Source organism: Rhinoderma darwinii, chromosome 10 (assembly GCF_050947455.1).
Source record: "Rhinoderma darwinii isolate aRhiDar2 chromosome 10, aRhiDar2.hap1, whole genome shotgun sequence".
Classification (NCBI taxonomy): Eukaryota; Metazoa; Chordata; class Amphibia; order Anura; family Rhinodermatidae; genus Rhinoderma; species Rhinoderma darwinii.
Window position 1 is genome coordinate 13,803,292 of NC_134696.1, and position 144,179 is coordinate 13,947,470.

At 41.4% G+C, this 144,179-nt stretch overlaps 6 protein-coding genes across 6 annotated transcripts in view; 3 read left to right on the plus strand and 3 right to left on the minus strand.

Annotated features, from left to right (window-relative positions):
- Nucleotides 1-20,802: 20,802 nt before the first annotated feature.
- Nucleotides 20,803-23,252, minus strand: LOC142662462 (nicotinamide N-methyltransferase-like). Its single transcript, XM_075840666.1, has 3 exons — nt 23,102-23,252; nt 21,539-21,746; nt 20,803-21,223 (listed from the first exon to the last, which is right to left on the minus strand). The coding sequence occupies exons 1-3, from the start codon at nt 23,250-23,252 to the stop codon at nt 20,803-20,805; spliced, it is 780 nt and encodes a 259-aa protein (XP_075696781.1).
- A 12,196-nt stretch (nt 23,253-35,448) lies between these two features.
- LOC142662463 (nicotinamide N-methyltransferase-like) lies at nt 35,449-37,919 on the minus strand. The gene is made up of 3 exons (XM_075840667.1): nt 37,766-37,919; nt 36,188-36,395; nt 35,449-35,872 (listed from the first exon to the last, which is right to left on the minus strand). Exons 1-3 carry the CDS (start codon nt 37,917-37,919, stop codon nt 35,449-35,451), a joined length of 786 nt encoding a protein of 261 aa, XP_075696782.1.
- Nucleotides 37,920-53,660: 15,741 nt separating this feature from the next.
- LOC142662464 (nicotinamide N-methyltransferase-like) lies at nt 53,661-65,983 on the plus strand. The gene is made up of 5 exons (XM_075840669.1): nt 53,661-53,811; nt 55,029-55,221; nt 55,386-55,403; nt 55,553-55,718; nt 65,726-65,983. The coding sequence occupies exons 1-5, from the start codon at nt 53,661-53,663 to the stop codon at nt 65,981-65,983; spliced, it is 786 nt and encodes a 261-aa protein (XP_075696784.1).
- Nucleotides 65,984-84,036: 18,053 nt separating this feature from the next.
- On the minus strand, nt 84,037-91,848 carry LOC142662368 (nicotinamide N-methyltransferase-like). Its single transcript, XM_075840595.1, has 4 exons — nt 91,698-91,848; nt 90,193-90,400; nt 89,474-89,861; nt 84,037-84,072 (listed from the first exon to the last, which is right to left on the minus strand). The coding sequence occupies exons 1-4, from the start codon at nt 91,846-91,848 to the stop codon at nt 84,037-84,039; spliced, it is 783 nt and encodes a 260-aa protein (XP_075696710.1).
- Nucleotides 91,849-103,588: 11,740 nt separating this feature from the next.
- LOC142662465 (nicotinamide N-methyltransferase-like) lies at nt 103,589-108,482 on the plus strand. Its single transcript, XM_075840670.1, has 3 exons — nt 103,589-103,754; nt 107,280-107,487; nt 107,851-108,482. The coding sequence occupies exons 1-3, from the start codon at nt 103,601-103,603 to the stop codon at nt 108,272-108,274; spliced, it is 786 nt and encodes a 261-aa protein (XP_075696785.1). The 5' UTR covers nt 103,589-103,600; the 3' UTR covers nt 108,275-108,482.
- A 28,395-nt stretch (nt 108,483-136,877) lies between these two features.
- LOC142662466 (nicotinamide N-methyltransferase-like) overlaps nt 136,878-144,179 on the plus strand; it is an 8,918-nt gene continuing 1,616 nt past the window's right edge. Inside the window, exons 1-3 of the mRNA XM_075840671.1 lie at nt 136,878-137,028; nt 139,150-139,357; nt 139,688-139,800. Of these exons, the coding sequence (XP_075696786.1) occupies nt 136,878-137,028; nt 139,150-139,357; nt 139,688-139,800 (472 nt within the window). The remainder of the gene's footprint in view (nt 137,029-139,149; nt 139,358-139,687; nt 139,801-144,179) is intronic.

The following is a 144,179-nucleotide window of genomic DNA, read 5'->3' on the forward strand; positions in this document are numbered from 1 at the left end:
AACATTTGTAAAGCAAATTCTCCCGAGTAAAACATTACCCCACATGTGGTCATAAATGGCTGTTTGGACACACAGCAGGGTTTAGAAAGGAAAGAGCGCCATTTGGCTTTTATAACTCAAATTTAGCAGGAATGGTTTGCAGAGGCCATGTCACATTTGCAAAGCCCCTGAGGCACCAAAACTGTGAAAACGCCCAAAAAGTGATGCCATTTAGGAAACTAAAGCCCTTGAGGAATTCATCTAGTGTTGTAGTGATCATTTTGACCCTACAGGTGATTCATAGAATTTATTAGAATTGGGCAGTGAAAATAAAAACAATCCCTTTTCTGCAATAAGACATAGCTTCAGTTTAATATTTTTCATTATGTCAATAAATAAAGGAAAAAAGAACAAATAACAATTGTAAAGCAATTTATTCCCCATATGTGGTCATAAACCGCTGTTAGGGCACACGGCAGGGCTCAGAAGGGAAGGAGCGGCATTTGACTTTTGGAGTGTAGATTTTGCTGGATTGGTTTCTGGGCGCTATGTAGCATTTGCAAAGCCCCTGTGGGAACAAAACAGTGGAAACCCCCAGAAGTGACCCCATTTTGGAAACTACACCCTGAAGGTATTCACCTAGGGGTGCAGTGAGCATGTTAACCCCGCAGATGTTTTGCAGAAATTAGAGTGCACTCGATGTTGCAGAGTGAACATTGTATTTTTTCCATAGAAAAAAGCAGAGGATTGGAGCAGCACTGTGAACAAATGCCTGACTAGCATTCAAAAATAAAGGAGTGACCTCTCCTTATGTGTTAGATATCCAAAAAAGAGAACGTGAAGCAGCACTCAAATAAAGTGAATTTATTCATCCAACATGGAACCACAACGTTTCACCTCCTCTATGAAGGTATTTTTTCCATAGATATGCCAATATGTGGTGCCCAGCTTGTGCCACCATAACCATGCAGCTCGTGTTTCCCGGTTTTAGAATCACCCTACATGTGGCCTTAATCTTTTGCCTGAACATTCGACCAGGCTCAGGAGTAAGAGAGTACCATGTGAAATTGAGACATAATTTGGCAATTTACTAAGTATTGGTTCACAATTGCAGAGGCTCTGATGTGAAATAATTAAAGAAACCCCTGAGAAATGACCCCATTTTGGAAACTACACCCCTCTAGGCATTTATTAAGGGGTGCAGTGAGAATTTTCACACAACAGATTTTTTCCAAAAAAGATTGCGCTGCGGATGATGCAAAGTATTTTTTTTTTTCATTTTCCCCTAGATATGTAATTTCAGTGGCAAATATGTCGTGCCCAGCTTGTGCCACTGGAGACACAATTGTTAAAATGGTTCTCCCGTGTTTGGCGATGCCATATATGTGGAAGTAAACTGCTGTTTGGGCATGCTGTAGGGTTCAGAGGGGAGGGAGCGCCATTTGGCTTTTGGAGCGTGGATTTTGCTTAGTAGTGGTTTTGTTTGGAATATTATTAGTATTTCAATTTATAATGTTGGGCATATGTAAGCTTGGCAAAGTACATCAGGGGCATAGTCAGGTGGTATAATAATGTGGGGGTACATGTAAGCTGGGCAGAGTATATCAGGGGCATAGGCAGGTGGTATAATGATGTGGTAAAAAAAACTATCAAATAATCGATAGATGTGTGTTACTCTGTGAAGCAATCATTTATGCACAGGCCTGTGTCACACTGAAAAATGGTGTCCTTTCTTATCCCCCTTTTGGTCCACACTCCGCACCTTTGCAGTTTGGGGAATTTTCCTGGGAAACTGTTGTCCTGGTATAACACATGCACCCTCGCTTCCAGCAGATATGTTTGGGCCCTACCGTTCCTGGTTCCCTAATTTTAGGGCCTTAATTTTTCGCATCTTGAAAGAGAAGAAATGTTCTCCTCGAGCCTGCACAGTTGCATATTTTTTCTTTCCTGGCTTATTGGAGCCTTAACTAATTTTATTTTTTGATAGATGTAGTGGTATGAAGACTGTTTTTTTGGTGGGACGAGATGTAATTTTTATTCGTACCATTTTGGGGTGCATGGGACTATTGTATAACTTCTTATCCTATTTTTTAGGAGGCAAGGTGATTAAAAAACATAAATTCTGGCATAGTTTTTTTAGGTTTTTTTTAATACAACGGTCACCATGCATTATAAATTACCTAATTTATAGCACTTTTTTATGTTTTACAACTTTTTGCACAATAAAATTACTTTTGTAAAAAGAATGTATTTTTTCTGTCGCCAAGTTGTGAGAACCATAACACTTTAATTTTTTTAATCGACGGAGCTGTATGAGGGCTTGTTTTTTGCGAGATGAGTTATAGTTTTTATAGGTACCATTTTTGGATACATGCAACTTTTTGATCACTATTTATTCCAATATTTGTAGGGCAAAGTGACCAACAGACAGAAATCCTGTTTTTTATGGGGGTTTTTTACGCATTTCACCCTGTGGAATAAATAACATAATATTTTTTTTATAGCTCAGGCTATTACGGTCACATATTTTATATTATTTTGTTACTTGAAACTTTTATTATATGTTTTCAAACTTTTTTTTTTCACTTTTTTTTATACTTTTTTTAAGTCCCACTAGGGGACTTGATTTCCAACGGTCTGATTTTATTTTTCTAATACATTGCACTACTTGTGCAGTGCAATGTATTAGATCTGTCAGTCATTCACTGACAGCAAGCCGATTAGGCTTCACCTCCTGGCGGGACCTAATCGGCTTCCGTAATGGCAGAGCAGGAGGCCATTGTTAGGCCTCCTGTTGCCATAGCAGCAGTCGGCAGCTCTGATTGTATGGCAGGGCTGCCGATCTGCTAGCAACCTCTAAGATGCAGCGATCGCTTTCGATCGCTGCATCTAATTGGTTAATGGCAGGGATTGGAGCTAGCTCCGGTTCCTGCCATTACAGGTGGATGTCAGGCCTCCAGTTGCCATTGCAGCCACCAAAACCCCTGCAATTTAATTTCTGGGTCGCCGATGAGCTGCAAACACCTTAAATGCAGTGATCGCTGTTGACCGCTGCATTTAAGGTATTAATGGCGCGGATCGGAGCTAATTTCGGTCCCCGCTAATACAGCCGGATATCAGCTGTAATACACCGCTGACATCCAGCGAATATGGCACCGACTCATCTTCTGAGCCGGTGCCATGCATTTGTCATATGGATACGGCAAAATGCGGGAAGTACAAGCTTTCCATGACGTATCTATAAGACAAATGTCGTGAAGGGGTTAAAGTCAAAAAAAGGTCTGGTCTGGTCGCTATGGGATTAAAGGCTATCTACACCTTTGCAAGGCAATTTTTTTTAATAAAACGTTTTATGAGTGTGTTTGGTGCAACTTTCCAAAAACTTTTTATTAAAAATAATGTGAACTTTTTTAGATACAGCTGCTCTGTATTCTCTATACACAGCAACTGTATATAGCTATAATCCCTGACTCCATCAGTCCCGCGGACCTAACGCGTTCAGTGACAGCGGGTTCTGCACTGTAAACTATCACATCTAAGTAGCTGCATTAACTATTGACCGAGGCATCTAATTAGTTAAATGGCCGAGGTCTGCAATAACTTCATTTCCCGGTATTGCAGCGGGACGTCGGCTGTACATTACAGCTGGCAAGCGCTGCGGATGGCGCGGGCATGGACAATTTGTGTGATTGGGTTAAAGGAACAATGTGGCAAAATAAAACTAAAAATTCTCTTCTTGTCGGTCTGCAATGACTTCTCAAACAAGAGTGTATTCTCAGCTATTAGGGAATTCGGAGTTAAAGGGGTTATCCCATGATTCCCTTTCATACCAATAGATATTTGCAGTGTTTCTAGCATGTCTTTATCATTTTTTATTTTTTTTGCTTCCCTGTGTCCTCCTGGGTGCTGTTAATTTGTTCTGCTGGGAGAGGGTCTCTATACAGAATAAAATCAAATCTCCTTCCCCCCTTTTAGCTGACTATATAGTTCCTTCTTATGTTTCCTGCAGATAGCATGGTATGCAGAGTAGTGAAGACACAGAACATACCGTGTGATATCCACAGTATGCACTCTCTTAGTAACCAATAAAAATATAATAAAACAAAACAATAAAAACTGAGTGGACATGTGTAGGGTTCATATCCGCTGTCAAGATGCAGAGCTTTACATATCTGACAAGCTAAGAAGTAGTCTTCTTTGCTATACTACCATGATCAATCATTGTATACCACCTAATCAGACAGTCAGTGATGTGTGTATAACCAGCGCTATATACTTATGATCCTCTATGATATCCTGCACCCGCTCTGTGTAGTCTGGTTATGGGAAGTGTGGCTTTGGTACTCCGTGCGGTCTTCTCCTTTTGAGTTCTGTTTCGTGGGACAGTTCTGTAAAATTGGGATGATTGGTAGGTATGCATTATTAACCTTGACCAAATGTAACTATAGATCATAAATAACCATTCTCTGTTTTTGCCCTTCTCAAATATTAACCTCACTACAAAGATTTTCCATCTATCCCAACATTCTTATTTTGGATATCAACCTTTTAGGTGGAACTGAATAAAATGCTTTTGAAAAATCTAGATACACAACATCCAAAGCCTTACCTACAGGGTGGGTATCTCCCTGGTTCTCCCTAACTGGTTGTTAAAGTAACAAAAAGACAAAAACAAAATAAAATAGGAAATTGTCTCTTTGTCCGTCTCCTAACAAGCTGAGAGGATGGGGTCTCCTTATCTATACGGCCATGCTACTACATAGTAGAGCTATACTAACAATTCTCTATGAGTGTAGTCTGGTAATGGGTTATGGGCTGTATGACTGGGTACTCTGTGCAGTCTTATTAGAACCTTGGTGGCTTGGCGCTCCTTGTAGTCTGGGGGCAAATGGTGTGGCTGGGTGGCTTAGCACCTAATACTTACCGCCAGATACCCCAATGGCTATTGTCTTCTTTGGGTGAAATTTGCAGACCTCCTGCTGGATGCTTGAATATGGAGACAATGTGATTTGTGCACAACTCTTAATAAATTTGGTGCATTTTTAAATGTTTTTTTTTTTATTATTTATAACATTTAACAAATAATTAACATAGAACTCTTTGTATTCTTTGAGGTATTTATATAAAATATGCCCCCTGGATACATGATGCACCTATATACTGAAGACTCAGCAATAATAAAAATATGAAAGCAATTAGAAAACAAAAAAATCTATAAAACAATAAAAATTAAATAAAAAATAAATATCAGCGATCATCATATAATATAATATGAATTTAAAAAATATATATATATATATATCAGTGTTGTCCACTATAACAATATAAAAAAAACAGGATGTTCACCCTAAATAGAAAGTTCTCCGGGTTTCCTATCGGACTGCTTCACCAGGTCACCTACTCAGACTTTCCGTCTTTTTAGTGATCGTACCTCTGTGTATTCCACTGTCTCTCTTCTGTTTATGGCTGGTCAACCTTCTCGGGATATTGGTGAACCCCGATTCATAAGTATACAGCAAAGGAACAAATATATAGTGTACTGGACACAAATGAAGCAAATTAATACAGTTCTCTAGAAATTCCCTGGGTGAGAAACATCTGCACATATTGAAATTCTACTCTGTATGTTATCTACAAGATGCCCAGTGGTGGATTAAATAGACAATAGGCCCTGGGCTGTTACCCAAACTTGGGCCAGCTTCTCCACCGCCGCCCTACAGTGACGTAACTGTTGTTAACACTACCTTTTTGTGTAAGCATTAAGGAATGGGTATTACGAATCTCCTTGTCAAAGGGCTGTATCCTACATACCGACAGTCTCCAACCATTGCTGACAGTATCACAGGATGTGTGCAGGAACACATCCTCCTGACTAGGGGAATTGTCTATCAGTCCTGGACTACACAAAGTCTTTTTTTTCGAAAATACAAGGATTTCCTATAGTAAACATATCAGGAGAGGGGACAGATTCTCTATAAATCTAGTGACTTACAGATGACAACGTCTCAGATTCTAGTAGCTTTTCCTCTTATCTTCTCTATCCGGTCTAGAGTTCATGTCGACTTTCCCCGACCATGACCCATTTCTGCAGAATTTGCCACTCAGATGTCTTCGGCTCCTCAATTTTCCAACATTTCCACACTTCTAAACAAAGGTAACATTATCTTGGTGCCACAACAGGTGCCTCTAAATATAATAGCACCATACACTGCGCCCCTGAATAAAATAGTACCAAACACTATGCCCCTGAATATAATAATACTATACACTGTACCCCTGAATATATTTGTGTCAAACACTGTAAAGTAATGCACCACATACACAGTGCCCCTTGTACATAGTGCCACACAGAGCCCCTGTAGATAGCGTCACACACAGCCCCTGTAGATATCACACATCCCCCTATAGCTAGCACCACACACATCCCCCAGTAGAGAACGTCACACAAAGCCCCCTATAGATAGTGCCACACAAGTATGTCATCACGCCGGCCTGCACTGGGAGTCTTCCTAGCACCTTATATGTTGCAGGCCTAACGTGGCCTGCAACCTATAGTATTCATTTGTATCTGAGTCCCGAGAACTCAGATACAAGTGATTGTGGCTGTCGCTAGCATCGGGGCCCCCTCCGGTGCTAGCGAAGTCACCAGGCATGAAGGGACCCGTGCGGATCCGCCCTAATGAGGATCCGCCACTGAAGATGCCATATAAACATACAAAAAAAATACTCCCTAATATTGAACCTTGTAAAACATCAATAACTTTCCTCCACACATTTGAAACACCTTATGCGGGACATTTAAGCTCCAGCCCTGATTTGCCCAGAAATCCGGCAGCGCAGCTCAAGGCCTCAACTTTAGGTCTTTGAAGAGCTGAAAGTTTGAGCTTAGATCTCCCCTCACACATAAATGATGCAAACAGAGAGTTTACTATTCTGAAAATAAACACTTAGGTACAATCACATCCATATGTTACAAAATATACAGCAGTTTGGGTAATATAATCATCTTCAAAAGATTTATCCGTCCCGCCGCAGAAAGAGACAGAAGATTCCATGTCTGGAATTTGTCTCTAAGGTATTGTACTAAAGGTGTGATATTTAAATCATTAGACTGTGTGCTGTCTCTGGCAATAAAAAAATCCCTAGATATTTAAAGTTAGGGGTTAACTAAAATCCGCAAAACTCAGAGTTCCAGCCACAGTTATCATTACACAGTGGCATTAAAAAGGATTTCTGCCAATTAATAATAGACCTGAGTACTTCCAAAATTAATGAATAATTGACATAGCCCTAGAAAGGGTAGCTGTGGGATAAGCCAAAAAAGAGCCATGTCGTCCATATATAAACCTATGCGAACCTCACAAGGACCTATTTAAATGCCTAGTTATGCAGTGTCCTGGCGTATTCGAAGAGCCAATGGTTCTATTGCGATCGCAAAAAGGAGTGGTGAAAGGGGACACCTTTGCTTTGTGCCCCTTTGGAAGCCGAAGAAAGGGCATATTAGCCCATTCACCAACACCTGCGTGCTGGGAGACTGATACTACATTGACACCCATTTAATGAAACAATAACCAAATCCAAATTTGCGAAGAACTGCCAGTAAATAATGCCATTCAACCGAATCGAATGCCTTGGCCACGTCTAATGAGGCCAAGGCCCAATCCTGCTGCTCCCCCCATCCGATCTGCGATACCAACCTGTACCCATCGTATATTCTCAGAGGTGGACGTACCGGGCATAAACCCACATTGGTCTGGGTGTATAATATCATGTATCACTTTGCATAAATGGTTAGCTAACAGCTTGGTCAGTAGTCCACAATTAGGAGCAATATATAGGTCTGTAAGACCCACAATCCTCAAGGTTTTTCCCAGGCATTAACAAAACCATTATTGTCACATCGCACATTGAATCCGGGAGAGTATTTTCCTGAAAAATATATTCAAACAGGGTCAATAGTTGAGGAGCCAATTGCTCTCTATTTTGTATATGAACCTCAAGCGAAATCCCATCAGGTCCAGACGCCTTTCCTTTAGACTTTGATGCCATCCCCTCCAAAATCTTCTCCAGTGTAAAAGGGGCTTCTAACATCTGTACATTCTCTGGTGCAAAATCAGATACTCTATCTAGAAATGACCCCAGTTTATCCAGCCCATAACCAACCTGAGAACTATATAATTGACTATAGAGTGCTGCAAATTGAGCTGATGCTCTGCCTGTTGACTCCAGTACTGCTGCCAACGTCACTGTCTATATATGGACAGTGCCATTGGCAGCAATGTTGGAGTCCCCAAGAAGAGCATCAGCTGATGCTCTGCTCGGGAACTCCAGCTATAGGAAACTCCAGCTATAGGAAACCCCTGAAGTCACTGACCAAATGTCGGCAGCAATGCTAGAGTCCAGAGCAAAGCGCTAGCTGATGCTCTGCTCGGGACAGCAATAGGCAGTGTGACAGCTCCTTGCGGTCATGCCATTAATAACACGCCTAAAAGGCGAAGGAATGAAAAAAGAGAGAGAACGCCTGGCACACATAGTGCATCATCAAAACGTAAAGGCGATAGGGGCTTGGGGGTAAGCATTATGCTTACCAAATGGTGTTGTGCTGGGGGCACAACACCCTCTTGTGCGTGACAGGATAGGAGACTGCAGCTAGGATTCAATTCGTGAGCCACACGGGCACCGTATTATGTTGAGTGTAGAAGGAGGTATAAAAATAGGAATACTTCACCAGCGATGTGTCTTCTATGCAGCGCTGGGGAAGTATTCCTATTTTTCTACCTCCTTTTACACTCATTGATAACAGGCCAACATGTTCAGCACAGAAAGCAAGCCCTCAATCACGTGGGGCCGTGTCGGCACGTCATCAATATTAGGAGAGCTACAGGACTTCCGGGAACAGTTCACTGTGTTTGAACGGAACCATTTAGTGCCAAATTTTTAATTAAAGCATTTTAGTAAGTGACTTCTTTTTACATAAAAATATAAATGCAAAGCAATTTTTGGTAACCGGATAACCCCTTTAATATCTTCTGCAGGTCTCTCAAATCCAGCTGTATCTCACGTGCTTTTGAGTATTTACCAACTCTTTCCAAAACTGAGATCTATGGGAGGATTGAATTAAGCTCTTTCTCTCTTGTTTTTTTACAATAGGCACCAAGTGCAATAAGTTCACCTCTAAAAAAGGCTTTGTGTGTTTCCCACATTATTGGTGTTGAGACATCAGGAGTTTCGCTCTTCCGGAAGAATTCAGCTAGGTGGGCGGACAAGAATTTTACATTGCGTGGATCATTTAGTAGGGTCTGTTTCAGAGACCAAGTCCATGCCTTGGGAGGCAAGTTCTCCATGTTCATGTTGAATTATATTGGGGCATAGTCAGATAGGGTTATCAAACCTATTCAAGGAATAGTAGTGATGGTTAGGTGTCTATTGGTAATGAAAAGATGGTCTATCCTATGGTGGGTCCCAAGGGCATGTGAATAAAAAGTGAAATCTTTGGTCGTGGGGAAATGGAGCCTCCATACATCTACTAGGTTCAGTTGTTTGAGGCAGCTCTTATTTCTCTTGAGGGAGGAGTGTGCAATAGTTAAATTAGTAAAGAAGGTATCAAGTAAGGGGTCTAGTGAAACATTAAAATCTCCACCTACCACCATGATTCCTTCTGCAAAGACTTTAAATAATTCTAAGGTTTTAATTAACCATTGGGGTTGTTCCTGATTCGGAGCATATAGGCTGGCAAATGAAATATGCCTGCCAGCAAGAGTTACCTTGATAAAAAGAACTGCCGTCTGGGTCAGATTGGGATGTTAAGTGGGGGTAGAGTATGTTTTTCTTGAAGGCGATACTAACCCCTCTGGAGGATGAGGAAGGGTGGGTGGTATGAAACAATGTAATGAAAAAGTAATGCGTGAGTGACTGTTGCGATATAGAATAGCGGCTGGCCGCATTGAAAGTGCAACCTGTTCGCATTCCTGGTTGGGTGAACTGGAGCCGTTAGCTGCTGTGACGCTATGGATGACCAAAATGTCGCACTTTCTTACTTACTGACTAAATAAAAAACAAAGAAATTATTTCACTCCAATCGGTGTGCCAAGTACTTTGTCCTCTATATTATTGGTTTGGGCCCGTACTTGTGCACCCTACTATTCCTGGTGCTGACCGAACCTCAATGAAATATATGTACTGGGCTTGGTTCTTGTGTTTTATATGTGTACTGAGCTTGATTCTAGTCCTGTATATATGTACTGAGCTTGGTTCTAGTCCTGTATATATATATACTTAGCTTGGTTCTAGTCCTGTATATATGTACTGAGCTTGGTTCTAGTCCTGTATATATGTACTGAATTTGGTTCTAGAGCAGCAGTTTCCCATTGCAACATTTAGATTTCACCTATCACTGCCCTGGAAAAGTACTGCTGTGATCTGATTGGTTGCTATAGGCAACTGCTTAATGTTTTCTCTGCACTAGATTTTGTAAAGCGGGTACAATACACATTTATAGTACTTAATGGGTGAGGAAAGCCTAGTAAAGACGGCGTGACCTGTATAAAATAGGCACGAATTATGTCAAATAGGTTTTCCCTATACCTCCTCACAACCTACATATTCCATCACATGAAAGAGAGGTACAGTAGAGGCCCCATGCACCTCCATATAAGGTCTATTACAGCTCAGTACAAAACAGAGTTATAATATGCCCTTATGCATGAGCCTTAAGGCTGGCCATACACATTAGATGTACGTCGACAGAACACTCTGTTTTCGGTAGGATCGGTTGACCACCTAATGTGTATGGTTAGACGAGAAGTCTCACATGACATATACGTATCAAGGTGGGAGACAAATCTCAACCACCCATACAAATAATTAGAGATAAAGACTCTAACAATAGATAATATAAACTAGAGAAAAAAGAGTCCATACATATCAAAGTATGAAAAAATTGAACATCTTTATTAATAACATTAAATACAAAAAATAACAAAAAGAGAAAATCTGAAATAAATCCTTGTCTGGATCACCAATATATACATTGATTACAGTATATAAATACTTTACACTTGTAATATGTAAGATTAATATAGCTCAATGTAACTCCAACACGGGGTGCATCTATATTAGTAGTTTAAAGTACAAGTGGTACAGAAAACAGAGTATACAAAACTCAAGAGTCAAAACCTGTAATTAATTAAAGTGACTAGTACCTTAGAAAAACAGCATAAAGCCAAAATAGGTCTAACAGATGCACTTACCCATGTATGGGAGATTTAATGTGACCCAAGATGTAGAAGAGCGCCCTAATGTGTATGGTGATGTCTCGACACTCCCCCATTGCAGATGTCGGCTGAGAGAAGTGTTGGGCATGATGAATTTCAACATTTCTGTGTAAAGGATTTGCCTGACACAGCTTCTGTGTCGACGCCCGTGGTTAATCAGCCTGTATCTGTTCCTAGGTCTGCTAGAGTGACTCGATCTGCTACCACTGAGGCTGGTAGGCTGAGGAGTGGGAGAACCTATCACAGCCTGGCCAGACGGTTCTAGCTCCGGCCCTTGGTCTACTTATACATTCATTTGCTGCGTGTCCTTTGCCTGTGATTCTCTCTTGTTTCCTGGCTCTGCTGTTCCTGCTATTACCATTTACCTCTGCTTCATATTGACCCTGGTTTGACTCGGCTCATCCACTACTCTGTTGCTCACGGTGTTGAGGAGGTGGGCAACTGCCCCACTTCTCTTGCTTCTGTGTACCCTTGTCTTGTTTTGTCTGTCGAGCACATATTGAGCGTAGGGACCGTCGCCCAGTTGTACGCCGTCGCCTAGGACGGGCTGTGCAAGTAGGCAGGGACTGAGTGGCGGGTAGATTAGAAATCACCTGTCTGTCTCCCTACCCCGACATTACATGATCACAGGCCCATATACCTTTTCTACCCTGGTCCCTGACACACTATGAAACCCCTTGAGGCCCTGGCACAGAAAATGCAGGGTCTCTCCCTACAGGTGCAAGACCTGGCTCAGAGGTGCAACCAGCGTGATGCGACCCAGGTAGTGCCCTCCACCTCACCTCTTGAACCCCACCTCAAGTTGCCTGACCGGTTCTCAGGGGACCGGAAGACTTTTTTCTCCTTTCGGGATAGTTGTAGGCTCTATTTCCATTTAAGGCCACACTCCTCAGGTTCTGAGAGCCAGCGAGTGGGTAAAATTATGTCCCGGCTCCAGGACGGCCCCCAAGAAATGGGCCTTCTCCTTGGCTCCTGACGCCCCTGAACTTTCTTCTGTTTACCTTTTTTTTCTGCTCTCGGACTCATCTATGACGAGACTGACAAGACTGCCTTTGCCGAGAGTCAGCTGGTGACCTTACGTCAGGGTAAGAGACCCATTGAGGAGTACTGTTCTGACTTTAGGAAGTGGTGTTTAGCTTCTCGGTGGAATGACCCTGCCTTGAGACGCCAGTTTAGATTGGGTCTGTCGAACGCTCTGAAAGACCTGTTAGTTAACTATCCCTCTTCTCACTTTCTTGATCAGGTTATGACTTTAGCGGTACGTCTTGACCGACGTCTCAGGGAACGACGACTTGAACGTTTTTGTGCCTTCTCCTCTGCCTGCCCTACGATGGCTCCCGAGGTTCCGTTGCTTCGTTCTTCCACGGAAAACTCGGATGAACCAATGCAACTCAGGCCTCCGTGTCTCCCCAACAACGTAGAGAGTTCCGCAGGAAGAATGGTCTTCTTCTACTGTGGGGATGACAAGCATCAAGTGAACGACTGTCCTAGGCGTAAGAATAAGCAGCCGGAAAACTTCCGCACCTAAGTGACCATCGGGGAGGTCACTTGGGCGCGCAGGTATTTCCCGTAAATATGAAACCTAATAAGATCTTGCTTCCCTTTCAGGTCTCTTTTGATGGTAGGTCTGCCACCGGCAGTGCCTTTGTGGATTCAGGGTCTTCTGCTAATATTATGTCTGTGGAATTTGCTATGTCTCTAGCTATGCCATTGATTGATTTGCCTAAACCTGTCCAGGTAGTGGGTATCGACTCCACTCCACTTTCTAATGGTTATTTTACGCAGCATACACCTGTTTTTGAACTCATTGTGGGCTCCATTCATTTGGAGCAGTGTTCTGTGTTGGTGATGCAGGGATTATCGTCCGATTTGGTTTTAGGCCTTCCTTGGTTGCAGATGCATAATCCCACGTTTAACTGGAATACTGGGGATCTTACTAAATGGGGTAATGAATGCATGACGTCCTGTTTTTCTATTATTTGGTTTCTCAAGTTGAGGAGGTGAACACTCTACCTGAGTTTATTCAGGACTTCGCTGATGTTTTTTCTAAAAAAAGCTTCCGAAGAGTTACATCCTCATAGAGAGTACGATTGCGCAATCAATTTGGTACCAGGAGCTAAGCTCCCTAAAGGTAGGATATTTGATTTCTCTTGTCTCAAACGTGAAGCCATGAGAGAATATATCCAGGAAAGGCTGGCCAAGGGTTACATTCGCCCCTCTACTTCTCCGGTAGGTGCTGGCTTCTTCTTCGTAGGGAAGAAGGATGGTGGTCTTAGGCCGTGCATCGATTACCGAAACTTGAATAAGGTCACTGTAAGAAACCAATATTCCCTTCCTCTGATTCCTGATCTCTTCGATCAGGTTCAGGGGACCCAATGGTTCTATAAGTTTGATCTTCGGCGGGCTTATAACCTTATCCGTATCAGAGAAGGGGATGAGTGGAAGACTGCGTTTAACATGCCCGAAGGTCATTTCGAATACCTCGTCATGCCCTTTGGGTTGTGTAATGCTCCCGCGGTCTTCCAGAATTTCATAAATTAGATTTTAAGAGACTACCTTGGGGTATTCCTTGTAGTGTACCTTGATGATATACTGGTATTTTCCAAGGACTGGTCCTCCCACATTGAGCATGTCAGGAAGGTGCTCCAGGCCTTTCGGGAAAACAATCTCTTTGCTAAAACCGAAAAATGTGTGTTTAGGGTGCAGGAGATACCATTTTTGGGTCAAATCCTCACTCTTAACGAATTCCGCATGGACCCTGCCAAGGTTCAGGCTGTGGCTGAATGGGTCCAACCTGCCTCCCTGAAGGCTTTACAATGCTTCCTGGGGTTTGCTAATTATTTACAGGAGATTTATTGCTAACTTCTCGGTCATCGCTAAGCTTCTTACGGACCTTACTCGCAAAGGTGCTGATCTCCTCCACTGGCTTCCGGAGGCGGTCCAGGCTTTTGCGATCCTTAAGAGGTGCTTTATCTCTGCCCCAGTGCTGAATCAGCCTAACCAGATGGAGCCATTCATCGTGGAGGTTGATGCCTCCGAGGTGGGAATGGGTGATGTCTTGTCCCAGGGCACTAGGTCTCTCACCCATCTCCGTCCCTGTGCCTACTTTTCCAGGAAGTTCACCCCCACTGAGAGTAACTATGAAGTTGGTAACCGCAAACTCTTAGCCATTAAATGGGCATTTGAAGTGTGGCACCACTTCCTTGAGGGGGCTAGTCACCAGGTAACGGTCCTTACCGACCACAATAATCTGTTTTTCCTAGAATCTGCCCGGAGGCTAAACCCGAGACAAGTTCGATGGGCGTTGTTTTTTAGTAGATTCAACTTTGTGGTCACCTATAGGGCTGGGTCCAAAAATATTAAAGTTGATGCGCTGTCACGTAGCTTCATGGCCAGCCCTCCTCCGGAGGAGGATCCTGCTTGCGTTTTACCCCCAGGTATAATCATATCCTCTATTGATTCTGACTTAGTCTCCGAAATTGCGGCTGATCAAGGTTCAGCTCCCGAGAACCTTCCTGAGAACAAGCTGTTTGTTCCCCTGCAATTCCGGCTAAGGGTACTCAGGGAAAATCATGACTCTGCACTATCTGGCCATCCAGGCATCCTGGGTACCAAGCACCTCACTTCCAGAACCTATTGGTGGCCTGGGTTGCTTAAAGACGTTAAGGCCTACGTCGCCGCTTGTGAAATTTGTGTTAGGTCCAAGACTCCCAGGTCCTGACCAGCGGGCTTAGTATGTTCTTTGCCCATTCCCCAGAGACATTGGACCCATATCTCCATGGATTTTATCACCGATCTGCCTCCATCCCAAGGCAAGTCGGTAGTGTGGGTTGTAGCAGACCGCTCCAGTAAGATGTCCCACTTTGTGCCCCTCAAGAAACTACCAAATGCCAAGACGTTAGCTACCTTGTTTATCAAACACATCCTGCGTCTCCATGGGGTTTCTGTCAATATTGTTTCTGACAAAGGGGTACAATTTGTTTCATTGTTTTGGAGAGCTTTCTGTAAGAAGTTGGAGATTGATCTCTCCTTCTCCTCGGCCTTCCATCCTGAAACTAATGGCCAAACTGAGAGGACTAATCAGTCTCTAAAACAATATTTAAGGTGTTTTATCTCTGACGGCCAAGATGATTGGGTCTCCTTCTTTCCCCTCGCCAAATTTTCCCTTAATAACCGGGTCAGTAACTCGTCAGGGGTCTCCCCCTTTTTCTGTAATTTTGGATTTACAAGGAAGAACCTTGAGGCGTCCCAGAGTATACAAAAGACGTTCTGCTAACCCCTTGTTTGTGGTCGGGGATCTGGTGTGGCTGTCTTCAAAAAATTTGTGCCTTAAAGTTCTGTCCAAAAAATTTGCTCCCCAGTATATAGGGCCGTACAAGGTCATTGAGGTCCTTAACCCTGTCTCCTTCCGGCTGGAGTTGCCCCAGTCTTTTCAAATACACAACATGTTCCATGCCTCCCTCCTGAAACACTGCTCTCCGTCCTTGGCTACCTCGAGGAAACCTCCGGTCCCTGTTCTTACTCCTGAAGGGGTAGAATTCGAGGTGGCCAAGATTGTGGACAGCAGGATGGTCCAAGGCTCCCTCCAGTACCTGGTCCACTAGAGAGTATACGGTCCTGAGGAGAGGACTTGGGTACCCACCAGGGATGTTCACGCCGGGTTATTACTCAGGAAGTTTTATCTTCGGTTCCCCAACAAGGCAGGTCCACCTAGGAAGGGTCCAGTGGCCCCTCATAAAAGGGGGGATACTGTAAAGGATTTGCCTGACACAGCTTCTGTGTCGACGCCCGTGGTTAATCAGCCTGCATCTGTTCCTAGGTCTGCTAGAGTGACTCGATCTGCTACCACTTAGGCTAGTAGGCTAAGGAGTGGGAGAACCTATCACAGCCTGGCCAGACAGTTCTAGCTCCTACCCTTGGTCTACTTATACCTTCATTTGCTGCTTGTCCATTGCCTGTGATTCTCTCTTGTTTCCTGGCTCTGCTGTTCCTGCTATTACCATTTACCTCTGCTTCATATTGACCCTGGCTTGACTGACTATTCTCCTGCTCTGCATTTGCTACCACGTACACTCCTGGTTTGACTCGGCTCGTCCACTACTCTATTGCTCACGTTGTTGCCGTGGGCAACTGCCCCACTTCCCTTGCTTCTGTGTACCCTTGTCTTGTTTTGTCTGTCGTGCACATATTGAGCGTTGTACGCCGTCGCCTAGGACAGGCTGTGCAAGTAGGCAGGGACTGAGTGGCGGGTAGATTAGGGCTCACCTGTCTGTCTCCATACCCCTACATTACATTCTGATTCTTTTGTTTGCAAGTAGATAAGCCGCTTCCTGAGGAGTCTGGCAGCGACTTTCTCACTTATACCTGTTAAAAACACATGCACGTTTATAGGGAATACGGGAGGAACTACTGTTGACCAAACGATTGTCCGGCCGAAAATTATCTTAAGTGTATGGCTAGTAGGATGAGAACATCTCATAGTAAGTTCTGCCAATATTTTTTGTCTATTCATTTTAATTTTCTGTGTCTTAGACTCAAGAGAGAGGTTTATAAATGAAGATTCTTAATACCTATGATAAGGAGCAGACAAGTAACAATGATCTCCTCAAGGAAAACACACAGTTATATGTTATATGTTTATCTTTATCACAATGTTATTATAATGGGAGTAGCCAGAAGCCTCATAATACCCCATGATGTCCCAGATGATCACACTAGTTCCCCCGCACTATTATCAGTACAATAGAAAGATTCCAAAAACAAAGCAGCTATAACAACAAATTATCCAATTGCTTAACAAGAAATTCAGGGTAAAATATTATTTTATTCAAATTCTGGTTATGTGCAAGATGTACATACTAAAGGGGTTCTCTCATTTGGTCAATCCCTACTTGTCAGAAGAGTCCCGTGACAATAAACATAACACAAAGTGTCTATGCTGAGACCCCAGCGATCAGCTGTAATCTATGAGAAACCTGTCAGTAAATGTTTAATTTCCCTGCAGCGCCACCACAGGGAAAATTAAGCATTGCACAGTGTCCATTCATATCACTGTAGTGTCTGTGTAGTGCAGGACAGGACAGGATTCTGAACAGGGGACCTCACTATCTTAACTCAGAATTCCCTAATAAAGTCTGTGGACAACTTCTTAAAGAAGTGTAAGGAGTAGCAAAATATAAAATGGATAATGGAGGAATTTATTAAGACTTGCGTTTTATATGAGAAGCTTAATATGAGGAGCACTGAAATAAAATAAGCTTCATTTAATAAGAGGTGCACACCTTTTAATAAAATATGTGCATTTCTGGCTTTCTCTTTGCCAGAAGGTTAAATCTAGTTCAGGTTTGAGCTGCAGAAGATTTGCTGTAGAATTCCGTCTCTGGCGTAAACTATAGTAAATGTGTAATTTCGCTGATGGCCCCACCTTCTTCCACTAAGCTATCCAACTTTTTTTTTTTTTAAATGGTGGAGGTTGTGTAAAGATGCAAAAGTCACAAATACTTTGCTCAAAACTGAGATTTTGTGCAAATTACAACTTTTTGACAACTAAAAACTGTCGTATTGTGTTTAACCCCTTAATGACCAGCCTATTTTAAACCTTAATGACCAGGCTATTTTTTACGTTTTTCCATCGTCGCATTCCAAGAGCTATAACTTTTTTATTTTTGCGTCGACATAGCTGTATAAGGTCTTGTTTTTTGCGAGACAAGTTGTATTTTTTAATAGCACCATTTTGAGGTACATATTATTTATTGATTAACTTTTATTAACTTTTTTGTGGGGGGGTAGAAAAAAATCTGAAATTTGGCCACTCTTTTTTGCGTCCTAATTCTACGCCATTTACCGTGTGGTATAAACAACACAATAAGTTTAGTCAGCGGGTTGTTACGATTGCAACGATACCAAATTTGTATTGTTTTTGTATGTTTTACTACTTTTACACAGTAAAAACGCTTTTTTTTCCAAATTAATTGTTTTTGTGTCTCCATATTTGAAGAGCCGTAACGTTTTTATTGTTTCGCCGATGCAGTTGTATGAGGGCTTTTATTTTGCGGGTAGACTTGTAGTTTTTATTGGTACCATTTTGGAGTAGATGCAACATTTTGATCACTTCTTAATCACATTTTTTTAAAGTCAGGATTCACAGAAAACAGCAATTTTTCCGTAGTTTTTTATTTAATTTTCTACGGCGTTCACCGTGCGGGTTAAGTAATGTAATAGCTTTATAGTCGGGGCCGTTACGGACGCGGCGATACCAAATATGTGTAACTTTTTAACTTTGTTTTGTTTTTTTAATAGTAAAGCAGTTTGTAAGGGGAAAAAGTGGGTTTTTCTTTTTTTTTTCACATTTTGTTTTTTATTAACTTTATTAAACTTTTTTTTTTACTTTTATACTGGTCCCACTAGGGGACTTCACTATGCGATCCTCATTATAATACACTGCAATACTTCTGTATTGCAGTGTATTACTGCCTGTCCGTTTAAAACGGACAGGCATATGCTAGGTCATACCTTCGGCATGATCTAGCAGGCATTCATTACAGGCAGACCTGGGGGCCTTTATTAGGCCCCCGGCTGCCATGGGAGACACAGACACTCTGCGATCTTATCGCCGGGTGTCGGTGGGATGAGAGGGAGCTCCCTCCCTCTCTCCAAAACCACTCAGATGCGGTGATCGCTATTGAGCACCGCATCTGAGGAGTTAAACGGGTGAGATCGATACTAATACTAATATCGATCTCACCCAGCAGAGCAGGGACGCTCCCAGTCCTCAGCTGCCTCTGGTAGCGGAGAGCAGGGAGATTTGACAGCCTCCTGCTCTGTTTACTTATTCCGATGCCGTGACGTAAAAAGTCTATGGCATCGGAATAAGGCCCGTTAGTGACCGACGTAAGAAGACCATGGGCCGGTCACTAACGGGTTAATAAATTCCCCCATTATCTTTAAAGTAAACGTCCACTTTGTTTTCTTTCATCTAAATTGGTCCAAAGATCTGTGCTAAATAATTTGATATTATATCTTTATAGAATTCGGAGATCCGTTTTCCTTTTTCACAGCTACAAATCTCCTCAAAGTGATTTTCCAGAATCATAAATTATCATCTATTTACAGGATAGGCGAAATTTTACTAAAAAATAATTTTTAGACAATTATATTCTGTGCTATTTATTGATTATAATTAAGCATATTAAGATATTATATCTTTAAAGAATTCGGAGATCCATTTTCCTTTTTCACAGCTACAAATCATAAGTTATTATCTATTTACAGGATCGGTGATCATTTTCAGACAATTATTTTTGTGCCCTAGAGTCTAATAAAGCAAATTAACAGGATTCTTTAAAATTATCTAAGTAATTGAGATCATAGAGCAAAATCCTTGTGGATTATTATATTGTTTTGTCTTAAAGCTTGTAAATTTCTTCTCATAAATCAAGGTTTGTAAAATCTATGGAGCTGGAAATCCCCCCACCCCCAAGTCAAGGACACAAACAGTTAAATGCTTTATGCTTCACTTTATTACACTATTTATATAAAGCAGATACGAGACAGAACAACAATGAGAGAGCAACTGACCCCAAGATTTCAGACTCCCATGATGTCTCATCATGATGATCAGACTCGGTCTCGACAAAATTATCTAGGACCAGTCCAAGGCAAAGTCCCAAATAGGACCAAACAATTATTTTTATACTATTCTATACTGCACTAAGGAAGCTTCTTTTCGATTATTAGATATTTGTTTTAGCTTAAACAGGCTCTGTCACCAGTTTCATACTTCCCTATCTCCTACCTAATCTGATAGGTGCTGTGTTGCAGATAACTACTGTGTTGTTGATTTTTTTTTTTTTTAAAAACCCGTTTATTAGTGACAAAATTTTGATCATTTTGACATTTATGCAAATTATTTGTAAAAGCCCAACTGGGCATTTTTTTTCCTTTAACCAAGTGGGAGTTGTAAATAAAAGTGTATGATGCTGACCAATCAGCGTCATACACTTCTCTTCATTCATGTCCAGCTTTAATCACAGCACAGCGTGATCTTGCGAGGTCACTTGCTCCCGCAGTTTCTTCACCGGAGCGACGAGAGAATAACAAGACATGGCCTACAGCTTCCCCGTGGCTGGAGGCCATGTCTGGTCATTCTCCCAATGCTCTGGTTAAGGAACTACAGTGTGGGAGTAAGTAACCACACAGAGTGATCTCACGACATAACGCTGTGCTGTGACTAAAGCTGGACATGAATGAAGAGAAGTGTACGACGCTGATTGGTCACCGTCATACACTTTTATTTACAATGCCCACTTGGTTAAAGGAAAAAAAACGCCCATTTGGGCTTTTATAAAAAAAATGTTAATATCATTTAGCATGAATGTTAAAATGATCATAACTTTGTCACTAATAAACTTTTTTTTACAGAAAAAACAACACAATAGTTATATACAACACAGCGCCTATTAGATTAGGTAGGAGATAGGGAAGTATGAAACTGGTGACAGAGCCTCTTAAAAATATAAAGTCATGACATGCAGACTTTGTATTTTCAAACCTACTTCTTGTGAGCTGCAATAAATATGATGGACTTATAGTCAGTAAGGTCACTGACAGCCGTTCTCTCCTTGACCTTACAGTAATTAATGATAAAGCCTTCTCCAACTAGAGCTTTCCTGACAAAATCCTCATCATATGTGTAAGCATGGAACTTGTCTTTTCCGACTGTGAAATATGTTGCACCTAAACTTCCAATTATTATGAGGTGTCCTCCAGGTTTCAGCAACTTAGAGAACTTCCTCAGATATCTGATGTAATCATCTTGACCTTTGTTGATAACATCCAGGAGCAAAGCACTGATGACACAATCGGCTGGTGGTAAGACCAGCGGGTCTGTCATATTCTCTTTCTCCAGGTCGTATTTCACAACATGTTGAATGGCTGATCTCAGTTTTTCTTCCTGGTCTTGAAACTGATCACTGGAAAATAAAAACGACAAGAAAAGTGATTGTCCGAGGGTCAACATCAACATGGCGGTTCAGGACTTAACACTGGACTATTGACTTAAATTGAAATAATCCACGACTGTTGTACCAAGTGTCAGGCTTATACTGCGCCTTTCCAGCATTAACTTGTATAAGAATATTGAACTAAGTGGGTAATAAAAATGTTACATTATATTAACAGAGAACACATTTTTTGGGATCTTTGTCCCATCATCCCTTATATTTGATGTATAAGAAGCAACAATCACAATGACAGTGGGTTTCCTTATGTCAGCACATATATGTCACCTGTTTTCTTCTTTCTCTTGAAGAAGTGTTGAAGTGTGGCCCCAATAAAATGCTCCCGTACGTTCGTCCACCCATCTCTTCAGCTCCATGATGCATCTGTTATTGACCTTCAGCACTATGATGTTTTTAAAAAACTCACAGGCTGAATATAAATGATGAACAAAGGAACCAAGACTGATGTCAATCAAGATTTCTCCTTTAATATGACCTGCAGAAAAACATTTTGACTACTTAAACATCTAATATGTTAAATCCTCATAGATTTTGTGGATAAACAAGGAAATATGTCTGTTCACTTCTAGTAAAATATGTAAACATTGGGTTTTCAATACACAAATATCTGAAAAAGACATAAAATAATCCTCAAATGTTCTATAGGTCGATGACACCAATGTTATTTTAGAAGGTGAAGATTGCAATCATCTGACGTCCTGTAGTAAGAGGAAAGAAAAGAAGAAGGGAGGCTCATAGGACCGTCACTAGAACAATCCAAGAGTGCTCACCCGATGGGATGGTATATAGGTCACCCTAAGTGTCCTCTATAACCAGGGTTGTAGCTGTTTATCTGCTGTGGCTGCAATCTATGGATCCGGATGTAAAATGAAATACCAAAAGTGGAAAAAAAACTGCAAACATGGGCGAAAGGTGCTAGACGTATTTGGTTGGATTGCATATTCTAAGGCACCACACTGGACACACAGAAACCATATAAGGTGTTATCGTTTTGAAAACATTTTTGATAAAATGAAATCAACTTTTTAAGGATGAGCTTATTTTTGGTTCCTTCAGTTTTATTGATGATCCACAAATTTACAGCTTTAATTAGGACAAGGTTTCTGATTCCTAGACCCTTTACTGGTTATTCTTTATATAACATATAAGCTAACTTCTGTTAGCTTTTTCCAACATGTTTTTCTTGATCTACCCTATGCTGACTTTTTTTTCCTTTTAGTATTTGAGTTCTAGTGACTCGACCTGACCCTGTGTAGAATCTCCCAGTCAACAAGTCTGCCGAGCTGTCATTCATGTTCAGTCTAATGTGACAAAGAAAGTGATATCTCCATCCTAATATGAGAATTAAAAAAATATTATTTCTGCTATTCGTGGTATGCTGAGCAGAAAATAACTATTGGTGCATTCCTTTTTTAAGCATGGACATCTGTCATTAAACATAGAATTGTAGATTCTAAAGATCAAGTTCTAGTTTAAAAATTAAAATTAAAAATTGTCAGATAACAGCAGATTTAGGGAATTGCACTTAGAATTGGAATTTTTGAGATACCCTTAATCAGGTGGGGTACGATAAGAAAAAAAATTACTCTACTGAACCCTGACACCCTATATTCCTTATTATATACAATGACTAGGTCTTTGCTCTGCTCCCTGTGATTTTCTAGTTGCTAAAACTGGGGCAGTATTTTTGCCTCCTGTTTGATCTCCCACACCCCAAAAAACAAGTTTGTCCAATTTTTATTGAGTTGTTTCCAATTCTTTAAAACCAGTTAAACATAAAATAATATATACGTCAATGTATCTTAGGAGTAATACAATCAGGATACATACCCACTGCGAAAAGTTGTCTAAGATTTTCAATGAGAAAATTCAAGGAGTCTTCTCCAAAGGCCATGTCAGGTTTATCTGAAAAGTAATGCTCCAGACATTGTCTGGAATCAAAGTCATGTACATGATAGAGCTTATGGGTACTGGAATCCATCATCTACTCCTGTATCACAGACGGGGTGACTACCTCTAGACCGGGGCACAAGGTCTTTATATAATTACCAGGATTCAATTTACAAAGTGTGTTACTAAGAATAACTTATCACATGATGACTTATTATATTCATGAGCCGGTCATGGGAACTTGTTTTAAAATAAATTCACATAGAGAAAAAATTACTTTTAAATAAACAAATCTATTTGATTGTTAACCCCTTAAAGTCCAAGCCATTTTTTTTATTTTTTATTTTACACTCCTCGTTTTCTATGAGCCATAACTTTTTAATTTATTTTTATTAAGTCTATTTTATTGTTAACCCCTTCCCTCTTTAGCCACTTTTGACCTTCCTGACCAAACCTCATTTTTCAAATCTGACATGTGTCACTTTATGTGGTAATAACTCCGGAATGCTTTCACCTATCCAAGAGATTCTGAGATTGTTTTCTCATGACACATTGGACTTTAAGTTACTGGCAAAATTTGCTCGATATGTTCAGTATTTAATTATGAAAAACACCAAAATTTAGCGAAAAATTGCAAAAATTAGCATTTTTCTCAATTTAAATGTATCTGCTTGTAAGACAGGCAGTTATAACACACAAAATTGTTGCTAATTAACATCACCCATATGTCTACTTTAGATTGGCATCGTTTTTTGAACATCCTTTTATTTTTCTATGACATCACAAGGCTTAGAACTTTAGCAGCAATTTCTCACATTTTCAAGAAAATTTCAAAAGGCCATTTTTACAGGGGCCAGTTCAGTTGTGAAGTGGCTTTGAGGGCCTTATATATTAGAAACCGCCAAAAAGTCACCCCATTTTAAAAACTTCACCCCTCAAAGTATTCAAAACAGTATTTAGAAAATGTCTTAACCCTTTACACATGTCACAGGAATTAAATCAAAGTAGAGGTGAAATGTACAAATTTCATATTTTTTTGCAGAAATAAATTTTTAGTACAATTTTTTTTATAACACAGAAGGTTTTACCAGAGAAATGCAACTCTATATTTGTTGCCCAATTTCTGCAGTTTTAGGAAATATCCTACATGTGGCCGTAGCGTGCTACTGGACTGAAGCATCGGCCTCAGAAGCAAAGGAACACCTAGTGGATTTTGGGGCCTTATTTTTGTTACAATAAATTTTAGGCACCATGTCAGGTTTGAAGGGCTCTTGCGGTGCCAAAACAGTCAAAATCCCCCAAAAGTGACCCCATCTGGGAAAGTACACACCTCAAGGAAATTATCTAGGGGTACAGTGAGCATAGGTTTTTTACAGAAATTATTGGAAGTAGGACGTGAAAATTAAAATCAACATTTTTTCAAAGAAAATGTAGGTTTAGCGATTTTTTTTCTCATTTCTACAAGGACTAAAGGAGAAAAAGCACCGTAAAATTTGTAAAGCAATTTCTCCCGAGTAAAAAAATACCCCATATGTGGTAATAAACGGTTGTTTGGAGACACGGCAGGGCTGAGAAGGGAAAAAGCGCTATTTGGCTTTTGGAGCTCAAGTTTAGCAGGAATGGTTTGCGGAGGCCATGTCACATTTACAAAGCCCCTGAGGGGACAAAACAGTGGAAACCCCCCACGAGTGACCCCATTTTGGAAACTACACCCATTGAGGAAATTATCTAGGGGTATAGTGAACGTTTTGACCCAACAGGTTTTTTGCATAAATTATTGGAAGTAGGCCCTGAAAATGACAATCTAAATTTTTTCAAAGAAAATGTAGGTTTAGCTAATTTTTTCTCATTTCCACAAGTACTGAAGGAGAAAAAGCACCATAAAATTTGTAAACTAATCTCTCCCGAGTAAAACAATACCCCACATGTGGTAATAAATGGCTGTTTGGACACACGGCAGGGCTTCGAAGGGATGGAGTGCCATTTGGCTTTTGGAGTTCACATTTAGCAGGAATGGTTTGCGGAGGCCATGTCACATTTACGAAGTCCCTGAGGAGACAAAACAGTGGAAACCCCCAACAAGTGACCCCATTTTGGAGACTACACCCAATGAGGAAATTATCTAGGGGTATAGTGAGCGATTTGACCCCACAGTTTTTTTGCAGATATTATTGTAAGTAGGCCCTGAAAATAAAAATCAACATTTTTTCAAAGAAAATGTAGGTTTAGCTTATTTTTACTCATTTCCACAAGGACTGAAGGAGAAAAAGCACCACAAAATTTGTAAAGCAATTTCTCCCGAGTAAAACAATGCCCCACATGTGGTAATAAATGGCTGTTTGGAGACACGGCTTGGCTTAGAAGGGAAAGAGCGCTATTTGGCTTTTGGAGATCACATTGAGCAGGAATGGTTTGCGGCGGCCATGTCACATTTGCAAAGCCCCTGAGGGGAAAAAACAATGAAAACGCCCAAAAAGTGACACCATTTAGGAAACTACACCTCTTGAGGAATTCATCTAGGGGCGTAGTGAGCATTTTGACCCCACAGATGTTTCATAGAATTTATTAGAGTTGGGCATTGAAAATACAAACAATCCTTTTTCTTTAATTAGACGTAGCTTTAGCGCAAATGTTTTCATTTTCGCAACAAATAAAGGAAAAAAAAGAACCCAACATTTGTAAAGCAATTTCTCCCGAGTACGGCAATACCCTATATGTGGTCATAAACTGCTGTTTGGGCACACGGCAGGGCTCAGAAGGGAAGGACCGCCATTTGGAGTGCAGATGTTGCTGGATTGGTTTCTGGGCGCCTGTGGAAACCCCCCAGAAGTGACCCAATTTTGGAAACTACACTCCTCAATGCATTTACCTAGTGGTGTAGTAAGCATTTTAACCCTGCAGGTGTTTTGTAGAAATTAGTGTCAACTCGATGTTGCAGAGTGAAAATTTTATTTTTTCCATAGATATGCCAATATGTGGTGCCCGGCTTGTGCCACCATAACAAGACAGCTCTCTAATTATTATGCTGTGTTTCCTGGTTTTAGAAACACCCTACATGTGGCCCTAATCTCTTGCCTGGACAGTCGACCAGGCTCAGGAGTGAAAGCGTACCATGTGAAATTGAGGCCTAATTTGGCGATTTACAAAGTATTGGTTCACAACTGCAGAGGCTCAGATGTGAAATAATAAAAATAAACCCCTGGGAAGTGACCCGATTGTGGAAACTGCACCCCTCAAGGCATTTGTTAAGGGGTGTAGTGAGCATTTTCACCCTACAGGTCTTTTCCATAAATGAATGCGCTGTGGGTGGTGCAAATTAAACATTTATATTTTTCTCTAGATATGCCATTCAGTGGCAAATATGTCGTGCCCAGCTTATGCCACTGGAGACACACACCCCAAAAATTGCTAAAAGGGTTCTCCCGGGTATGACGGTGCCATATATGTGGAAGGAAACTGCTGTTTGGGGACGCTGTAGGGTTCAGATGGGAGGAAACGCCATTTGGCTTTTGGAACGTGGATTTTGCTTGGTAGTAGTTTTGTTTGGAGTCTTACTGGTGTTTCCGTTTATAATGTAGGGCATATGTAAGCCGGGTGGAGTATATAAGGGGCATAGTCAGGTGGTATAATAATGGGGTAAAAAAAACAATAAAATGATCCATAGATGTGTGTTACGCTGTGAAGCAATCCTTTCTGCACAGGCCGGTGTCGCACTGATATATGGCGTCCTTTATTATCCCCCTTTTGGTCCACCCTCCGCGCCTTTGTAGTTTGGGGAATTTTGCTAGGAAGTGTTGTCCTGGTATAATACGGGCACCGTCGCTTCCAGCGGATATGTTTGGGCCCTCCTTTTCCTGGTTCCCTAATTTTAGGTCCTTGATAAATCGCCTCTTCAAACAGAAGAAATGTTCCCCTCGGGCACAACTGCATATTTTTTTATTTCCTGACTTATTGGAGCCATAACTAATTTTATTTTTCATAGACGTAGCGGTATGAGGGCTGGTTTGTTGCGGGACCAGCTGTAGTTATTATTGGTACCATTTTGGGGTACATGCAACTTTTTGATCACCTTTTATCCTATTTTTTGGGATGCCAGGTAAACAAAAAAACGCAATTCTGGCACAGCTTTTTTCGGTTTTTTTTATACAGCGTTCACCATGCGTTATAAATTACATGTTAACTTTATTCTGTGGGTCAGTACGATTCCGGCGATACCTAATTTATAGGACTTTTTTATGTTTTACAACTTTTTGCACAATAAAATTACTTTTGTAAAAAGAATGTATTTTTTCTGTCGCCAAGTTGTGAGAACCATAACTTTTTAATTTTTTGTCAACGGAGGTGTATGAGGGCTTGTTTTTTGCGTGACAAGCTATAGTTTTTATAGGTACCATTTTTGGATACGTGCGACTTTTTGATCATGTTTTATTCTAACATTTGTAGGGCAAAGTGACTAAAAAACAGAAACTCTGGTAACGTATTTAAAGTTTTTTTTTTACGCTGTTCACCGCGTGCAATAAATAATATAATATTTTGATACCTCAGGTTGTTATGGTCGCGTCGATACCAAATACATATGGTTTATTATTATTTTTCAATAATAAAGGACTTGATAAGTGTAAAAGGTGGATTGTGTTTTATTTGATTACTTGAAACTTTTATTCTTTTCAAACTTTTATTATTTGCACTTTTTTTTACACTTTTTTATATTTTTTTTACATTTGAAAGGTACACTTGAAGGTCCAACGGTCAGATTTTTTTTTTTCTAATACATTGCACTACCTATGTAGTGCAATATATTAGATCTGTCAGTCATTCACTGACAGCAAGCCGGTTAGGCTTCGCCTCCCGGCGGGGCCTAAATCGGCTTCCGTAATGGCAGAGCAGGAGACCATTGTGTCTCCTGTTGCCATAATAGCAGTCGCCAGTCCTGATTGCCTGTCAGGGCTGGCGATCTGCTAGTAACCGCTACGATGAAGCAATTGCTTTCGATTGCTGCATCGAATGGGTTAATGGCAGGGATCGGAGCTAGCTCCGGTTCATGCCGTTACAGGTGGATATCAGCTGTACAGTACAGCTGACTTCCACCGCTGATGATGCCGGATCAGCTCCTGACCCGGCGCCATCTTGCCGGCAGCTACGGAAGCCGATCAGGCTCCGCCGCCTGGCGGATCTTGACCGGCTTCGGTGCTAGGCAGACCGGGAGGCCAGTATTAGGCCTCCGGTTGCCATTGCAGCCACCGGAACCCCGGCAATTTCATTACTGGGGTTCCGATGAGCTGCAAACACCTTAAGTGCAGCGTTCGCGTTTGAGCGCTGCACTTAAGGGGTTAATGGCGGGGATCGAAGCTAATTTCGGTGATACAGCTGAGATCCGGTGATGATGACACCGGCTCAGCTTCTGAGCCGGTCCCAAACATTCAGGAGATAGGGAGATAAAAAATGGAATATCCGAGGGCGCAGCTGTACTGGAAATGGCTTTTATTTGTACAACAACAACAACAATGTGTTTCAAGGCCGTACCGGCCTCTTCGTCAGGTTAGGTACAAGTGTTAGGTCTATTCATGATGACTGTGCATTTATAGCTGGCCTAGGAATCAGTACCGGGTTAGGTTACAGGTCAAAGGTCAAAGGTCAATTGTGTAAGCAAGGTACGGCAGTGAGGTATAAAAATTATTCATTTAAAAACAAAACAGTTTTTCATTCATATTAAAGGTATAGACAAAGATACAAAACAAGGATCGTAGGTTCAAAAATATGAATAAGCATTTTTTACAGAATGATAATAATATAAAAATAATAATAATAAAGATGCTCCATCTCTAATAGGCTTTTGTATATATTTCTACATATATTTCTACATGTTTCTAAATCACTTCTTCCATGATTATATATGAGATGCTTATTCTATCTTTTTGCACAAATTTTGAATATTAATGTAAAACGGTTCTGCTCTCTGATAGGGAACAACTTACACACTTCATTACCGCACTTTGCTAATATGACTCATACCTAGGAGCGTCATATCACCATGACGATGATACACACCACTGACAGTTTGGAATGAATGATGTTTTAAATTGAAAATACAAAACAATAATAAAAAACTTCATACTACAACTAACGAATAAACACACTGCGGAGACATTCCACTTGAAATGCATCTATGATCTTTTTATACATACTTTTATACATATTGTCATTAATGTTTTTTAATCATTGTTTTATTTATTATTATTATTTTTATATTATTATCATTCTGTAAAAAATGCTTATTCATATTTTTGAACCTACGATCCTTGTTTTGTATCTTTGTCTATACCTTTAATATGAATGAAAAACTGTTTTGTTTTTAAATGAATAATTTTTATACCTCACTGCCGTACCTTGCTTACACAATTGACCTTTGACCTTTGACTTGTAACCTAACCCGGTACTGATTCCTAGGCCAGCTATAAATGCACAGTCATCATGAATAGACCTAACACTTGTACCTAACCTGACGAAGAGGCCGGTACGGCCTTGAAACACATTGTTGTTGTTGTTGTACAAATAAAAGCAATTTCCAGTACAGCTGCGCCCTCGGATATTCCATTTTTTTATCTCCCTATCTCCTGGATCTACATAGTGGATTTTTACCAATCTTCAAACCGGAATTTGGGCTGCAACTGCCTCTACCTAAGTCTAACTTGGACACGCACCTTGGGATATTATGCTCCAAGCATAACAACATCAGGTCAGCACAATTGACCACTTTTTTCCTTTTGTTCTCACCTAATACAGGCTCATGCACTATGTGCGCTTTGTTTCCTTTTTCCCTATAGCGTGGTCCCAAACATTCGGCGTATATTTACGGCAAGATGCGGGAAGTCAATGCTTTCCATGACGTACATTTACGGCAAATGTCGGGAAGGGGTTAAAAGAGCAATGAACAAATAAAAACAAAACAGAAAATTGTGTCTTTGTCAGGGTATGTTCACACGAGGGCATTACGTCCGTAGTTGACGGACGTATTTCGGCCGCAAGTCCCGGACCGAACACACTGCAGGGAGCCGGGCTCCTAGCATCATACTTATGTACGATGCTAGGAGTCCCTGCCTCGCTGCAGGACAACTGTCACGTACTGTAATCATGTTTTCAGTACGGGACAGTTGTCCTGCAGCGAGGCAGGGACTCCTAGCATCGTACATAAGTATGATGCTAGGAGCCCGGCTCCCTGCACTGTGTTCGGTCCGGTACTTGCGGCCGAAATACGTCCGTCAATTACGGACGTAATTAGTGTGTGTGCACATACCCTCAGTCTGTCAGCGTGCAGATCTTTACAGTCCTAATAAGCTGAGAGGATGGAGTTTCCTTATCTATACTGCCATGCTACTGCATAGTAGTGCTGTACTCACAATTCTCTATGAGTGCAGTCTGGTAATGGGTTATGGGCAGTATGGCTGGGTACTCTGTGTGGTCTTATTAGAGCCTTGTTGGATTGGCGCTCCTTGTAGTCTGGGTGCAGATGGTGTGACTTGGCGGCTTAGCACCTAAGGCTGACCGCCAGATATCCCAATGGGTATTGTCTTCTATGGGTCAAATCTGCACAGCTCTTAATATATTTGGTGCATTATTACCTGTCTGACAGTCAGAAAATTATAAACAAAATTATATTTCTAACATTTAACAACCAATTAACACAGAGCGCTTTGTATTCCTTGAGTTATTTATATTAGTAAAATTCCCAGATTCAAAACAATGGTCTGGTTCCCGATATTCCTTACAGTTTCTCAAATTGTATTTAGATATGAAAGGAATACTTTTAAAACTTAAAAAAAAACACAGAAAAGGCCATACTTACTGTAACGTCTATGGCCGCGGCCCGTCGGTCTGACTTACCCTCTGACGGCCACGGCCATGGACACGTGAGTTCTCTGCGGCGTCTCCCTCCTGAGAGACGCCGGAACTCACTTCCTGGATCTGAGACTGTCTCCCGCAGGGCGCACGCGCACGCACGTGCATGGCCTTAAAGGGCCAATGCGTGCACAATTGCAAGAAGTCTGCAATCAGTCCAGAATGCTGCTGGACTATAAAAGGACTCCGCCCTCTTGATCATTGCCTGAGCGTTGTTGTATACCTGAAGTTTGTCCTGCAAATGAACTCCTAGTGTTTTCCAGTTCCCAGTGTTACCCGTTCCTGCTACCTTTACTCGGTATCTCGTACTACCGTGCCTCTGTTCCATCCAGAGATGAAGTAGAGTTGTGTCTTCCGCTGCATCTACTGTGTTACACCCCGCCGGGTGTCCGTCTACTGCCGGAGCCTTATCTTCAGCCTGAATCACCGCTATTTCTACTTTGCCTGAGGTACCCTATCTGGACTATAGACTTTGTACTGTACCTGTTTAGCTAGTTGCCTATCCGCTACACGGTACGGCCCAGTGGGTCCACACCCCGCGCCGTGACACTTACTAAATGGGTTGGTAGACACCAGTTCACACCAGGGAAATATCCATGTTGTGTATGTCAGTTTGTGAAAAATCTATGTAAATGTGTGTTAGTTCACATCTTATCAGCTCATTAAAGGCTAAGTTTTAAAATTATTCTTTGGGTTATTTATATTAAACACGCCCCCTGGATAAATGACAAACCTTTAAAATGAAGTCTGAGCAATTATATTTTTATAAACCTCTATAGTGTACAAAATAAAACAAAACTCGGCGCTCAGAACCATGCCAGCAAGAGTTACCTTGATAAAAAGAACTGCCGTCTGGGTCAGATTGGGATGTTAAGTGGGGGTAGAGTATGTTTTTCTTCAAGGCGATACTAACCCCTCTGGAGGATGAGGAAGGATGGGTGGTATGAAACAATGTAGTGAAAAAGTAATGCGTGAGTGACTTTTGCGCTATAGAATAGCGGCTGGCCGCATTGAAAGTGCAATCTGTTCGTATTCCTGGTTCGGTGAACTGGAGCCATTAGCTGCTATGACGCTATGGATGACTAAAATGCTGCACTTACTTACTTACTAACTAAATAAAAAACAAAGAAATTATTTCACTCCAATCGGTGTGCCGAGTACTTTGTCCTCTATATTATTTGTTTGGGCCCGTACTTGTGCACCCTACTATTCCTGGTGCTGACCGAACCTCAACCAAATATATGTACTGGGCTTGGTTCTGGTGTTGTATATATGTACTGAGCTTGATTCTAGTCCTGTATATATGTAGTGAGCTTGGTTCCAGCCCTGTATTTATGTACTTAGCTTTGTTCCTGTCCTGTATATATGTACTGAGCTTGGTTCTAGTCCTGTATATATGTACTGAGCTTGGTTCTAGTCCTGTATATATGTACTAAGTTTGGCTCTAGTGCAGCAGTTGCCCATAGCAACATTTAGATTTCACCTATCACTGCCCTGGAAAAGTGCTGCTGTGATCTGATTCTTTGCTATAGGCAACTGCTTAATGTTTTCTCTGCACTAGATTTTATAAATAAGGGGATACAAGACACATTTATAGTACTTAACGGGTGAGGAAAGCCTAGTAAAGACGGCATGACCTGTATAAAATAGGCGGAAATTATGTCAAATAGTTTTTCCTTATACCTCCGCACACCCTCCATATTCCATCATATGAAACAGAGGTAGAGTAGAGGCCACATCCACCTCTGTATTACAGCTCAGTACAAAACAGAGCCATAATATGCCCTTCTGCATGAGCCCTAAGGCTGGCCATACACATTAGATGTACGTCGACAGAACACTCTGTTTTCGGTAGGACCGGTTGACCACCTAATGTGTATGGTGATGTCCCGACTCTCCCCCATTGCAGATGTCGGCTGAGAGAAGGGTTGGACATGATGAATTTCAACATTTCTGATTCTTTTGTTTACAAGTAGATAAGCCACTTCCAGAGGAGTCTGGCAGCGACTTTCTCATTTATATCTGTTAAAAACACATGGACGTTTATAGGGAATACGGGAGGAACTACTGTTGACCAAACGATTGTCCGGCCGAAAATTATCTTAAGTGTATGGCTAGTAGGATGAGAACATCTCATAGTAAGTTCTGACAATATTTTTTTGTCTATTCATTTTAATTTTCTGTGTCTTAGACTCAAGAGAGAGGTTTATAAATGAAGATTCTTAATACCTATGATAAGGAGCAGACAAGTAACAATGATCTCCTCAAGGAAAACAAACAGTTATATGTTATATGTTTATCTTTATCACAATGTTATTATAATGCAAATATCCAGAAGCCTCATAATACCCCATGATGTCCCAGATGATTACACTAGCTCCCCGCACTATTATCAGTATAAGGAAAGATTCCAAAGCAGCTATAACAACAAATTATCCAATTTCTTAACAAGAAATTCAGGGTAAAATCTTATTAAGAGGTGCACACCTTTTAATAAAATATGTAAATTTCTGGCTTTCTCTTTGCCAGAAGGTTAAATCTATTTCAGCTTTGAGCTGCAGAAGATTTGCTGAAGATTCCGTCTCTGGCGTAAGCTATAGAAATGTGTAAGTTCGCTGATGGCCCCACCTTCTTCCATTAAGCTATCCAACTTTTTTTTTTTTTTTTTAAATGGTGGAGGTTGTGTAAAGATGCAAAAGTCACAAATACTTTGCTCAAAACTGAGATTTTGTGCAAATTACAACTTTTTGACAACAAAAAACTGCCGTATTGTGTTTAATAAATTCCCCCATTATCTTTAAAGTAAACGTCTATTTTGTTTTCTTTCATCTAAATTGTTCTAAAATTCTGTGCTAAATAATTTGATATTATATCTTTATAGAATTCGGAGGTGCGTTTTCCTTTTTCACAGCTACAAATCTCCTGAAAGGGATTTTCCAGAATCATAAATTATCATCTATTTACAGGTTAGATGAAATTTTACTAAAAAAATATTTTTAGACAATTAGATTCTGTGCTAGTTATTGATTCTAATTAAGCATATTAAGATATTATATCTTTAAAGAATCAGAGATCCATTTTCCTGTTTCACAGCTACAAATCATAAGTTATTATCTATTTAAAAGATAGGTGATAATTTTCGGAAAAATTATTTTCAGACAATTATTTTTGTGCCCTAGAGTCTAATAAAGCAAATGAACAGGATTCTCTAAAAATTATCTAAGTAATTGAGATCATAGAGCAAAACCCTTGTGCATTATTATATTGTTTTGTATTAAACCTTGTAAGTTTCTTCTCATAAATCAAGGCCTGTAAAATCTTTAGAGCTGGAAATCCCTCTCCCAAGTCAAGGACACAAACAGTTAAATGCTCTATGCTTCGCTTTATTACACTATTTATATAAAGCAGATACAAAAATGAGAAAACAACCGATCCCAAGATTTCAGACTCCCATGATACACCAGATGATCAGACTCGGTCTCGACAAAATTATCCCAAAAAGTACCAAAGAATTATTTTTATGCTATTCTATACTGCACTAAGGAAGATTCTTTTTGATTGTTAGATATTTTTTTAAGCTTAAACAGGCTCTTTCACCAGTTTCATACTTCCCTATCTCCTACCTAATCTGATAGGCGCTGCGTTGTAGATAACTACTGTGTTGTTGAATTTAAAAAAAAAAAAAAAACGTTTATTAGTGACAAAATTGTGATCATTTTGACATTTATGCAAATTATTTGTAAAAGCCCAACTGGGCGTTTTTTTTCCTTTAACCAATTGGGAGTTGTAAATAAAAGTGTATGACGGTGACCAATCAGCGTCATACACTTCTCTTCATTCATGTCCAGCTTTAGTCACAGCACAGAGTAATCTTGCGAGGTCACTCTGTGCCGTCACTTGATCCCGCAGTTTCTTCACCGGAGCGACGAGAGAATAACAAGACAAGGCCTCCAGCTTCCTCCTGGCTGGAGGTCATGTCTGGTCATTATCCCAATGCTCCGGTGAAGGAACTACAGTGTGGGAGTAAGTGACCACACAGAGTGATCTCACGAGATCACGCATTGCTGTGATTAAAGCTGGACATGAATGAAGAGAAGTGTATGACGCTGATTGGTCACCGTCATACACTTTTATTTACAATGCCCACTTGGTTAAAGGAAAAAAAACGCCCAGTTGGGCTTTTATAAAAAAAAAATAATATCATTTAGCATGAATGTTAAAATGATCATAACTTTGTCACTAATAAACTTTTTAAAAAAAAAAACAACAACACAGTAGTTATATACAACACAGCGCCTATTAGATTAGGTAGGAGATAGGGAAGTATGAAACTGGTGACAGAGCCTCTTAAAAATATAAAGTAATGACATGCAGACTTTGTATTTTCAAACCTACTTCTCCTTGTGAGCTGCAATGAATATGAAGGCCTTATAGTCAATAAGGTCACTGACAGCCGTTCTCTCCTGGACCTTACTGTAATCAATGATAAAACCTTCTTCAACTAGAGCTTTCCTGACAAAATCCTCATCATATGTGAAAGCATTGAACTTGTCTTTACCAACTGTGAAATATGTTGCACCTAAACTCCCAATTAATATGAGGTGTCCAGCAGGTTTCAAATACCTAGAGAACTTCCTCAAATATCTGATGTAATCATCTTGATCTTTGCTGATAGCATCCAGAAGCCAAACACTGATGACACAATCGGCTGGTGGTAAGACCAGCGGGTCTGTAATATTCTCTTTCTCCAGATCGTATTTCACAACATGTTGAATGGCTGATCTCAGTTTTTCTTCCTGGTCCTGACACTGATCACTGGAAAATAAAAACGACAAGGAAAGTGATTGTCCCACAGTCAACATCAACATGGCGGTTCAGGACTTAACACTGGATTATTGACTTAAATAGAAATAATTCAAGACTTTTGTACCAAGTGTCAGGCTTATACTGCGCCTTTCCAGCATTAACTTGTATAAGAATATTGAACTAAGTGGGTAACAAAACTTTTACATCATATTAACAGAGAACACATTTTTTGGGATCTTTGTCCCATCATCCCTTATATTTGATGTATGAGAAGCAACAATCACAATGACAGTGGGTTTCCTTATGTCAGCACATATATGTCACCTGTTTTCTTCTTTCTCTTGTAGAAGTGTTGATGCATGGCCCCAATAAAATGCTCCTGTACGTTCGTCCACCCATCTCTTCAGCTCCATGATGCATCTGTTATTGACCTTCAGGACTATGATGTTTTTAAAAAACTCACAGGCTGAATATAAATGATGAACAAAGGAACTAAGACTGATGTCAATCAAGACTTCTCCTTTAATATGACCTGCAGAAAAAACATTTTGACTACTTAAACATCTAATATGTTAAATCCTCATAGATTTTGTGGATACACAAGGAGATATGTCTGTGTCACTTCTAGTAAACTATGTAAACATTGGGTTTTCAATACCCAAATATCCGAAAAAGACATAAAATAATCCTCAAATGTTCTATAGGTCGATGACACCAATGTTATTTTAGAAGGTGAAGACTGAAATCATCTGAGGTCCTGTAGTAAGAGGAAAGAAAAGAAGAAGGCAGGCTCATAGGACAGTCACTAGAACAATCCAAGAGTGCTCACCCGATGGGATGGTATATAGGTCACCCTAAGTGTCCTCTATAACCAGGGTTGTAGCTGTTTATCTGCTGTGGCTGCAATCTATGGATCCAGATGTAAAATGAAATACCAAAAGTGGAAAAAAAACTGCAAACATGGGCGAAAGGTGCTAGACGTATTTGGCTGGATTGCATATTCTAAGGCACCACACTGGACACACAGAAACCATATAAGGTGTTATCGTTTTGAAAATATTTTTGATAAAATTAAATCAACTTTTTAAGGATGAGCTTATTTTTGGTTCCTTCAGTTTTATTGATGAACCACAAATTTACAGCTTTAATTAGGACAAGGTTTTTTTTTATTTCTAGACCCTTTACTGGTTATTCTTTATATAACATATAAGTTAACTTCTGTTAGCTTTTTCCAACATTTTTTTATTGATCTACCCTATGCAGACTTTTTTTCCCTTATAGTATTTGAGTTCTAGTGACTGGACCTGACCCTGTGTAGAATCTCCCAATCAACAAGTCTGCTGAGCTGTCATTCATGTTCAGTCTAATGTGACAAAGAAAGTGATATCTCCATACTAATATGATTATTAAAGAAAAAATATCTATTTCTGTCATTCGTGGTATGCTGAGCAGAAAATAACTATTGGTGCATTCTTTTTTTTTTAAGCATGGACATCTGTCATTAAACATAGAATTGTAGATTCTAAAGATCAAGTTCTAGTTTAAAAAAATAAATAAAAAAATTGTCAGATAACAGCAGATTTAGGGAATTGCACTTAGAATTGGAATTTTTGAGATGCCCTTAATAAGGTGGGGTACGATAAGAAAAAAAACATGACTCTACTGAACCCTGACCACCTATATTCCTTATTATATACAATGACTAGGTCTTTGCTCTGCTCCCTGTGATTTTCTAGTTGCTAAAAGTGGGGCAGTATGTTTGCCTCCTGTTTGATCTCCCACACCCCAAAAAATAAGTTTGTCCAATTTTTATTCAGTTGTTTCCAATTCTTTAAAACCAGTTAAACATAAAATAATATATACGTCAATGTATCTTAGAAGTAATAAAATCAGGATACATACCCACTGCGAAAACTTGTCTAAGATTTTCAATGAAAGAATTCAAGGAGTCTTCTCCAAAGACCATGTCAGGTTTATCTGAAAAGTATTGCTCCAGATATTGTCTGGAATCAAAGTCATGTTCATGATAGACTTTATGGGGACTGGAATCCATCATCTACTCTTGTATCACAGACGGGGTGACTACCTCTAGACCGGGGCACAAGGTCTTTATATAATAAACAGGATTCAATTTACAAAGTGTGTTACTAAGAATAACTTATCACATGATGACTTATTATATTCATGAGCCGGTCATGGGAACTTGTGTTATAATAAATTCACATAGACAATTAATGATCTTTAAAGAAACAAATCTATTTTTATTGTTAAAAGAGCAATGAACGAAAGAAAAACAAAACAGAAAATTGTCTCTTTGTCAGTCAGTCAGGGTGCAGAGCTTTACAGTCCTAACAAGCTGAGAGGATGGAGTCTCCTTATCTATACTGCCATGCTACTGCATAGTAGTGCTGTACTCACAATTCTCTATGAGTGCAGTCTGGTAATGGGTTATGGGCAGTATGGCCGGGTACTCTGTGCGGTCTTATTAGAGCCTTGGTGGCTTGGCGCTCCTTGTAGTCTGGGTGCAGATGGCGGCTTAGCACCTAAGGCTGACCGCCAGATATCCCAATGGGTATTGTCTTCTATGGATCAAATCTGCACAGCTCTTAATATATTTGGTGCATTTTCACCTGTCTGACAGTCAAAAAATTATAAACAAAATAATATTTCTAACATTTAACAACCAATTCACATTGAGCGGTTTGTTTACCTTGAGTTATTTGTATTAGTAAAATTCCCAGATTCAAAACAATGGTCTGGTTCCCGTTATTCCTTACAGTTTCTCAAATTGTATTTAGATATGAAAGGAGTACTTTTAAAACTTAAAATAAAACACAGAAAAGGCCATACTTACTGTAACGTCTATGGCCGTGGCCCGTCGGTCTGACTTACCCTTCGACGGCCGCGGCCATGGTCACGTGAGATCTCTGCGGCGTCTCCCTCCTGTGAGACGCCGGCACTCGCTTCCTGGATCTGAGACTGTCTCCCGCAGGGCGCACCCGCACGCACGTGCATGGCCTTAAAGGGCCAATGCGCGCACAATTGCAGGAAGTCTGCAATCAGTCCAGAATGTTGCTGGACTATAAAAGGGCTCTGCTCTCTTGCCTGAGCGTTGTTGTGTACCTAAAGTTTGTCCTGTAAATGGACTCCTAGTGTTTTCCAGTTCCCAGTGTTACCCGTTCCTGCTGCCGTGCCTCTGTGCCGTCCTGAGTTGAAGTCGAGTTGTGTCTTCCGCTGCATCTGCTGTGTCACACCCCGCCGGGTGTCCGTCTATTGCCGGAGCCTTATCTTCAACCTGAATCACCGCTTTTGTCTACATTGCCTCAGGTACCCTTTCTGGACTATATACTTTGTACTGTACCTGTTTAGCCAGCTGCCTATCCACTACGCGGTACGGCCCAGTGGGTCCACACCCCGCCCCGTGATACTTTATAAATGGTTTGGTAGACACCAGTTCACACCAGGGAAATATCCATGTTCTGTATGTCAGTTTGTGAAAAATCTATGTAAATGTGTGTTATTCCACATCTTATCAGCTCATTAAAGGCTAAGTTTTAAAATTATTCTATGGGTTATTTATATTAAACACGCCCCCTGGATAAATGACAAACCTTTAAAATAAAGTCTGAGCAACTCTATTTGTATAAACCTCTATAGTGAACAAAATAAAACAAAACTCGGCGCTCAGAACCAAAGAAAAAAATCTGATAGCAATCAATCAAAAAACAAAAATATAAATAAAAAGATAAAAATTAAATGAAAGCTAAATATCAGCCTCTAACCTTTGAAATAACATAAATAAATAAAAAAAACAGTATATATATATATATATATATATATATATATATATATATATATATATATAATCTCAGTAACGCCCACTATAACGATATAAAAAGCACGATGTTCATCCTGAATAGAAAGTTCTCTGGGTTTTCTATCGGACTGCTTCAGCAGCTCTTATTCTCAGACTTCCCGTTTCTTTAGTGATCGCACTCCTGTGTATTCCACCGTCTCTCTCCTGCTTTTGACTGGACAACTGTCTCGAGATATTGGCGCACTCCGGTTCAGAAGTATACTGCTAAGGGACAAATATATAGTGTACTGGACACAAATTAATCAAATTCTCTACAAATTCCCTGTGTGAGTATCATCTGCACATATTGAAATGTTACTCTGTATGTTATCTTCAAGACGGCTTATAAACATTCTAAAATAAATTGTCCCTAATATTGACCACTTATCCTTTTGAGTTTTGTTTTGTGGGACAATTCCATAAAAAACAGGACGGTTAATAGGTACAGATGTAGCCGTCTTTATCATGACTTTTAACGCATTAAAAAAACAGTGGCTAGATCCTTTATCTTGACTTTTTCAATGACTTTTCAATGACTTTTGTTGTGTGATATCACGCTGCAGCAAGTTATCAGAATCAAGATAAAGAAGGCTACATTTGTATGCATTATTAATGTTGACCCAATCTGTGCTTTACCTGTTTTTAGGGTCGCTGTTTCTTTAGCGCTTCATCTGTAGGGGGCCCTGTGTGGTGGCTTACTTTCAGGGGGCACAGCATGTGGCACTTCATTTTTGGTGGGCACAGGGTCTGGCTCTATATTATGGGGGCACTGTTTATGTGGTGCTATATTTTCAGAGGGCCCTATGTTTGTGGCCTTGTCTGCAGGGGGCATGGCGTGTATGGTGCTCTGTCTTAATGGAACATAGTGTGTGGTACTTCACTTTTAGGGGGCACTGTGTGTGTGTGTGTGTGTGTGTGGTGCTGTATATTCAGGTCGCACAGTGTGTGGCACTACCTTCAGGGGATACAGCAAATCCTTACCATTGTTCAGCCCATGCCGGGAACTGTAGTATCACGTCATACAAATTATGGTGGATGTTAACCTGACTTTGCAAATTATCCCTGTACTGAGCTGTATTTTTGCTGGTGCTGTTATATATAGTGAACTTGCTTCTGGTGCTGTATATATATATATATATATATATATATATATATATATATATATATATATACTACCGTTCAAAAGTTTAGGTCACCTAAAAATTTCCTTATTTTTGAAAGAAAAGCAAAGTTTTTTTCAATGAAGATAACATTAAATTAATCAGAAATACTCTCTATACATTGTTAATGTGCTAAATGACTATTCTAGCTGCAAACGTCTGGTTTTTAATGCAATATCTACATAGGTGTATAGAGGCCCATTTCCAGCAACCATCACTCCAGTGTTCTAATGGTACATTGTGTTTGCTAACTGTGTTAGAAGGCTAATGGATGATTAGAAAACACTTGAAAACCCTTGTGCAATTATGTTAGCACCGCTGTAAACAGTTTTGCTGTTTAGAGGAGCTATAAAACTGACCTTCCTTTTGAGCTAGTTGAGAATCTGGAGCATTACATTTGTGGGTTCGAATTAAACTCTCAAAATGGCTAGAAAAAGAGAGCTTTCATGTGAAACTCGACAGTCTATTCTTGTTCTTAGAAATTAAGGCTATTCCATGCGAGAAATTGACAAGAAACGGAAGATTTCCTACAACGGTGTGTACTACTCCCTTCAGAGGACAGCACACTCAGGCTCTAACCAGAGTAGAAAGAGAAGTGGGAGGCCCCGCTACACAACTGAGCAACAAGACAAGTACATTAGAGTCTCTAGTTTTAGAAATAGACGCCTCACAGGTCCTCAACTGGCAGCTTCATTAAATAGTACCCGCAAAACGCCAGTGTAAACGTCTACAGTGAAGAGGCGACTCCGGGATGCTGGCCTTCAGGGCAGAGTGGCAAAGAAAAAGCCATATCTGAGACTGGCTAATAAAAGGAAAATATTAATATGGGCAAAAGCACACAGACATTGGACAGAGGAAGATTGGAAAAAAGTGTTATGGACAGACGAATCGAAGTTTGAGGTGTTTGGATTACACAGAAGAATAATTGTGAGACGCAGAACAACTGAAAAGATGCTGGAAGAGTACCTGACGCCATCTGTCAAGCATGGTGGAGGTAATGTGATGGTCTGGGGTTGCTTTGGTGCTGGTAGAGTGGGAGATTTGTACAAGGTAAAAGGGATTTTGAATAAGGAAGGCTATCACTCCATTTTGCAACATCATGCCATACCCTGTGGACAGCGCTTGATTGGAGCCAATTTCATCTTACAACAGGACAATGACCCAAAGCACACCTCCAAATTATGCGAGAACTATTTAGGGAAGAAGCAGGCAGCTGGTATTCTATCTGTAATGGAGTGGCCAGCGCAGTCACCAGATCTCAACCCCATAGAGCTGTTGTGGGAGCAGCTTGACCGTATGGTACGCAAGAAGTACCCATCAAGCCAATCCAACTTGTGGGAGGGGCTTCTGGAAGCATGGGCTGAAATTTCTCTCGATTACCTCAGCAAATTAACAGCTAGAATGCCAAAGGTCTGCAATGCTGTACTTGCTGCAAATGGAGCATTCTTTGACGAAAGCAAAGTTTGAAGGAGAAAATTATTATTTCAAATAAAAATCATTATTTCTAACCTTGTCAATGTCTTGACTATATTTTCTAGTCATTTTGCAAATCATTTGATAAATATAAGTGTGAGTTTTCATGGAAAACACAAAATTGTCTAGGTGACCCCAAACTTTTGAACGGTAGTGTATATATATATATATATATATATATACAGTATATACTGAGCCTGGTACTATGGATATATGTGCTGAGCTTGATTCTGGTGCCGAATATGTGTAGTGAGCTTTGTACTGGTGCTGTATATATGTACTTAGCTTGGTTCTGGTGCTATATATATCTACTTAGCTTGGTTTTGGTGCTGTATATATATATATATATATATATATATATATATATTTTATATTGAGCTTGGTACAGGTGCTGTATATATGTACTGAACTAAGTTTTGGTTTTGTATATATGTACTGAGCTTGGTTCTGTTATTGTATATATGTACGGAGCTTGGTACTGGTGCAGCAGTTGCCCATAACGACATATAGATTTCACCCATTACTGCCATGGAAAAGTACAAATGTTACCTGGTTGTTGCTGCTTCATAAAATCTCTGCATTAGATTTTATAAATGAAGGGATGCAAGGCACATTTATAGCACTGAATGGGTGAGGAAAGCCTAGTAAAGCTGTACCTGTAAAAAATGGGCATAAATGACTTCAAAAATTATTTTCCTTATACCTCCGTACAACCTACATATTCCATCATATAAGGTACAGTAGAGACCCCATGCACCTCTATGTAAGTCCTCTATATAAAGCTTATTACAGCTGTATATAAAACAGAGCCATAATATGCCCCTGTGCATGAGATATATGTCAGCTGAACCCGCAGATTTCGGAAAGGACCAGTCGAGCATCTAATGTGTATGGTGGCATCCCGACTTTTCCCCGATGGCAGATGTCAGGGGAGAGAAGGGTTGGGCATGTGGAATTTCAACATGCCTGATCCTTTTGCTTGCAAATGGATAAGCCGCTACCAGGAGTTTGGCAGCGGAATTCTCATTTCTATCTCTTAAAAACACATGAAAGTTTTTAGTGGAGTCGGGATGAATATCTTTTGGCCGAACGATTGTTTGGTCAAAAACTATCTCAAGTGTATGGCCAGCTAAAGGATGAGGACATCCCATAGTAAGTGCTGCTAATGGGTTTTTTTTCTATACATTTTAACTTTGGTGTCTTTGACGCAAGAAAAATCTAAGGTTTATAAATCAAGATTATTAATATTTATGCTAAGGAGTAGGTAAGTAATAATGATCTCCTCAAGGAAAGCCCACAGTTATATGTTATATGTTTATCTTTATCACAATGTGAATATAATGCAAAAAAAAAAGAAGCCTCATAATACCCCATGATGTCCCGGATGATCGCACAAGTTCCCGTTACTATTATCAGTCCAAAGAAAGATTCTAAAAACTAAGCGGCTATAACAACAAATTAACCAATTGCTTAACATGAAATGAATGATAAAATATTATTCCATTTAAACCCTTAATGATACAGCCTAGTTTTGACCTTAAGGCTAGGAGCACATTTTTCAAATCTGACATGTGTTACTTTATGTGGTAATAACTCTGTAATGCTTATACCTATTCAAGAGTTTCTGAGATTGTTTTCAGTGACACATTGGACTTTATGTTAGTGGTAAATTTGGTCGATATATTCAGTGTTTATTTGTGGAAAAAATTTGAGAAAATGTAGAGAAAATAGCATTTTTCTGATTTTAAAGGGGTTATCCCGGGACCAAAAATTGAAACAAGTCACATACTAATGTACTTTAATTTAAAATTCGGTACTAAATCATGCAGTTCAAACCCACTGAATTGTTCCCAGAAGTCCTCTAGATTTTCTAATATTGATGACGCGCTGACACGGCCCAACGTGACTGAGGGCTTGCTTCCTGTGCTGTTCGTGTCGGCGTGTTATCAATGGAATTCGTGCAAGGGGCTGTCACATTGCTTATTGCTGGAGTTCCTGAGCAGAGCATCAACTAGCGCTTTGCTCGGGACTCCAGCACTGCTCCCGACATTTGGTCAGTGACTTCAGGGGTTTCCTATCACTGGAGTTCTCGAGAAGAGCATCAGCTGATGTTCTGCCCGGGGACTCCAGCACTGCTGCCAACGTCACTGTCACTTTCCATATATGGACAATGCTGTCGGCAGCAATACTCGAGTCCCCAGGCAGGGCATCAGCTGATGCTCTACTCGCGGACTCCAGCGATATGAAATCCCTGAAGTTACTATCCATATATGGACAGCGACGTCGGCAGCAGTACTGGAGTCCCCGAGCAGAGCATCAGCTGATAGGTAACGTTGGCAGCAGTGCTGGAGTTCCAAGCTGATGACTGCTGCCAACGTCACTGTTGTCAGCTGATGCTCTGCTAGGGGACTACAATGATAGAAAACCCCTGTAGTCCATATCAACCATCGGCGTCCGCGATTATGTCGCGGGACAGCAATGGTGTTTTAACCCCTAAGAAGCCGCGATCGCTATTAAACGCGGCTTCTCTTTGTTTAATCAGCGGGGACCCTGCTGAAGGAGCTGCGCCAACTATTGTATGAGACAGCAGTTGTCACAGCTCCCGTATGTGCCAGGAGCGGGGCCGGAATGGCCGTTATACCCGTGACGTACCATTAGGTCATAGAGCGTGAACAATGCGCTCATCATGACCTAATAGTACGTCCGGGAGCGGGAAGGGGTTAAATTATTGTTTTGTGCAGGCTGTATACATTAAAGGGGTTCTTATCTCGAATCAATCCCTACTTGTTAGAAAAATCCCTTTAGAATAAACAGAGCACAAAGTGTCCCCTGGCTGAGATACCAGCGATCAGCTGTAATCTATGAATAAAAAATAATCTGCAGTAAGTTTTTCATTTCCCTGCAGTGCCACCACAGGGAAAGTTACACCGTGCCCATTCATATCACAGGATTCTGAACAGGGGACATTAATATATTAACTCAGAATTCAATTCTAGATTCTATGGACAACTCCTTAAAAAGTGTAAGGAAGAGCAAAATCTAAAATAGATAATAGGGGAATTTATTAAGACTGGCGATTTATATGACAAGCTTAATATGAATTGCACTGAAGATAAGTATGCCTAATTTAATAAGATTCGTACGCCTTTTAATAAAATAAACATATCCCTGGCTGTCACTGCACCAGAAAATCAAACCTACTACAGCTACGAGCTGGGGAAGATTAGCGCTATAATTCAAGCCAGTCCAAGGCAAAGTCCCAAAAAGAACCGAACAATTATTTTATGATATTCTATACTGCACTAAGGAAGCTGCTTTTTGATTGTTAGATCTTTTTTTAAGCTAAGAGTCCTATCTTATTTTGAAAAGAGTCCTATCCTTATTCCTCAAGCCTTTGCGAGTTTACCCTGTCTCCTTACTTGTGATTAACAGCTCCTCGCCTTCCCTCAGCACACAAAATCCCACGCTTGTGTATTGATGTTCTCTTCTGGGGTGTGCGCACAAAGAGACATCAGATTATTACAATAAAAGGCGCAAAATGTTTGCAGACCGTTATATACAATCGGAGGAGGAGTTTAGGAGAGGGGATAACGGCAATTAACTTTTTATAGCAGCGGTCAGTGAGGGATATGTAAAATCAATAGGTGAAATGCTGGTGGCCGGATCCCTTAAACCCCTTGAGTACCAAGCTCATTTTGGCCTTCAGGACCAGACCCATTTTTTCACATCTGACGTGTCACTTTATGTGGTAAGAACTTGGGAATGCTTTTACCTATCAAATCGATTCTGAGAATGTTTTCTCGTGACTTATTGTACTTTATGATAATGGAAAAATTTGGTCGATAAATTCAATATTTATTAGTGAAAAACACCAAAATTTAGTGAAAAATTGCAAATATTAAAATTTTTCTAAATTTAAATGTATCTGCTTGTAAGACAGATGGTAATACCACACACAATTGTTGCTAATTAACATCCCCCATATGACTACTTTAGATTGACATCGTTTTTTTTATATCCTTTAATTTTTCTAGGATATCACAAGGCTTAGAACTTTAGCAGCAATTTCTCACATTCAAGAAAATTTCAAAAGGATATATTTACATGGGCCAGTTCAGTTGTGAAGCGGCTTTTAGGGCCTTATATATTAGTAACCACCAATAAGTCTCCCCATTTTAAAAACGTCACCCCTCATAGTATTCAAAACAGCATTTAGAAAGTTTATTAACCCTTTAGGTGTTTCACAGGAATTTATAGCATTTACAAATGTCATTTTTTTGTCAGAAAATCTTTTTTATTCAATTGTTTTCTGTAAAACAGAAGGGTTTATCAGAGAAACGCAACTCAATATTTATTGCCCAGCTTCTGCAGTTTTTAGAAATATCCCACATGTGGCCCTAGTGCGGTAATGGACTGAAGCACCGGCCTCAGAAGCAAAGGAGCACCTAGAGGATTTTGAGGTCTCCATTTTTTTAGACACCATGTCCAGTTTGAAGAGGTCTTGTGGTGCCAAAACATTGGAAACCCCCCAAAAGTGACCATATTTGGCAAACTACACCCCTCAAGGAAATTATCGAGGAGTATAGTGGGCATATAGATCCCACAGCTTTTTTTGCTGCATTTTGTGGAATTAGGCTGTGCAATTAAAAATCAAATTTTTCCGATAGTAGGTACAAATTTTTAATTTTGACAAGGAATAAAGGAGAAAAAGCACCCTAAAATTTGTAAAGCAATTTCTCCTGATAACGGTAACACCCCATATATTGTCATAAACTGATGGGTGGACAAACGCCAGTGCTCAGCAATGCAGGAGTGCTATTTGGCAAGTCGATTTTGCTGGATTGGTTTCTGGGCGCCATGTCGCATTTTTCAGAGCTTCTGAGGTACCAGTGCAAAATAACCCCCTTAAAAGTGGCCCCATTTTGGAAACTAGACCCCTTGTGGAATTCATTGTTGTTTTCATGGGGTGCATGCTACTTTTTCATCAGTTTTTATTCTATTTTTAAGAATCGGGGTGACTAAAAAACATCAATTCTACTATTGTTTTCTATTCAATTTTTTTTACAGCGTTCCCCCTGCGCAATAAATTACATATTCACTTTATTCTGCGGGGCGATACCATAACGGCGATGCTATATATATATATATATATATATATATATATATATATATATATATATATATGTTTTTTATGTCTTATGGTGTTTTCACAATAAAATACTTTTTATAAAAAAGAATACATTTTTTGTGTTGCCATATTCTAGGAGCCATAACTTTTTTATTTATCCATCAAGAAAACGTGCGAGGACTTGTTTTCTTGTGTAACGAACTGTAGTTTCGATCAGCACCATTTTTAGGTACATGCAACTTTTTGATCTCTTTTTATTCCATTTTTTGGGAGATGAAGTGATCAACAATTTGGGCCTGCAGTAGGTAAGTATTGTTTGTTTGTTAGATAATTAGCATACAATGGCATAAGGAGACATTCAGTGATGTCTGACGTCGCTTGTGTTTGCTAGCCGCCAAGGCATCACTGAATGTCTGACATCACTGAATGTCTCCTTATGCCACTGGATGCTAATTATCTAACAAACAAACAATACTTACCTACTGCAGGCCCCTGAAGAATTGCGGCAGACATCAGTAATAGAAATGAAACGCGTAGGGCAAACTCAGTGACAGATGGGAATGAGGAAGCAGCCCTTATAAGGGCTTAGAAGCTGGCAGCTGCACTAGCTGAAAAACACAGTGCAGCTACCTAGTCTCAGCACGAGAGTGAGTTCAGTGACCGAATGGAACGAGGAAGCAGCCCTTATAAGGGCTCTTTAGCTGATAAACACTGACTCACATCTTTAGATAGTGCAGCTATCCAGACTCAGCACAATAGCAGCAGCCCCTGTAAGGACTTAGCAGCTGATAGCTGCATCAGCCAACATTGGCTGATAACCATATAAAGCGCAGCTATCCAGTCTTAATACAATAATATAGATGCAACAGACGGAGGACACACTCCAACGGCATCTATCCGGCTGAATATTTATACCAACCGGGAGATATCTCTAGGGGTATTTAAGCTCATATTCGGACAAACTTTGCACAACTTGGAATAAAAAACATAAAATAACAAAAACAAAATATATATATATATACAATATAACAAACAAAAATAAAACCAAGTATAATAAAGCAACATTATGTTCGGCTGACACAAACTGTGAGCCTATGCACCCGAATTTTTCCAATAAGTCACTGAAACCATAGTGGCAAAGAAAGCGCATCAACAGTTGAACCTGACAGTTGATATTTTTTTGCAATCTGTGCTGTGTATCTGACACAGGCAGTTTGCAATTTGGAAATATTGTAATGATACTGGTACCTTCAAAATATACATATCCCTAAAGATATAAACCAGTGAATTACACTATCGCTTATAAACAAACTAAAAAAAGGGCCTAAAACTAACCCATCTGATACCCCTTTAGTAACCTTGACCCAATGTGAGTATAGTTCATTAATAATCACCCTCTGTTTCTGCCATTCTCAGATATTACCCTAACCACACACATTTTCCCTCTACCAAACATATATGTATTTTTTTTTTCTTGTTTTACGAAGTCTCCACAATAATAAAGCATTTCATGGAAAAAAATATGTTTCTGTGTCACCGCATTCCAAGAGCCATGACTTTTTTTTTTCTGTAGCTTTATGTGAGCTTGTTTTTTGTGGGGCGGAAAATATGTTCCAATAGAACCCTTTTGGGGTCCACATCATTTATTTATGACGTTTTCTGAATTTTTTTGGGGAGGAATGGGAAAAAAAAGTTACTCTAGTATCTTTTCCATTTTTTTTTATGCCATTCATAAAAAAATCGTTTATTACCTTTATTATTTGGGTTGTTATAATCACAGAAATACCATACAATATATTTCTATTATTTCTTTTTTTGTTAACACTTGCTAAATAAAAAGACATTTTATTAAAAAAAAACATTACATTTTATTTTTAGTTTAAACACTTTTTTTAAATAAACTTTATTAAACTGTGATTAACAATTTTTTTATTCCCACTAGCGGACTTCTAAATAAGACACGTTGTAACAGGCATATTGGCCTAAAAAGAACCACAGGCTTGCCATGGAAACCTATTGGCACCCCAAAATCATGTCTTGGGTCACCGATAGGTGACAGAGGGAGCCCCCGCCCTCTGTAGCCACTTAGATGCTGCAGTCACCACTGACCCCGGCATCTAATTGATTAACCCCTTGACACATTATCACGTACATGTACGTGATAAGCGTCATATGGAAGTATGGAGGGCGCTTACGGGCTGAGCGCCTTCCATACCCTGCGGGTGTCAGGTGTATTTTACAGCTGACAGCCCAGAGTAATGGCCAGGAACAATGATCATGCTGTTCCTGGCCGTTTAACTCCTCAAATGCTTCGGTCAATTGCGACCGCAGCATCTGAGGCATTAAAGAGGGGGGGTGGCCCCCTCCGACAGTTCATCGGCACCCCCACACCGTGATCAGGGGGTGCCGGTGGTTGTCATCGCAGCCTGTGGGCCTAATGAAGGCCCCCAGGGCTGCCTTTTGTCTGCCTCTGTTAAGTCGTGTGTCTAGCACGGCTTAACAGAAGCCTGTGAAAATAACGATATACTGCAATACATTAGCATTGCGGTATATTGTACCAGCGATCTAACGATCAAGTCCCATAGGGGGACTAATAAACGGTGTAAAAGAAAACGTTTAATAAAGTTAGTAGTAGTAAAAAAAAAAAATTTAAGTTAACAAAACTCCCCTTTTCCCATATATCCTCTATAATAATGTAAAAAATAAAAAAAATAAACAAAATTGGTATGGCTCCGTAAAAGTCTGAACTAATACAATACAGCGTTATTTAAGAGGACACTGTGGAGTCCCCACAGAATATTATCGATCCTTCCTGCATCTACTCTGTCAACCCTCTGCAGGTTAAAGACATTCCTCCAGGAAAAACTTTAGTACGGCTGGCAGACAAAGGAAGAATCCTTCGCTGGGGTCACAGTTCCAAGCTGGCAGGACATGCGGGTGCCCGTAAGACCCGAGACCTAATTGCCCATCAGTGCTGGTAGCCCACGCTGCCCAAAGACGTCATAGACTTTGTCTCCTCCTGTACGGTGTGTGCAGCCAACAAGGGTGCCCACTCCAGACCAGCCGGTCTGCTCCAACCACTGGCTGTGCCCGAGGCCCCCTGGCGGCATATTGCTATGGATTTTGTTACAGATCTGCCTCTCTCTGCGGGATGCAGTGTGATCTGGGTGGTGGTGGATCGTTTTTCAAAGACGGCTCATTTTGTTCCCCTGACTAATGGGCTTTATTCCAATGCAATAGCCTTTTTACGGCGCTGCATCAGAATAAATAAACAGATCAGGGAGCCGTTAAATTGCCCTGCTCTCAGCTACCAGAGGTAGCTGAGGGCTGGGAATATTTCTGCTCGAACGATATATTGATATCGATCTCGAGCAGCGCTAAATAGCAAGCACCGCCTCGGAGTGGTTTTGGAGTTAGGGGGCTCCCCCTCACACCGCACCGGCACCCTGCAATAAGATTGCAGGGTGTTGGTGTCTTCTGAGGCAGCTGTTGGCCTAATAAAGGCACCCAGGTCTGCCTCTAGTTAATGCCTACTAAGCCATGCCAGATGCATAACCAAGCAAGTGCCTGTCAGTTTTACATGGACAGGCAGTGAATACACTGCAATACAGATGTATTGCAGGGTATTATAAAAGCGATCGGATGATCGCATAGTGAAATTCCCTAGTGGGACTAGTAAAAAAGTAAAAACATTTTTTAAAATACAGTATTTTTCAGACTATAAGACGCACCTGACCATAAGACGCATCCAGGTTTTAGACAACAGAAAATAGGAAAAAAAAAGTTGTTAAAAAATAATTTATTCTGTTTCACCACATTCTGAGAGCCCAAATTTTTTTATATTTTCTTCATCGATTGAGCAGTGTGAGGGCTTATTTTTTGCTGGACGAGCTGTAGTTTTATTGCCACCATTTTTTAGTACATACGATTTATTCGATCACTTTTTTTTTATTTCATATTTTAAGCACTAAGGCGACTAAAAATCTATTTTGGTGTTTTAAATTTTTAAACTCACCATGCGAGTTAAATAAGGATATATTGTAATAGATCAGACTTTTACGGACACAGCGATACCAAATTATTTTATTTTTTACATTGTGCTTGGGGAAAAATGGGAAAAGGTTTTTTTTTAACTTTTAATATTATTTTTTTTACACTCCTGAAAATGTACCTAACATATATTATTTTTTTTTACACATTTTATTAGTTCCCCTAGGGGACTTGAACCAGCGGCCACTTGGTTACATGTGGAGTCACTGAAACAACGTAACTACGCTGTTACCCTAAGGGTATGTTCACACGGCAGCATCCGTTACGGCTGAAATTACGGTGCTGTTTTCAGGACAAAACAGCACCGTAATTTAAGCCGTAATGGCATGTGCAGGCGTCTTTTGCTGTGTCCATTACAGACGTAATTGGAGCTGTTTTTCCATGGAGTCCATGGAAAACGGCTCCATTTACGTCTGAAGAAGTGACAGGCACTTCTTTGACGCGGGCGTCTTTTTTACGCGCCGCCTTTTACGCAGTTTCGCACGTAATTCGGGGCTAAAACGCCCGAATTACATCCGTTAATAGTGTGTGTGAACCCAGCCTAACTCCCATAGTAGTGAATGGCAGTTACGGAAGAAACGTAGCATACGAGCTACGCTGTTTCCGTAACTACTGTTCAGTTCTATGGGAGTTACGGAAACAGCGTAGTTCCGCGAGTTACGCTGTTTCAGTAACTCCACATGTAACCAAGTGGTTTAGGGGGCCCAGTTCTAGAGATAGGTGTGGGTCCCAGGGGTGGGACCTGCATCTATCTGCCATTTATGACATAGTCTCATGTCATAAATGTCCTTCATAGAAAAACCCCTATAAATGCCGCGGTCGCTATTGACCACGGCATTTAACTAGTTAAAGGGGTTTGCCAAAAAACAGATTTATCCCCTATCCACAGGATAGGGGCTACATGTGAGATCGCTGGGGGTCCGACTGCTGGAACCCCCAGCGATAAGGAGAACATGCTACATGAGAAGGCTGAACTTCCGGGTTCTGTGTCCGACTTATCTGTTCCGCAGCTCCCTAGAGATCAATGGAGAGCCGCTCGCGTATGCGCAGAAGAATCCCATTGATCTCTATGAAGCTGCCGGACACAGAACACGGAAGTCACAGCTTCTCATGCAGCGCTCCTGGTAACTTTCGGTTCCCGTTCTACTTATCGATCACACATGTATCCCCTATCCTGTGGATAGGGGATACATGTATTTTATAGCACAAACCCTTTAAACTGCCAGGAACAGCGAAATTGCTGTTTCTAGCCGTTATAGCAGCGTGTCAGTGTATGGAGCAGACTCAGTGCGTGAGCCCGCTCCATACATCACCACCCTCCAGCTCCATGATGTGCCGCAACGTCATGGTTCGGGAAGGGGTTAAGTAATGATGCGGTCATGGGGCCCGGCAATGCCTGGTCCCTTGACTGTGGACTATAAGACGCAGGGACTTTTTAGCAAGATGTATTCTTGCTAAAAACTGCGTCTTATAGTCCGAAAAATACAGTAGTTAATAATAAATAAGTGAATTAAAAAGAAAAACCCACTTTTTCCCCTTATAAACTGCTTTATTATTAAAAAAATAGTTTTTACTGTGTAAAGGTAGTAAAACATACAAAATCGAAATAAATTTGGTATCGTTGCAATCTTAACATACCACTGATTAACGTTATTGTATTATTTAAACCACGCGCTAAATGGCATAAATTTAGGATGCAAAAAAGAGTGTGAAATTGCTGCCCCCCCTCAAAAAATAGTTAATAAAAGTTAATCAATAAATTATATGTACCCAAAAATGTTTCTAATAAAAAATACAACTTGTCCCACAAAAAACAAGACCTTATACAGTTGTGTCGACGCAAAAATAAAAATGTTATAGTTCTTTGAATGCGACGATGGAAAAATTAAAAAAATGGCTTGGTCATTACGGCCTAAAAAAGGCCGGTCACTGAGGGGGTTAAAGATCATTATTTCTCTATGTGAATTTATTATGACACAAGTTCCCATGACCGGATCATGAATATAATAAGTCATCATGTGATAAGTTATTCTTAGTAACACACTTTATACATTGAATCCTGGTAATTATATAAAGACCTTGTGTCCCGGTCTAGAGGTGGTCACCCCGTCTGTGATACAGGAGTAGATGATGGATTCCAGTCCCCATAAGCTCTATCATGTACATGGATTTGATTCCAGACAATATCTGGAGCAATACTTTTCAGATAAATCTGACATGGCCTTTGGAGATGACTTATTGACATTTTTTATTGAAAATCTTATACAAGTTTTCGCTGTGGGTATGTATCCTGATTTTATTACTCCTAAGATACATTGACGTGTATATTATTATATGTTTAACTTGTTTTAAACAATTGTAAACAACTGAATACAAATTGGACAAACTTGTTTTTTTTGGGTGTGGGAGATCAGAGGGCGAAAATACTGCCCCAGTCTTAGCAACTAGAAAATCACAGGGAGCAGAGCAAAGCCCTAGTCATTGTATATGATGAAGAATATCGGGTGTCCGGGTTTAGTAGAGTCATTGTTTTCCTTTTTCTGACCTCGGGAACCATTGAAATCTTTTTGACAGATGATAAAGGGCATCTCAAAAATTCTAATTGTGGGTGCAATTACCTAAATCTACTGTTATCTGACAATTTGTGTTTTGAGCTGCTGTTATTTTCTGATTTCATCTAATATTTTTTTTTTTATAAACTCCCTGATCTCTAGAATCTATAATTTTGTGTTCAATGACAGATATCCTAATATACTTATAAAGAAAATGCACCAACAATCATTTTCTGTGCAGTTTATAATGAATGGCAGAAATCATAATATTTTTTCATCGTAGTCATATTAAGATGATGTCATATTGGGATGGAGATATCACTTTCTGTGTCACATCAGACTGAACATGAATGACAGCTCGGCAGGTTTATTGATTGGGAGATGCTACACAGGGTCAGGTCCAGTCATGTCACAAGAACTCAAACAGTAAATGGGGGAAAAAATGTCAACATAGGGTAAATCAAGAAAATAATGTGGAAAAACAGAGGGTGCACCTATGTAGTATTGCCAGTAAAGGGTCTAGAAATGAGAAACCACAGGTGTACTAAGTGAAGCTGTAGATCTGAGGATCTTTAATGAAACTGAAGGAACCAAAATGAAGCTCAAAAATCCTTAAAAAGTTAATTTAAGTTTAGACAATAATTTATACTCCTTGGATTTCTCAGCCTGCAGTCTTCATTTTCTAAAAAACATTGGTGTCATCGACATACTGAATTTTAACTTTCTAACTGCTCATCATGTACTTATGAGAAGTATTAGATTAATAACACCAAATCACGCCCCAAAGAATATTTGAGTATATATTTTTTTCAGATTTTTGAGTATTAGAAACCCAATACTTACATAGTTTTCTAGAAGTGATTTAGAAATATGTCCTTGTTTATCCACAAAATGTATGATAATTTAACATATTAGATCTTTCAGTAGTCTACATTTTTTTCTGCAGGTCATATTAAAGGAGACATCTTGATTGACCTCAGTTTTGGTTCCTTTGTTCATCATCTATATTCAGCCTGTGAGTTTTTCAAAGACATCATCGTGCTGAAGGTCAATAACAGATGCATCATGGAGCTGAAGAGATGGGTGGACGAACGTACCGGGGCATTTTATTGGGGCCATACATCAGCACTTCTTCAAGAGAAAGAAGAAAACAGATAACGTAGTTGTGCAAATATCAAGAGAAAAAAATCAATGTGATCGTTGCTCTCGATACAACAAATATAAGGGAGATGGGACAATGATCCAGGAAAAGGTTTACTCTGTTAAAACTCAAGTCAGATGTAACTAGCTGCATTATACAAGTTATTGCTGGAAAGGCGCAGTATAAGCCTGACACTTGGTGCCACAGTCTTGGATGATTTCATGCTTTACCTCTAGTATTGCAAGTCAATAGTCCAGTGCTAAGTACTGAGCTACCATTTTGGTGTTGACTGTGCGACAATCACTTTCCTTGTATTTTTTATTTTCCAGTGATCAGTGTCAGGACCAGGAAGCAAAACTGAGATCAGCCATTCAACATGTTGTGAAATACGACCTGGAGAAAGAGAATATGACAGAGCCGCTGGTCTTACCACCAGCCGATTGTGTCATTAGTGCTTGGCTTCTGGGTTCTATCAGCAAAGATCAAGATGATTACATCAGACTAGAGATGAGCGAACCGGGACAACCGAACCCGGTTTCGGTCCGAACTTCAGGAAAAGTTCGGTTCGCAGCGAATCCGAACTTTACCGGGTTCGGCCGAACCCGTTTTGACCGAACCCGGCTACATTTTGGCGCCTGCCACATGTTACATCTAAAATGGAGGATTACAGAAGATCACCTGACATCAGGCTACCCCATAATGCCTTGCAAACGGCTCTCCCAGCCAATCGGGAGGCAGCATAGGGGCGGGCTCAAGCCTGCAATAAAAGTCTATGCACGGAGCTCAGCGGACATTTTACAGACAGGAGCTGTAGGGATAGCATCTCTGTGCAGTAAGGGAAAGCTTTAGGAATCTAAAAGACAGGAATTCAGAAATCGAAGGGGCTCATCCACTACTCACTACTCAGCCAGTGTGTGAATACGCTTTTATAAGGGGCTCATCCCCATTGCATCCAACTTGCAATACAGGCAGCCTTTGTAGTAGTGGTAGTAGTAGTACTACAAGGCCCAGCATTCCCTGAGTGCACTGCAGCGAGGCTGATTGAAATTCTCATTCATTGCCATTTGCCAAGCCAGTGTCCGTGTGTGAATACGCTTTTAGAAGGGGCTCATCCCCATTGCATCCAACTTGCAATACAGGCAGCCTTTGTAGTAGTGGTAGTAGTAGTACTACAAGGCCCAGCATTCCCTGAGTGCACTGCAGCGAGGCTGATTGAAATTCTCATTCATTGCCATTTGCCAAGCCAGTGTCCGTGTGTGAATACGCTTTTAAAAGGGGCTCATCCCTGGCCGTTATTAACAGGAATAACAATCCAACTTGCCATACAGGCAGCCTAGAAGTACTACAAGGCCCAGCATTCCCTGAGTGCACTGCCGCGAGGCTGATTGAAATTCTCATTCATTGCCATTTGCCAAGCCAGTGTCCGTGTGTGAATACGCTTTTAAAAGGGGCTCATCCCTGGCCGTTATTAACAGGATAACAATCCAACTTGCCATACAGGCAGCCTAGTAGTACTACAAGGCCCAGCATTCCCTGAGTGCACTGCAGCGAGGCTGATTGAAATTCTCATTCATTGCCATTTGCCAAGCCAGTGTCCGTGTGTGAATACGCTTTTAAAAGGGGCTCATCCCTGGCCGTTATTAACAGGAATAACAATCCAACTTGCCATACAGGCAGCCTAGTAGTACTACAACGCCCAGCATTCCCTGAGTGCACTGCCGCGAGGCTGATTGAAATTCTCATTCATTGCCATTTGCCAAGCCAGTGTCCGTGTGTGAATACGCTTTTAAAAGGGGCTCATCCCTGGCCGTTATTAACAGGAATAACAATCCAACTTGCCATACAGGCAGCCTAGAAGTACTACAAGGCCCAGCATTCCCTGAGTGCACTGCCGCGAGGCTGATTGAAATTCTCATTCATTGCCATTTGCCAAGCCAGTGTCCGTGTGTGAATACACTTTTAAAAGGGGCTCATCCCTGGCCGTTATTAACAGGAATAACAATCCAACTTGCCATACAGGCAGCCTAGTAGTACTACAAGGCCCAGCATTCCCTGAGTGCACTGCCGCGAGGCTGATTGAAATTCTCATTCATTGCCATTTGCCAAGCCAGTGTCCGTGTGTGAATACGCTTTTAAAAGGGGCTCATCCCTGGCCGTTATTAACAGGAATAACAATCCAACTTGCCATACAGGCAGCCTAGAAGTACTACAAGGCCCAGCATTCCCTGAGTGCACTGCCGCGAGGCTGATTGAAATTCTCATTCATTGCCATTTGCCAAGCCAGTGTCCGTGTGTGAATACGCTTTTAGAAGGGGCTCATCCCCATTGCATCCAACTTGCAATACAGGCAGCCTTTGTAGTAGTGGTAGTAGTAGTACTACAAGGCCCAGCATTCCCTGAGTGCACTTTAGCAAGGCTGATTTAAATTCTCATTCATTGCCATTTGCCAAGCCAGTGTCCGTGTGTGAATACGCTTTTAAAAGGGGCTCATCCCTGGCCGTTATTAACAGGAATAACAATCCAACTTGCCATACAGGCAGCCTAGAAGTACTACAAGGCCCAGCATTCCCTGAGTGCACTGCAGCGAGGCTGATTGAAATTCTCATTCATTGCCATTTGCCAAGCCAGTGTCCGTGTGTGAATACGCTTTTAAAAGGGGCTCATCCCTGGCCGTTATTAACAGGAATAACAATCCAACTTGCCATACAGGCAGCCTAGTAGTACTACAAGGCCCAGCATTCCCTGAGTGCACTGCCGCGAGGCTGATTGAAATTCTCATTCATTGCCATTTGCCAAGCCAGTGTCCGTGTGTGAATACGCTTTTAAAAGGGGCTCATCCCTGGCCGTTATTAACAGGAATAACAATCCAACTTGCCATACAGGCAGCCTAGTAGTACTACAAGGCCCAGCATTCCCTGAGTGCACTGCCGCGAGGCTGATTGAAATTCTCATTCATTGCCATTTGCCAAGCCAGTGTCCGTGTGTGAATACGCTTTTAAAAGGGGCTCATCCCTGGCCGTTATTAACAGGATAACAATCCAACTTGCCATACAGGCAGCCTAGTAGTACTACAAGGCCCAGCATTCCCTGAGTGCACTGCCGCGAGGCTGATTGAAATTCTCATTCATTGCCATTTGCCAAGCCAGTGTCCGTGTGTGAATACGCTTTTAAAAGGGGCTCTGAAATGTCTGGGAAAAAAAAGGTTGTGAAAGGACGGGGTAGAGGAAGAAACACCCATGCCGTCTCCTCTTCCAGTCCAAATGTTGGATCTGTTGGTGCCAGACCCAGTAGCAGCATTTGTGGCACAAGACATGTGCCCAGTTCCACTAGTAGCAGCTGCCATGTGCCTGCTCGTAGTAGTATCAGCAAGCCAGACTTGTCCATCTCCTCCGGTGGGCGGGTTACTTTAGACAATACGGCCATTGTGGACTGGTTGGCTGGCTCGTGGTCATCTCAGCAGGAAGACTCTGACGATCTGGCTTCAAGCCAGGTTTCGTTGGATTCCAGATCCTCTACAGTTCCTTGGCACGGTGACAGTAGTAATATAGGTATTTCTAGCGTTTCCATTCCATCATCTATGTCTTCGCTCCCCCTTCCTAGCGGGAAGCCATCTTTCCTGAGAGTCCTAAGAGACATCTCCTCGGGTGCGAAGGAAGATACTGAACAACATAGTGATGATGATGATTTGTTTTCCGCGAGTCAGCCAACGGAGTGTGTTGCGGCGGTGGTGGAGGTGGAAGCGGTGACCGAGACGCATAGCTACGGTAGTGGGGGTGTTGGTGGTGGTAGCCGTGGTGGCAGACGCAGTAATGAGGGGGGGCATGGAGCCCGCCATGATGTCACATCACATTCACAACACAGTGACAGAAGTGGCGGGGATGATGAGGAAGGCTATGATCATGATGTTGTTTTAGACAGGACGTGGGAACCAGGTGACGAGGTGATGACGGCGTCAGAGGAGGAGGGTAGTAGTGGCGGCACTGGACGTGATAAACAGCCAAGCCGAGGTAGGGGCAGAAGTCAATCTGCAAAACGTTGCAGCGGTAGGGTCAGCTCAGGAGCCGGTGACGGCGACACAGATGCTGGTGTAGGCTCCCGAAAAAAGCCTGCCAGACAACGGGCAAGCTCGGGTGGTTGTGGTGGTGGTGGTGGTGGTGGTGGACGTGGTACTACCTCTTTACGGTACTCTGCCGTGTGGCAATTTTTCTGTACCTTCCCGGAGGAGGAAAACATGGCACAGTGCCGTATCTGCAAGCAGAAAGTAAGGCGTGGGCAGGGCAGCAATGTAGGAACTACTGCTCTACGTAAACACATGGAACGGCATCACAAGGCCATGTGGGACAATCAACATGCCCCACCATCATGTACATCTAATGAAGACCCCTCTTCCGCTACTGCTGCTGCTCCGAGTCCCTGTCATCTAAGTAGTAGCCAGGCCTTATCCACCATGTCGTTGTCATCATCATCATCACTGTCATCTAGTGCTCCTCCTATGTCCCGTCAGTTATCCATTACGGAATCGTTGTCCAATAAGCAACAATATATATCCAGTCATCCACTTGTCGTGCGGCTTAATTCACACCTGGCTAAGTTGTTGGTGGTGCAGTCACTGCCGTACCACCTGGTCGACTCCGCCGGCTTCAAGCAATTGATGGCGTGCGCTCAGCCTAGGTGGCGAATACCTAGCCAACATTACTTCTCCAAAACAGCTGTCCCTGCCTTGCACAAGCATGTGGAGGAAAAGGTGTCCAAGTCCTTGCAATTATCCGTGTGCAGCAGGGTACATGCCACCGTCGACACGTGGAGCAGCAACTATGGGCAGGGACAGTACATGTCTTTCATGGCCCACTGGGTCAATATTTTGCAGTCCGATGCACCACCGCAGCAATGCCAGGCATTACCACCTCCACGCTTGTATGTTTCTAGTTCAACTCCGGACACCAGGCGCCTACCATCCTTCTCCTCCTACTCCTCCTCCTTGCCTTCCTCCTTGGAGGTCTTCCCGTCCCCGACAGGACACAGCGTATCTTCCACTCCTCCTCCCTCCTCTTTTCATAGGTGCAAGGTGAAGCGCCACAACGCTGTCTTACACCTGCTGAGCCTGGGCGAGAAAAGCCACACAGGGCAGGAGCTGCTGCTGTGCATCAAGGAGGAAATCGCACGCTGGCTGTCTCCTCTGAAACTCACACTGGGCAATGTTGTCTCTGATAACGGCAAGAACGTTGTGGCTGCACTGCGTCTAGGTCACCTGACACACGCTCCTTGCATGGCACATGTGATCAATCTGGCCATAACACGCTTCTTAAAGTCATATGTTGGTTTGAAGGGTGTGCTGGCCATGTCCAGGAGGGTTTGCGTTCGCTTTAGACGTTCGTATGCATTTAAGCACGCCCTCCTGGACTTGCAGCGTCAAAACCTTCTCCCAGAACACAGCCTGATTTGCGACGTTCCAACACGATGGAATTCCACCCTGCACATGTTGGACCGTCTGTACGAACAGCGGAAAGCCGTGAATGATTTCCTGATGCAGCAGACGGGCAGCGTTTGGAGCCAGTGTAATTTCGAGCTCAGGCACTGGCAGCTGGTTAGAGACGCATGTCGCGTTTTGAGGCCCTTTGAAGAGGCCACACGATTTGTGAGCCGTGACGCTACCGGAATGAACGATGTTATGCCGCTGATATTCATTATGGAGCAAACGCTCACAGCGATGATTCAGCAAAGGATGGAGGAAGGATCACATCTGGCTATGGATGTTGAGGAGGAGGAGGAGGAGGAGGATGAGGAAACAGGACCTGAAGAGGAGCTGGATTTGGAGATGGAATCACAGGAAGGGATAGGGGACGAGGCAGCCGCACAACATGACAGTGATGGTGGTGATGACGAGTCTGACGACGACCTTGATGATGGACAACCATGGCAGTATGGGGCGGAGATGGAACCAACCGGGCCCTCTGAAACGCTGGCCAGGATGGCGAGCTGTATGCTTCGTTACTTGCGCGCTGACTGTCGTATTGTTAGCATGAAGCAAAGAGATGACTACTGGATAGCCACACTTTTAGACCCTCGGTATAAAGCCAGAATGGGGGAGTTTTTTTGCGCCTTCCGAGAGGGAGGCAAAATTGGCTTATTATAGAGAGAAGCTATGCAGCCAGCTTGTCATGGCTTTCAAACGGCAGACACCCGCTGCAAGCATGTCTGACCGGGGGGCCACTCTCCGCTCCCCACTGTCTCATCGTTCCACCGCCTCTGGCAGAGCTACCTCTGCAATAGGCGGCAGCCGTGGCAGCAGCGGCAGCAGCAGCAGCAGCAGCCAATTCAGTTTGGAAAATATGATGACAACATTTTTACATCCAATACCCCGACCTGACACACATCGTAGCACTAGTCACCAAAGGGATGTTCACCATCTCCAGGTGCAGCACCTAAACAACCAGGTTCACTCGTACTTGGACTGTGCCCTTTCTCCGTCAGAAATGCTGATCCCAGACCCCATGGACTTCTGGGTCAGCAGATTGGATCATTGGCAAGAACTGGCCCAGTTTGCCATGGGTGTACTGTCTTGTCCACCCTCCAGTGTAGCGTCAGAGAGGGTATTCAGCGCAGCAGGGGGCTTCGTCACCCCTAAGCGAACAAGATTGTCCGCCAACAGCTTGGAAAATCTCACGTTTCTGAAAATGAATCAAGCGTGGATCGGTGAGGATTTTAAAACCCCTGTGCCTGATGCCACTGATTAGATCTGACATTGCTGCTGCTGCTGCCGCTGCCGCCTGCTACTGCTGCCTGCTACTATGGGATTCTGTCCTGTCCACTCTTTTTTTAATGTGCCACTGTTGGTGCTGCAGCTGCTACTACTTCTACCACCAATCCACCCCAGTGCCGTCTGCTACAAGCAGGCCTGCCCCACCAGAGGGCTTTGTCCTGTGACTCTCCAGTCTCTTTTTTTAATGTGCTGCTACTACTGCTACTACTGTCTGCTTGCACCCTTGCTGTCTGTGTTGGCTACCTCGACTACTACCACCAATACACCTCCACTGCCGCCCGTCTGCTACAAGCAGGCCTGAGGCCTGCCCCACCACAGGGCTTTGTCCTCCTCTGACTGTCCAGTCTCTTTTTTTAATGTGCTGCTACTACTGCTACTACTGCTTGCACCCTTGCTGTCTGTGTTGGCTACCTCTACTACCACCAATACACCTCCACTGCCGCCCGTCTGCTACAAGCAGGCCTACCCCACCACAGGGCTTTGTCCTGTGACTGTCGTCCAGTCTCTTTTTTTAATGTGCTGCTGCTACTACCAGTCTACCACCCTTGCTGTCTGTGTTGGCTAGTCTACCTCTACTTCCACCAATACACCTCCACTGCCGTCTGCTACAAGCAGGCCTGAGGCCTGCCCCACCACAGGGCTATGTCCTCCTGTGACTGTCCAGTCTCTTTTTTTAATGTGCTGCTACTACTGCTTGCACCCTTGCTGTCTGTGTTGGCTACCTCGACTACTACCACCAATACACCTCCACTGCCGCCCGTCTGCTACAAGCAGGCCTGAGGCCTGCCCCACCACAGGGCTTTGTCCTCCTGTGACTGTCCAGTCTCTTTTTTTAATTTGCTGCTACTACTGCTACTACTGCTTGCACCCTTGCTGTCTGTGTTGGCTACCTCGACTACTACCACCAATACACCTCCACTGCCGCCCGTCTGCTACAAGCAGGGCTTTGTCCTCCTGTGACTGTCCAGTCTCTTTTTTTTATGTGCTGCTACTACTGCTACTACTGCTTGCACCCTTGCTGTCTGTGTTGGCTAGTACCTCTACTACCACCAATACACCTACACTGCCGCCCGTCTGCTACAAGCAGGCCTACCCCACCACAGGGCTATGTCCTGTGACTGTCGTCCAGTCTCTTTTTTTAATGTGCTGCTGCTACTACCAGTCTACCACCCTTGCTGTCTGTTTTGGCTAGTCTACCTCTACTACCACCAATACACCTCCACTGCCGTCTGCTACAAGCAGGCCTGAGGCCTGCCCCACCACAGGGCTATGTCCTCCTGTGACTGTCCAGTCTCTTTTTTTAATGTGCTGCTACTACTGCTACTACTGCTTGCACCCTTGCTGTCTGTGTTGGCTACCTCGACTACTACCACCAATACACCTCCACTGCCGCCCGTCTGCTACAAGCAGGCCTGAGGCCTGCCCCACCACAGGGCTTTGTCCTCCTGTGACTGTCCAGTCTCTTTTTTTAATGTGCTGCTACTACTGCTACTACTGCTTGCACCCTTGCTGTCTGTGTTGGCTACCTCGACTACTACCACCAATACACCTCCACTGCCGCCCGTCTGCTACAAGCAGGCCTGAGGCCTGCCCCACCACAGGGCTTTGTCCTCCTGTGACTGTCCAGTCTCTTTTTTTAATGTGCTGCTACTACTGCTACTACTGCTTGCACCCTTGCTGTCTGTGTTGGCTACCTCGACTACTACCACCAATACACCTCCACTGCCGCCCGTCTGCTACAAGCAGGCCTGAGGCCTGCCCCACCACAGGGCTTTGTCCTCCTGTGACTGTCCAGTCTCTTTTTTTTAATGTGCTGCTACTACTGCTACTACTGCTTGCACCCTTGCTGTCTGTGTTGGCTAGTACCTCTACTACCACCAATACACCTACACTGCCGCCCGTCTGCTACAAGCAGGCCTACCCCACCACAGGGCTATGTCCTGTGACTGTCGTCCAGTCTCTTTTTTTAATGTGCTGCTGCTACTACCTGTCTACCACCCTTGCTGTCTGTGTTGGCTAGTCTACCTCTACTACCACCAATACACCTCCACTGCCGTCTGCTACAAGCAGGCCTGAGGCCTGCCCCACCACAGGGCTATGTCCTCCTGTGACTGTCCAGTCTCTTTTTTTAATGTGCTGCTACTACTGCTACTACTGCTTGCACCCTTGCTGTCTGTGTTGGCTAGTACCTCTACTACCACCAATACACCTACACTGCCGCCCGTCTGCTACAAGCAGGCCTGCCCCACCACAGGGCTTTGTCCTGTGACTGTCGTCCAGTGTCTTTTAATGTGCTGCTACTACTCACCCTTGCCAATAAAAAGGGTAAATTTTTGGAGGGCTTGTGAAAAGCCATTGCTTGTTGCTTTAATGCTTTTACATCCATGTATGGAAGAACCCCGGCAGGCATCTGCCAATAAAAAGGGTCAATTTTTGGAGGGCTTGTCAAAAGCCATTGCTTGTTGCTTTTACATCCATGTATGGAAGAACCCCGGCAGGCATCTGCCAATAAAAAGGGTCAATTTTTGGAGGGCTTGTGAAAAGCCATTGCTTGTTGCTTTAATGCTTTTACATCCATGTATGGAAGAACCCCGGCAGGCATCTTCCAATAAAAAGGGTCAATTTTTGGAGGGCTTGTCAAAAGCCATTGCTTGTTGCTTTTACATCCATGTATGGAAGAACCCCGGCAGGCATCTGCCAATAAAAAGGGTCAATTTTTGGAGGGCTTGTGAAAAGCCATTGCTTGTTGCTTTAATGCTTTTACATCCATGTATGGAAGAACCCCGGCAGGCATCTGCCAATAAAAAGGGTCAATTTTTGGAGGGCTTGTCAAAAGCCATTGCTTGTTGCTTTAATGCTTTTACATCCATGTATGGAAGAACCCCGGCAGGCATCTGCCAATAAAAAGGGTCAATTTTTGGAGGGCTTGTCAAAAGCCATTGCTTGTTGCTTTAATGCTTTTACATCCATGTATGGAAGAACCCCGGCAGGCATCTGCCAATAAAAAGGGTCAATTTTTGGAGGGCTTGTCAAAAGCCATTGCTTGTTGCTTTAATGCTTTTACATCCATGTATGGAAGAACCCCGGCAGGCATCTGCCAATAAAAAGGGTCAATTTTTGGAGGGCTTGTCAAAAGCCATTGCTTGTTGCTTTTACATCCATGTATGGAAGAACCCCGGCAGGCATCTGCCAATAAAAAGGGTCAATTTTTGAGGGCTTGTGAAAAGCCATTGCTTGTTGCTTTAATGCTTTTACATCCATGTATGGAAGAACCCCGGCAGGCATCTGCCAATAAAAAGGGTCAATTTTTGGAGGGCTTGTCAAAAGCCATTGCTTCTTCTTTTACCACCTTATATGTATGAACCCTGGCAGGCATCAGCCGCCTAAAATGGTTAATTTTTGTACCTTTTTTAACAATGCATTAAGCATACAACATGCACAAGTGCAGTGGTTTCTGTTAGTTATCTCCGTGTCCCATCCGTTTTCCTAGAGCCATACATGTTGGTGTAACTTTGACACCAACTTTGCATTAAAGACAGCTCAAAAGTACTTGGATACACTCATGGGTGACCTAAGAGTGTTATACAGGGCTTCTAGGGCTTTAAAACAGTGTTATACACGATTTTTAGGGGCTTTCTTGTATTACAGGTTCGGTCAGAACTAGTTCGGTCCGAATCGAACTTTTGCACGAAATTCGGCGAACTTGCCGAACCGAACTTTTCATAAGTTCGCTCATCTCTACATCAGACATCTGAGGAAGTTCTCTAGTTTGCTGAAACCTGGATGTCACCTCATATTAATTGGGAGTTTAGGTACAACATATTTTACAGTTGGGAAAGACAAGTTCCATGCTTTCGCATATGATGAGGATTTTGTCAGGAAAGCTCTAGTTGGAGAAGGCTTTATAATTGATTACTGTAAGGTCAAGGAGAGAACGGCTGTCAGTGACCTTAATGACTATAAGGCCGTCATATTTATTGCAGCCCACAAGGAGAAGTAGATTGAATATTACAAAATCTGCATGTCATTACTTCATATGTTAAGCTTAAAGAGGCTTTGTCACCAGATTATAAGTGCCCTGTCTCCTACAAAATCTGATTGGTGCTGAAATGTAGATAACAACAGTGGTTTTTATTTTGAAATACAAACATTTTTGAGCAAGTTAAGAAACAATTTTAGATTTATGCTAATTAGTTTCTTAATCGACAACTGGGCGTGTTTTTACTATTTACCAACTGGGCGTTGTACAGAGATGTGTATGACGCTGACCAATCAGTGACCAATCAGTGACCAATCAGCGTCATACACTTCTCACTGTTCCAGCCCAGCTTCTTTCACTGCACAATCACGCTGTAAAAAAGGTCTGGAACAGTGAGAAGTGTATGACGCTGATTGGTCACTGATTGGTCACTGATTGGTCAGCGTCATACACATCTCTGTACAACGCCCAGTTGGTAAATAGTAAAAACACGCCCAGTTGTCTATTAAGAAACTAATTAGCATAAATCTAAAATTGTTCATAACTTGCTCAAAAATGATAGTTTTTCAAAATAAAAACCACTGTTGTTATCTACATTACAGTGCTGATCAGATTATGTAGGAGATAGGGCACTTATAATGTGGTGACAGAGCCTCTTTAAAAAAAAATATCTAACAATCAAAAAGAAGCTTCCTTAGTGCGGTATAGAAAACTAAGAAAATAATTGTTCGATTCTTTTTGGGACTTTGCCTTGGACTGGTCCTAGATAATATTGCCGAGACTGATCATCTGGGGCATCATGGGAGTCTGAAATCTTGGGATCAGTTGCTTTCTCATTGTTGTTCTGTTTTGTATCTGCTTTATATAAATAGTCTAATAAAGTGAAGCATAGAGCATTTAACTGTTTGTGTCCTTGACTTGCTCCATAGATTTTACAGACCTTGATTTATGAAAAGAAATTTACAAGCTTTAAAATAAAACAATATAATAATCCACAAGGATTTTGCTCTATGATCTCACTTACCTAGAGCATTTTTAGAGAATCCTAAAAATTTGCCTAACCAGAGTCTAGTCCACAATATAATTGTGTAAAAATAATATTTTTCAGTCTTTAGTATAACAGATGGTTTGCAGTATATGGGCTTGTTCACATCTAATGGAATTGCTGCGCATTTTCTGTCCGGAATTGCAGTAGCAGCAAAGTGGGTGAGATGTAACAAATTTCATCTAAACGCTGCGTAAAATTTCCGAGCACAAATTCACCTGCAGTACGTATTTTTCTTACCACAGCATGTCAATTCCTGCTGCGCAAAGCGGTCTGAAGTGCTGCTTTTTTCAGAGGAAATATCATCATCTCCCAGCATTAAAAAAAAAATGCAGCAAAATCTGCACAATTTTCTGCAGTAATTCCGTTACTTGTGGTCAAGCCCTATATCGCAGAGGGTGTATTTTACTAGTAGGTTGAGTTCACATGGGGCGTATATGCTGCATAACACCACGCAGCGTATCCACCCAGTGCGCTGCAGGGACTTCCTGGCGAAAAACCGCACCAAACTTTGGTGCAGTTTTTCGCCCAGAAGGCCCGCTGCAGAAAACTGCAGCATTCGCCCGCCTGCTAGCAGGCCGGTCTCCTGGGATGACGTTTCATCCCAGGGGACCGCTGCAGCCTGTGACTGGCAGTAGCGGTGGTCACATCGGCTAAAACATCATCCCAGGAGGCCGGCCCTATAACCTCATCCAGGCTTGCCTTCTGGGATGATACTTCATCCCATGTGACTGCCGCTACAGCCTGTGATTGGCTGCAGTGGTCACCTGGGATGAAATGTCATCCCAGGAGCCCGGCCTGGAAGAAGAAACAGAGACTTCTGGGTAAGTGTAAGATTTTTTTATTTTTCTGAGTTGCGTTTACGGCGGAATTGCAGAATTTTATTCCGCCGCAATAAACGCAGCAACTGCTATTTGTTGCGGGTTTTACCTCCCCATTGAATTCAAAAGGGAAAACTCGCAACAAATAAGCAGCGTTTACGCAAATGCAATTGGCATGCTGCAGAATAAGAATTGACACCGCATGTCAATATCTGAGCGTTATTTCCGCTCAGAATTTACGCAGCGTGTAGATGAGATTTATTATATCCCATTCACTTTGCTCCTACTGTATTATGCTGAGGATTTTCAGTGACAAATTCCGTTGTGGAAATCCACAATATTTACGCAACGTGTGAATTGCCCAGACTGTGTCTTTAAAATCCTGAAATTGTGCCACTACTTTAGAGTGAATGTCCAGCTCTGAAAATCCTTCATATGTTTACCTTCAAAAGTGATTTTTTTTCCCCCCTTAAATACAAATGTCGGTCAGTGTGTTTGGTGCAACTTTTAAATTAGTTTTTATTAAAACTTTAAAACTTATTTTTACTTTTTTAAATACAACTGCTTTGTTTCCTGTATACATATATATAACAGAGAAAAAGCAGCACCATTCCGTCAATGCAGGGTGCAAAAGTTCCTGTTCAGACACACGGCCAATATCCAAAATAACCAGCAAAATCCAAGATACAAGATGGCACTCCAAATTCAGTGAAAAATAGGGTCAGTTTAATCACCACTTGCGACGTTTCAGTCCTACTCCATGGGGCCTTTCTCGTCACAAGTGGTGATTAAAGTGATCCTATTTTTCACTGAATTTGGAGTGCCGTCTTGTATCTTGGATTTTGCTATATATATATATATATATATAAAGCACTTTTGCAGGTGTACATAGCCTTTAACGCCTTTCGGCTGCGGCCAGTTTTGACCTTCCTGACAGAGCCTAGTTTTTCAAATCTGACGTGTCACTTTATGTGGTAATAACTTTGAAATGCTTTCACCTAATCAAGCGATTCTGAAATAGTTTTCTCGGGACACATTAGGCTTTATGTTAATGGTAAAATTTGGTCAATTACATTCAGTATTTAATTGTAAAAAAACACCTAAATTTTGCGAAAAATTGCAAAAATGTGCATTTTTCTAAATTTGAATGTATCTGCTTGTAAGACAGGTAGCAATACCACACAAAATAGTTGCTAATTAACATTTTGCATATGTCTACTGTAGATAGGCATCACTTTTTGAACAACCTTTTATTTACCCCATACTTTACAAACTCCCATAATTCACCCCATTTTAAAAACTGAGCCCCGCAAAGTATTCAAAACAGCATTTAGAAAGTTGATTAACCCTTTAGGCGCTTCACAGGAATTAAAGCAAATTAGGTGAATTTTTTGTTTTTTTTATCTTTTGCAGAAATTAATTTTAATCAGTTTTTTTCTGTAACACAGAAGGCTTTACCAGAAAAATGCAACAAAACGATTCTATTTATAAATATCCCACATGTGGCCCAAGTGTTGTAATGGACTAAAACACAGGCCTCAGAAGAAAATGAGCACCTAGTGGATTTTGGAGCATTCTTTTTATTAGAATATATTTTAGGCACCATGTCGGGTTTGAAGAGGTCTTGTGGTACCGAAACAAATGTGACACCCCAAAAAATACCCAATTTTTGAAACTACACCCCACAAAGATCCTGTCTAGCTGTGTAGTAAGCATTTTTTTATTTTTATTTTAATAATAAAAGTTGTTATTGAACCAATACACTTTACAACATATGAATCCACAGGATTCGAGATATATTATACATTTATATCCAATTGTTGGTTCACAAGTTTTTCAGAAAAAAGAGACAGCGAACTTCAAGGAAACAAAAGAAAAACATAAGAAGAAAAACAAGAACGTGGTCTACATAGACACATACAGTATTGTTACCCATTATTATTACAACACAATGCTATAAGAATTAGAATGTTTCCATTTATCCCAATAGGAAGCCCTTCTGTACACACCTTGAATGGAAGCCAACGAGCACTCCATCATACAATTATTATTCACATATTGCATGAGCTCCGAGATGTGGGGAATGTTAGTGGATTTCCAATGTTTGGCTATTAATATTTTGGCTGATACCAGCATATGAAAAAGTGTAAGTCTATCGGAATAAGCTTAGTCAACTATTCCCACATGTAACAAGGCAAGGGCTGGAGATAGTGTAACCGGAGCTCCTAAAACAGATTCTAAAATTTGTGCAATACGCGACCAAAAGATTTTAATATGCTGACATTCCCAAAAAATATGGAGGATAGTACCTCTAGACGTTAAACATCTTCAGCAGTGATCAGATGACGAAGGATATATTAGAGATAGACGATTTGGGGTATAGTACCATCTATACAAGATTTTCCTGGAAGCCTCTAGGTGTGTAACACATTTTGAAAGAGAACCGGCCAGCTAAAAAGTAGATTCCCAATCTTCTAAAGTAATAGATAAGTCCAAATCCCTTTCCCACCGAGATAGACAAACCAATTTTGATTTAGATACTAACCCACATAACACCGCATATATTCTAGATATACCTTTCGACGTTCTATTCAGATTTTTGAATGCTACTTCCTCAACAGATCTAGGAACATCAGCATAAGCAGGAAAGGAGTTCAGCAGATGTCTCACCCTCAAGTATTTAAAAAAATCATTCTTGGATAATGCGAATTTGTGACATATATCAGCAAACGTCATCAAGTGATGATTTTCTATGAGATCAGAAATAGTTTCAATACCCGCATCCATCCAGTTTTGGATCGCTAAATCAGGAATTAGAAAGGGAATAAGGCGAAGAGGAATATCAGGATATCTCAACGGGAAAATAGGATCCTTCCCACAAAATTTTTTCCACACCAGAAATCCTGCATCTAATGTTAAGAATTGCGACCTAGGCAATTTACCCCTGTAGAAAGTAACCACAATTGGGCATCAACTGGAATATTAGCCCGCAGCCCTTTTTCCATACACATCCAATGTTTTGTAGGATGTTTGATATGCCAGAATCGAACCTGATCTAAGATGGCAGCATAATAGTAGTGAGATATCTGCGGAAGACCCAACCCCCCTTTATTAATGGGTCTATATAGGACTTCTGCTGAAATTCGAGGTCGAGAATTTTTCCAGACATATCTATTAACTATACTTTGAAGTTTTTTAAGATAGGCTCTGGACAAGTAGATAGGAAAATTTCGAAACACATATGATATTTTAGGTAACACCATCATTTTAATAGCAGAGATCCTGCCAACCCAGGACGCCTCATATTTTAAATAAGTAGCTAATTCTTTCTCAACCTGTTGTAATAGTGGAAGGTAATTATATTTATGAAAAAGGGAAGTAGGATAAGTCAGCCGTATACCCAAGTATGGAATAGAGTCAACTGCCCATATAAAGGAATATGCGTTTTGCAAAGACATCTTAAGATCATGTGATAGATTCATACCTAGTATTACAGACTTACTCACATTCAGTTTGTAATATAAAACCTGACAAAACTGTTCCAAAATCTTAGTAACTGCAGATACTGAGACCGCGGGATTAGACATCGCAATAATCACATCGTCCGCGAATAAACCAATCTGGTGTTCCGTGTTCCCAACTTTAATACCACTGATCTCTGGACAGGAACGAATTAAGGTTGCTAGGGGTTCCATGACTAAAGTAAAGATAAGCGGGGATAGGGGACACCCCTGTCTAGTTCCATTTGTAATCCCAAAATGCATAGATGAGCATCCAGACGTATACAGTGAAGGAAATAAGTATTTGATTCCTTGCTGATTTTGTAAGTTTGCCCACTGTCAAAGACATGAACAGTCTAGAATTTTTAGGCTAGGTTAATTTTACCAGTGAGAGATAGATTATATTTAAAAAAAAAAAAAAGAAAATCACATTGTCAAAATGATATATATTTATTTGCATTGTGCACAGAGAAATAAGTATTTGATCCCCTACCAACCATTAAGAGTTCAGCCTCCTCCAGACCAGTTACACGCTCCAAATCAACTTGGTGCCTGCATTAAAGACAGCTGTCTTAAATGGTCACCTGTATAAAATACTCCTGTCCACAGACTCAATTAATCAGTCTGACTCTAACCTCTATAACATGGGCAAGACCAAAGAGCTTTCTAAGGATGTCAGGGACAAGATCATAGACCTGCACAAGGCTGGAATGGGCTACAATACCATAAGTAAGACGCTGGGTGAGAAGGAGACAACTGTTGGTGCAATAGTAAGAAAATGGAAGACATACAAAATGACTGTCAATCGACATCGATCTGGGGCTCCATGCAAAATCTCACCTCGTGGGGTATCCTTGATCCTGAGGAAGGTGAGAGCTCAGCCGAAAACTACACGGGGGGAACTTGTTAATGATCTCAAGGCAGCTGGGACCACAGTCACCAAGAAAACCATTGGTAACACATTACGCCGTAATGGATTAAAATCCTGCAGTGCCCGCAAGGTCCCCCTGCTCAAGAAGGCACATGTACAGGCCCATCTGAAGTTTGCAAATGAACATCTGGATGATTCTGAGAGTAATTGGGAGAAGGTGCTGTGGTCAGATGAGAAAAAAATTGAGCTCTTTGGCATTAACTCAACTAGCCGTGTTTGGAGAAAGAGAAATGCTGCCTATGACCCAAAGAACACCGTCCCCACTGTCAAGCATGGAGGTGGAACCATTATGTTTTGGGGGTGTTTCTCTGCTAAGGGCACAGGACTACTTCACCGCATCAATGGGAGAATGGATCCAGCCATGTACCGTCAAATCCTGAGTGACAACCTCCTTCCCTCCACCAGGACATTAAAAATGGCTCGTGGCTGGGTGTTCCAGCACGACAATGACCCAAAACATACAGCCAAGGCAACAAAGGAGTGGCTCAAAAAGAAGCACATTAAGGTCATGGAGTGGCCTAGCCAGTCTCCAGACCTTAATCCTATCGAAAACTTATGGCGAGAGCTGAAGATCCGAGTTGCCAAGCGACAGCTTCGAAATCATAACGATTTACAGATGATCTGCAAAGAGGAGTGGTCCAAAATTCCATCTAACATGTGTGCAAACCTCATCATCAACTACAAAAAACGTGTGACGGCTGTGCTTGCCAACAAGGGTTTTGCCACCTAGTATTAAGTCTTGTTTGCCAAAGGGATCAAATACTTATTTCTCTGTGCAAAATGCAAATAAATATATATCATTTTGACAATGTGATTTTCTGTTTTTTTTTTTTTATATAATCTATCTCTCACTGGTAAAATTAACCTAGCCAAAAAAATTCTAGACTGTTCATGTCTTTGACAGTGGGCAAACTTACAAAATCAGCAAGGGATCAAATACTTATTTCCTTCACTGTATACCATTGCTGATGGAAAAGTATATAGGACCACATCACTTTGTTAAAATCCCCTAGAATCAATACTGAGCCCAATTTATGTTTGGTAATGAGCTTAAAAATGGACTGGAAAAATTTGGTCTGCTTCTTGTTCAGAGCATAAATGGACACCAAAGTATAAGTAACATTATTAATATCGCAGATCAGCATAACATAGCGCCCAAACGGATCTATTTGAGACGATCTTAGAGTGAAGGCCACCGATTTCTTAATTGCAATAGCCACACCCTCTTCTTATTCAGAGAAGGAGAGACAAAGATATGTGGAAATTGCTTGTGATGTAATCGACATATATCCGCCTGATTTAAATGTGCTTCTTGAACACAGATAATATCCGCATGAGACCTATGGGCTTCTTTCCACAGCATAGATCTTTTAAAGGAACTGTTAAGACCCTTCACATTAATGGAAACTAATTGTATCACCATCTTAGTGCACAGTTAAAGCCCGCTAACTTACCAACAGTTAGACATCCCACTGAGAAATGAAAAGCCATGACAATATGAAATACATAGCAATGTAGATATGCCAGATATAGACAAAAAAACAGAATAGAAATTATAGCTGACAAACAGTCAGTAAACAAGTTACAAACCAGTGAAACTTCACATCCATATGCAGGATGCAAAGGGAGGAAAAAGAAACACATCACTTGCAGTGTTTCAGCATGAACCGCACCAAGGCATACACATGTAGCTCCATCTTCAGACATAAACAGAAGTAGTCCAGGAACATAAGAAAACTTTCAAAGCCTGCCAAGCAGACCCTATGCCATCATATCTTTGCAGTAGAGCCAGCACAGTTCAGTCAATGTGAAGATTTAGTTACCCACTCTTCCTCCAGCCGAGGTGTCGATTTCTGTCTTGGAGAAGAACTTGAAGAAGCAGACGGGATTAACTGCCATTCTTGAAGTAATTGCATCACTTTTCCTGGCGAATTTGCAATCACCTTTCTTCCATCTCTCGTGATCACCAGTTTCACCGGAAATCCCCACTTATAGTGGATATTGTGCATTCTCAGGATCTTTGAAACTTCTTGAAATTACTTTCTTTTAGCCAAAGTTACTGCAGATAGGTCAGTGAAAACTGACACCTCTTGAAATCTTTCAGGTAAATCCACTGGATTTCTGGCAGCTTGCATAATCTTTTCTTTAAAGTGAAAAAAGTACAGCCGAGTTATCACATCTCTGGGAATGGCGGCAGGAAGCTCTTTAGGTTTCGGAATACGGTGAACTCTATCAAAAAGTAAATCCGATGCAGGTGAATCAGGCAGTAAAGCAACGAAGAAATCAGTAAGAAACTTCCCCAACTGTTCAGGTTTAATAGATTCAGGAATACCTCTGAACCTAACATTGTTGCGCCTAGAACGATCTTCCATATCCGCGATTTTCAACCGCATGAGCCCCACTTCTTCTTCCAGGGAAGAGTTAAGGTCTACCAAATCATTATGGGCGCCAGAAAATTCCGCCATTTTTGTCTCCATGTGGGACGTACGTTCCCCCAATGCATTAAATTCAGCTTGAATATTCATAAAAGCTGACTGTATGTCCCTCTGCAAAGAAGATCTCAGACTTTCCAACATACCTTTAAGCATGTCTTCTGTAACAGGCTGAAACAGCCGAGAAGCAGGAGGCAGGGGATGTGAAGCACATTGCGTCCTGTTATCTAACTGCAGTGTGGGAGACATATGAGGAAGCCCCACACAGTTACTCACATTACTCCTGAAAGTCTCTGTGCCAAGCGTGGAGGAGGACATGTGGGGAGATTGATTGCAGCCAGGTTCACTGGTCAGTGAAGATGCAGGCGACGGAATAAATCTGTCTCCTGACTCTGTATCTCGTCTGGTGCCGGCGCCATCTTGTGACCTCGTGGACGGGAAGAACTCAGTGAGTCTCGCTGAGCTCTCTTTCTTCTTTGCCTTCCCCATCTTAAACTTTGATCCTGCAAAGCTTGCAATACTCCTGGACTCAAATATCGTCTTGGAAAGTGTAGATTAGAGCCGCTTTGATGCCTGGTGTAACGGAGGTAAGGCAAACACGTCTTACTCCATGCTCATCTGGCCCCGCCCCCCCCCCCCTGTAGTAAGCATTTTGATCCCTCAGGTGTTTCATAGAAAATTTGAGCTCCAAAAGCCAAATGCCGCTCCTTCCCTTCTGAGCCTTGCCGTGTATCCAAACAACCATTTATGACCACATGAGGGGTATTGCTGTAAATGTAAATGCTTTACAATGTAAATGTTTTACAAAGGAAGGGGTGCTTTTTCTCCTTAAGTCCTTGTGGAAAAGAAAAAATTCTACACTTTTTTGAAAAAAAAGAAATACATTTCACAGCCCAATTCTGTTAAAATCTCTGAGTTTCACTGAAAAGAAAATAGGGTACAAAACGTTGCAAACATTGGACGTTACGTTGGTAATGCCCTATGTTTGCTACGTTTTATAACCCATTTTATTTAAGATGATGTAGGATTTTTTCATTTCCACAAGAACTTAAAGAGAAAAAATCACTCCTACATTTGTAAAACAATTTCTCCCGAGTACAGCGATACCCCATGTATTGTCATAAATGGCTGTTTGGATACATGGCAGGGCTCAGAAGGGAAGAAGCAGCATTTGGCTTTTGGAGCTCAACTTTTGCTGGAATGGTTTGCGGAGGCCATGTCTCATTTGCAAAGCCCCTGAGGGGCCAAAACAGTGGAAACGCCACACAAGTGACCTCATTTGGGAAACTACACCCCTCAATGGAAATTATCTAGGGGTATAGTGAGCATTTTGACGAAACAGATTTTTTGCAGAAATTATTGGAAATAGACTGTGAAAATGAAAATCTAAATTTTTTCCAACAAAATGTAGGATTAACAAAATTGTTTTTCATATCTAAAAGAACTAAAGAAGAAAAAGCACCCCAACATTTGCAAAACAATTTCTCCCGAGTACAGCAATACCCCATATGTGGTCATAAACGGCTGTTTTTACATACGGCATTAATTAGAATTAAAGAGGCTCTGTCAACAGTTTATAAGTGTCCTGTCTCCTACCTAATCTGATATGCGCTGTAATGTAGATAACTACAGTGGTTTTTATTTTGAAAAATGATAATTTTTTAGCAAGTTATGAACAATTTTACATTTATGCTAATTAGTTCCTAATGACCAACTTGGCAGGTTTTTTTAAAAAACTTTTTACTATGTGGGCGTTGCAAAGAGAAGTGTATGATGCTGACAATTAGCGTCATACACTTCTCTTCATTCATGTCCAGCTTGTTTCACTGCACAGCGTGATCTCGCGAGATCACACTGTGACGGGACTTCTCTGTACAGGTTTTTCATCAGAGCCATGAAAGACTGAACAGACATCACCTCCAGCTGCTGCAGATTCGGATAAACGTCCTGGCACGGCTGGAGGCGGTCTGTTGGCTCTTCCATCGCTCCAATGAACTTCCTGTGGGAGGTAGTCCCATCACAGCATGATCTCGCGAGATCACGCTCTGCAGTAAAACAAGCTAAACATGAATGAAGAGAAGTGTATGATGCTGATTGGTCAGCATAATACGCTTCTCTTTACAACGCCCCTATTGGTCATTAAGAACTAATTAGCATAAATCTAAAATTGTTAATAACTTGCTCAAAAATGATTGTTTTTAAAAATAAAAACCACTGATTAGGTAGGAGATAGGGCACTTAAAAACTAAAATGAAAAATATATTTTTTCCAATAAGATGTAGATTTCGCTCAAAATTTTTCCTTTTAACAAGGGAAAAAGAAGAGAAAAATAACCCAACATTTGTAAAGCAATGTCTCCCGAGTATGATAATACCCCATATGTGGTTTTAAACTGCTATTTGGACATACAGGAGGGTCCAGAAGAAAAGGAGTGGTATTTGACTTTTGGAGCGTCGATTTTACACTAATGGTTTTGCCATGTTGCATTTGCAAAACCCCTGATGTACCAAAAATAAGTGACCCCATTTTAGAAACTACACCCCTAAAGGCATTTATCAAGGGGTGTAGTGATCATTTAGACCCAACAGGTGTTTTTTTAAAAAAAAAATTATTCCCTGTGGTTTATGCAAAGTGCAAATTGCAATTTTTCCTCTGATCTGCCATTTCACCGCACAATATGTTGTTCCCGGCTTGAGCCACTGGAGAATCTTAGCCCATAAATTGTTAAGCGGGTTCTCCCGGGTATGGCAATGCCATATATATGGACGTAAGCTACTGATTGGGCACACTGTAGGGCTTAGAAGGGAAGGACTGCCATTTGGAGTGTGGATTTTGCTTCGTAGTAGCTTTGTTTGTATTTTACTCATATTTCAGTTTGTAATTAGAGGGTATATGTAATGTGGGCAGAGTACTTCAGGGCATAATAAGAGGGTAAACTATCCATAGATGTGTGGTATTCTGTAAAGCAATCTGTTATGCACAGGTCAGTGTCCCACTGATAAACGTTGTGTCCATTCTTATCCCCCTTTTGTAACACTCTGCATTTCCTCTTTTGTAGTTTGGAAAATTTTGCTGGGAAAGTTTTGCCCTGGTATAATACGGGCACCCTCGCTTCCAGCAGATGTGCAATGTCCCTTTGCATCTGCTTCACAAATACTAGGGCCCTGAAACTGAAGGAATGTTCCCCTCCGGCCTGCACATCGTGATGTTTTTTCAGTTTAGGACACATACGACTTTTTGATCACTTTTTCTTTCATTTTTTTGGAAGAGGAAATGACCAAAATAAAGCATTTCTAATTTTTCACTAAATGTGTACATTCATAACAGAGAATGTAGCATTTTTTTTTTTCTTAATCAGATTTTTATTTACAGAATTTCAAGTACAAAAGAAAGAAACAGATACATACAAATCAATATATACTAAGTAATTACAGTACTGAACCAGTACAGTTATTCAAAAGAGTACTATAAACAATGCAACATTCAAATCAGCACATATGAGTAAATTGTTGTCTTGGCAGCATGAGGAGATTCAATATAAATTAATAGAAGTAAGTAGAAAGAAATGAAGTAAGAATACCCAAATAATAAAAATAACATAAGTTAGAAAGAAATTAAGAATGAGAGAGAGAAAGAAGGTTTAAAGAATTGGAGAAGGGAACTGAAATGGGGGAAGCCATACCAATATCAGATGTAAGTACCATCTATAATGTCAACGTATGTGTCAGAGGACCAATAAGGTTAATTTCAACCTAACCAAGTAGCTAAATGTGGGCCCGATTTAAAGGAAGACCATGCCTGCCATAGGAGCATAATTTGAGCGGAGTGATCTCCATCTTCCGCCATCAATGTTTCCCTCTGTAGAAGATCCATCTCCACAACCCATTCTTTGATTGTGGGGGCTCGGTGGACTTCCAGTGCCTGGGGATGACAGTTCGAGCTGCCATCAGAAAGTGTCGGGGCAATCCTCTTTTTATCCCCGGTAATGGACCAGGAATCAGAGATAAGAGAGCAATCTGTGGAGTGGGCACCATGGGAGGTCTCTCAACCAAGGCATAAATATCAACTACAGCTTTCCAGGAAGTCTGAAGGACCGTGCATGACCAGAAGATATGTAGCATCGTTCCGTTCTCCATGCCGCAACGCCAACAAATATCAGACACATCAGGATCATTTTGTGTAGGATCAGAGAGCCTCAATACCACCTAGTCAGAATATTTAAATTATTTTCCTGAGCATGACATGCCATAGACATTTTATATATCAACAGAAAAATGCACATACGAGCAAATTGTTGTCTTGGCAGCATGAGGAGATACAATATAAATTAACAGAAGTAAGTAGAAAGGAATGAGGTAAGAATACCCAAATAATAAAAATAACATAGGTTAGAAAGAAATTAAGAATGAAAGAAAGAGACCAGAAATAGAATGGAATCACCACAGACAGCGTTCCGGCCCCAGAACTACTAAGTTCAGGGAAAAAAGAAAAAACTATGTCTAGTGTTCCTATGAACAGATCCTAAATGTGAAGTCGACTGGACAATGGAAGAGGGATAATCCTAACCTAATTCCTTATGCCCGATATCAATTTAAGAGTAACACAAATTGCATAAAATTCAAACAATATCAATAGGAGGTTCAAGAGATCTTGTCCTCAAAATAATTAGGAGCTACGACAGTCAATATCTTGGCGAGAATTATGAAAGTATTAAAAAGTAAGGCATGCAATCTATCAATTTCAAACACTTAGAAGAGCGAACATACATAGCCCATGACGTCCTCCCCAAAGGAGCTATCAAACCACATACTTCCGCATGATATGGGTTAAGAGGAAGGGAATAAGGCAGGATCAGTGTTTCTATAAGCCGCCCGGCAAAAATAGACTGCTTGGTAAACTTCTAACAAAGGGGGATTAATCTTACAGTGCTATCTTCCACTCAAATGTGTATATATAGCTTTTTTATTTATGTGAAAATATGTAACTCCGCAAAGTGGATGGACATGACAAGGACCTGTACTTTAGCAGAATGTCAGCAGTATGTGCACCTTAGAGATACACTACCGTTCAAAAGTTTAGGGTCACTCAGAAATGTCCTTATTTTTGAAGAAAAGCACAGTTTTTTCAATGAAGATAACATTAAATTAATCAGAAATACACTCTATACATTGTTAATGTGCTAAATGACTATTCTAGCTGCAAACATCTGGTTTTTAATGCAATATCTACATAGGTGTATAGAGGCCAATTTCCAGCAACCATCACTCCAGTGTTCTAATGGTACATTGTGTTTGCTAACTGTGTTAGAAGGCTAATGGATGATTAGAAAACACTTGAAAACCCTTGTGCAATTATGTTAGCGCCGCTGTAAACAGTTTTGCTGTTTAGAGGAGCTATAAAACTGACCTTCCTTTGAGCTAGTTGAGAATCTGGAGCATTACATTTGTGGGTGCGATTAAACTCTGAAAATGGCTAGAAAAAGAGAGCTTTCATGTGAAACTCGACAGTCTATTCTTGTTCTTAGAAATGAAGGCTATTCCATGCGAGAAATTGCCAAGAAACTGAAGATTTCCTACAACGGTGTGTACTACTCCCTTCAGAAGACAGCACAAACAGGCTCTAACCAGAGTAGAAACAGAAGTGGGAGGCCCCGCTGCACAACTGAACAAGACAAGTACTTTAGAGTCTCTAGTTTGAGAAATAGACGCCTCACAGGTCCTCAACTGGCACCTTCATTAAATAGTACCCGCAAAACGCCAGTGTCAACGTCTACAGTGAAGAGGCGACTCCAGGATGCTGGCCTTCACAGCATAGTGGCAAAGAAAAAGCCATATATGAGACTGGCTAATAAAAGGAAAATATTAATATGGGCAAAAGCACACAGACATTGGACAGAGGAAGATTGGAAAAAAGTGTTATGGACAGACGAATCGAAGTTTGTGGTGTTTGGATCACACAGAAGAACATTTGTGAGACGCAGAACAACTGAAAAGATGCTGGAAGAGTGCCTGACGCCATCTGTCAAGCATGGTGGAGGTAATGTGATGGTCTGGGGTTGCTTTGGTGCTGGTAAAGTGGGAGATTTGTACAAGGTAAAAGGGATTTTGAATAAGGAAGGCTATCACTCCATTTTGCAACGCCATGCCATACCCTGTGGACAGCGCTTGATTGGAGCCAATTTCATCCTACAACAGGACAATGACCCAAAGCACACCTCCAAATTATGCAAAAACTATTTAGGGAAGAAGCAGGCAGCTGGTATTCTATCTGTAATGGAATGGCCAGCGCAGTCACCAGATCTCAACCCCATAGAGCTGTTGTGGGAGCAGCTTGACCGTATGGTACGCAAGAAGTGCCCATCAAGCCAATCCAACTTGTGGGAGGGGCTTCTGGAAGCATGGGGTGAAATTTCTCCCGATTACCTCAGCAAATTAACAGCTAGAATGCCAAAGGTCTGAAATGCTGTAATCGCTCCAAATGGAGCATTCTTTGACGAAAGCAAAGTTTGAAGGAGAAAATTATTATTTCAAATAAAAATCATTATTTCCAACCTTGTCAATGTCTTGACTATATTTTCTAGTCATTTTGCAACTCATTTGATAAATATAAGTCTGAGTTTTCATGGAAAACACAAAATTGTCTGGGTGACCCCAAACTTTTGAACGGTAGTGTATATATATATATATATATATATATATATATATATGCACTAAGCTTTTTCCTGGTGCAGCAGCTGCCCATATCGACATATGATTCATATTTTCTCTGCACTTGATTATATAAATAAGGGGATACAAGGCTCATTTCTAGCAATAAACTAGTGAGGAAAGTCCAGTAAAGAGGGTCAGACCAGTAAAAAGTGGGCATGACTTACTTCAAAAACTAATTTCCTTGTACCTCGTACAACCTACAGTACGTATTTTATTATATGAAACAAAGTTGCAATAGAGGCCCCATGCACTTCAATATAAGGTCTATTACAGCTCCGTACAAAACAGAGCCATAGTATGCCCTCGTGTATAAGCCCTAAGGCTGGCCATACACATTAGATGTATGTCGACTATCTTATGTGTATGGTCCTATCCCGACTCTCCCCTGACGACAGATGTTGGTAGAGAGAAGTGTTGAGCATGATGAATTTCAACATGTCTGATCCTTTCGTCTTAAAATGGATAAGCCGCTACCAGAGGAATGTGGCTGCAACTTTCTCACTTCTATCTGTTAAAAACACATGCACGTGTATAGTGGAGTCGGGAGGAATAGCTGTTGGCCGAAAACTACCTCAAGTGTATGGGCAGCTTAAGGATGAGGACATCTCATAGTAATTGTTACTAATATTTTTTGTCTATTCCTTTTAACTTTCTGTGTCTTAGACTCAAGACGAATATAAGGTTCATAAATGAAGATTCTTAATATCTATGATAAGGAACAGGCAAATAATAATGATCTCCTCAAGGAAAGCCCACAGTTATATGTTATATGTTTATCTTTATCACAATGTTATTATAATGCAAATAGCCAGAAGCCTCATAATACCACATGATGTCCCAGATGATCACACTAGTTCCCGGCACTATTATCAGTACAAGGAAAGATTCCAAAAACAAAGGGGCTGTAACAACAAATAACCAATTGCTTAACAATAAATTTAGAGTAAAATCTTATTCTATTCAAATGATGGTTATGTGTTGGCTGTATATACTAAGGGGGTTCTCCTCTTTGGGCAATCCCTGTCAGAAGGGTCAAGTGACAATAAACAGAACACAAAGTGTACCCCTGCTGAGACCTCAGCGATCAGCTGTAATCTATGAAAAACCTGACAGTAAGTGCTTAATTTCCCCGCAGCGCCACCACAGGATAAATTAAGCATTGCACAGTGTCCATTCATATCCATGTGTTGTCTGTGTAGTGCAGGACTGGACAGGATTATGAACAGGGGACCTCACTATATGAACTCTGAATTCCCTAATAGAGTCTATGGACAAGTCATTGACAAGACATGTAAGGAGCAGCAAAATATAAAATATAAAGTGGGGGAATTTAAGACTGGCGTTTTATATGTCAAGCTTAATATGAGGAGCGCTGTTGTCAAATAAGCTTAATTTAATAAGAATATTAAATAATTTAATAAAATAAGCATATCTCTGGCTTTCTGTGCACCAGAAGGTGAAATCTATTATAACTGAGAGCTGGAGAAGATTTGCGTTAGAATTCAAGCCACTTTGTGGCGTAAACTATAGAAAACGTGTAAGGTTGCAGGGGTTTATCCAGAATCATAAATTATTAGCATTTACATGATAGGTGATAATTTCCTGCAGGATTTATTTTAGACAATTATATTGCGCGCTAGACTCTAATTAAACAAATTAACAGGATTCTCTTAAAAATCGATAAGTAAATGTAATCATAGAGCAAAAAAGGAAGATTCTTTTTGATTATTAGATCTTTTTTTTTTTTTGCTTAACCGATTCAGGACCGGACTATTTTGAACCTTCAGGACAAGTCACTATTTAGCCATTTTTAGCACGTGTTAATTTAACGGCTATAGCTTTTTTTATTTGTTGTGCTAGCGACGTTATTTTTGTGATTTTTTTTTCGTAGTCAATGCAGGTTACTTTTTTATTATTTTTATACACATCCTTTTTGTGATTTTAGAATTTCTTGGCTTAAAGTTTGAAAATAATAGTAAAAAAATGTTTTTTACATTTCAGCTTATATTTCTGGTAAGAATAAAGTTTTAGACTAAAATAGACCATTAATTTGTGATAGCCATTGTCTACCATAAATTTTGATATATTACATGTCTATTTTAGGGTAATTAGGTTACGACAATGATTGGTGGAGTATAACAATTTTTTGGGGTGGGTATTTGATTTGTATTTATTATTACATTTTTTTGCACTTTATTTTACTTTTAATTTATTATTATTATGGTCTGTACCTCAAAGATCAGAAAAGACCTTTGGGGGAAATCAGCCCTTTTATAGTGACTATTGTAATAGGGCTTTGCTGGGTCTAGTTAGCAGCAGACTGCAACTAATGGAATCCTGGCAATAATGTGACGAGTCACATGATCACTGGGACTAATAGAGGCAGTGGTGCTACCGCTGCCTCTATTCTGTACATATCGCTTATTGAGCAATGTGTGCAAGTGATCAGAGAAGGTAAAAGCAGCGAAAGCTGCTTCTATCTTCTTCTCAGGGTCCTCGGCAAAGTCCCAAAAAGAATCGAACAATTATTGTTATGCTATTCTATACTGCACTAAGGAAGCTTCTTTTTAATTATTAGATGTTTTGTAAAGCTTAACATATGAAGTAATGACATGAAGACTTTGTAAGATTCAACCTACTTCTCCTTGTGAGCTGCAATAATCATGATGGCCTTGTAATGGCAGGAAGGAGGTGAAGGGGAAGTGAGCCCTAATCTACCCACCGCCCTGTCCCTGCCTACTTGCAACGACCCGCCCTAGGCGACGAGGTACAACTGGGCGGCGGTCCCTACGCTGGCTAAGTGCACGGGAAGACAAACAGGGAACACGCAAGGGAAGGGGCAGTAGCCACGGAACGCCACGAGGAAACGGGGCGGCGAACGAACAGTCAGGACCAGGACGAAGTGAGTACACCCGAGCGGGCACGGAGACAGAAGCAAGCCAGGGGCAAAGCAAAGCAGGTCGAGCAGAACTGCAGCAAGGCAGAAGCACGGCAGAAGCAGGCTGGAGCAAGCAGCAGTGGGGCCAGGAATCCAAAAGAATTACAAGCACTGAGGGAGAGCACAGGGCAGGTAATAAAGGGCAGGGGGCGGAGCTAACTCTGACAGACCAGGCCGCGATAGGCTCTCCCACTCCTGAGCCTGCCACCCTGGTTGGTGGGAGATGGTGTCAGTCGAACAGGTCTGGCCTCAGGTGTGGATTGATTAATCCCAGGAGTATAGCTAGATGAAGTACCTGGCAGATCCCTAACAGTACTCCCCCTTTTATGAGGGGCCACCGGACCCTTACTAAGGGGACCCGGTTTAGTGGGGAAGAGGAGGTGGAACCTCCTGATCAATACCCCAGCGTGAACATCACGGGCAGGTACCCAAGTCCTCTCCTCCGGCCCGTATCCTCTCCAATGGACCAGGTACTGGAGGGAGCCCTGGACCATCCTACTGTCCATAATCTTGGCCACCTCGAATTCCACCCCTTCAGGGGTGAGAACGGGAACAGGAGGTATCCTCGAGGGGGACCAGGACGGGGAGCAGCGTTTAAGGAGGGAGGCATGGAAGACGTCATGTATGCGAAAGGATGGGGGGAGCTCCAGACGGAAGGATACAGGGTTGAGGACTTCAATGATCTTATAAGGTCCAATAAATCGGGGAGCAAACTTCCTGGACGGGACCTTAAGGCGCAAGTTCCTGGACGACAACCAGACCAAATCCCCGACGACAAACCGGGGGTTAGCAGAACGTCTACTATCCGCCTGAATCTTTTGTGCGCTCTGGGACGCCTCTAGGTTCTTCTGAACCTGGGCCCAGACAGTGCACAGTTCCCGATGAACCTCCTCTACCTCAGGATTATTGGAACAACCAGGGGAGACGGAGGAGAACCTTGGGTTAAACCCGAAATTACAGAAAAACGGGGAGACCCCTGATGAGTTACTGACCCGGTTATTCAGGGAAAATTCAGCAAGGGGAAGGAATGAGACCCAATCGAATTGACAGTCAGAGATGAAACACCTTAAATATTGTTCCAGGGATTGGTTGGTCCTTTCCGTTTGGCCATTAGTTTCGGGATGGAAGGCGGAGGAGAAGGACAGATCAATCTCCAACTTTTTACAAAAAGCTCTCCAAAATAAGGAAACAAATTGTACCCCTCTGTCAGAAACGATATTGACTGGGGCCCCATGGAGACGCAGGATGTGTTTCACAAACAAAGAAGCTAACGTCTTGGCGTTAGGTAGCTTCTTAAGGGGCACAAAGTGGCACATCTTGCTGAAGCGGTCGACTACCACCCACACCACCGACTTGCCCTGAGATGGAGGCAAATCGGTGATAAAATCCATGGAGATATGGGTCCAAGGTCTCTGGGGGATGGGCAAGGAACGTAGTAGGCCCGCAGGTCGGGACCTAGGGGTTTTGGACCTAGCGCAAACCTCACAAGCGGCGACGTAAGCCCTAACATCTTTAGGCAACCCAGGCCACCAATAGTTTCTGGTAATGAGGTGTTTGGTGCCCAAGATGCCAGGATGACCAGATAGAGCGGAGTCATGGTTTTCCCTGAGTACCCTCAGCCGGTATTGCAGGGGAACAAACAGTTTGTCCCCAGGGACGTTCCCGGGAGCTGCACCCTGATCAGCCGCGATATCAGAAGCTAAATCAGAATCCGTGGCAGAGACGATTATACCAGGGGGTAAAATACAAACAGGATCCTTCTCGGAAGGAGGATTGGCCATGAAACTACGTGACAGAGCGTCAGCCTTAATATTCTTGGACCCAGCCCTATAGGTAACCAAGAAATTAAATCTGGTAAAGAATAGTGCCCACCGAGCTTGTCTAGGATTAAGCCTCCGGGCCGATTCTAGGAAAACCAGATTCTTGTGATCCGTAAGGACCGTTACCTGGTGTCTGGCCCCCTCCAGGAAGTGCCGCCACTCCTCAAAAGCCCATTTAATGGCTAGAAGTTCGCGGTTGCCAATATCATAGTTACTCTCCGTGGGCGAAAACTTCCTAGAAAAGTAAGCACAGGGGCGGAGATGGGTGAGGGAGCTGGTACCCTGGGACAAGACGGCCCCCACTCCCACCTCGGAAGCGTCAACCTCCACAATAAATGGCTCCTCTTGGTTGGGCTGAATCAGCACGGGGGCCGAGATAAAGCACTTCTTGAGAGTCTCAAAGGCCTGGACGGCCTCAGGGGGCCAATGGAGGACATCGGCACCCTTGCGGGTAAGGTCCGTAAGAGGCTTAGCGACGACCGAGAAGTTGGCAATAAATCTCCTGTAATAGTTGGCGAACCCTAAAAAACACTGTAACGCCTTAAGGGAGGCAGGTTGGACCCATTCCGCCACAGCTTGAACCTTGGCAGGGTCCATGCGGAATTCATGAGGAGTGAGGATTTGCCCTAAAAATGGTATCTCCTGTACCCCAAAGACACATTTTTCAGTCTTAGCAAACAGATTATTCTCCCGAAGGACCTGGAGCACCTTCCTGACATGCTCCACGTGGGAGGACCAGTCCTTGGAAAACACCAGTATGTCATCAAGGTACACAACAAGAAAATTACCCAGGTACTCTCTCAGGATTTCATTAATAAAATTCTGGAAGACAGCAGGGGCATTACACAACCCAAAGGGCATGACCAGGTATTCGAAATGACCCTCGGGTGTGTTGAACGCAGTTTTCCACTCATCCCCCTCTTTGATGCGGATAAGGTTATATGCCCCCCGTAGATCGAACTTAGAAAACCATTGGGCTCCCTGAACCTGATTAAAAAGATCCGGAATCAAAGGAAGTGGGTACTGGTTCCTTACGGTGACTTTATTCAGGTTACGATAATCAATGCACGGCCTAAGACCACCATCCTTCTTCCCCACGAAGAAGAAGCCAGCACCTACAGGAGAAGTCGAGGGGCGAATGAAACCCTTGGCCAGGCATTCTTGGATATACACCCTCATCGCTTCACGTTCAGGACATGAAAGATTAAATATCCTACCCTTAGGAAGCTTGGCACCAGGCACCAAATCGATAGCGCAATCGTAATCTCTATGGGGGGGCAACACCTCGGAGGCCTCCTTAGAAAACACATCGGCGAAGTCCTGAACAAACTCAGGAAGCGTGTTTACCTCCTCCCGGGGAGAAATAGAGTTAACAGAAAGACATGACATAAGACATTCATTACCCCATTTGGTGAGATCCCCAGTATTCCAATCAAATGTGGGATTATGCAACTGCAACCAGGGAAGGCCTAAAACCAGATCAGACGATAATCCCTGCATCACCAGTACAGAGCACTGCTCCAAATGCATGGAGCCAACCAGGAGTTCAAAAACAGGAGTATGCTGAGTAAAATAACCATTAGCAAGGGGGGTTGAGTCGATTCCTACTACAGGGATAGGATAAGGTAAATCAATACAAGGCATCTTTAGAGACATAGCAAATTCCACAGACATGATATTAGCAGATGAGCCAGAATCCACGAAAGCACTGCCCGTGGCAGACCGGCCAGCAAACGAGACCTGAAAGGGAAGCAAAATTTTATTGCGTTTCACATTAACGGGAAATACCTGTGCGCCCAAGTGACCTCCCCGATGATCACTTAGGCGCGGAAGTTTTCCGGCTTCTTATTCTTGCGCCTGGGACAGGTGTTCAGTAGATGCTTGTCGTCCCCACAGTAGAAGCAGAGACCATTCATTCTGCGAAACTCCCTACGTTGTCGAGGGGACATGGAGGCCCCGAGTTGCATAGGTACCTCCGAGTCCTCCGTGGAGGGGCGAGGAGACGGGACCTCGGGGGGGATCGCAGAAAAGTCAGAGGGGAGCACACTGAAGCGTTCTAGCTGACGTTCCCTGAGACGTCGGTCAAGTCGTACTGCTAGGGCCATAACCTGGTCAAGGGAGTCAGGCGAGGGGTAGCTAACCAGCAGATCCTTCAGGGCGTCAGATAATCCTAACCTAAACTGGCACCTTAGGGCCGGATCGTTCCACTGAGAAGCTACGCACCACTTCCTAAAATCAGAACAGTATTCCTCAACCGGTCTCCTACCCTGACGTAAGGTCACCAGCTGACTCTCGGCTAAAGCAGTCCTGTCAGTCTCGTCGTAAATGAGTCCGAGGGCAGAGAAAAAACGATCAACAGAGGAAAGTTCAGGGGCGTCAGGAGCCAAGGAGAAGGCCCACTCTTGGGGCCCTTCCTGGAGTCGGGATATGATGATACCCACCCGCTGGTTCTCGGAACCTGAGGAGTGGGGCTTTAGGCGGAAATACAGTCTGCAACTCTCCCGGAAGGAGAGAAACGTCTTACGGTCCCCTGAAAACCGGTCAGGTAGCTTGAGGTCAGGTTCTAGAGGTGAGGTGAGGGGTACTACTAAAGCAGCGTCACCCTGATTGACCCTTTGGGCCAGGGCCTGGACCTGTAGGGAGAGGCCCTGCATCTGCTGGGTCAGGGTCTCAAGGGGGTCCATGATAGCGTCAGCGTAGGAGAAATGGTAGACTAGGTAAAGGCTTGTAATTATGTAATGGCAGGAAGGAGGTGAAGGGGAAGTGAGCCCTAATCTACCCACCGCCCTGTCCCTGCCTACTTGCAACGACCCGCCCTAGGCGACGAGGTACAACTGGGCGGCGGTCCCTACGCTGGCTAAGTGCACGGGAAGACAAACAGGGAACACGCAAGGGAAGGGGCAGTAGCCACGGAACGCCACGAGGAAACGGGGCGGCGAACGAACAGTCAGGACCAGGACGAAGTGAGTACACCCGAGCGGGCACGGAGACAGAAGCAAGCCAGGGGCAAAGCAAAGCAGGTCGAGCAGAACTGCAGCAAGGCAGAAGCACGGCAGAAGCAGGCTGGAGCAAGCAGCAGTGGGGCCAGGAATCCAAAAGAATTACAAGCACTGAGGGAGAGCACAGGGCAGGTAATAAAGGGCAGGGGGCGGAGCTAACTCTGACAGACCAGGCCGCGATAGGCTCTCCCACTCCTGAGCCTGCCACCCTGGTTGGTGGGAGATGGTGTCAGTCGAACAGGTCTGGCCTCTGGTGTGGATTGATTAATCCCAGGAGTATAGCTAGATGAAGTACCTGGCAGATCCCTAACAGGCCTTATAGTCAATAAGGTCACTGACAGCCGTTCTCTTCTTGACATTACAGTAATCAATGATAAAACCTTCTCCAACTAGAGCTTTCCTGACAAAATCCTCATCAAATGTGAAAACATGGAACTTGTCTTTTCCGACTGTGAAATAAGTTGTATCTAAACACCCAATTATTATAAGGTGTCCTCCAGGTTTAAGCAACCTAGAGAACTTCCTCAGATATCTGATGTAATCATCTTGATCTTTGCTGATAGCATCCAGAAGACAATCACTGATGACACAATCGGCTGGTGGTAAGACCAGCGGGTCTGTCATATTCTCTTTGTCCAGGTCGTATTTCACAACATGTTGAATGGCTGATCTCAGATGTCCCTCTTTGTCCTCAAAATGATCACTGGAAAATAAAAAAGACAGGGAAAGTGATTGTCCCACAGTCAACACCAACATGGTGGCTCAGGACTTAGCACTGGACTATTGACTTGCAATACTAGAGGTAAAGCTTGAAATAATCCTAGACTGTTGCACCAAGTTTCAGGCTTTTACTCTGCCTTTCCAGCATTGACTTTTATAAGATCTCCCCCTATGGATAAAAATATTGAACTGAGTGGGTAATACAATTTTTTACTTTTAACTTTAGTTTTAGCAGAGAGAACCTTTTCCTGGATCTTTGACCCATTTTCCATTATATTTGTTGTTTTCTCTTGATAATTGGACAAATACGTCACCTGTTTACTTCTTTCTCTTGAAGAAGTGTTGATGTGTGGCCCCAATAAAATGCTCCCGTACGTTCGTCCACCCACCTCTTCAGCTCCATGATGCATCTATTATTGACCTTCAGCACTATGATGTTTTTGAAAAACTCACAGGCTGAATATAGATGATGAATAAAGGAACCAATACTGAGGTCAATCAAGATGTCTCCATTAATATGACCTGCAGAAAAAAACGTTTTGATTATTGAAACATCTGATACGTTAAACCCTCAGATTTTGTGGATACACAAGGACATATGTCTGTATCACTTCTAGCAAACTATATGAACATTGGGTTTCCAAAACTCAAAAATCTGAAAAAGAGGTTAAATAACCCTCAAATGTTCGATAGGTTGATGACATCAATGTATTTTAGAAGGTGAAGACTGCAATCATCTGAGGTAAGAAAAGGAGAAGGGAGGCTCATGGAACCATAACCAGAACAATCCAAAAGTCTTCAATATATTTTAAAGGAGAGGCTTATCTGATGGGATGGTTTATAGTTCACCTTATGTGTCCTCAATAACCAGGGATGTAGATGTTTACCTGTTGTGGCTGCAACTCATGTATCTATATGTAGAATGAAATAACTAAAGTGGAACATACAGCAAACATGGGGGCCCTTGTGTAGTATCTTCTGTATAATGTAAATTAAGAAGAAAGGTGTGAGACCCCCCTGACTGGATTGTATATTCTAAGGCACCACACTGGACACACAGAAACCTTATAATGTGTCCCAAGGGGTGTTATAGGTATTGGTCTTCAACACAGCCTTATATACAGACTCAGAAGTCCTAGGAGTAGACATTATTGTCTTGAAAACATTTTTGCTAAAATTAAATAATTTTTTTAAGAATTAATGAGCTTCATTTTGTTTTTCTTTTTAGTATAATTAAATATCCACAGAGCTACAGCTTCACTTATGACTTCTATGGTTTCTGATTTCTAGACCCTCAACAGAATATTTTTTTTAGCATCCTTTTTTTAAAGTATGGATATCTGTCATTACACATAAAACTGTAGAATCTAGAGATCAGCGTCTAGTTTGCATATATCTAAAAAAAACATAAAGATTGGAAGAGATCAGAAAATGACAGCAGCTCAAACTGATAAACCACAAAAGAGATAACAGCAGATTTAGGTAATTGCACCCACAATTAGAATTTTTGAGATGCCCTTCATAATCCGCCAAAAAGTTTTTCCAGTGTACTCGAGGTTAGAGAAGGGAAAACAATGACTCTACTGAACCCTGACATCTTATATTCATCATCATATACAGTGACTAGGGCTTTGCTCTGCTCCGTGTAATTTTCCAGCTGCTAAGACTGGGGCGGTATTTTCTCCCTCTGATCTCCCACACCCCAAAAAACAAGTTTGCCCAATTTGTATTCAGTTGTTTACAATTGTTAATAACCAATGAAAAATAAAATAATACACACATCAATGTATCTTAGGAGTAATAATATCAGGATACATACCCTCTGAGAATATTTGTTTAAGATTATCAATGACAAATTTCAAGGTGTCATCTCCAAAGACCATGTCAGATTTATCTGAAAAGTAATTCTCCAAAAATTGTCTGGAATCAAAGTCATGTACATGATAGTGCTTATGTTTACTGGATTCCATCATCTACTCCTGTATCACAGACGGGGTGACTACCTCTAGACCGGGGCACAAGGTGTTTATATAATTACCAGGATTCAATTTACAAAGTGTGTTACTAAGAATAACATGACATGATGACTTATTATATTCATGAGAAGGTCATGGGAACTTGTGTTATAATAAATTCACAAAGAGAAATAATGATCTTTAAATAAACAATTCATTTTATTGTTAAAGTAACAATGAGACAAAGAAAAAACAAAACAGAAAATTGTGTCTTTGTCAGTCTGTCAGGATGCAGATCTTTACAGTCCTAACAAGCTGAGAGGATGGAGTCTCCATATCTATATTGCCATGCTACTGCATAGTAGTGCTATGCTCACAATTCCCTATGAGTGTAGTCTGGTAATAGGTTATGGGCAGTATGGCTGGGAACTCTGTGAGGTCTTATTAGAACTTTGGTGACTTGGTGCTACTTGTAGATGGTGTGGCTGGGCGGCTTAGCACCTAACGCTGACCACCAGATACTGCAATGTGTATTGTCTTCTACGGGTCAAATCTGCAGACCTCCTGCTGGATGCTTGAATATGGAGATAACGTGATTTGTGCACAACTCTTAATATATTTGGTGCATTTTTAGTTATGTGACAGTAAGAAAATTATAAGCAAAATAGTATTTATAACATATAACAACCAAATAACATAGAACTCTTTGTATTCTTTGCGGTATTTATATTAAATATGCCCCCTGGATACATGATGCACCTTTAAACAGAAAACTAAGCAATTCTATTTTTATGAACCTCTTTAGTGTACAAAATCAAAATAAAACTCGGCGCTCTGAACCAAAAAAAAAATATGAGAACAATCACTCAAAAAAACAAAATATAAATAAAATAATAGAAATGTAATTTAAAATAGATATCAGTCTTCAACTTATAATATAACATGGATAAAAATAAATAACTATATATATATATATATATATATATATATATAATGTCCACTATAAAAAAACAGTATCTTCATCCTGAATAGAAAGTTCTCTGGGTTTCCGATCAGACTGATTCACCAGCTCTCATACTCAGACTTTCCAACTTTTTAGTGATCGTACTCCTGTGTATTCCACCGACTCTCTGTTGCTTTTGACTAGACAGTCTTCTCAGGATATTGGTGCATCCCAGATCAGACGTATAGAGCTAATGGATAAATATATAGTTTAGTGGACACAAATTAAGCAAATTAATAAAATTCTCTACAAATTCCCTGGGTTAGTATCATCTGCCAGATATTGACATTCTGCTTTGTATGTTATCAACAAGATGGCTTATAAACATTCTAAAAGAAATAGTCCCTAATACTGACCCTTGTAAAAAGGCAAAAACATTATTTAAAACATTTGAGTTAGCTTATGCAGGCGATTTTAACTCTACCCCTGATCTGCCCAGAAATGCCCACAAACCTTCCAGAAATACTCATTTTTGGCTCATTTAAATAAGACCTTCTCCTTTTGCGTTCTGTTCCATGGGACAATTCCGTGATAAATGGGATTGTTGGTAGGTATGCAGTAGTAACCTTGACCGAGTCTTGGTATAGTTCATAAATAAATACCATTTGTTTCTGCCCTTCCCATATATTAACCTAACTACACACATTTTTTTATCTGTCCCAGCATTCTGACTTTATGTGCCAACCTTTTTAGGTGGAGCTGTAGTAAATATTTTTTTTAAAGAAATCTAGATATACAGCATTCAAAGCCTTACCTACAGGGTTAGATTCTTCATGGAAGTCCCTAACCAGTTGTTAAAATGACAGCTGGTTTGCGGAACCGGGAAGTAGGGGCATCCCAATCAGGTCTTACCTGCATTCCTTTTAAAACTAGATACATTGGAACAGCCCTAACTGGCATTTTCGGGAGCAAGTAGACCATCAGTTTCCTTCTTTGTTGTAAGAGGGACGATGCGATGACCGAATCACGATGCTGACGTTGTCCCTGCATTGATCCGCTTGACGTAAAGAGGCCAGACATGCATCGCTGTATGACAGCAGAGGGTTGGGGACAGATAAGTTTGTTTTAGCGTCACTGTTCGTAATGCACTTCATCATTAGGGTGCACTGTGTGGTGCTTTACTTTCAGGAGGCACAGCATATGGCACTTAATTTTTGGTGGGCACAGTGTGTGGCACTATTTTCAAGGGGCATCTTGTGTATGGTGCTTTATCTTTATGGAACATAGTATCTGGCACTTCACTTTTAGGGGGACAGAGTCAGGCTCTTTTTTAGAGGGAACTGTGTGTGAGTGTTGCTCGATTTACCGGGGGCACAATGTGTGGCACTAACTTCATTGGGTAATGTGTGACACTACCTTTGGGGGGGGGGGCAGATCTTTACCATTGTTCATCCCATGCTGGGAGCTGTACTTTCACGTCATACAAATTATGGTGGAGGTTTTCTTCTCCTTGTGTCAGCCTTCTGTTTCATGCGGTCCACTGCCATTAGGATGGAGGATCGAGTCTGCTGCCAGATCTGCAGGAAGTCTCTAAATGTGGAGTCAGTCGCTGGTACCTGGGAAGTATCGGGCACCGGGAGAGGAATTAGTGGGTGCTGGCCGTAGACAATGAAGAACGGTGTATTCCTTGTAGACTCGCTGGTGTGATTATTGTAGGAGAACCCATGGGAGCAAATGTACCCAGCCATCATGCTGCTTGGAGATTAAGTGGCGTAGGTAATTCTCCTAGATCAGATTGATCCTCTCGACCTGACCATTGGACTGAGGATGGTAGGCTGAGGAAAAGTCCAACTTCACGCCGAGGAGTCCGCAGAGGGCTCTCCAGAACTTTGAGGTAAACTGAATCCCCCGATCAGAGACAATATGCTGCGGCAAACCGTGCAGGCGGAAGATGTGTTAGATGAATAGCTTGGCCAACTGAGGAGCAGAAGGAAGACCGGTCAGAGGAACGAAGTGGGCTATCTTCGAAAATCGGTCCACCATCACCCAGACAGCACTGCATCCAGCAGAGAGAGGCAGGTCAGTGATAAAGTCCATAGCTATATGCTGCCCGGGAGCATTGGGCACAGGCAATGGCTGGAGCAGACTAGCAGGTCTGGAGTGTGCGGCCTTGTTGGCTGCACATACAGAACAGGAAGAAATGAAGTCCATAATTTCCTTGGGCAGCGTGGGCCACCAGAAATGATGAGCGTATTGCGTACCACCGCATGACCTGTCAGTCTAGAGGAGTGTCCCCAGAAGAGGATTCTTCCACGATCAGCCAGGCGCACAAAATTCCTCCCTGGAGGAATGTCCCCAACTTCCAGGGGATTGACAGAGACAATGCAAGTTGGATCAATAATGTTCTGTGGACTCTCTATGGTGTATTCCGTCTCGAAAGACCTGGACAAGGCATCGGCTCTCACATTCTTGTTGGCCAGGCGATAATTGTGCTCAAACTGGAACCTGGTAAAGAACAGTGACCACCTGACCTGATGATGGTTCAGCCATTGGGCCGTCTGGAGGTAGGTCAGATTCTTGAACTCAGTAAAAATTTGGATCGGATGAGCTGCGCCCTCTAGTAGATTTCTCCAATCTTCCAGAGCCAATTTGATGGCCAGTAACTCCCGATCCCCAATCAAGTAGTTGCTGACGTAAAGGCACTCTTCAGGCTATTAAATGCGGACTCTGCCTCGGGAGTCCACTCCTTGGCGTTCATACCCTTCAAAGTGAGGTTAGAGATGGGAGAAGTCAGTGAGGAGAAGTTTGGAATAAATTGCCTGTAAAAATTAGCGAATCCCAAAAAGCGCTGTATGGCCCTCAAGCATTGAGGGCGTGGCCATTCCAGGACAGACTTTACCTTCTCAAGATCCATCTCGACACCTCGATTTGAGACGATGTAGCCCAGAAAGGGTAGAGCATCTCTGTCAAACACGCACTTCTCCAACTTGGCGTACAGATGATTCTCCCTTAACTGTAGCAGAACTTGACGGACATGTCTCTGATGCGTCATAGGATCTGGAGAAAAAATCAAGATGTCATCAAGGTAGACTACAACACAAACATAGAGGAGGTCATGGAAAATGTAATTAACAAACTCCTGGAAGACCGCGGGAGCATTACACAGGCCGAAGGGCATTACTAGATACTCAAAGTGACCATCACGGGTGTTAAATGCAGTTTTCCATTCATCACCCTGGCGAATCTGAACTAGGTTGTAAGCCCCACGCAGGTCTAATTTTTTGGCTCCACGTATACCATTAAACAGTTCAGAGATCTGTGGCAACGGGTATTTATTCTTCACCGTGATCTGGTTGAGACCACGGTAGTCGATGCAAGGACGAAGAGAGCCATCTTTCTTTTTGACAAAGAAGAAGAAGATCCTCCCGGGAGGAAGACTTTCGTATGAAGCCCCTCTCCAATTTCTCTTTCACATAGGCGGACATGGACAGAGTCTCTGCCAAGGAGAGAGGATATACCCTACCATGGGAAAGGGATGCACCAGGAATCAGTTCGATAGGGCAGTCATACGCCCGATGTGGAGGCAATGTCTCCGCCTCCCTCTTGCTGAAGACGTCCGAAAATGCAACATAATGACTTGGCAATTTGGCCAATGACCGAGGCAGAGAAGGCAGAACCGAACAAATCTGCACCAGGCAATGGCTTTGACATTCAGGGCCCCACTGGAGAACCTCTCCAGAATTCCAGTCCAGGACTGGTGCATGCAGTCGGAGCCAAGACAGGCCCAGCAACACAGGGTTAACAGCTTTGGATAGGACAAAGAAGGACAGAAGTTCGCAGCAAAGAGCCCCTACTTGGAGCCTCAGCGGTTTGGTCACGGCTATAACTGGGTCTGGCAGAGGTAGTCCATTCACTGAGGCAACTGTCAACGGGCTCTCCAGACGGGTGGTGGGTAATTGCAGAAGGTCCACCAGGTCTCTGCTGATGAAATTAGCAGTGAAACCAGAGTCCAGATACGCAGAGACCTGATGTGTTCTCACACAAGACACTATGGTCACAGGTATGGAAAATTTGGACGGAAGTCCATTTTTACCCAAGGTTGTCACTCCTAGCAACCCTAGGCTTTGGGATCTTTTGGGCACAGGCTCACAAGATGGCCACCGAGGCCGCAATAAAGACAGAGTCCAGAAGTGTGTCTGCGTTGTCTCTCCTGGGTGGATAACTTACACTGGTCCATTATCACAGACTCCTTAGGAGGATCGACATCTGAGGACAGCAGGGGTTGCTGCAAAGTAGGAGCCAAACTGGGAAGGACTCCCTCCCGTCGAACCTCTTGGAGACATTCTTGGATCCGTATATCAATCCGGGCGGACAGAAGGATGAGGTCATCCAGGATAGACGGCAGATCCCAAGCGGCAAGTTCGTCCTTAATTTTAGGAGCCAGTCCATGCCAGAATTCAGCCATCAGGGCCTCATTGTTTAACAACAGCTCTCCCGCCAGGGTGCGGAAGTGGATGGCATACTCACTCATGGAGGTGTCTTCTTTGCGTAGGTTAATCAGAGAAGCCGCTGTAGATGAGACCCGACCAGGCTCCTCAAACACCATACGAAAAGTCCGGAGGAAGGCTTGGAAGTCACGGGTCTCTGGTCCTTGTCTCTCCCAGATAGGGTTCGCCCATGCAAGAGCCTTGCCAGTGAGGAGAGATGATGAAAGTGACCCTTATATACAGGCTGAAATGGATCTGGCACTGATTCAGAAACCCACAACAGGTACTTGCTTCGCCAGGAAGTGGCAAAGAAACACGCGGATCAACACTGCCAAGAGGTGTAGTCTGAGGATCAATACTGTCAGGAGGTGTAGTAGGAGGAACGGCAGCTTGTGCCTACTGATGACGTGCAAGAATGTTCAACGTCTGGAGGAGTTGGTCCTTTCGAGACCGGAGGTCTAGCATATCCGCTCGCATTTCTTGACACCACGGATATTACATGTGGTGTCTCACTGAGATGTAACTGATCAGTCTCGTCACTACTCCCTTCTTTTGGACCTTGCGGAAGTAATGTAGCAGGGTTCAAAACTAAACATCCCAGTATAGTGAGGTTGGGTGGGGTCGGCAAGGCAACCTCATACTTGGTGAGGCGGGCTGCAGACAGGCGCAAATAGAATATAGAAACGGGGGGCACCGCTGGGAAAGCTGCCGCTACTGACATAGGTCCTTACCGCTGTACAGGGGTGTCTGAAAAATGTTCCGCTGTGCTTCCTGCTGCAAGTCAGCGACTCCCCCACAAGTCCCGTGAGCTGCCTGCACACAGCGGGACCACGTCACTATGATGCTGGGCGTAACAGCGTTCTGAGTGGAGCGACGGAGCAGGGCGTTGAGCACCACGGCATCAGAGTCAGAAAAAAGTCAGAAGTGTCAGGATTCTGAATACACATGACGTCCAGGCTGGATGGTCATGTGTATTCATTATCTAGACACTTGATTAACGTTAATGTCTGTGTATGTGGCTGCACATCGCTGCTGTGTAAATGAATGGAGAGGAGTCTATGACGCTGACTGGTCACTGATTGGTCAGTGTCATACACGTAAACACGTCCAGTTAAAAACACAATACACGCCCAGTTGGACATAACGAAAAAAAAACGCCCAATTGTCCATTTCAAAGCTCATTTGCATATATATATAAAATAGCTCATAACTTGGCCAAAAATGAACGTTTTTTTAAAAAAAAACACGTTACTGTTATCTACATTGCAGCGCCGATCACATGCAATAGGAGATAGGGATTTGAGAATCTGGTGACAGAGCCTCTTTAACCGCTTCCCGACCGCCCACTGTATATTCACGTCGGCATTTGCTGGGCTCTGTGCAGTGCCGACGTGAATTCACGGTGGGTGTTAAAAGCGCGATCCGGGTGTCTCAGAGTAGCGCTGACACCCGGATCGCGCTGTTATCACCTGCCTCTGGTCCCGGAGATATGATCGGGACCTGATTAGTTCAGGTCCCGGTCATGTGATCGCAGGGAAAGTGTGTTGTAGCAACGAACTGGAAAGTTTGTTGCTATAACAAACTGGAAAGTTTGTTGCTACAACAAACTTTCCCGGGGACCGATTGCTGGTGCTGCAGTCGGTTATAAGGCAGAACCGGGGGCCATATAACGGCCCCCGGGTCTGCCATGCACAGCAGCCTATGAGAACCAGCCGGATGCTGGTTCTCATAAGCTTCCTGTCAGTGTGACTCTCAGCGTCACACTGACAGTTTATAATACGTTACACTACCTAGGTAGTGTAATGTATTATAGCAGCGATCAGTGCTGCCAGGCTTCAAGTAAAACAAGTAAAAAGTAAAAAATAAAGTAATAAAAATGTTTTATAAAAGTGTAAAAACAAGTTAGAAAAGTTACAAAAAAAAAGAATGCTTTTTTTTCCTATAATAAGTCTTTTATTATAGGAAAAAAATGAAAATGTTAAAAAAAAGTACACATATTTGGTATCACTGCGTTCGTAACGACCCAAACTATAAAACTCTAATATTATTTTTCCGGCACGGTGAACACCGCAAAAAAAATAATTAAAAAACAATGTCAGAATCACTTTTTTTTGGTTATCAACCCTCCCAAAATATAGAATAAAAAGTGATCAAAAAGTCGCATGTACCCCAAAATAGTACCAATAAAAACTACAACCCGTCCCGCAAAAAACAAGCCCTTACACCGCTTTTTTGACGGAAAAATATAAAATTATGACTCTCAGAATACGGGGACACAAAAAAGATGTTTGTGGGAAAAGACTTATTACTTGATATGACGTTTTAGAAGTTCATTGACGTCCAGTTTCCATTGCGGCGCAGGGGAAAATACAGACTTCTGCTGTAAGTGAGTATAAGTATTTTTATTTTTCATATATTAACTTTATTTTTTTGTTTTGCAGGTTCCACTGGACTATGTTGTAGATGCGTTGGACTACGTCGTAGATTTGGTGGACTACTTCGATGATCTACGTTTTTTTTAAAATAAAATGGTTAAAGAGGATTGTTTGGGGGAGTTCTTATTTCAATTAAAAAATATTTTCTTATGTGTCTGTGTTTTTTTAATACTTTATTAGCAACTTTGTAATGGCAGTTGTCTGATTGACAACATCCATAACTATGGTGGGGCTCACTGATAGCCGGTAAAAAGGCTAGCACTAAGCTTCCCATTATTACCTGGTACCCACCGCCACCAGGGATGCCGGGAAGAGCCGGGTACGATCCAGTACTCGACCATTTGTAACGATGGCCGGGCACTGGGGTGGCCGCAGGCTGGCATTATGAGGCTGGAAATGTCAAAAACCGTGGCCCTTCCCACCCTTATATTGCTAGCCTGCTGTTATGTTGTATCTGGCTGGTTATGAAAAATGGGGGGGACCCCACGTCGTTTTTTTAAAAATAAATAAATGAAGAAAACGACATTGCCTCCCCCCCATTTTTTATAACCAGCCAGATATACAACACAGCAACAGCAGCCTAGCATTAGCAGGGTGGGAAGGGGCACTGTTTTTGGCCATTTCCAGCCTCATGATGCCAGCCTGCGGCCTTCCCCGCTGCCCGATCATCACTACAGATGGTCGGGTACCGGATTGTTCTCGGTTCTTCCCAGCACCCCTGGTGGTGGGTAACGGGGTAATAATGGGGGGTTAGTGCTAGGCTTTTTCCTGGCTAACACTAAGCCCTGCCTTAGTAATGGACATTGTCAAGCAGCCATTACTAAGCCGCTAATAAAGTATTAAAAAAAACCATAAGGATTTCTTTTTGATTGAAATAACTGCCCCACACAACCCTCTTTGACTATTTTTTTTTTTTTTAAAAACATAGATCATCGAAGTAGTCCACCAAATCTACGACGCAGTCCAAGCGGCCCAGCGGAACCTACAAAAAAAATAAATATAGTAATAAGAAAAATGAAAAAAGCTTACACTCACCTACAACCAGGGGCGTAGCTAGGGGGACAGACGGGGCATGTGCAAGCGGCGCGATAACGGCATCGCGCCTTCGTCTATGAAAGTTGCTGATTGGCAGGGCAGAACGATGCAAGTGACCCAGCAGACCTGCTCAGAAGAGATCAGGTCTGCATTGCCACCAGATGGCGCGGAAACGGGATTAAGGTGAGTATGTAAAGTTTTGTTTTTTTGTATCCTAATAAAAATGTGTGATATTATCTACAGGGGAGGCTCTAGCTACAGTGGGGACTATATACAGGGGGGCTCTATCTATAGAGGTCGGATCTATCTACGGTGGGACTATATACAGAGGTTGAGTCCTTCTAAAAGGGGGCTATAGACTATCCACAAGGGGGGTATATACAGGGGTGGGCTTTATTGGAGCACTACACGGGGAGCTATATGTGAGGCACTATATACAGGGGTGGGCTATATGTGCAGCACTAATTATAGGGGGAAATATATGCAGGGCAGTATCTACAGTGGTGGGCTATATGTTGGACACTGTATACAGGGGTGGACTATATGTGGGCACTATCTACAGGGGTGGCTATATGTGGGACATTATCTACAGGGGTGGCTATATGTGGGCACTATCTACAGGGGTGGCTATGTGTGGGACACTATCTACAGGGGCTGTATGTGAGGCACTATCTACAGGGGCTCTATGGGGGTCACTATCTACAGGGGGATCTATGTAGGGCACTATCCACAAGGGGCTCTATGGGGGGCACTATCTACAGAGGGCACGGTGTGTGTGTGCGACACAGTGTATGGTGCTATTATAATTAGAGGTACAGTGTATGGTGCTATTATATTTAGGTGCGCAGTGTCTGGCTCCATGATAACTGTATCTTTGTTTATAGGTGCAGAAATGTTTGAACAGTCAGAAGCTGAAGACATCTGAGTTGCAAACTCATCATAGAAGTCTGGACCGGATGGAGAAAAAAAGACAAAAAGAACAACTAGAATCTGAGATCGTCACTGGTGAGTCACTTAATGTAAATGTTTATTCTGCCTCTAATCAGCACTGTAGTAACTGTATGATCTGTATTCGAGATGATGGGTGTTATGATTTTTTTTTTGTGAAACATTACCATTAGCTCAAGAAACATTTACACCTCTTCAATCATTCATCACCTAATAGTTTTCAACATACCTCTCGACAAGTGACTGTGTCCGGGAGATTGTCTCATCACAACAGCTAATACAAGGTCTCAAGGAAACATGAGTGAAATGGTTTTTGTAAATATAAGTTTTCTTACCTACCACAGTTTAGTTTTTTCACTGATGCATAGATGACTGACTGACTTCCCAGTGACATCCCAGTGACAGCTATCGGACGATTAATCTCCCAAGTTTCGGCACCAAAGACTATTGATGCAATTTAGTGCAAAATATATTAGACTGAAGGTTTAGATGGGTGTGTCAACGGGCACCCTTCAGTCACATGCCCGGATCCAAATCTAATAGTTATTTCGATATATCAAATTGAAGTAAGAGACACAGAGACATGCTTTGTATACCCAAAATCCTTCTCTACTTTATGGTTATAAAGCAGTTAAAATTGTATCCCACAAGTAGGGAGTTGGTTCGAGCTGAGCAAAACATGAGTAGGACAAGGTTCGCATAAGAAACTTACAGCAATGCAAGATCAACATGTCTACGTTCTCATTAGAGATCTAGAAGCAAAACAATGCACGGCACATGTTGCAGATAAATCAAGTAGGAATGTTCATATAGGTTGAGACAGGATTGCATTCCCCTAAAGTGCTTGTGTAGATTCAGACATAACTCTGATGGTACAATTTGTAAGACAAGGAATCCTTATATATATATATATATATATATATATATATATATATATATATATATATAGTTATTTTATTCATCTTATACTATAAGTTGAAGGCTGATATCTATTTTTAATTATATAATTATTTATTTTTTCTATTTTTGTTTTTTGAATGATTGTTTTCATATATTTTTTTTGGTTTAGAGCACCGGGTTTTTTATTTTTTTTTGTACACTATAGATGTTTATAAAAATAGAAATGCTCAGTCTTCTGTGTAAAGGTGCATCATGTATTCAGGGGGCGTAATAAATAAACATAATACCTCAAATAATACAAACAGTTCTATGTTCTATGTTAATTGATTGTTAAATGTTATAAATATTTATTTTTTTAATAATTTTCTGATTGTCAAACAGGTAAAAATGCACCAAATATATTATGAGTCATACGCAAACCACATTACCTCCATATTCAAGCACCCAGCAGGAGGTCTGCAGATTTGACCCGTAGACTACAATACACAATGGGGTATCTGGCAGTCAGCGCTAGGTGCTAAGCCAACCAGCCAACCAGTCAACCAGCCACACCAGCCACAGACACCATCTACACCCAGATCACAAGGAGCGCCAAGCCACTAAGGCTCTAATAAGACTGCACAGGGTACCCAGCCATACTGCCCATAACCCATTACCAGAGTGCACTCATAGAGAATTGTGAGTATAGCACTACTATGCAGTAGCATGGCAGTATAGCTAAGGAGACTCTGTCCTCTCCGCTTGTTAGGACTGTAAAGCTCTTCACCCTGACAGACTGACAAAGAGATATACTTTTTTTTATTTTATTTTGTTTTTCTCTCATTGTTAATTTAACAATAAAATTGATTTGTTTATTGTTTATTATAACACAAGTTCCCATGACCTGCTCATGAATATAATAAGTCATCATGTGATAAGTTATTCTTAGTAACACACTATGTAAATTGAATCCTGGTAATTATATAAAGACCTTGTGCCCCGGTCTAGAGGTAGTCACCCCGTCTGTGATACAGGAGTAGATGATGGATTCCAGTCCCCATAAACTCTATCATGTACATGGCTATGATTCCAGACAATGTCTTGAGCATTACTTTTCAGATAAACCTGACATGGTCTTTGGAGATGACACCTTGAAATTTGTCATTGAAAATCTTACACAAGTTTTCTCAGTGGGTATGTATCCTGATATTATTACTCCTAAGATACATTGACATATATATTATTTTATTTTTCATTGGTTATTAACAATTGTAAACAACTGAATACAAATTGGGCAAACTTTTTTTTATGGGGTGTGGGAGATCAGAGGGAGAAAAATACAGCCCAGTCTTAGCAGCTGGAAAATCACACGGAGAAGAGCAAAGCCCTAGACATTGTATATGAGTAAGAATATAGAGTGTCAGGGTTTGGTAGAAATCTGTATTGTCAAAAAAGGAGAGAATGCACAGCACCACATAGTGCAGGTAAAACTGATAAACAGTATAAAAGGTAGCTTTATTATTATGCTCACCTATATGGCTTGTGCTAGTCAGACACAACTCTGATGTGTGTGAGGGTTTTGAAAACCAAACGTAAGCTGATGCCACGGTCCGATCCGGTAAACAGTGTTACCGCTAGAAATCAGGAGGAACAAAATATATTGAAAATCTGGACCAAAAAACGACGCTGCTAAACTTATAAAGAAGATACCTGTAGTAATATAAATATATTTATTGCAAAGGGCTACGCATTATGACATCGAACTAATGTCTTCATCAGGCCATCAGTTCGATGTCAGAACGCGTAACCCATTGCAATAAATGTATTTATATTACTACAGGTATCTTCTTTATAAGTTTAGTAGCGCCGTTTTTTGGTCCACATTTACAATATATTTTTTTCCTCCAGGGTTTAGTAGAGTCATTGTTTTCCCTTCTCTAACCTCGAGAACCCTGGAAAACTTTTTAGCGGATTATGAAGGACATCTCAAAAATTCTAATTGTGGGTGCAATTACCTAAATGTGCTGTTATCTGACAATTTGTGGTTTAACAGTTTGATCTGCTGTTATTTTCTGATCTATTCCAACAGTTTTTTTTCTATATAAACTAGATCCTAATCTCTAGAATCTGCAGCTCTTTGTTTTATGACAGATATCCATACTTAAAAAAAAAGTGCACCAACAACCATCAGGTGACCACTAACGGCAGAATAATATTTTTTCATCATACTTGTATTTAGAGTATGTTCTCATATTGGGATGGAGAAGTCACTTTCTTTCTTACATCAGACTACACGTGAATGACAGTTCGGCAGACTTGTTGATTTGGAGATTTTACACAGGGTCATCATGTCCACTCATGTCACAAGAAATCAAATAGTAAAAGGGGAAGAAATCAGTATAGGGTGAATCAAGAAAAAAACTGTCGAAATATAGCTTATCGAGGATACATCAATGTAGTATAGACAGAAAAGGGTCTAGAAATCAGAAATCATAAGTGTCATAAGTGAAGCTGTAGATCTGTGGATCTTTAATAAAACTAAAGGATCCAAAATGTAGCTCATAAATAATTAAAAAGTTGATTTATTTTTTTTAAAAATGTTTTGAAGACAATAACGTCCACTCCTAGGACTTCTGAGCCTGCATATATGGTTTTGTTGAAGCCTCAAATCTATAACTTCCCTTGGGACACCTTATATGGTTTCAGTGTGTCCAGTGTGGTGCCTTAGAATATGCAATCCAGCCAGGTGGGTCTAGCACTTTTCTTCTAAAATTTACATTATACAGAACATACTACACACGGGCCCCCATGTTTGCTTTATTTTCCAATTTTAGTTCATTCTACATCTGGATACAATAGTTGTGGTCACAACAGGTAAACGGTTACACCCCTGGTTATTGAGGACATATAGGGTAACCTACAGTGAAGGAAATAAGTATTTGATCCCTTGCTGATTTTGTAAGTTTGCCCACTGTCAAAGTCATGAAAAGTCTAGAATTTTTAGGCTAGGTTAATTTTACTAGTGAGAGATAGATTATATAAAAAAAAAATAAGAAAATCACATTGTCAAAATTATATATATTTATTTGCATTGTGCACAGAGAAATAAGTATTTGATCCCCGACCAACCATTAAGAGTTCAGCCTCCTCCAGACCAGTTACACGCTCCAAATCAACTTGGTGCCTGCATTATAGACAGCTCTTACATGGTCACCTGTATAAAAGACTCCTGTCCACAGACTCAATGAATCAGTCTGACTCTAACCTCTACAACATGGGCAAGACCAAAGAGCTTTCTAAGGATGTCAGGGACAAGATCATAGACCTGCACAAGGCTGGAATGGGCTACAAAACCATAAGTAAGACGCTGGGTGAGAAGGAGACAACTGTTGGTGCAATAGTAAGAAAATGGAAGACATACAAAATGACTGTCAATCGACATCGATCTGGGGCTCCATGCAAAATCTCACCTCGTGGGGTATCCTTGATCCTGAGGAAGGTGAGAGCTCAGCCGAAAACTACACGGGGGGAACTTGTTAATGATCTCAAGGCAGCTGGGACCACAGTCACCAAGAAAACCATTGGTAACACATTACGCCGTAATGGATTAAAATCCTGCAGTGCCCGCAAGGTCTCCCTGCTCAAGAAGGCACATGTACAGGCCCGTCTGAAGTTTGCAAATGAACATCTGGATGATTCTGAGAGTGATTGGGAGAAGGTGCTGTGGTCAGATGAGACAGAAATTGAGCTCTTTGGCATTAACTCAACTCGCCGTTTTTGGAGGAAAAGAAATGCTGCCTATGACCCAAAGAACACCGTACCCACTGTCAAGCATGGAGGTGGAAACATTATGTTTTGGGGGTGTTTCTCTGCTAAGGGCACAGGACTACTTCACCGCATCAATGGGAGAATTGATGGAGCCATGTACTGTCAAATCCTGAGTGACAACCTCCTTCCCTCCACCAGGACATTAAAAATGGCTCGTGGCTGGGTCTTCCAGCACGACAATTACCCGAAACATACAGCCAAGGCAACAAAGGAGTGGCTCAAAAAGAAGCACATTAAGGTCATGGAGTGGCCTAGCCAGTCTCTAGACCTTAATCCCATCGAAAACTTATGGAGGGAGCTGAAGATCCGAGTTGCCAAGCGATTGCCTCGAAATCTTAATGATTTACAGATGCTCTGCAAAGAGGAGTGGTCCAAAATTCCATCTAATATGTGTGCAAACCTCATCATCAACTACTAAAAATGTCTGACTGCTGTGCGTGCCAACAAGGGTTTTGCCACCAAGTATTAAGTCTTGTTTGCCAAAGGGATCAAAAACTTATTTCTCTGTGCACAATGCAAATAAATATATATAATTTTGACAATGTGATTTTTTTTAATTTTTTTTATATAATCTATCTCTCACTGGTAAAATTAACCTAGCCTAAAAATTCTAGAATGTTCATGTCTTTGACAGTGGGCAAACTTACAAAATCAGCAAGGGATCAAATACTTATTTCCTTCACTGTATATACCACCTCCTCAGATGAGCACCTCTCCTTTAACCACTTCCCGCATTTTCACGTACATGTATGTCATGGGAAGGTTTACCTTCCCGCATTATGACGTGCATGTACTTGATGTTGATTACGTGGGCACGATTACTGTTCTCTAAAACCTGGGTGCGTCTTATAGTCAGATGCGTCTTATAATCTTAATTTTTTTTTTTTGCAGGTCATATTAATGGAGACATCTTGATTGACCTCAGTTCTGGTTCCTTTGTTCATCATCTATATTCTGCCTGTGAGCTTTTCAAAAACATCATAGTGCTGAAGGTCAATAACAGATGCATCATGGAGCTGAAGAGATGGGTGGACGAACGTACGGGAGCATTTTATTGGGGCCATACATCAACACTTCTTCAAGAGAAAGAAGAAAACAGGTGACGTATTCGTCCAAATTTCAAGTGAAAAACCACTGTCATTGTGATTGTTGCTTATTATACAACAAATATAAGGGGAGATGGGGCAAAGATCCAGGAAAAGCTTTGCTCTGTTAAAACTCAAGTCAAAAGTAAAAAATAGTATTACCCACTCAGATAAATGTTCTCATCCATAGGGGGCGATCTTATACAAGTTAATGCTGGGAAGGCGCAGTATCAGCCTGACACGTGGTACAATAGTCTTGGATTATTTCAAGTGTTACCTCTAGTATTGCAAGTCAATAGTCCACTGCTAAGTCCTGAACCACAATGTTGATGTTGACTGTGGGACAATCACTTTCCTTGTCTTTTTTTACTTTCCAGTGATCAGTGTCAGGACCAGGAAGCAAAACTGAGATCAGCCATTCAACATGTTGTGAAATGCGACCTGGAGAAAGAGAATATGACAGAGCCGCTGGTCTTACCACCAGCCGATTGTGTCATCAGTGTTTGGCTTCTGGATCTTATCAGCAAAGATCAAGATGATTACATCAGATATCTGAGGAAGTTCTCTAGGTTGCTAAAACCTGGAGGACACCTCATAATAATTGGGATTTTAGATACAACATATTTCACAGTCGGAAAAGACAAGTTCCATGTTTTCACATATGATAAGGATTTTGTCAGGAAAGTTCTAGTTGGAGAAGGCTTTATCATTGATTACTGTAATGTCAAGGAGAGAACGGCTGTCAGTGACCTTATTGACTATAAGGCCGCCATATTTATTGCCGCTCACAAGGAGAAGTAGGTTGAATATTATAAAGTCTGCATGTCATTATTTCATATGTTTAGCTAAAATAAAGATCTAATAATCAAAAAAGAAGATTCCTTAGTGCAGTATAGAAGAGTAAAAGAAAATAATTGTTCCTAACTTTTTGGGACTTTTCCTTGGACTGGTCCTAGATAATATTGCCGAGACCAAGTCTGATCATCTGGGACATCATGGGAGTCTAAAATATTGAGTCTCAGTTGCTTTCTCATTGTTGTTCTGTTTCGTATCTGCTTTATATAAATAGTCTAATAAAGTGAAGCATAGAGCATTTAACTGTTTGTGTCCTTGACTTGGGGAGGGGGATTTCCTGCTCTATAGATTTTACAGACCTTCATTTATGAGAAGAAACTTACAAGCTTTAAAACAATACAATATAATAATCCACAAGGGTTTTGCTCTATGATCTAATTTACTTAGATCATTTTTAGAGAATCCTGTTAATTTGCTTAATTAGAGTCTAGTGCACAAAAATAATTGTCTGAAAATAATTTTTCCTAAAAATATCAGCTATCCTGTAAATAGATGATCATTTTTGATCATGGGAAAACAAACCTAAGGTGAATTGTAGCTGTGAAACAGGAAAACGGATCTCTGAATTCTTTAACCCCTTAAGGACGCAGCCTTGTTTTGGCCTTAAGGCTCAGAGTCCATTTTTCAAATCTGACATATTTCACTTTATGTGGTAATAACGTCGGAATGCTTAAACCTATCCAAGCGATTCTGAGAATGTTTTCTCGTGACACATTGCGCTTTATGTTAGTGGTAAAATTTGGACGATATATTCAGTGCTTATTGGTGAAAATTTGCAAAATTTAGGGAAAGTTTATAAAAAATAGCATTTTTCAGAATTTAAATGCATCTGCTTGTAAAACAGACGGTTGGTTATACCACCCAAAATAGTTACTAGTGCACATTTTCTATATGTCTACTTTAGATTGGCATCGTTTTTTGAACATTATTTTATTTTTCTTGGACGTTACAAGGCTTAGAACATAAACAGTAATTTCTCTTTTTTTTAAGAAAATTTCAAAAGCCTTTTTTTTAAGGTACCTGTTCAGTTCTGAAGTGGCTTTGAGGGGCCTATGTATTAGAAACCCCCATAAAACACCCCATTTTAAAAACTAGACCCCTCAAAGTATTCAAAACAGCATTTAGAAAGTTTTTTAACCCTTCAGGCATTTCACAGGAATTAAAGCAAAGTGGAGGGGAAATTTGCAAATTTCATTTTTCTTGCTGAATTTCAGTTTTATTCAATTTTTTTTGTGTAACACGGAAGGTTTTACCAGAGAAACACTACTAAATATGAATTGTACAGATTTTGCAGTTTTTAGAAATGTCCCACATGTGTCTCTAGTGCGCTCCTGGAATAAAACACAAGCCCTAGAAGCAAAGAAGCACATAGTGAATTTTGAGGCCCCATTTTTATTAGAATATGTTTTTGGCAGCATGCCAGGTTTGAAGAGGTGTTGAGGTGCCAAAACAGTAGGAATCCCCCAATAGTGACCCCATTTTCGAAACTACACCCCTCAAGGAATTAATTTATGGCTGCTGTTATCATTTTGACCACACAGTTTTTTCACAGCACCTATTTTAATTGGGCTGTGAAATTAAAAAAATGACATTTTTTTCCAATAAGATGTAATTTATGATCAAAATTTCCTATTTTCACAGGGAACAAAATACCCCATTTTGTTGCCCAATTTGTCCTTAGTGCGGCAATACCCCATTTGTGGTGATAAACTGCGGTTTGGGCCCATTTGAGGGCTCAGAAGGAAAGGAGCGCTATGTGTTTGTTGGAGTCCAGATTTTGCTGGATTGGTTTTCGGGTGCCATGTCGCATTTGCAGAGTCCCAGAGGTATCAAAGCAATAGAAACCCACCAGAAGTGACCCCATTTTGGAAACTACACCCCTCAAGGAATTCATTTATGGGTAATGTGACTATTTAGACCCCATAGTTTCTTCACAGAACTTATCTGAATTGGGCTGGGAATTAAAACAAAATTATTTTTTCCAATAATATGTAGTTTTGGCTGAAAATTTCTAATTTTCACAAGAAATAAAATACCCCATTCTATTGCCTAATTTGTCCTGAGTGCAGCAGTACCCCATTTGTGGTGATAAACTGCCGTTTGGGCCCATGGGAGGGCTCAGAAGGAAAGGACCACCATTTGGCCTACTGGCCATTTTTTGGTGCAAAGTCATGTATGCAGAAGCCCTTGAGGTACCAGTACAGTTGAAACCCCCAAGAAGTGACCCCGTTTTAAAAACTACACCCTTGAGGCATTCATCTAGAGGTGTAGTGAGCATTTTGACCGGAGACATACACCCCATAAACTGTAATGTGGGTACTCACAGGTATGGCAATACCCTCAATGTGGCTGTTATCAGCTGCTTGGGCACGCAGCAGGACTCAGAGGGGAAAGACGAGGGGGTAAGTAAAACTGGGGTAGATTAAAAATCATGGGATGTATGATACATTTTGAAGCACTCTTTCAGACGGAGCCTTAGTTTTTCGGGACACGTGTCACATTGATATATTGTGTCCTTCCTTATCCCCCTCTTATAGCAGACTTTGTACCTCTTTTGACTTTTTCCTTTCTTGCCAGTTTGGGGAACTTCTCCTGGAAAGAGTTGCCCTGGTACGATGCGTGTGGCCTCGCCTCCAGAAGTACTGGGTGCCCCCCCCTTCTTGGTCCATAAAAATGAGTTTCTTGATAACCACCTATTGAAATTCCAGGAAAGTTCCCCTCTGGCCTGTACATCGATGTAGCACGTACGCGTTGTACAATGCCATCTGTATGATGTGCCCGGCCAGCTTCTTATACCTCACCGCATGGCGCTCTTGGGCTTCAGGACTTGATCTGACAAGTCCACCCCTCCCATGTACCTATTGTAGCCCAGGATGCAGTCTGGTTTGGGGGTCTCTGTACTGGTACCTCGTACAGGTACATGGGTACTGATGTGGCATCTCACCTGTCCTTGTACTTGACACACAATATGTTGCTGCTAGATTGTGCCCTGCTCTCACCCCTTCTGAGCGTTTGCCCTGCAGAATCTTAGAGAGGCCTCTCAGATTTCTTCTAGCAGTGCCGCATGCCACAGGACTTCTGGGAGTGAGGCAGTTGAAGAGTGGGACGCTGGTATAAAAATTATCCAGGTAGAGGTGGTAACACTGGTCCAGCAGTCTGTGCACCAAATCCCACACAATTTTTGCATTAACTCCCAGTAAGGGGGGGGGGGGCATTCTGGGGGCTGAATACTGGTGTCCTTCCCTTCATATATCCTAAATTTGTAGGTATACCCTGATGCACTCTCGCACAGCTTATACATCTTTACGCCATACCTTGCCCTCTTACACGGCAGGTACTCGCGGAATTGAACCCTCCCTTTAAAATGTACCAAGGACTCATCAATAGAAATACACTTCTCGGGGGTGTATGCTTGGGAAAACCGGGCACTGAAACGGTCTAATAGGGGTCTCCATTTATACAAACGGTCAAAACTGGGGTCATCTCGGGGTGGGCACGGCTCATTATCAGTATAATGTAAGAAGCAAAGTATTGCCTCATTTATTTATTTTTTTAGGTTCAAGTTCAGTTCTGAAGTTGCTTTGAGGGGCCCATATATTAGAAACCCCTATCAAACACCCCATTTTAGAAACTAGACCCCTCAAAGTATTCACAACAGCATTTAGAAAGTTTATGAACCCTTTTTTTTTTGTCAGAAAATCCTTTTTATACCACTTTTTTTTATAACACAAAAGGTTTTACCAGAGAAACGCAACTTAATACGTATTGCCCAGATTTTGCAGTTTTGAGAAATATCCCACATGTGGCCCTAGTGCGGTAATGGACTGAAGCACCGGCCTCCGAAGCAAAGGAGCACCTAGTGGATTTTGAGCCCTCTTTTTTATTAGGCACCATGTCCGGTTTGAAGAGGTCTTGTGGTGCCAAAACAGTGGAAACCCCCCAAAAGTGACCCCATTTTCGAAACTAGACCCCTTGAGGAATTCATTGTAGTTTTCATGGGGTGCATGCGGCTTTTAGATCAGTTTTTATTCTATTTTTAAGTGGCGCAGTGACTAAAAAACCGCAATTCTACTATTGTTTTTTTATTCTATTTTTTTTACAGCGTTCACCGTGCGCTATAAATGACATATTCACTTTATTCTGCGTGGCGATACGATTACGGCGATACCAGATGTTTATATTTTTTTTTTATGTCTTATGGCGTTTGCACAATAAAATACGTTTTGTAAAAAATCATTTACTTTTTGTGTTACCTTATTCTAAGAGCCAGAACATTTTTATTTTTCCATCAATAAAGCCGTGCGAGGACTTATTTTTTGCGTAACGCACTGTAGTTTCCATCAATACCATTTTTAGGTACATGCGACTTTTTGATCTCTTTTTCTTCCATTTTTTGGGAGGTGAAGTGACCAAAGAATTGTGATTCTGGGACGGTTTATTATTAGTTTACGGCGTTCACCGCGTGGGATAAATAACGAAATCATTTTGTAGTTCAGGCCGTTACGGACGCGGCGATACCAATTATGTATAGTTTATTTGTTTGTTTATATATTTTTATTAATAATAAAGGACTGATAAGGGAAAAAGGGGGATTTTTACTTTTATTACTTTTAAATCTTTTATTTTCTTATTTTTACACATCTTTTTTTAACTTTTTTTTAACTTTTTTACTTTGTCCCACTAGGGGACTTGAGGGCAGGAGGCCCTGATCGCTATTCTAATACACTGCACTACATGCGTAGTGCAGTGTATTTGAACTGTCAGCTACTCACTGACAGCAAGCATAGTGGGTCCTGACGTTGTCAGGACCCACTAGGCTTCCGTCGATGGCATAGCCGGACGCCATTGTTTGGTGTCCGGTTGCCATAGTCACCATCGCCGGCCGCTATCGTGTAGCAGGCCGGCGATGGCAGCTTAACGAGACAGCAGCTGTCACAGCTCCTGTATGTGTCGGGAGGACGGCCGAAACTCCCGAGATGTACTATTCCGTCATGGAGCGCGAACAGGGCGCTTTCCATGACGTAATAGTACGTCACTGAGCGTTAAGGGGTTAAAGACATAATATCAAATGATTTAGCACAGAACTTTAAAACAATTTTGATTAAAGAAAACAAAAAGGTTCAAGAGTGGACGTTTACTTTAAAGATAATGGGGAAATGTATTAACCCTTTCAAGACCGAGCTCATTTTGGCCTTCAGGACCAGCCCCATTTTTTCAAATCTGACATGTGTCACTTTATGTGGTAATAACTCTGGAATGCTTTTGCCTATCCAAGCGATTCTGAGATTGTTTTCTCGTGACATATTGTACTTTATATTAGTTTGGTTGCTTATTTGTGAAAAACACCAAAATTTAGAGAAAATTTGCAAAAATTATGATTTTTCGAATTTTAAATGTATCTGCTTGTAAAAGAGATAGTAATACCACACAAAATAGTTACTATTTCACATATTCCATATGTCTACTTTATATTTGCATAGTTTTTTGAACATTATTTTATTTTTCTAGGATATTACAAGGCTTAGAACTTTACCAGCAATTTCTCACATTTTCAAGAAAATTTCAAAAGGCGATTTTTACAAGGACCAGTTCAGTTCTAAAGCGGCTTTGAGGGCCTTATGTACTAGATAGACCCCATAAATCACCCCATATTAAAAACTTCACCCCTCAATGTATTTCAAAACAGCATTCAGGAAGTTTCTTAACCCTTTAGGCGTTTCACAGGAATTAAAGCAATGTAGAGGGGAAATTGACAAATTTTATTTTTTTTGCTGCAATTCATTTGTAATACATTTTTTTCTGTAACACAGAAGGTTTTACCAGAGAAACGCAACACAATATTTATTGCCCAGATTCTGCAGTTTTTAGAAATATCCCAAATGTGGCCCTAGTGTGATAATGGACTGAAATACCGGCCTCAGAAGCAAAAGAGCACATAGTGGATTTTGTGGCCTCCTTTTTTTAGAATATATTTTAGGCACCTTGTCGGGTTTGAAGAGGTCTTGTAGTGCCAAAACAGTGGAAATCCCCCAAAAGTGACACGGTTTTGGAAACTGCACCCCTCAAGGAATTTATCTAGGGGTATAGTTAGCAACTTGACACCACAGGTCTTCTGCTATATTTATTGGAGTTTGCCTGTGAAAGTGATAATCTGCTTTTTTTCTGAAAAAATATTAAAAAAAATAATATTTGCAAGGAATAAAGAATAAAAAGCACCCCAAAACTTGTAAAGCTACTTCTCCCGATTACAGCAATACCCCATATGTGGTACTAAACTGCTGTTTGGACCCACGACAGAGCTCAGAAAGGAAGGAGCACCATTTGGATTTTGAAGCGCATATTTTGCTGGATTGATTTTCAGTGCCATGTCGCGTTTGCAATGCCCTGGAGGGAGCAAAACGGTGGAAACCCCCCAAAAGTGACCACATGTTGTAGACTACATTTTCTAGGGGTATAGTTAGCATTTTGACCCCACAGTTTTTTTGCTGAATTTTGTGGAATTAGGCCGTGAAAATGAAAATCTGTAAAGCAATTTGTCCTGATTACAGCAATACGCCATATGTGGTAATAAACTGCTGTTTGGACCCACGGCAAGACTCAGAAGAGAAGGAACAATATTTGCCTTTTGGAGCTCAAATTTAGCTGGAATGGTTTTCGGGTGTCATGTCGCATTTGCAAAGCCCCTGAGGTACCAAAACAGTGGAAACCTCCCAAAAGTCACTTTAGGGGACTGGAACGAGTGATCATTAGGTCGCTGGTAAAATACACTGCAGTACTAATGTATTGCAGTATAATATCATTTTTACAGGCTCCTATAACAGCGCGATCGCTGTTCCTGTCCATTAGTCCCGGGTGTCAGCTGTAATACACAGCGGACACCTGCAGAATATGGAGCGGGCGCAGCGCATTTGCCCGCTCCATATATAACCCCCCACACCACGACATGCAGCGGATGGTGCAAAGTGAAAATTAAAATTTTCCACTGATATGCCATTTTAATGCACAATATGTTGTGCCCAGTTTGTGCCACTGAAGACAAATACCTCATACAATGTTGAGCGGGTTCTCCCGGATATAAAATATCATATATGTGGATGTAAACTGGTGTTTGAGCACGCTGTGGGGCTCAGAAGGGAGGGAGCACCATTTGGCTTTTGGAGCGCAGAGTTTGCTTGGTAACCGTTCTGTTTGGGGTTTTGCTGGTATTTCAGTTTATGATGTGGGGGTATGTGTAAATTGGGCAGAGTACATCAGGACATAATAAGAGGGTATAATAATTTGGTAAATAAATAATAATCCGCAGATATGTGGCCAATGTCGCACTGATAAATGGCGCCCGATCTTATCAGCTTTTGGACACTGCACAATTTCTGTCGCTATATTCTGAGAGTCAGAACTTTTTTTATTTTTTCTTCACCGGAGCTGTGCGAGGACTTATTTGTTGCGGGACAAGCTGTAGTTTTCATTCGTACCATTTTAGGGTACATGTTATTTTTTTTATCACTTTTTATTAGATTTTTTCTTTGGCAAGCAAAGTGACAAAAAAACTAATTCTGACAATGTTTTTTTTGTCTTTTTTCTTTTACACTTTTCACCGTGCGCTATAAATGACATTTTACTTTATTCTGCGGGTCGATACGATTACGGCGATACCAGATGTATATAGGTTTTTTATGATTTGTGGCATTTGCGCAATAAAATCACTTTCGATAAAATTATTTCTTTTTCGTGTCACCATATTCTGAGAGCCATAACTTTTTTATTTTTCAGTCAAAAAAGCTGTGTAAGGGCTTTTTTTTTGCGGGACGGGTTGTAGTTTTTATTGGTACTATTTTAGGGTACATGCGACTTTTTGATCAAATTTTATTCTATATTTTTGGAGGGTTGATGACTAAAAAATTTTAGTTTTGCCTTATAACCAATTGCAGCACCTTTCCAGTTCGTTGCTACAACAAACTTTCCCTGCGATCACATGACCGGGACCTGAACCAATTAGGTCCCGGTCATGTCTCCGGGACCAGAGACAGGGGTTAACAGCGCGATCCGGGTGTCAGCGCTACTCTGAGACACCTGGATCGTGCTTTTAACACCCACCGTGAATTCACGTCGGCGCTGCACAGAGCCCAGCAAGTGCCGACGTGAATTTACTGTGGGTGGTCGGGAAGCGGTTAAACACAATACATCAGTTTTCTGGCATCACAAAGTTGCTATTTGCGCAAAAACTCAGTTTTTGAGCAAAGAATTTGCGACTTTTGTTTTTTTACACAGCCTCCAAATTTTGTTAAAAAAGTTGGCAGAGCTTAGTGGAAGGAGGTGGAGCCACCAGCGGCCTAACACATTTACTAAAATGGCATAAATTATAGCGCAAATCTTCTGCAACTCGTAGATGGTGTAGATTTGACTTTCCGCGCACGGACAGCCAGGGATGTGCCTATTTAATTAAAAGGTGTGTACCTCTTAATAAATGAAGCTTATTGTAATCTAGCGCTCTTCATGTTAAACTTGTCATATAAAACGCCAGTTTTAATAAATTCCCCCATTCTCTATTTTATATTTTTCTGTTCCTTACACTCCTTTATGGGATTGTCCATAGACTCTATTAGGGAATTCTGAGTAAATATAGTGAGGAGCCCGTTCAGAATCCTGTCCTGTCCTGCACTACACAGATAACACATTGATGATTGGACACTCTGCATTGCTTAATTTCTCCTGTGGTGGTGCTGCAGTAAAATCAAACACAGCAGGTTTTTTTTCAGCGATTACAGCTGACCACTGGGGTCTCAGCAGGGGGACACTTTGTGTTCTGTTTATTGTAAAGGGATTATTCTGACAAGTAGGGATTGTGCAAAGAAGAGAACCCCTTTAATATATACAACCTGCACAAAACCATCATTTAAATAGAATAATATTTTACTCTGAATTTGTTGTAAAGCAATTGGTAATTTGTTGTTACAGCCCCTTTGTTTTTGTAATCTTTCCTTCTACTGATAATAGTGCTGGGAACGCGTGTGATCATCTGGGACATCATGGGGTATTATGCGGCTTCTGGATATTTGCATTATATTCACATTGTGATAAAGATAAATATATAACATATAACTGTGGGCTTTCCTGGAGGAGATCATTGTTACTTGTTCCTTATCATAGGTATTAAGAATCTTGATTTATGAACCTTAGATTCCTCTTGAGTCTAAGACACAGAAAGTATAAATGAATAGACAAAAAAATATTAGCTGCACTTACTATGCGATGTCCTCATCCTTAACCTGGCCATACATTTGAGGTAGTTTTTGGCCAAACAATCGTTCGACCAGCAGCTATTCCTCCCAACACCCGTATACACGTGCATGTCTTTATTTTTTAAATCAAGTCATTTTTATTGCAAAAATTTACAATATGACATCCAAGTACAAAACAGTAGAAAGAAGCCCATCCCCTCCCTCAAAGTCCATATGCCGTATTTCACATAAATATCCCTAATCCAGAATATTGATAGGATTTACAATAAGAACAAGAATATATGTCATAAATCATAAATACCACAATATGGATATATCATCTATGAGATCAACGCGTTATCAACACAATATTTATCCAACGCTATCCCAGTTGCATCAACCATTGAAGAAGCAAATCCCGTTCCTTCTACCCAAAGAGCCCATATTTATTCAAATGTATGTATTCCTTGAAATTGAAATGTATTTCTACATACGAGTTAACCAGTTAACTTTAGTTATATATTCTGACATGGTTGCGGGTTGTTCATCAATCCAATGTTGGGCTATAAGTTTCCTAGCTACATATAACAAACGTGCAGTAGCCAATTTAAAATGTTCTGATATAGAGACATCTTCCACATACCGCAGAATACAGACATAGGGAATAAAGTCTATGGAGACTTCATACATGGAAGATATAAGATCTACCACATCTGTCCAGAATCTCTGTAATCTCGAACATTGCCTTATCATATGTAGCAATGTACCTGGATTCATTTTACTTCTTGGACATATGTGGGAATCTCTAAGTTTGATATCATGCAGAAATACTGGAGTCCTATACACTCTATGCAACAAATATAAGTCAGAAATGCAATGTGCCTCATTCATAGATAGTTTAGGAGTCCTCAGCTGAATGTCATTCCAATGCTTTTCTTTAATGGATCCTATATCCCCCTCCCATCTATTCCGTAACATGGATGGAAATTTGTCTAGGAGTCTTGTCATCAGAATTTTAGATAGAAGATAAATTATACCAGAGGTGCTATCTACCTTACCAATTACCCTGATCAGAATATTATCTACCATTGATAAATCTTGGTTTCTACTTTCAGCCTCATAAGCATGTCGGAGCTGGAGGTATTTATAAAATTGGTTATGAGAGAGAGATCAATAACAGTTAGTCACTTAGCAAATTGCTTACAATCCTGATCATCTATCAACTGGGTTAATCTACGTACACCTGCTCTGCTGCAGGTCCCAAGATCCAGTAGATAATTCAGTTGAGTTATCCATGATGTATCCTATACAGCCGTATATTGTGCACAACCATTGATGTGTTGCATATCCCTAACACATCACCATAACTTATGCATTAGATATAAAGTCGGGAATTTTTAAGTATGTATTTTAAATTTATTTGCCTCCAATGTCTTATATAATGAATTAGATTGTAGAAACTGTTGAGGTAGCAACCCAGAAAATTCAGCTACTTCATCTCTGTCCCACCCTCTGAGATGCTGCAATTGGGAATCTAAGGCTACAATCACACGACAGTGAAAAACATCTGTGCGACAGCCGTTTTTGTAACGTCACGCCGTTTTCAGAACAATAGAGAGCTATGGGTGTATTCACGTGTCCGCTTTTTTAATGGCCTGTTAAAACTGGCCATCAAACAATAGGACATGTCCTATTTTTGGCCGTTTTTCCGGCCCCACGGCTCCCATAGAAGTCAATGGTTTTTACTGGCCGTTTATTATGAATCAATCCTTGTAACGGCCGGTAAAAACTGATCCTGGCCGAGGATTCCCCGCGCACAGCGGTACTTTGAGTGCTGAGCCCGGGGAAGCCCTTGACATTACTATCCATATATGGACAGTGATGTCGGGCTTTCAAATGTGGAGTCGCGAGATCTCTGGCCGGGGCCTCCTGTCTCCTTCCGACCCTCCCTGTAGACAGCACCCCCTGTAGGCAGTGGCACCCCCCGTAGATGTCACTCCTTCCCCCTTCAGATAGCGCCGATGTAGCTCCTTGAAGGAGCGGAATCCCCGGTCAACGCTCTGGCCAGGGGATTCCACTACTGGAGAAGCCCCTGGCGTCACTGTCCATATATGGACAGTGATGTCAGTGGCTACTTCTGGAATCTCCTGCCAGAGCGGAATCCCCAGCCAATGCTACTTTATCTACAGGGGGTGCTATCTAAATGTGGGGATGGTATCTACTTGGGTATACTTTCTACAGGGGGAGCTGTCATTTATGGGGGGGTGCTATTTACAGTGGGGGGTGCTACCTACAAAGGGGGGTTGGTGCTATCTGCAAGGGTGCGGCGCTATCTATATGGGCACTGTGGCACTTTATGGATGTGTGAATATCTACAGGGGACACTGTTGTGCTATCTACATGGGCACTGCGGCACTATGAGGGCACTGGCACTTTATATGTGGGCACTATGGCACTATGTCATTTTATATGTGGGCACTGTGACACTATCTGCAGTGGGCACTGTGGCACTATGTGGGCACTATCTACAGTGGGCACTGTGGCACTATCTACAGGGTCATTGTGGCACTGTCTACATGGGAACTGTGGTGTTTTCAGGGGATTTGGACAATAAAACCAACAAATTAAACCCATCAGTTTTTTAACGGCCATGAAAAAAGGATGACAAACCATTAAAAACGGACAGATGGACTGGAAATGGATAAAAATTTGGAGACACACTGATGCAAAATGGCGATGAAAAACTGACAGTTTATCAGTTTTTAATGGCCATTGTTTTTTCACTGCCGTGTGAATGTAGCCTAAGTAATATAAGCTAGGATTAGGAAACACTAAATCTCCATCCATCTTATCTCTCTGCTAAGATTCAAACTCAATGTGAGCATGTTCTGTACTAAGATATAATAGTTGTCATTGAATTAGATTAGATCGGCTTACCACCGATAAATACAGTTTACGCCAAACCTCTAATTTAAGTTTAAATTAGGCTAAAAAAGCAGTCAAGTTTAGTTTTTCAAAATCCTCTATGTTCAAAGATATCTGAATGCCAAAGTATTTAAAGGATGTGATATGCTTCATAGGAAGGTCATCATGGGATGTCTGTACGCAAGGAGTGTCCACCTTCATCATAACAGATTTGGACCAGTTAATGGTCAATCCTGAATACCGACCAAAGTTTTCAACAGTTGATATAGCTGTATTTAGTGATTCTCCATCGTCCCCCCAGAAAAAGCAACATGTCGTCTGCGTATAGTGCTATTTTCTCTTCAATTTCCCCATATCGAAAACCTACTATATCTTTGGATCCTTTAATCACCCCTGTCTTATGCTCCTGCCTAATTGAATTGCCTCCGTCAAATAATTATTAACTTGAATCCTAGCCATAGGTCTGTCATATAACATCGGAATGCAAGAAATAAATGATTCACCAAATCCCACTTTCTGGAGCACTAGCCAAAGATATGACCATTCCACGCTATCGAAAGCTTTGGCCGCATCTAGCGAGCATATCACCCGTCTACCGGTTTTATCTGCTGGAATTTGTAAGTTCAAAAATAGTCGCCAAAAACTGACAGTAGTGCATTTATGTGCTATGAAGCTCGTTAGATCAGAATGTATAATTGTCGCAATAATTTTGGAAAGTCGAGTAGCTAAGTCTTTCGCAACAATTTTTTCATCAACAGGTAACAAAGAAATTGGCCTATATGAGTTAGCCGGTCTTTGCCCGGCTTCAGCAGGACCACTATGGTATCCTCAATAGCAGAATTGAAAACATCCAATAGGTATTTCATCAAACTCTTTAAATATCTCTGCCGGGAGTCCATCCAATCCTGGGGCTTTATTATTAGCTAGAGACGACACTGCATCTTGTAATTCTTGTAATTGAATGGGAGCTTCCAAAGCCTCACTGTTTGAAGACGATAATGTTGGCAAGGAAATATCCAAGAGATAGTCAGCAAGTTGCGTGTCAGACATATTAAAATGAGAACTATATAATAAGGCATAATAAGTTTTAAAAACATTCGCAATATCTGCAGAATCAGACAGTATTATACTATCTGCATTTAGCACTGCTGCTATATATATTTGAACTTCCTGAGCCTTAACAATTGTAGCAAGCATATAACCTGCTTTCTCTCCCTCGGCATAAAACCACTGTTTCTGAAATATTCTCTTATTGTCTGCCTCCTCTTAAAAATACTTTTTTTTTGTTTTTTGGCTTCCTCCCAATTAGTCTGAGATTCATCAGTATTATTCAAGATATGAATTGCCTCCGTCTGTTGCACCCTGTCTCGGTGGGTATGACCCAAGCGTCGTATTTTCAGTTTCACTCTACTATTGAATTGTATTAAACAGCCTCTTAATGTGGCTTTTATGGCATTCCATACTACTCCTGTACAGGTTGTGCCAACATTCTCAGAGAAATAATCTGTCAATACCTTGAGCACATCAGACACGTTTATGATATTTATCCAGAAAGCATTCAATTTCCACAAGGACATGCCAGGATGAACACCCCAAGATGGAGACAACAATTAATGGAGAAGAATGATCAGAAAGAGCTCTGGGTGAGTATTCAGCTTTAAAGTTTTCTCTTACCATGATATCAGGACCCAACCCCAAATCAATGCGTGAAAGACTAAATAAGAACTAGAGTAATAAAAGGTGTTTAACCCTTTTCCGTCGCTTCACCAGCGATTTACGTTGGGAAAGGGTAATTGAATATGGCGCCCGCTCAGACTCAGAGCGGGCACCATAGCCGCCGGGTCCCTGCTGTGTTACACAGCAAGATCCCAGCGGCAATGCTTTCAATCAGAAACATCTCTGATAGCTAGCATTTAACACCTCAGATGCCGGTGTCAGATGTGACCACCGGAATCTGAGGGGTTTTCACTTTCACTTTCTATTTACTGGCACTCACCAGCTTCCACGTGGCTGGATTGCAGGAGCCGGAGTGTTTCTCTAGCAGCTGTGAGCCTTGTGAACACTTCCAGCCCTGCTATAGTAAGCTTGCTATTGAGACCTGCCTGTGGCAGGTCTCAATAGCAATGTGCTGATATTTCCGTAGACTGCAATACAGTGATATTGCAGTCTATAGCATGAGCAATCTAATAATCGCAGGTTCGAGCCCCCTAGGGGGGCTTAAAAATAGTAATAAAAAAAGATTTTACAAAAAAAAATACATATAAAAATTCAAATCACTCCCCTTTCCCTAGATCACATATAAAAATATATAAACAAAAATAAACATAAACATATTAGGTATACGTCCGAAAATGCCCTGAACGATAAAAATAACAAAATATTTAAGGAAAAAAGGTCAAAATTGCTGAATCTAAGTTAGTTTGCTACTTCAATCTCCTCAAAAATTATTTTTAAAGGTACAAAAACGATATAAATTTGGTATCAATGTGATCGTACTGACCCGCAGAATAAAGGTAAAGTGTAAATTTTACAGTACAGTGAACACTGTAAAAACGAAACCCATAAGAAAATGAACTGCTGTTTTTTTCGAATTCCACCCCGTTTTGAATATATTTCCAATTTACTAGTACATCGCACATACAGTAATATTAAGTAGTACAATTTGTCCCGTAAAAATTCAGCCTTCATATAGCTGTGTCAACAAAAAAATAAAAAAGTTATGACGTTTTAAATGCAGCGAGGAAATAACAAAAGCATAAAAACTAAAATTAGTCTGGTCCTGAAAGGTAAAGAATCAACGGTAATTAGGGGACCATCTATGCGTGCACCATCAACCCTTAATTTTTATGAACATAATATAATTGTATGAAAATGAATATAAAATTGTAGAAATCTCCAAGATTAAATGGAACACCCGGTCTATCACCAGAAAAGACCAAAACTTTCCGGGGTACCTCATAATTTTGACTAGCATAGTCCTGGGTGGTGTCCCTGGTGCTAAAGCTCTCATAGGTACCCTGAGGGCACGTTCAACAGCAAATAAAGGAGAAAGAATAGTCTCACCAAAGATGGATTTCGGCTAGGGTGGATCCTTCTGCCCTTTCCAGTTGGGGTGGATCCTTCTGCTCTTTCAGGTATGCCCACCAGACGTATATTATTTCTGTGAAGTCAGCTTTTGAGATCATCCACTTTAGCTTGCAGACTGGCTTGACTGGCTTGATAATGTTTCCGCATACACTACCGTTCAAAAGTTTGGGGTCACCCAGACAATTTTGTGTTTTCCATGAAAACTCACACTTATATTTATCAAATGAGTTGCAAAATGACAAAAAAATATAGTCAAGACATTGACAAGGTTAGAAATAATGATTTTTATTTCAAATAATAATTTTCCCCTTCAAACTTTGCTTTCGTCAAAGACTGCTCCATTTGCAGCAATTACAGCATTGCAGACCTTTGGCATTCTAGCTGTTAATTTGCTGAGGTAATCGGGAGAAATTTCACCCCATGCTTCCAGAAGGCCCTCCCTCATGTTGGATTGGCTTGATGGGCACTTCTTGCATACCATACGGTCAAGCTGCTCCCACAACAGCTCTATGGGGTTGAGATCTGGTGACTGCGCTGGCCACTCCACTACAGATAGAATACCAGCTGCCTGCTTCTTCCCTAAATAGTTCTTGCATAATTTGGAGGTGTGCTTTGGGTCATTGTCCTGTTGTAGGATGAAATTGACTCCAATCAAGCGCTGTCCATAGGGTATGGCATGGCGTTGCAAAATGGAGTGATAGCCTTCCTTATTCAAAATCCCTTTTACCTTGTACAAATCTCCCACTTTACCAGCACCAAAGCAACCCCAGACCATCACATTACCTCCACCATGCTTGACAGATGGCGTCAGGCACTCTTCCAGCATATTTTCAGTTGTTCTGCGTCTCACAAATGTTCTTCTGTGTGATCCAAACACCTCAAACTTTGATTCGTCTGTCCATAACACTTTTTTCCAATCTTCCTCTGTCCAATGTCTGTGTGCTTTTGCCCATATTAATATTTTCCTTTTATTAGCCAGTCTCAGATACGGCTTTTTCTTTGCCACTCTGCCCTGAAGGCCAGCATCCCGGAGTCGCCTCTTCACTGTAGACGTTGACACTGGCATTTTGCGGGTACTATTTAATGAAGCTGCCAGTTGAGGACCTGTGAGGCATCTATTTATCAAACAGGAGACTCTAATGTACTTGTCTTGTTGCTCAGTGGTGCAGCAGGGCCTCCCACTTCTCTTTCTACTCTGGTTAGAGCCTGTGTTTGCTCTGCTCTGAAGGGAGTAGTACACACCGTTGTAGGAAATCTTCAGTTTCTTGGCAATTTCTCACATGGAATAGCCTTCATTTCTGAGAACAAGAATAGATTGTCGAGTTTCACATGAAAGCTCTCTTTTTCTAGCCATTTTGAGAGTTTAATCGAACCCACAAATGTAATGCTCCAGATTCTCAACTAGGAAGGTCAGTTTTATAGCTCCTCTAAACAGCAAAACAGTTTACAGCGGTGCTAACATAATTGCACAAGGGTTTTCAAGTGTTTTCTAATCATCCATTAGCCTTCTAACACAGTTAGCAAACACAATGTACCATTAGAACACTGGAGTGATGGTTGCTGGAAATAGGCCTCTATACACCTATGTAGATATTGCATTAAAAAACAGACGTTTTCAGCTAGAATAGTCATTTAGCACATTAACAATGTATAGAGTGTATTTCTGATTAATTTAATGTTATCTTCATTGAAAAAAACTGTGCTTTTCTTTCAAAAATAAGGAAATTTCTAAGTGACCCTAAACTTTTGAACGGTAGTGTACTCCGCACACTTTACATTTTCCCTTATGTACTCCGCACAGCTTACATATACCCTAATGTTGTTCACACAGCTTACATATACCCTCTTGGAGAGGGAATATGTGCGACAATATAAGTAAGTACATCTATGCAATTCTAAAACAATTGGTAGAGACACTGCCTTTATACCTCAGAGACTCGGTTGACCTCCTTAAGAAGTTGGAGGGTGTTGGAGGGTGTCAATGGCCACCTCACAATCAGACGCTAGGATGGCCTTCAGGCAGTAGCCTATTTTTTGAGGATGACTGACATTAATCCATCTATGACAGTTTATCCTCATTCTTTTGGAATTTGTGCTCACACATAATTTTTTCACCTTCAATTGATCCTTCTACCTACAGCTCCAGGGCACGGCAATGGGGGCGGCTTGTGCACCTCATATGCCAACCTGTTCCTGGGGCTGTGGAAGAGAGATCTATTTTTGTCTGATCTGATGGCATCGATGAACAAGGTGATCCTTTGGACCAGGTTCATCGATGACATCTTTCTATTTTGGCACGGTACTAAAGAGGAGTTTGCTTCCTTCATACCGAACTGAATGATAACAACCTTAATATTCGATTGACCTGGAAAAACTGGTGAAATGGTCATCGATTTCCTTGATGTACACATTAAGCGTGATAATGAGGGCTACATCCAGACAGATGTTCACAGGAAGGATACGTCAGTTAACTCCTACTTACATGCTTCATCTTCACAATTCAGGCATATAATCCGCTCTATTCCGACTGGACAATTTTTAAGGATGGAGAGATTATGTTCATCTGAGGAGGATTTTGAGAAGCAGGCAGCTAATCTCACACAATGTTTCTCTGATAGGGGATATAACAGAAGATGCGTCAACAAGGCATATGAGAGGGCCCGCAGGTTGACATGACTACTCCACCCTGAAATTAAGAAAGCTTGCAATACAAAAATCAGGTATGTCACCACCTACCATGACAGATGCAGGAGATAGGGAGATAAAAAATGGAATATCCGAGGGCGCAGCTGTACTGGAAATGGCTTTTATTTGTACAACAACAACAACAATGTGTTTCAAGGCCGTACCGGCCTCTTCGTCAGGTTAGGTACAAGTGTTAGGTCTATTCATGATGACTGTGCATTTATAGCTGGCCTAGGAATCAGTACCGGGTTAAGTTACAGGTCAAAGTTCAAAGGTCAATTGTGTAAGCAAGGTACGGCAGTGAGGTATAAAAATTATTCATTTAGAAACAAAACAGTTTTTCATTCATATTAAAGGTATAGACAAAGATACAAAACAAGGATCGTAGGTTCAAAAATATGAATAAGCATTTTTTACAGAATGATAATAATATAAAAATAATAATATTAAATAAAACAATGATTAAAAAACATTAATGACAATATGTATAAAAGTATGTATAAAAAGATCATAGATGCATTTCAAGTGGAATGTCTCCGCAGTGTGTTTATTCGTTAGTTGTAGTATGAAGTTTTTTATTATTGTTTTGTATTTTCAATTTAAAACATCGTTTATTCCAAACTGTCAGTGGTGTGTATCATCGTCATGGTGATATGACGCTCCTAGGTATGAGTCATATTAGCATAGTGCGGTAATGAAGTGTGTAAGTTGTTCCCTATCAGAGAGCAGAACCGTTTTACATTAATATTCAAAATTTGTGCAAAAAGATAGAATAAGCATATCATATATAATCATGGAAAAAGTGATTTAGAAATATATGTAGAAATATATACAAAAGCCTATTAGAGATGGAGCATCTTTGAAATGTGTATTTATTCAATGGGGGTGTTTATTTTTTGTTTATGTGTACTTCAAATGTTTGGTGCTTATATTTATTCAAACCGGAATTTGGGCTGCAACTGTCTCTACCTAAGTCTAACTTGGACACGCACCTTGGGATGTTATGCTCCGAGCATAACAACATCAGGTCAGCACAATTGACCACTTTTTTCCTTTTGTTCTCACCTAATACAGGCTCATGCACTATGTGCGCTTTGTTTCCTTTTTCCCTATAGCGTTACCATGACAGATGGGATGAGATCTGAAAATGCCTGTCCAAACACTGGCCTATTCTGCAAACTGATGTTACCTTAACAGAAATTTTACCCACAAAACCTGCTGTAGTGTCGAGACGGGCAAGAAATCTTCGTGATACTCTTGTCCATAGCTATCATCAACCTCCAGTGATCAAACCAATTTTTGGAGCGACTAAACCAATATGGGGTTGTCGCCCATGCGGACGATGTACAGCTTGACCAAACATTGATATAAGTGATGAATTTGTGGATTCATCTGGTCAAATAACATAAAATCACCTGGCCAATTAGCTGTAATACCAAGGGAGTGATTTATTATGCATGTTATCCCTGCCCAAACATTTACATCGGCCTCACCACAAAGAGAGCTTAAAATAAGGACGAGGGAACACGTGAATAGCATTGAGGCAGCTAGGGGTACTGTTCCTGAAAAAGTAGAATTCCTGAAAATTCTGCCGAGACACGTTTTGCTGCATCATAGATGCGAATCTAAAGACCTACGTGTGAAAGGCATTGACCATGTAGAACTTGATTTGAGAAGTGGGTCATTGATGAAAAAACTGTTAAAAGTGGAATCCAGATGGATATGGAAATTGAAGACAGTGCAACCGTCAGGCCTGGGGTGTTAGGATCTCTCATGTTGTTGCGTTTAATATGTTTAGTTATGTGTCTAGCAAAAGTCAATTTTTTATCTCCTATCTGTTTTTAGTTCTTTCAGATTGTCATTTAATAAACTCATGAGTTTGCTGTGACCTACTAATCTGATGTCTTTCCGAGCCCATAATAATCTTTTCTTTAATAACTTGTGAGCAGCTCACCGGAGGACAAATTTGATGAGATTTTCCCAGCTGGTGCTTATTTGATCATACAACTCTCTGATCATTCACATGTATATATATATATATATATATATATATATATATATATATATATATATATATATATATATATATATATATATATATATATATATATATATACAGTGGAGGAAATAAGTATTTGATCCCTTGCTGATTTTGTAAGTTTGCCCACTGTCAAAGTCATGAACAGTCTAGAATTTTTATGCTAGTTTAATTTCACCAGTGAGAGATAGATTATATAAAAAAAAAAAAAGAAAATCACATTGTTAAAATTATATAGATTTATTTGCATTGTGCACAGAGAAATAAGTATTTGATCCCCTACCAACCATTAAGAGTTCAGCCTCCTCCAGACCAGTTACACGCTCCAAATCAACTTGGTGCCTGCATTAAAGACAGCTGTCTTAAACGGTCACCTGTATAAAAGACTCCTGTCCACAGACTCAATTAATCAGTCTGACTCTAACCTCTACAACATGGGCAAGACCAAAGAGCTTTCTAAGGATGTCAGGGACAAGATCATAGACCTGCACAAGGCTGGAATGGGCTACAAAACCATAAGTAAGACGCTGGGTGAGAAGGAGACAACTGTTGGTGCAATAGTAAGAAAATGGAAGACATACAAAATGACTGTCAATCGACATCGATCAGGGGCTCCATGCAAAATCTCACCTCGTGGGGTATCCTTGATCCTGAGGAAGGTGAGAGCTCAGCTGAAAACTACACGGGGGGAACTTGTTAATGATCTCAAGGCAGCTGGGACCACAGTCACCAAGAAAACCATTGGTAACACATTACGCCGTAATGGATTAAAATCCTTCAGTGCCCGCAAGGTCCCCCTGCTCAAGAAGGCACATGTACAGGCCCGTCTGAAGTTTGCAAATGAACATCTGGATGATTATGAGAGTGATTGGGAGAAGGTGCTGTGGTCAGATGAGACTAAAATTGAGCTCTTTGGCATTAACTCAACTCGCCGTGTTTGGAGGAAGAGAAATGCTGCCTATGACCCAAAGAACACCGTCCCCACTGTCAAGCATGGAGGTGGAAACATTATGTTTTGGGGGTGTTTCTCTGCTAAGGTCACAGGACTACTTCACCGCATCAATGGGAGAATGGATGGAGCTATGTACCGTCAAATCCTGAGTGACAACCTCCTTCCCTCCACCAGGACATTAAAAATGGCTCGTGGCTGGGTCTTCCAGCACGACAATGACCCGAAACATACAGCCAAGGCAACAAAGGAGTGGCTAAAAAAAAAGCACATTAAGGTCATGGAGTGGCCTAGCCAGTCTCCAGACCTTAATCCCATCAAAAAATTATGGAGGGAGCTGAAGATCCGAGTTGCCAAGCGACAGCCTCGAAATCTTAATGATTTACAGATGATCTGCAAAGAGGAGTGGGCCAAAATTCCATCTAACATGTGTGCAAACCTCATCATCAACTACAAGAAATGTCTGACTGCTGTGCTTGCCAACAAGGTTTTTGCAAGCAAGTATTAAGTCTTGTTTGCCAAAGGGATCAAATACTTATTTCTCTGCACAATGCAAATAAATATATATAATTTTGACAATGTGATTTTTTTTGATTTTTTTTTATATAATCTATCTCTCACTGGTAAAATTAACCTAGCCTAAAAATTCTAGACTGTTCATGTCTTTGACAGTGGGCAAACTTACAAAATCAGCAAGGGATCAAATACTTATTTCCTTCACTGTATATATATATATATATATATATATATATATATATATATATATATATATATGTGGTATTTATGCATATACACATCCACTTATCTTTGTAATTATCATCCATTTGTATACTGTATTCTATTTCTACATAATTAAAGGTATCGTATATTTAAAAAAATCATTTTATCACTATATGCACTTTATGCACTCACACATATACATTTGTATGTGCAAAGAATTCTTAATGTAGGTCTGTAGACACAACATGATTATTTTTTTTTAACATTCTTTATTTATTTTTATTTTTTTCCATCAGAATTTTTTTTTTTTACACCAAAACAGAAAATATACGCATCCATCATACATGTATAGCAATGGGAAACAAAAAGAGAATAAAATAAAGGTATTATGCATATAACACTTCCAAACACAATGCACCACAGTCTTCAGTTCCAGCAGAAGAGAAGATAATATGATAGACAAAATACATGAATATCAGGAATACATATCAATACACAATAAGCAATTCAGGACAGTGGGCACCACGACAATCGGCAGCAGAACCCCTACACATCACAATGAACTGATATCTACACTCCGCATCAGAGAGAGGATAAAATAAATAGTCAGACCAGAGAACCCACAAACCATCTACAAGGTCAGACCAAGCCTATCCCCCCTTCAAGCACAGCCCCCTCCCCCACAATACAGGGCATGTGCTCCCTCTGCTGTCGGCTAACAAATCACTCCCTCAATCTGCCAGGGAACCCATCCTACACACACCGTGGGACCAAGGCATAAATCAAATAATCCTCTGACTCACAGAACTCCCTCCATCCCTGCCAGACCAACCCTGCCGACCCTGAATTCGTGTGATGGGCCTGTGTTGCCTCCTCCATTCTCTGCAGATGCAGTATCTCCTGGAGCCATTCAGTAATGGTTGGCACGCTACTGGTCTTCCATAAACGTGGAATAACCGTGCGTGCTGCGATCAACAGGAAACTAATCAGAGTTTTCATGTATCTTTTGACTGTTCGGGGGAGCATGGAGAGTAGCAACGCCTTCGGGTTATTGGGAAGCACCGAAACTGTGATTTTGTGTATCAGGTTTACTACGGTAGACCAGAATGTGTTGATTAATGGGCATCCCCACCAGATGTGTAACATAGTTCCACCTGCCCCGCTACAGTGCCAACATTCATCAGATACCGCCGGATAAAAGGAGTGAAGCAATGCTGGAACCCTATACCACCTAGACAATATCTTATAATTAGTTTCCTGGCCCTTACAAGAGATAGAGAAGCTATGGCACAGGGCAAATGCTTTCGACAAGTCAGCCGGCGACGGGGGCGAAGTAAGCTCCCTCTCCCACCCCTTCACAAAGGATGGAGGAACATCATTAATTAAGTCCTGTAAAAAATTGTAATTGAGGGACATAGTTCTAACTGGGGGAGAAGAAGCGACACATAACTGCTCCAGCGGTGTCAGATCCCTATGCAAAGACAGCCTCGTCTTATTAGCAGTGTAGAAATGTTGCATCCTCAAAAAATCCCCCCGCACAACCAGTGATCTCTCCAGTTCAGGGACAAGCGCATCAAAAGACTTCAGACCCAAAATCGTCAGTACATGGCGAAAAGTCAGAGGCGAAGGTCTGGATGCATAGGCCAAGAAGGTGGGCTGTATCCCAGAGGGAAAATGCACATTATGTGATATTGCCACTAACGGACTATCAGTAGGTATCACTATCGGCAAAGCTCAGAAACGTTTATATGTGAGTACCACTTTTCCCGCAACCAAAGGGAGCAGAGCGTTCCCCCGCGCCGTAAAGTACCTCAACCGAAGCCACGGAAGTGCAGTAAGAGGAACCGGCGTCAAAAAGTCCTCCAATCTCACCCATAGCTTAGAGTTCGCATGGTGGAACCAGTCCAATACTCGAACGCTCACCGCTGCAAAGTAATAGGCCAGACAGTCAGGCAATCCCAATCCCCCACTACGCTTTCTCTTGAAAAGGGTAGCTTTCGCAATCCTCGGTGGTCTACCTCGCCAAATAAACCTGGCCAGTGCTTTATTTAACTGAAGAAAAAAAAACCTGGGCAGTACAGACGGAACCGTCTGAAAGTGATACATCAGACGAGGCAGGACATTCATCTTTACAGCACTTATTCTTCCCAGCCAAGAAAAATTCTTGGCCTCCCACTTGGCCAAGTCAGCTCTAAGAGTTTGGAGAATGGGCAGGAAATCGAGAGAGTAGGAATCCACAAGAGCCACAGGTATCCGCACCCCTAAATATTTCAGCGAGCCCGTCTTCCATGAGAAAGAATAATTACTACGCACCTGATGAGCTTTAGACGCCGGCAATGAAATGTTCATGGCCTCGCTCTTAGAGATATTCATCTTATAATTACTAAAATAGCTATACATCCGGATGGATTTCAGCAGAGGCGGTTATGATAGGTGTGGTTGTGTAATATAGAATAATAAGTCATCAGCAAACGCAGATACCTTAAAATGCATGACACCTACCTAAGCACCCCTTATGTCATTATTGTTCCTCACCGCTACCAAAAGATGTTCCATCACCACTGCGAATAACAGAGGTGAAAGTGGGCAGCCCTGTCTAGTACCATTCCCAATCCTAAATGGAGCAGAAAGAGCCATTAAACCTAATTCTCGCCTTGGGAGTATTATAAAGGGACAATATACGCGTCAACATTAATCGGCCCACTCCCATCTGACTTAAAGCCGCTTCCAGAAACCCCCAATCCACCCGATCAAAGGCCTTCTCCGCATCCAGTGACAAAAGCATACATGGAATGCTACTCTTCGTCACATGATGAATCAGGGAGAAGGTCTTAAGCGTATTATCTCTGGCTTCGCGCCTTGGGACAAAACCCACTTGATCCGGGTGAATCAGTGACCCCCAGGAACCCAGCCAGTATATTTGCGATAAACTTTGCATACATCTTACCGTCGGTGTTGATGAGGGAGATTGGCCTATAGCTCGCACAATGTTGCGGATCCCTACCCTCTTTTGGGATGACCGTGATATGTGCCTGCAAAAATGAATCAGGAAACCTCGCCTGGTCCGATATGGAATTAAATGACTCCTGCAACGACGGTACCAACTCCTCTGCTAATGTCTTGTAGAAACACGCCATGTACCCATCTGGCCCCGGACTCTTCCCGACTGGTAAAGCTTTAATAACCTGCATTAACTCCTCTCTAGTGAATGGTAAAGACAGACCTAGAGCCTCATCTTGAGACAACCGAGGCAACGCCGTGTCCCTAATATACTCCGATAGAGAGGGCAGCGGTTTGGGAGGAACATTACCCAAAGTAGGAGAAGGCAGGTTATAAAGCGATGAATAGTACGTACAGAAGGCCGATGCTATATCCTCTGTATTAAACGCCAACTCCCCTGCCTCAGTTCGTATGGAGGGTATGAAGGAAGTCGCGCCCAGCTCACACATTGCTCTCACCAACGCCTTCCCTGCCTTATTACCCCACTCATAATAATAGCGGGAACAAACCTGACAGAGCCGAGCACTAGTCCTGTCCAGCAGAAGTTGAATATCATGACGTGTCCTAGTCCGTTTGCAAAGTGTACGTTCTTGCAACGTCTGCTTATGCTGGGATTCTAGAGTCTGCAACTGGACTAGAAGCGCATCCAGCTTCGCCCCCCTCTCCCTCTTAAGGTGAGCACCATGCTTGATGAGGACCCCCCTAAGCACGCATTTGAGAGCCTCCCACTTCACCGCTGGACCAGTTTCATCCCGAGCATGATCCTCCCGGAAATTCTCCACTATTTTTTTCAGCTCTATCAAACACAAAGAATCCTTCAGCAAAAACTCATTTAGTCGCCAGGTAAATTCTCTGCGACACTGCGGTGAGAAGCGCAGTACACAAAACACCGGAGCGTGGTCAGAGAGAAGCATACTGCCTATGGAAGTCTCCACCACAAAAGATAATAGACTGTGGTGCACCATGATATAATCTATCCTGCTGTAGGAGTTATGGGCAAATGAATAGAAGGTGAAATCTCTATCATCCGGATGAGTTAACCGCCACGCATCACAAAGTTGCATATCTCTGTGCCTCTTCCTCAATTTATTCAACTTATTATACGCCAGGGAAGTCCGCCCAGAGGACATATAAATCAAAGGGTTAATGGCCAAATTAAAATCCCTGCATAGTATAGGCCCGCCCGATGAAAAAGAGCCCAACTCGTCTAACATTTTCAGGAAAAAAGCAACTTGGTTAGTGTTAGAAGCATAAATATTGGCCACCGTGACTGTGAGATCTCACATTTTAGAAAAAAAACCGTGCCTCAGAGTCCAGAGAAGAATCTACCACCATACCCTGAAAGGATTTATGCAGGAATATAGACACCCCTCTAGACTTACCGTTCGGGTTACTGCAATGATAGCCTACCGGATAATATTTATTTTTAATTATCGGGACATGATCAATCTGAAAATGGGTTTCCTGTACATAAAGTACCTGGGTCCTCCTCTTGTGCGAAGCATACAAGATCTGAGACCTCTTCTCCGGAACATTAAATCCCTTCACGTTCAGGGATGAGATTGTAAATTCAGCCATTATCCATGAACGCAAGGAGATCCACGATGCCACTAATCTCAAGATACCTTAGATCCACAGCCGATGCCGCCGTGCCCACCATCCTTTCAATGACATAGATTACATGCCAAACACTCCATGTGTACATTGCATTTCTATAAAATAGTATAAATAGCATAAAAGGAAAAATTTAAAAAAAGAAAAAGTAAACAAATGACAAGTAAAACATCCTGTCAAAACAAGTCTACTAGGTTGTGCCTCTAAGCACCTGTATCACTGGAGAGAACCAATCTAGTCTCAGCGATAGTCCTATGTGGGGGACACGGAAGACTACCTTCAAACAATACAACTCTACCTATAACAGGAAGTACGTGTGTCGGACTACACTCCTCAGCCTCTATTATGTGAGAAAAAGACCAAAATTGGACCTATATCGGCGCTGCTAAGATCAAGTTTAAAACATCGAAGTATATAAATAAATAAAGAAATAAATAAATATGTTTTATCAATAGATAGGCTACACGTTACGACATCGAACTGATGTCTTCATCAGGCCAACCATTTATGGTTTCATGCTATATTGTTATATTGTTATTCATGCTATATGTAGGTTATCTTGGCCATCTGTGGCTTCATATATGCACATATAGTGTTCATGGTGTCATTTATTTTACAGCACTGCCCCCTTATTTTGATACAGCGCCATCTTATATATGTCACTGTTTGGTGTCCATCTGTGGTGGTCATCTCTATGCTTTTAATTTACTTGTCTGTTGTTTTATTGTTATTCAATAATAAATTTATACATTTTTAAATGATTTTTGGTGTGTCAGACTCCGATTTTTAGGTTGTTTGTTTCGTATAGCGGGTTTTTACACCGTTACCACAATGTTTATCATGGGCTCATACGCCTCTCCCCCTCTACACATCATACCCCAATAAGGGTTTATTCTCATTACATTTATTGGGGGATTTTTGGTGTTCTCCATTTAGGTATAGCAATATGCCCTGATGTAGGGTTGCATTGACAATCCAACACAATGGGCAGCACTTTGAACACATTTTATAAGTGGTCAGAAACTTGTAAATAACTCATGAAAGAATAAAGTAACGTTAAAACCAAGCACACCATTGTTTTTCTTGTGAAATTCTCGATAAGTTTGATGTGTCACATGACCCTCTTCCCATTGAACAAACGAAAGTTGGATGCAAAATGGCCGCCATGGTCAACACCCAGCTTGAAAAGTTTCCCCCCTCCCATATACTAATGTGCCACAAACAGGAAGTTAATATCACCAACCATTCCCATTTTATTTAGGTGTATCCATATAAGTGGCCCACCCTGTGTGTGTGTATATATATATATATATATATATATATATTATTCATGTTATATTATAAGTTGAAGGCTGATATCTATTTTTAATTATATAATTATTTATTTTTTCTATTTTTGTTTTTTGAATGATTGTTTTCAGATTTTTTCTTTGGTTTAGAGCACCGGGTTTTTTTTTTTATTTTGTACACTATAGATGTTTATATAAACAGAAATGCTCAGTCTTCTGTGTAAAGGTGCATCATGTATTCAGGGGGCGTAATTAATAAAAAAAATGTCTCAAATAATACAAACAGTTCTATGTTCTATGTTAATTGATTGTAAAATGTTATAAATATTTGTTTTTTTAATAATTTTCTGATTGTCAGACAGGTAAAAATGCACCAAATATATTATGAGTCATACGCAAACCACATTACCTCCATATTCAAGCACCCAGCAGGAGGTCTGCAGATTTGACCCATAGAATACAATACACAATGGGGTATCTGGCAGTCAGCGCTAGGTGCTAAGCCAGCCAGCCAACCAGCCAACCAGCCACACCAGCCACATCATCTACACCCAGATCACAAGGAGCGTCAAGCCACCAAGGTTCTAATAAGACCGCACAGAGTACCCAACCATACTGCCCTTAACCCATTACCAGACTACACTCATAGAGAATTGTGAGTATAGCCCTACTATGCAGTAGCATGGCAGTATAGATAAGGAGACCCAATCTTCTCAGCTTGTTAGGACTGTAAAGCTCTTTAGCCTGACAGACTGACAAAGAGATATACTTTTTTTTATATTATTTTGTTTTTGTCTCATTGTTACTTTAACAATAAAATAGATTTGTTTATTTAAAGATCATTATTTCTCTATGTGAATTTCTTATAACACAAGTTCCCATGACCGGCTCATGAATATAATAAGTCATCATGTGATAAGTTATTCTTAGTAACACACTTTGTAAATTGAATCATGGTAATTATATAAAGACCTTGTGCCCCGGTCTAGAGGTAGTCACCCCGTCTGTGATACAGGAGTAGATGATGGATTCCAGTCCCCATAAGCTCTATCATGTACATGACTTTGATTCCAGACAATGTCTGGAGCATTACTTTTCAGATAAACCTGACATGGCCTTTAGAGATGACTCCTTGAAATTTGTCATTGAAAATCTTACACAAGTTTTCTCAGAGGGTATGTATCCTGATTATATTACTCCTAAGATACATTGACATGTATATTATTTTATTTTTCATTGGTTATTAACAATTGTAAACAACTGAATACAAATTGGGCAAACTTGTTTTATGGGGTGTGGGAGATCAGAGGGAGAAAAATACAGCCCAGTCTTAGCAGCTGGAAAATCACACGGAGAAGAGCAAAGCCCTAGACATTGTATATGAGTAAGAATATAGAGTGTCAGGGTTTGGTAGAAATCTATATTGTCGAAAAAGGAGAGAATGCACAGCACCACATAGTGCAGGTAAAACTGATAGACAGTATAAAAGGTAGCTTTATTATTATGCTCACCTATATGGCTTGTGCTAGTCAGACACAACTCTGATGTGTGTGAGGGTTTTGAAAACCAAACGTAACCGCTAGAAATCAGGAGGAACAAAATATATTGAAAATCTGGACCAAAAAACGGCGCTGCTAAACTTATAAAGAAGATACCTGTAGTAATATAAATATATTTATTGCAAAGGGCTACGCATTATGACATCGAACTAATGTCTTCATCAGGCCGGCAGTTCGATGTCAGAACGCGTAACCAACTGCAATAAATGTATTTATATTACTACAGGTATCTTCTTTATAAGTTTAGCAGCGCAGTTTTTTGGTCCACATTTACAATATATTTTTTTCCTCCAGGGTTTAGTAGAGTCATTGTTTTCCCTTCTCTAACCTCGAGAACCCTGGAAAACTTTTTAGCGGATTATGAAGGACATCTCAAAAATTCTAATTGTGGGTGCAATTACCTAAATGTGCTGTTATCTGACAATTTGTGGTTTAACAGTTTGATCTGCTGTTATTTTCTGATCTATTCCAACAGTTTTTTTTCTATATAAACTAGATCCTAATCTCTAGAATCTGCAGCTCTTTGTTTTATGACAGATATCCATACTTAAAAAAATAGTGCACCAACAACCATCAGGTGACCACTAACGGCAGAATAATATTTTTTTCATCATACTGTCGAAATATAGCTTATCGAGAATACATCAATGTAGTATAGCCAGAAAAGGGTCTAGAAATCAGAAAAATGTCATAAGTGAAGCTGTAGATCTGTGGATCTTTAATAAAACTAAAGGATCCAAAATGTAGCTCATAAATCCTTAAAAAGTTTATTTAATTTTTTCAAAAATGTTTTGAAGACAATAACGTCCACTCCTAGGACTTCTGAGCCTGCATATATGGTTTTGTTGAAGCCTCAAATCTATAACTTCCCTTGGGACACCTTATATGGTTTCTGTGTGTCCAGTGTGGTGCCTTACAATATGCAATCCAGCCAGGGGGGTCTAGCACCTTTCTTCTAAAATTTACATTATACATACTATACTATACTATACAAGGGCCCCCATGTTTGCTTTATTTTCCAATTTTGGTTCATTCTACATCTGGATACAATAGTTGTGGTCACAACAGGTAAACGGTTACACCCCTGGTTATTGAGGACATATAGGGTGACCTATATACCACCTCCTCAGATGAGCACCTCTCCTTTAACCCCTTCCCGCATTTTCACGTACATGTATGTCATGGGAAGGTTTACCTTCCCGCATTATGACGTGCATGTACTTGATGTTGATCACGTGGGCACGATTACTGGTTCAAGTCTCCTAGGGGAACTAATAAATGTGTAACAAAAAGTTATGTACATTTTCAGGAGCGTAAAAAAAATATTAAAAATTGGTAGCGCTGCGACTGTAAAAATCTAAATGATTACAATACACCATTAATTAACTTGCCCATTGAACGGCCCAAAAAACAAACATTAAAACACCAGAAACATTGTTTTTTGGTTACCTTAGCGCTAAAAAAATGAAATAAAAAGTGATAAAAAAATCTGATGTACCAAAAAATGGTGCAAATAAAAACTACAGCTCATTCCGCAAAAAAATAAACCCTGACACCGTTCAATCAATGAAAAAATATAAAAGATATGGCTCTCAGAATGTGGTGAAACAGTACCATTTTTTTTTTAACAAATAGTTTTTTGTTTGTAAAAGTAGTAAAATATGAAATCATTTTTTCCTGTTTTCTGTTGTCTAAAACCTGGGTGTGTCTTATAATCTGAAAAATGTTTTTCTGCAGGTCATATTAAAGGAGACATCTTGATTGACCTCAGTTCTGCTTCCTTCGTTCATCATTTATATTCTGCCTGTGAGTTTTTCAAAAACATCATCGTGCTGAAGGCCAATAACAGATGCATCATGGAGCTGAAGAGATGGGTGGACGAACGTACGGGGGCATTTTATTGGGGCCATACGTCAACACTTCTTCAAGAGAAAGAAGAAAACAGGTGACGTATTTGTCCAAATATCAAGAGAAAAACCACTGTCATTGTGATTGCTGCTTTTGATACAACAAATATAATGGGAGATGGGACAAAGATCCCGGAAAAGGTTTGCTCTGTTAAAACTCAAGTCAAAAGTAAAAAATAGTATTACCCACTCAGATAAATGTTCTCATCCATAGGGGCGATCTTATACAAGTTAATGCTGGGAAGGCACAGTATCAGCCTGACACGTGGTACAATAGTCTTGGATTATTTCAAGTGTTACCTCTAGTATTGCAAGTTAATAGTCCAGTGCTAAGTCCTGAACCACAATGTTGATGTTTTTTTTTCCAGTGATCAGTTTCAGGACCCGGAAGCAAAACTGAGATCAGCCATTCAACATGTTGTGAAATACGACCTGGAGAAAGAGAATATAACAGACCCGCTGGTCCTACCACCAGCCGACTGTGTCATCACTAGAGATGAGCGAACTTATCAAAAGTTCGGTTCGGCTAGTTCGCCGAATTTCACAAAAAAGTTCGGTTCGGACCGAACTAGTTCGGACCGAACCTGTCACTTACGTGCGCCGAGCATGCTACTGTCCAGGGTGCTGATAGAGTTAATGGGCTGCACTAACTCTTTCAGCAACCTTCACAGTACATGCTCGGCGCGCGGAAAATACCATTTAAATGTAATAAAAAAATAAAAATTATACGTTCGTACTTACTTTCCTCCTGTCCGGCCTCCAGCGATGACGTTTCATCCCTTTCGCCGCTGCAGCCAATCACAGGCTGTAGTGGCGGTCACGCACGTCAGGATGACGCTTCATCCCACGTGACCGCCTCTGCAGCCAATCACAGGCTGCAGCGGCGACATGAATGAAACGTCATCGCTGGAGGCCGGACAGGAGGAAAGTAAGTATGAACGTATTATTATTATTTTTTGGCATGTATGTATGTTGGCATGTATGTATGTATGTATATCTGTGCATGTATGTTTGCATGTATGTTGGCATGTATGTATATATGTGCATGTTTGTATGTATATTTGCATGTATATATTTGCATGTATGTATGTTTGCATGTATGTATTTTTGCATGTATGTTGTCATGTATGTATGTATGTTGTCATGTATGTATATATGTGCATGTGTGTATGTATATTTGTATGTATGTATGTATGTTTGCATGTATGTTTGCATGAATGTATGTATATTTGCATGTGTGTATATATATATATGTATGTATGTTGTCATGTATGTATGTATGTTGTCATGTATGTATATATGTGCATGTATGTTGGCATGTATGTATATATGTGCATGTGTGTATGTATGTATATTTGCATGTATGTATGTTGTCATGTATGTATGTATATATGTGCATGTATGTTTGCATGTATGTTGGCATGTATGTATACATGTGCATGTTTGTATGTATATTTGCATGTATATATGTTTGCATGTGTGTATGTATGTTTGCATGTATGTATGTTTGCATGTATGTATGTTGTCATGTATGTTTGTATGTATGTTGTCATGTATGTATGTATATATGTGCATGTATGTATGTTTGCATGTTTTTATTTTTGCATGTATGTTTGCATGTATGTTTATATATATGTGCATGTATGTAATTATGTTTGCATGTATTTATGTTTGCATGTATATTTGTGCATGCTTGTATATATGTATGTATGTATCTTTGCATGTTTGTTTGTATGTATGTATGTTTTCATGTGTGTGTGTATGCATGTATGTATGATAGTTTGCATGTATATATGTGTGTATGTTTGCATGTATGTATATTTGCATGTATATATGTGCATGCTTGTATATATGTATGTATGTTTGTATATATGTATGTATATTTGTATATATGTATGTATGGCCATGTATGATACTGTCTGCTGGCGCCCTGTATCTAAGTCAACTTTGCGGCAGGCTTCTATACATGGTATAACAGTCAGTATCACACATTAAACTGAATCTAAGCCTACAACATGTTTTATTTCATTATTTTATTTTTTTACAGGTTTGGTGTTTGGACTACGTCGGTTTCGAGGACTACTTCGATGACGGTTTTTTTTCTACAATAAAATGGTTAATGAGGGTTGTGTTGGGGGTGCTTTATTTCAATAAAATATTTTATCTATATCTTTGTCTTTTTCTTTTCAAATTTTATTATTACCACTTTAGTAATGGCCGCTGTCTGAGTGACAACATCCATTACTAATGCGAGGCTTAGTGTTAGCCGGTGCAGAGGCTAACACTAACCACCATTATTACCCCGGTACCCAAAACCACCAGGGGTGCCGGGAAGAGCCAGGTACGATCCAGTACCCGACCATCTGTTGTGATGGTCGGGCCCTGGGGCGGCCGCAGGCTGGTATTATGAGGCTGGGAAGGGCCAAAAACAGTGGACCTTCCCACCCTTGTAATGCTAGGCTGCTGCTGCTGTGTTGTATCTGGCTGGTTATAAAAGTGGGGGGGACCCCACGTCATTTTTTTAAATTATTTATTTATTTACATTTTTTTTTTAAAAAAGACATGGGGTTCCACCCAATTTATCATAACCAGCCACATACAACACAGTGTTATTAGCCTGGGAATGGACAAAACCAGTGGCCCTTCCCACCCATGTAATGCCAGACTGCTGCGGCCTTGTATATGGCTGGTTATTAAAAATGTGGGGGACCCGTCTATTGCTAAATTTGTTAAATTCCAAAAAAAAAACGACGTGGGGGTCCCCCCCATTTTTATAACCAGCCCGATACAACACAGCAGCAGCAGCCTAGCATTACAAGGGTGGGAAGGTCCACTGATTTTGGCCCTTCCCAGCCTCATAATACCAGCCTACGGCCGCCCCAGTACCCGACCATCACAACAGATGGTCGGGTACTGGATCGTACCAAGCTCTTCCCGGCACCCCTGGTGGTGGTGGGTACCGGGGTAATAATGGGTGGTTAGTGCTAGCCTCTGCACCGGCTAACACTAAGTACCGCCTTAATAATGGACGCTGTCAATCAGCCAACTGCCATTATCTAGGCACTAATAAAGTTTAAAAAAAAAAACACAAAGACAATTCTTTTTTATTGAAATAAGAAATCCCCAACAAAACCCTCGTTAACCATTTTATTAAAATTTGAAAAAACGCAGATCTACGCAGTAGTCCAACGAATCGTAGATGTAGTCCAATCGGTACATCAAAATCTGCAACAACATAAAAAAACAGTTATCAATGTGAACAATACCAATACTTCTACTCACCTACACACATATATACACGCACACACAAACAAACAACCATACACAGACACACACATATATACACAAACACAACAAGATATACACACACACATAAACAGACAAACACGCACATATACACAAACTCACACATATACAAACAAAAACACACATATCCAAACACACACACACACAGTTATACACACATACACGAACACATATACACAAACACATATACAAACAAAAACACACATACCCAAACACACATATACACAAACACATATACACAAACACACCCATATATACACACAAACACACACCCATATACACATACAAAAACACACACAAACATCTACACACAAACATATACACAAATACACCCATATATACACAAACATATACACAAAACACATATACACAAACACACCCATATATACACACACACACATATAAAAACAAAAACAGACAAAGTCACATACCCAAACACACATATATACACAAACACACACATACACAAACACGGTTTCTTTTAAATGCTGCTGGGGAACCCGCTCGATCCACTATATACGGCTGCGCTACAGTGCAGCATTTAAAAGAAACAGGATCCTGACCTGTCCATAGAGTTTAAGGCAGCACAGAGTATTTCAGGAGATGAGCGTGCAGATTCAGTGCTGCTGCGAACTCTGCTCTTACCATTACGTAGCTCTCAGTCTGTTACCTCTCCTCCACTCCTGTCCTCCAGAACACCTTCACATGATTGGCAAGTCACCACGTAATGGTAAGAGCAGAGTTCACAGCAGCACAGAGTATTTCAGGAGATGAGCGTGCGGATCTTGTGCGGGGTGGTGACTTGCCAATCACGTGAAGGTGTTATTGAGGACAGGAGTGGAGGAGAGGTAACAGACTGAGCTACGTAATGGTAAGAGCAGAGTTCACAGCAGCACTGAATCTGCACGCTCCTCTCCTGAAATACTCTGTGCTGCTGTGAACTCTGTTCTTACCATTACGTAGCTCAGTCTGTTACATCTCCTCCACTCCTGTCCTCTATAACACGTTCACATGATTGGCAAGTCACCACCACGCACAAGATCCGCACGCTCATCTCCTGAAATACTCTGTGCTGCTGTGAACTCTGCTCTTACCATTACGTGGTGACTTGCCAATCATGTGAAGGTGTTCTTGAGGACAGGAGTGGAGGAGAGATAACAGACTGAGAGCTACGTAATGGTAAGAGCAGAGTTCACAACAGCACTGAATCTGCACGCTCATCTCCTGAAATACTCTGTGCTGCCTTAAACTCTGTGGACAGGTCAGGATCCTGTTTCTTTTAAATGCTGCACTGTAGCGTAGCCTTATATAGTGGATCGAGCGGGTTCCCTAGCAGCATTTAAAAGAAACAGGATCCTGACCTGTCCACAGAGTTTAAGGCAGCACAGATTATTTCAGGAGATGAGCACGGGCAGCCGTTCGTTTTTCCGAGCCGTGCTCCCATCATGCACACGACCGTAAAAACACCCGTTATTGCGGGTCGTAATTACGACCCGCAATAACGGGCTCATAGACTTCTGTTACCCACGGGTACCTTTCCGTATTCTCACGGGA

Bases quoted from the DNA above. Each gene is read 5' to 3' on its own strand.
- LOC142662465 (XM_075840670.1), top strand. From the start codon at position 103,601: ATGATGGATTCCAGTCCCCATAAACTCTATCATGTACATGGCTATGAT. The intron at 103,755-107,279 runs GTATGTATCCTG...TTTTTTTTGCAG, and splicing joins TACACAAGTTTTCTCAGTGG to GTCATATTAATGGAGACATC. The intron at 107,488-107,850 runs GTGACGTATTCG...TTTACTTTCCAG, and splicing joins CAAGAGAAAGAAGAAAACAG to TGATCAGTGTCAGGACCAGG.
- LOC142662462 (XM_075840666.1), bottom strand. From the start codon at position 23,252: ATGGATTCCAGTACCCATAAGCTCTATCATGTACATGACTTTGATTCC. The intron at 21,747-23,101 runs GTATGTATCCTG...GTTTTTCTGCAG, and splicing joins TAGACAACTTTTCGCAGTGG to GTCATATTAAAGGAGAAATC. The intron at 21,224-21,538 runs GTGACATATATG...TTTATTTTCCAG, and splicing joins CAAGAGAAAGAAGAAAACAG to TGATCAGTTTCAAGACCAGG.
- LOC142662368 (XM_075840595.1), bottom strand. From the start codon at position 91,848: ATGGAATCCAGTAAACATAAGCACTATCATGTACATGACTTTGATTCC. The intron at 90,401-91,697 runs GTATGTATCCTG...TTTTTTCTGCAG, and splicing joins TAAACAAATATTCTCAGAGG to GTCATATTAATGGAGACATC. The intron at 89,862-90,192 runs GTGACGTATTTG...TTTATTTTCCAG, and splicing joins CAAGAGAAAGAAGTAAACAG to TGATCATTTTGAGGACAAAG.
- LOC142662464 (XM_075840669.1), top strand. From the start codon at position 53,661: ATGGATTCCAGTCCCCATAAGCTCTATCATGTACATGGATTTGATTCC. The intron at 53,812-55,028 runs GTATGTATCCTG...TTTTTTCTGCAG, and splicing joins TATACAAGTTTTCGCTGTGG to GTCATATTAAAGGAGACATC. The intron at 55,719-65,725 runs ATCAGACTAGAG...GCTCATCTCTAC, and splicing joins GCAAAGATCAAGATGATTAC to ATCAGACATCTGAGGAAGTT.
- LOC142662463 (XM_075840667.1), bottom strand. From the start codon at position 37,919: ATGATGGATTCCAGTCCCCATAAAGTCTATCATGAACATGACTTTGAT. The intron at 36,396-37,765 runs GTATGTATCCTG...TTTTTTCTGCAG, and splicing joins TAGACAAGTTTTCGCAGTGG to GTCATATTAAAGGAGAAGTC. The intron at 35,873-36,187 runs GTGACATATATG...TTTATTTTCCAG, and splicing joins CAAGAGAAAGAAGAAAACAG to TGATCAGTGTCAGGACCAGG.